The sequence below is a fragment of the Ochotona curzoniae genome, unplaced genomic scaffold, assembly GCF_017591425.1.
Source record: "Ochotona curzoniae isolate NIBS_2020 unplaced genomic scaffold, NIBS_Ocur_1.0 scaffold_3835, whole genome shotgun sequence".
NCBI classification, from domain to species: domain Eukaryota; kingdom Metazoa; phylum Chordata; class Mammalia; order Lagomorpha; family Ochotonidae; genus Ochotona; species Ochotona curzoniae.
The window spans coordinates 9,333,979-9,455,874 of NW_024467114.1; the positions used below are offsets into that span (position 1 = coordinate 9,333,979).

The 121,896-nt window shown below is 43.7% G+C and overlaps 3 protein-coding genes and 1 long non-coding RNA gene across 20 annotated transcripts; 1 reads left to right on the forward strand and 3 right to left on the reverse strand.

Annotated features, from left to right (window-relative positions):
• Positions 1 to 35,862: 35,862 nt before the first annotated feature.
• On the reverse strand, positions 35,863 to 48,447 carry SAMD9 (sterile alpha motif domain containing 9). 6 transcript variants are annotated; one of them, XM_040965132.1, is made up of 4 exons: positions 48,167 to 48,345; positions 46,695 to 46,761; positions 43,203 to 43,260; positions 35,863 to 41,429 (listed from the first exon to the last, which is right to left on the reverse strand). In XM_040965132.1, exon 4 carries the CDS (start codon positions 41,426 to 41,428, stop codon positions 36,695 to 36,697), a length of 4,734 nt encoding a protein of 1,577 aa, XP_040821066.1. In that variant the 5' UTR covers position 41,429; positions 43,203 to 43,260; positions 46,695 to 46,761; positions 48,167 to 48,345; the 3' UTR covers positions 35,863 to 36,694. The 6 variants fall into 6 exon arrangements, with proteins under 6 accessions (XP_040821066.1, XP_040821064.1, XP_040821065.1 ...); XM_040965130.1 differs by having other exon boundaries at positions 43,203 to 43,310; positions 48,167 to 48,188; XM_040965131.1 differs by lacking the exon at positions 46,695 to 46,761 and having other exon boundaries at positions 43,203 to 43,310; positions 48,167 to 48,447.
• Positions 48,448 to 54,122: 5,675 nt separating this feature from the next.
• SAMD9L (sterile alpha motif domain containing 9 like) lies at positions 54,123 to 66,514 on the reverse strand. 7 transcript variants are annotated; one of them, XM_040965105.1, is made up of 3 exons: positions 66,057 to 66,514; positions 62,173 to 62,278; positions 54,123 to 59,336 (listed from the first exon to the last, which is right to left on the reverse strand). In XM_040965105.1, exon 3 carries the CDS (start codon positions 59,313 to 59,315, stop codon positions 54,558 to 54,560), a length of 4,758 nt encoding a protein of 1,585 aa, XP_040821039.1. In that variant the 5' UTR covers positions 59,316 to 59,336; positions 62,173 to 62,278; positions 66,057 to 66,514; the 3' UTR covers positions 54,123 to 54,557. The 7 variants fall into 7 exon arrangements, with proteins under 7 accessions (XP_040821039.1, XP_040821037.1, XP_040821036.1 ...); XM_040965103.1 differs by having other exon boundaries at positions 54,123 to 59,332; positions 62,148 to 62,278; XM_040965102.1 differs by having other exon boundaries at positions 62,148 to 62,278.
• LOC121145912 lies at positions 65,097 to 88,006 on the forward strand. Of its 2 annotated transcripts, XR_005882102.1 has the most exons (5): positions 65,097 to 65,270; positions 78,487 to 78,598; positions 85,415 to 85,462; positions 86,346 to 86,405; positions 87,650 to 88,006. It is a non-coding gene; the product is annotated as an uncharacterized LOC121145912 (long non-coding RNA). The 2 variants fall into 2 exon arrangements; XR_005882103.1 differs by lacking the exon at positions 85,415 to 85,462.
• On the reverse strand, positions 80,460 to 121,594 carry HEPACAM2 (HEPACAM family member 2). Of its 5 annotated transcripts, XM_040965108.1 has the most exons (10): positions 121,493 to 121,571; positions 112,236 to 112,589; positions 106,590 to 106,874; positions 99,190 to 99,486; positions 89,891 to 90,016; positions 89,779 to 89,803; positions 89,650 to 89,687; positions 87,840 to 87,913; positions 84,574 to 84,683; positions 80,460 to 81,134 (listed from the first exon to the last, which is right to left on the reverse strand). In XM_040965108.1, the coding sequence occupies exons 1-10, from the start codon at positions 121,569 to 121,571 to the stop codon at positions 81,131 to 81,133; spliced, it is 1,392 nt and encodes a 463-aa protein (XP_040821042.1). In that variant the 3' UTR covers positions 80,460 to 81,130. The 5 variants fall into 5 exon arrangements, with proteins under 5 accessions (XP_040821042.1, XP_040821044.1, XP_040821045.1 ...); XM_040965110.1 differs by lacking the exon at positions 89,779 to 89,803; XM_040965109.1 differs by lacking the exon at positions 80,460 to 81,134 and having other exon boundaries at positions 84,483 to 84,683; positions 112,236 to 112,586; positions 121,493 to 121,594.
• Positions 121,595 to 121,896: the final 302 nt, after the last annotated feature.

Consider the following 121,896-nt stretch of genomic DNA (forward strand, 5'->3'; position numbering starts at 1 on the left):
GAAAGGCTTCCCTTTGCTTCTCATTTTTAGGGTAAAACAAACAAAAATAGCTAAAATTTTAAAAGAACTAACTAAAAAACTAGCTACAATGGAGCACTGAGCCAGAGTGAGAGACCACTATCCCTACAGATGAGCCCAGAGAGAATTGCCCCAATCCCTAAAAACGAGTGTGGCGAGAAGTCCTTCGGCTCTGCTCCTGGCATCAGATGACATTGCTGAGAGGTCGGATTTTGGAAGAAGATTCCTGTGAACTAAAAGTTGGACTTGCCCCTGTTGAGTGAGCTTGAGCTATCTACTCCATCCTGTTGAACCTAGTTTTCTCATCTGTAAAATTAAAATATCCATGGGACAAAGGGTGGGCAGGTGGGCATTGCATCTTGCAGTCAAGGTGTGGGCAAAGAGGTTTGTGTCCCACATTGGATTTGAGCTCAGCAGAGGCTTCTGGCTCCAGCTTTCGGCCAGTGCTGATCCTGGAAGGGATAGCTCAGGAATCATGTTCCTGCTGGCAAACCTAGATTTTGTTCCTGGCTCCTGGCTTTAACTTGACCCAGCCTGGCTGTTGCAGGCCAGGCATTGGAGGAATGAAGCAGTGGATGGAAACACACACACACACACACACACACACACACACACACAGAGTCCATATATATCCTTCTCCTTCTCTCCTTATTTCTAATAAATAAAAAAAGAAAGAACACCAGACAGAATAACCTCTGATGTCTCTCCAGTTTCAAATATATAAAAAGATGTGAAGACAGGAAGAAAATTTAGTAAACATAGAGTGTCCAGGATTGCGGAAAGTACTTTAATATGTTTTCTTATTTAATTCCCAAAACAATTGAGAGAAGCAAGCTGCATTGTGTATGTAATCTGCACTTGCCTTGTTCTTAGTGTTAGCCTGAATTTCCTCCATGTTCCCAGCCCGCAGGAAGCCTGCTGAGGTGTGCTGCACACACCCCGATGAGAAATGCTGGCTGGCTGAGGACGGTGGGAAAAGCACCGATCCCTTCCAGGGCTTTTGTTCTTCATAAAGCTCCAGTTGGCACCTCTCATTCCTGCTCTGGATTCTCACGTTCCATACCTTCCAACTGTCCTTCCCCCATGCCGAAGTCAGGCTGGAATTCAGAGCATTTCCAGAGCATGGAGAGGCTGTTTGAACTGGCCCAGCGTCCCCGGGAACTATCTTGTAAGCACTGGACATCAGCTATTCGAAAGTAAAAACTCCTGACAGACTGTCAAGAGAAACTCTTTAACCTCCACTGATAAGTAATTCAGTTAAGAAGCAAAAGTAAAGCAGAACTGTGAGCTCACCCCAAGAGGCGACACAGAGACTGACTCGGCACTGTGTCTCTCTGTGATGCGGCAGTACTCGGGTACCAAGGTGGCCAAGATGTGGGATAGGAATTCCCGGTGGGAAGCGTGGAGCTAGGCTCCTTCTAGCAGGAAGCTCTGGGGATGCACCCACACTGGGGTGTGCGGTTCATGAGTCTGTCGCATGTTATTACTGGGTAGTGCTATGTAGATGGAGCTGTTGTGGTTTTTGTGTGAACCTATGTTTTTATTTTTGTTTGGGCAGATAGCTAGAAATGGAATTGCTACATTGTAGGGTAGGTTTACGTTTAGCCTTAAGGTCTGACGGCTGCCCTCTTCTTGAATGTGTTTGTACCACTTCCCATTCTCACAAGCCATGGATAAAAACTTCAAGTACTCTACATCTTTATCAGCACTTGTTATTGTCATTATTTTAAATTTCAACCACTCGGATGAGTGTGTAGTAGCATCACATAACTATTTCAATTTGTCTCTCCAAATTTTATTAGACTAGTAAAATTGTGTATCTTTTTAAGTGCTTATTTATAATCTGAATTTTTTGATGAATTATATATTCAAACATTTTCCCTAATTTTTAAAAAATGTTCAGCTGGTTTGTTCTGTTATGTGCTTTTAGGGTTCTTTTTTAAAAATATATTTATTGGGCCCAGCGCGGTGGCGCAGTGGTTAAAGGTCCTCGCCTTGCACGCCCGGGATCCCATATGGGCGCCAGTTCTAATCCCGGCAGCCCCGCTTCCCTTCCAGCTCCCTGCCTGTGGCCCGGGAAAGCAGTCGAGGACGGCCCAAAGCTTTGGGACCCTGCACCCGCGTGGGAGACCTGAAAGAGGCTCCTGGCTTCGGATCAGCATAGTATTGGCCCGTTGCGCTCACTTGGGGAGTGAATCATCGGACGGAAGATCTTCCTCTCTGTCTCTCCTCTCTGTATATCTGCCTTTCCAATGAAAAAATAATAAAAATAAATCTTTAAAAATATATATATTTATTTATTTTTATTTGAAAGGCAGATTTACAGAGAGATGAGGACAGTCAGACAGTAGATCTGCCATCGGCTGGTTCATTCCTCAGTTGGCTGCATTGGCTGTAGATGGGGTGGTCCAAAACCAGGAGCCAGGAACTTGAAGCTTTTTCCAAGTTTCCCATGCAGGTACAGGGGTCCAAGGACTTGGGGCATCCTCTGCTGCTTTCCCATGCACGTTAGCAGGGAGCTGGATCAGAAGTGGAACAGCAAGGGCTTTCAACCAGATGGGATGCCAGTGCTGCAGGTGGAGGCTTAGCCTGCACACCATGCCTCTGGCCCCTAGCGTTCTTTTCTGTAGCCTGGATGTAAGTCCTACTCATCAGGTCTGCAGCCTCTAAATACCTTTTCCTGCTTTTTGTCTTGGTTTTTAATTTCTTAACATTGTTCTTTAAAGAGCAATGAATTTTAATATAATAAAGTCCAATGTATTTTTTTTTGCTTTTGCTTCAAGATGTCTATGTTCTGAAAAATCATTGTCTAAGCCAAAGTAACTGAATCTTCTTATATTTCCTAGAAATTTTATCCTTTTAGTGCTTACACTTAATTGTGAGCCATTATAAATAGCAGCAAACATTTATAATTTTTGTGTAGGAATACCCACTTTCCAAGGCCGTTTTCTGCAGTGACGGCTTCTCCCATTGAATAACTGCAGCATCTTTGTTGAAAATCATTCAACTCTGTGTGTGTGTGTGTGTGTCTAGTACTGATTCTCTTCTGTGTCTGTCCTTATGCAAATAACACACTGACTTAATTACTGTAACTCTGTACTAAATCTTGCAGTCACACAGCGGAAGACCTCCAGCTGTCACTCTGCTTTGTATGAAGTGTTCAAATCTGGAAATGCTGCCTGGGATGGGGGGCCGCTATTTATTTTTCTTAGAGAAGCGCTCTCAACATTTGTACATATTCTGAAAGCATCGTTTCGTTCTTGCAGTAATTTATATTGGTTGCTACTAAGCCTTAAGTATTCCACAGGTTCATTGTAAGTTCTGGCTTTCAGGTTCTTAGAGAATTGGTTCGGGTCTGTGCTGTGTGTGCTTTGTGGTGAAGGTTACTAAGCCCAGGTTCGCAGCGCCAAGGGAAGCGAGTGGAGTACCTTCAGTCAAATTTGCCTTAAAACATGACCTATTTGCCACTTTTCTAATTAATAATATACAAATGAGATCATTGTTATCAAAAAAGGCAGTGGTAGTGTCAAGATTTTTCATACTTCTGATAGATGGAAGAGAAAAGCTAATGTTGAGAATCATAGTAGAGCGTAAAATGTGGGTTTACAAGCAAGCAATGACGTCTCCTGGAGAAAGGAATATTGCATCCGATATCCCATAGAGCTCATCCGAATCGGGACTAACACATCTGGCCTGTGTCAGCCATGAAGGAACATATCCAGTTTGACAGACGCTCCCCTCGAAAAACCGCCTTCATTTGTCGCTCTTGTCCCTTCTGATGGGCGTGAAGGGCGGGTTGCTTCCAGGGTGATCTACAGCCCTTCTCTTCCTGATCACTATTAGGCTGGTTCTTGCTCTTCCATTCTTTTCTAAATGACACTAATTTTAACCTTGATAGTTAAAATGACCGGTTTATGTCTCTAAATTGCAGTTGAGTATAAACTGTTTTCCTTTACCAGTTGACAGTAAGCTGTAGCGAGAGCCAGTGAGTGCTTCGCTTGTGTTCTGATTGCTGATGGGAAGGTTAGAGGCAGAAGGGGCACACAGAACGCAGGCTTGTGTGAGAGTGTGGTGTGCTCAAGGGAGCTGGCCCAGCACACAGCAGCCCACCTGTCCCTGTCCTTCCACGGGAGGACTCAAACCCAAGGCTAACTGTCTACGTATCCGCTGGAGAGATGTGCTGATGTGCTAACCACAGGCTTGGTTAGACCTGCTCAGGGTCTCCCACTGCAGAGCTATGGCCCTTGCTTTGGGCTGAGTTTTGCGTTCACTTTGGCAGAAGATGTGTACTGTTACCCCTAGAACCCTTTATATACTTAGGTTGTTTCTAAATAAGGCTTCACACTCATGCACGATTTTGTGTTTGTTTTATTTGTCCTAAAGTGGGTCCCCATATTCCGTTAGCATCCAACCCCCAAGGTCTGGCCCTGCCCAGCTGTGTCTATTGGGTTTCTACCCTCGGTGGTGTGACTGGAACAGCTGCTTCCTAAGCAGCAGTCTTATCCACAGCCGCACATCTAAACACTGTCCTTTTGCTCCTGCTAATGACCCAGTGTGGTTTTGTTTCCGACTTTACCATGTTGCTTTACAGTTTGCAAGATGTATTCATTCAAATAGTATTTCCCTAAGTCTAACTTTCCCTATGCTGGCTGTGTTGCCCTGCCTTCCTGAATTTCAGTTGAAGCACTGACTCCCAACTCAATCACACAGTAGCTGGCGGTAGCTCAGGTGTTCTGCGCATGTCTGTCTGAGCTGGAGCAGGAAGAGCAGTCAGCTTTGCATGGGTTTTGGTGAATGGGCTGTGAAAGATGACAGGCTGTGTGTATCTGCTCCCTGTTGCAAACATTTACAAATATTTTTCTCTCTAGTTAACTGTCCCTCCAAATAGTATCAACAGATATATTGTTGGGTGTATGCTGTATTTTTAAGTGTTATAAAATTTCTCATGCTGGAGGATTCCTGGGGTTAGGATAGGAAGAGGCAAAAGTTTGAAAGATAATGGCAAATTGTATTTTACCACAGGAATGGAAAATCTTGTTTTTAATTTTTTATTTATTTGCAAGAGAGAAGGAGAAGAAGAGAGTTCCCATTCACTGGCTTACTCCTCAAATGTCCACAACAGCTGGGCCTGGGTCAGGTGGTAGTCAGAATCCTGGAACTCAATCCAGTCGTCCAGCTGGGCAGCAATCCAGGGACTGGAGCCATCACCTGCTACCTCCCAGGGTGTGGATCAACAGGAAGCCAGACTTGCGGGTAGAGCTGGGACTTCAGCTCAGACCCTGGGATCTGGGATGCAGGTGCTCTAAACGATGTTTTAATCACTGTACCAAATGTGTGCATCTTGTGGCTGGCTTTTTAATTACTGGAATGGAACAGGTCATGGGAGAATCCGTGTCCCATGCTGCTTTTCAGAGCCAGCAGAAATGAACAACAGCCAGTTTCACCTTCCCACATTACCGATGGGGAATGCAGAGGGTCGAGCTCAGACATGCTGGACCATTCCAAACCTGTGCTGCAGCAACGATGTGTTGGAAGGAACTCCAAAGATGCTGTTTCTTCCCTGTACATGCTTATGTATTTGATGTTTGTTTCCTACGTCTACATCAGATTTAACTCAGAATTAGGCACAGAAAGAGATGAACAACAATAGCTAATAACAACAAAAAAATTTGCACCACACTGCAATAAAAGTAATTTAAAATTAAGGAATCATCTAGTTCTAGGATATTCTTTTGATATCTTCAGACCGTTGAGTTGACCTTGGGTAACTGAATTGAGGGCAAAGGGGATGCCTGAGTCTTGCTCTCTGCCCTGTGGGCTGGACAGTTGTTTTGTCCTCAACAAGGCCGTTAGTTAAGACCACCAGCTTGGGGGTTGGGGAGGCAGCATTGTGATGTAATATACAGTGCCTATAACGCAGGCATCTCATATGAGCACCAGTTAGAGTTCTGGCTGCATTATTTCAGATCCTGCCCCTGCTGATGCACCTGGAAAACCAGTACAAGATGACCCAAGTGCTTGGGCCTCTGTACTCAGGCTCATGGCTTTGGCCTGGCCTGGTTCTGGCCATGGTGACCATTCGGGGTGAGAAAATGCAAATGGAAGACATATCTTTCTCTCTCTCTCTCTCTCTCTCTCTCTCTGATCTGCCTTCGGAATAAATAAATAAATCTTGGGGAAACCGAGCCAATCTGAAGCCAGGAGCTAGTAACTTCTTCCGGATCTTTCATGGGGGGTACAAGGTCCCAATATTTGGCGCCATCTTGTGCTGCTTTCCCAGGCCACAAGCAGGGAACTGGATAGGAAGTGGAGCAGGCAGGACACAAACCAGCACCCATATGGGATGCCAGTGCTTGCAAGGTGAGGATTAGCCAATTGCGCCATTATGTGGCTCCCTCAGGAAGTTTCTCTAAAGTTTCTCTAAAGTTTCTCTAAATAGGCTCTTCGGTTAACGGTTCTGACTCTTCTCAGACACACTGCCCTGACTCCATCGACTCACCAGAAAGAAGGTTTTCGAATCTGTTAAACAAATTTAATGTTGCAAAGGGGTCAGGCTGAAAACTATCCACACCCTATTGGATGACTCCCTTTCTTTGGAGGTTCCTTTGAAAACGAGAGGTCTTCTATGCCCCAAGGATGATTCAGTTGGCGATTATTAAAATCAACAATTCCGACTCTGGTTTCACCATCATCTCTTTCTGCCCCAGCATGTGGCTCAGTGAGCTCCTCTAAGATTCAGAATGAAGCTTGCTATCCTTCTCGCTGGTCTCTTCTCGCACCTTTCCCAGCCGGCCTTCTTGCTTCTTTCTCTGGGCCATGACAGAGGTACTCAGAGGAAGACTGATCCCCAAACAAGCATGTCAGGGCAAGAAGGGACTGGAGCGAAGAATGGTGGAGCTTTCCAGAAATGATGTGCCTTCTGTGAAAACCCTACTGCTCCGTCTCGGTTTCATGGAATGCCTCTTTGGAATGTTTCTTTTTTCCCCCCCAGTGGCTGCACTACATAAAGACCACTGTGACTTGCTGCAAGCCTCCCCCCCACTTTTTATAACTTCAAGTGTGGGTCAGTTTTCACCCAGCTAAGCCAGGGTGCCAACTCTAGTTTAAATGTCATTTCATGCCTGATAAAATTTCATTAAGCATTTTAACTTTTAATTTCTTTTATTGACTTATCGTGCAGATGGAGAGAAATGTTTAGAAAGGAGGAAAAATTGAAGCGGGGGTTTACTGAAGTCATGTTTCAGTAAGGAAGGAAATACCATTGACTTTATTACAGCTGCCTAATGTTTTCCACAAACTGTAGCAATAATGCCTTGTATCTCAGTGACCTACAATAGCAGCTGACGGCTTGCACATGATGGAAATGCAATTTGGGCTTGCTGAAAATTAACTATTTCATGGCCCAGTGTCTGGGTCTCACTGTATCCTCTGATTCCCTCTCTAGTCTTTGTTCAAGCTGCTGGCAGGCACCTGCCCCAGGGTTAGACACAGCACAGTTTCTTGCGAGGGAGGACCGGGCAGGGATGCAGAGAGGCCACCCTAGACACTCGTGGATGCTCAGTGTTGTCGGGAACATTTCCTATGCCTCCTTCCTGGGCCCCCTTCATACAGCCCAGCCCAGGGGGCCCCTTCTTTCCCTCCTTCCCTCCCTTCCTACATTTGCTGGGCCTTTCCTAATATGTTCAGGGGTGCTTGATAAAATGCAAACAGCCTTCTTGATCACAGGACACACCCTTTGGAGGACTTCCAGTTTCAGGGTCCGTTATGGAAAGCCAGAGCAGTGTGGGGAGCCCTGGGTGCCTGCCGGCTGCAGGAAAATGCAGGCACTGCAGCCAGGCACCGCTCTTGGAGCTCACAGAGCGAGGCCTGTTCTGAAGACTGCCTGCCTGCTGCTGCTGCTGCTGCTGCTGCTGCTGCTGCTACAAAAGGTTGAGGAGCAGAGATGGCCAACCCGGCCTGCCTTCCCGGGAAGTGGGATGGAGTGAGCAGACTGTGTCAAGTGGAGCAGGCAGGCTGCTTGGCCAGGGAGCAGCCAGGGACTTTCAGTATCTCTGTTTGAAAGACACAGAGCCGGTGTGCTCAAGGCAGTGGACCATGTGGGTGGAAGCTGCACAGGATCTGTTCTGAGGATGTGCTCCAGTGCTCCCCAGAGAGCTCATCTTGCAGCTCGGACACGCTCGACCTCTTATTTCTTGGCTTAAAAGCCCACGTGTGCAGGTCGGGACTAGCCTGGCCTTGGCCCAGGGACTGGGGACTTGCCCCCTTCTCAGTCCCTCTTGTAGGACACACAACCTTGCTCTGCCAGGGCCTGGAAACTAAACTCCCACAGTGCATCCACCACAGGGCAGCTGCCTGCTGTCGCCAGGGCTTCTCTGCCTTCACCCAGGACCATGCGCAGCTTCTAGAAGGACATCCCGGTCCACTGGCTCTAGCACTCTGCACGCGAGGAGGGGTATGGTCACGGCAATTGACTTAGGGGAGCATCCAGGTGGAGTGGATGCAGGCGCCTCTGGCTCCTGCTCTCTCCTGCCCTCATCGGATTGCTCCCCCACCATGCACCTGCTCCTGCCGGCCGGCGACTGACATCTTGAGAACCGATTCTGAGCAATAAATCAGAGGCTTTCAAAGGCCAGAAAGACAAATGGGGTTCTGGGTGTTTTCCTATTCAAAGACAGGAAAGCAGCTCATCTGGTCCTCCCTGTAAATCATAGCAAGTGAAGCAGAATAGAACCCCAACATCCTCCCCCCACCCCCCGGCAAGAGTGCACCCAGGGGGCCCTCAGCTCAATACCAAGGCACCCCAGGGACCATGGGGGTGTGGTGTGAGAAGAACGGCAAAGTTTTTGCTGAGAGAGACTAGGCCTTTGCTCAGAGCAGCCACCTAGGGAAGCTCTCCCCGGGTGGGGCCCAGGTAGACAGGCCCAGGGACCCTAAGCAGAGTACAGCTTTTTAAGCATCTGCTTTCTTAAGACACAGCCGACTCCTAGTCTCCTTTGTCCTTTAGTAACAAAAAACGTGATGTTTTTGGATAAGGGAGAGGGAAGGTAACTTGCCAATCTAAAGCTTTTTTTTTTTTCTCTTTTAAACTAGAAGAATAAATCACAAGTTTGTTTAAGTCACTGATACATGCGCATGTTACTGACAGACAAAGGCAGTTCCTGCCGGAAACGCAGGACAAGCTGCATACTTCTTTTCTCACAATGAAGTGCATGCTCCAAGAATCTGTGGAGAAGGCCAGTGGATGCAAGTGCTGGGCGTTCCCCCTGGATGAGGGTGGCCTCGGCTTTGACATCACGCATCATTTTTTTTGAGAAGCAACGCGAAGTTATCAGCAGTCTCCTTAGGGACAGGCATCTGGGGGCTGACGCTGTCAGCTTTGTGGGGGGAAATGGGTCAAAGAAAGCATGTGCTTCGTTGCAAAATCTTGTTGAATTTTTTCATGGTGTGTCTTTCCTGTGAACTCTTTGAAGGCCCCTTCTCTGAGTGGATATCAATGGATTCTGTTCTGTTTCAGTTTTTGCATCAAAATGTGCTTCCCTCTGAATTCCATTGTCCTGGGCCTCTTGGCAGGCCCCTCCCGCTGTCTTCACACCCAGTTCCTGACACTTTCTAGAACCAAGAAAGCCTGTGTGCCAAATGCTTGTTAGGAGTGTCTACATTTGGTTCCAGCTACTTCAAAACACAGAAACGAGATGAGATATGGCTTGGCTGATTGTGGGGGCAGGCATGCAGAATCTTCTCCCTGGGAAAGCCAGGCTCTGCTAGGATTATAGGGGTAGTCATGGGTCTTTCTAGAAATGCTCTAGTAGAGCCAGCCTAGGTCTTCTGGATTTGAACGTGGCCAATGAGACCATTTGGCACAGGAGGGATCAGATGCTGGCAGTCTGGCCAGCCCCAGGGTCTTGGGGGGCAGGCTAGGCCATCACAGGAAGCCACGAGAGAGATTGCTGAGCTGAGCTTTGCCACTGCTGGGGAAATCAGAGCTGATCTAGTCTACAAAGCATGTTGGGAAATGTTTTATGACTCAAGAGGGAACCATCTTTGAAGAAGTACCTGGTGCTGTCGCAGTCAGACAACTTTTTGCTGACAAACTAGTTGGAATAGTTGGTGGGTGAACAAATATGTAACAAGATAGGTTTCTTATAATGCAGCTGTTGCAGTATTTGAGCATTCCATTTCAAGCTGCTATGAGCTGATCTGGCCCCAAAGAGGCTTTACTGAGAATATGTTGTCATCCATGGTGTCCCTTGGGTAAACTTGCCTAAAGAGCTCTTTGTGCATTATGTCTGTGGGAAAGGATCCTGGGATATTTTGGAAGCTGTTTAGTTTTGATTTCCTCTCAAAGAAATTCTTCCTTCACATATTCTGATTGGATGATGCCATCCAACAGATTTAATCCAGGGTGTCAAAATGCGTAAATCTTACCAAGGTAAATCCACCACAGGAGGAACTGCGCGACTTGTTTCCTTAGATCTCTACCATGCATGACTTCCTCTTGAGCCATTTGCTTATCTTCCACTCCTTTTCACAAAACAAGACCAAAAAATAAAAAAAAAAAAGCACACACACATTCCTATTTTTTTTTTCATTGTGCCTGTCATAACTCCCTGGGGAGCAGAATATCAGTGTGTCTGGAACTCTGTCTCAGCTTCTGCGGGAAAGCAGACTACTCGGGGCAGCCTCCACGTGCAGGAGGATCACCTCGGCCATGTTAGAGTGTGGACACCCAGGCCCGCCGGCAAGCTCCTGCGGGGTTCAAACTACAGGTGGAAGCCTTGGCACTCTGTGTTGGAGCTGCACTGCATGTTTCTGGTGCTGAAGCCTCTTCTGATAAATGGGTCGTATGTTTTTCTCACTTTATATGGCTCTTTCCATTGAAGACCACATTGAAACTGTGAAGCAGCCTTGTATTAGGCTCTAGTGGGATACTGACATCAGGGGGCTAGAGGGAGGAAAAAGGTTCCGGCAGCTACTGTGAGATGATGTGTGTGCCAGGCATATAACAGATGCTTGGTGATGGCAGTGAGTTCTAATGAGCCCATTGGCTCTCAGGTACCCTCTAAGTGAAATATCACTGAGGATATTTGAAAATATCCTTGTGTTGTTTGACTACCAAGGGATGGTTGAGCCAATGACAGTATCAGGGAAACAAATCATTGTTACGTGAGAGACAGAGTCAGAGCAATCCTGTTGGTTGTCTCACTCCCTCAAATGCCTGCTGTGGTCGGGACTGGACAAGATAGAGGCTGGGAGAGCAAAACTCAATCCAGGTCCCGCATGTGGGTAGCAGACCCCACCTTGTTGAGCCATCCCCCACTGCCTCCAAGTTCCACACCACCAGGGAGCTGGAACAGAGAACGGAGCTGGGACTTGAACCCAAGCACAGCTGCTATAGTACACGGATGTCCTAACCACTGACCCGCTCTGCCCAATGCCTGCCCCGAGAAAAGACAATGTTAAGTTGTTCCTTAGATGCTGTTCCATCTGCTTCATGTCATCGAGCCACAGATGGTCTCCTCCCTCTTCAGGGGACTTCTAACATTGTTTCACAATGTGAGGAATTATAATACATACAATATGCTGTGCTTAGAGTGTCATTTATGTTTGTAATATACTGTCCTGTAACCTGGAAGCATGCATCATGTAAGCTGCACATGTCCAGTTTTTGCATTTATGTGGAGGGTCTCAATTAGTCACTGTCGGCCTTTATGAAACGTCAGTGTGCGAAGAGCTCTCCTCTGTGTATTTGACTCTGCGTGCAAGAGGCAGGGCCAAGCCAGGGGAAGGAATGCTGCTCCTCACAAGAGGGGCCCACGCTGGGGTTGGGGGGGCTCTCTCTGTCAGCCCCAGCCAGCAATGTTCTAGGAAGAAAAAGTCCAACCAGGACAAGTGCAGTGCATCCATCATGAAGGAAAAGCAGGGTGTGGACAACCAGGCATACCTAACATACCACTAACATAGCTCCCAGCTCCCACCCTCAACTCGCCCCGGCCAGGAGCTGCAGGCCAGAACACTGTGACCCAAGGTCGATGCGAGGGTCAGAAAGCTCATTCAAAATTCAGCCTTGCCATGTATTTGCTGCATGGCCTTGGAGCAGTTGTTTAATATCTATAAGCCTTGATTTCATTGTCTGTGAAATGGGAATGACCTCACAATGCTCAAGTAAAAGCTGGAGGAGATGTGTCTGCCACAAAACTAGGACTCAGCGAAGGAAGACTGTTCAGTTAGGATTCTCTCAGTTCTCCATCTGTCCCCACTCATCTTCCCTTGGGTGAAAACTCCCACTAGGGAAGCAGCAGTAGTGGCCACCTGACTGTGTGGGGAGGCAGGGCTAGCACACTGCAGTACACAGTGACGTGGAACTACTTTGCCCGAGTTGGTTCAAGAACTAATGGTGCTTTGCATTCTGAAGGTATTTGTATTATTGAAGTAAGAGAAGAAATGGAAAGCCTTTCACTCATTCAACAAAGATGAGTTTTTTAAAGATCTATTTGTCTGAAACAGAGAGAGAGAGGAGAGAGAGAGAGATTGAGAGAGAGAGCAAGCATTTCCATCTGCTGGTTCACTCCCTAGATGGCTGCAATGGCCAGGGTTGAGTCAAGCTGACACCAGGAGTCAGAGCTTCATCCAGGTTCCCTATGTAGGCCATAGGGGCATCACGCACTGTTTTTCTCAGGTCATTAGAAGGGAGTTGGATGAGAAGTGGAATAGCTGGGACTTGAACTGAAGCCCGTATGGGATGCCAGCATCGTAGCAGCTTCACCCACTAGGTCACAACGCCAGCTCCACAATCAACAAACTATTCTCCCGTATGTATTGGGTGCTGTGCTAAGTATTCCTTAGATATGCAGTGGCATCAGACACAGAATTTGTGCAGTCTGGTATCTGAGTTTCAAGCACTAGGGACCTTGCAGGATAGAAAGCAAGCACCAAGCTTGCTAGAGCCCGTGCCCATTGATCGAATCTCACAGTTTGATGGACATGGTAGATGACAGAGTTTTAGGGGAATTCAGAGTTTGGGAAAAATGATCGTGAATAATAGATTTTCTAAGTTAAAGTCAGTCTACCGGGTTGAAGATAATCGCATCCAAGCCTCTACACTTGCAAGTGTCTCTGGGATCAGGATGACAGATGAGCCCGGGGGGTTGGGCCTCAGATTGAGAAAAGCACTGCTGGGAGTCCTGCCTCAGTCACAGTCTGCCTTCTCAGTGGACTTCCCGGGAAAGTGGACATTGATACGCTTGCTGAAGAATTTTATTTCCAAACATGAGCTCCTTCAGTAGCCCAAAGTATGCATTTCATTTGCCCTCTATTAATACACGAGGATGTACCCAGACCCTAAAATAATTGTGAAAAGCCAAAATCATTTGAATTCACCAGTTGCCTGTAACACCATCACATGTCACCTAAAGTGGGATTACATAAAAACAGAGCAATCATTTTTCTCATCTTTTCTTACGGTAGCATCTTCAAAACTTCAGAAGGACTACTGAATCTTGTACAATACAGAGTTAATTGTTCTATAAATCTGATTACTTTTTAAAAAGATTTATTCATTTTTATTGAAAGGCATTTACAGAGAGAAGGAGAGACAGACAGATCTTCCATCTGCTGGTTCACTCCCCAAGTGGCTACAAGTGGCTGGAGCTGAGACCATCTGAGGGGAGGAGCCAGAAGCTTCTTTTGGATCTCCCACATGGGTTCGGGGTCTCAAGGCTTTTGGCCATCCTTGACTGCTTTCCCAGGCCACAAGCAGGGAGCTGGATGGGAAGTGGAGCAGCCGGAACACGAACCAGCACCCAAATGGGATGCCGGCTCATGCAAGGATTTAGCCACTAGGCCATTGCACTGGGCCCCAAATCTGATTACTTTTTAAAAGGATTTAGAACTCATCAAAACCAACAGACCCTAACACCATGGTGTCTAGGTTGTAGGCGTATTTATAGATTGCTCTTTTAATCCCATCGGCCCCCAGATCCCCTCTATGAGATGGGCTTTCGGCTCATTTTACTGGTAGGACTAATGAGGCTTGGAGAGGCGAGAGACGTATTGTCCTGGGTGGCAGAGAACCTGGGGATGCACCTTCAGCTCAGAGGTTTCCCTGCCAGGCAAGGAGTCCCTATAGAGCTGGGATTTCGCCTTTTATCTGAAAATGGTTTCCAGTTTATTCCTTGACCCTCTAAGAAGGATAAGGATTAAGTTTTCCTTGGAAGTGATTAACCCAGTCTTGAAGAGACTTGGAATGACCTTTGTGTAAAAACTATAATGCCTTTATCTGACTCCTGGGAGAAGGGTGAAGGGCAGCAGGAGAGGAAAGAGCCAGCGCCGGTGTGGCAGACGGAAGCCGAGGTGCTGGGCCCTTTGAGGAATCCCCAGCCGGAGGGGTGAGCCCCCATTCAGGCTGTCAGGATCAGGCTCTGGGCACTCGGGCCGGGCCTTGCCGGGGGTGGCAGCAGGGCTGTTCACGGGCAGTGGGGGGAGAGGGGGCCAGACACCTGCCACCCGACTGCTCCCTGAAATGTAACCCACCGCCTTCGGGTGTCCATTCAAACTGAAACCACCACAGGCTCTAAGGTTTGGGGTGGTTCCTGGGAACTCACAGCATTTGCTTCCACGTGTACACGGACAAGAATCTGTGAGCTTGCATTGCTGTCTGCTAGAAGCTGGTGTGACAGTCTGTGGTGTAGGTCCCAGACCCAGGGGTCCAGTGTAGGTGTGCAAACTGTTGCAGGGCTCAGCTAGCTGAGTTGAAGTCCAAGACCAGGAGTGTTACTGACGTCTTCGTGTGATCAGGAATGGTCCAGCCTCAGCCAGGGTGGCATTCTGTGGAGAATGGAAGAATACCCACTGTCTCACTTTGCTGAAGAGGTATGCTCTAAATAGGAACAGCATTAAAGTAGCAATGTAGTGAGGGTTAAATGTGATCATTCGGGGCTGCCGCTGTGGTGCTGCACGTCAAGCCGCCGTTTGCCATGCTGGCCCCCAGATGAGAGCACCAACTCAAGTCTTGGTTACTCTGCTTCTAACTCAGCTTCCTCCTAATACGCCTGGAAAAGCAGCTGGTGGGGCCCCTGCCAGTCATGTGGGAGACTCAAATAGAATTCTCCACTCTTGGCTTCAACCTGGTCCAGCCCCACCTAGGGGGCTCTTTGGGGTGTGAACCAGCAATTGTTGAACATCTTCTGTGTTCCATGACTATGTTAAGAGTTCACCCCAGAGTAGTAAATAAGTTTCTTTTTTATATTACAGAGCTGTTTAAACGAATGTATGTATTGGCATGACAGTCTCTCCCTGGCATACTTGTACTCTCCATAGCATACTAATAGATTTTGGGATAAAAGAAAAGAAAGTTACAGAGCAATATGTTAACAAAATTGCATTAAAGAGAATAAATCCTCTTTAAAGACATATTAAATATGCATTGCATATGTACTTAGGTACATCGTACGCACGTATGAATTATATAGATTCTCTTTGACCTAAGACAGATTATGTTGCAATAAAAACCGTTATGCAACTGAAAACATCATAAGCTGGAAATTCATCTCTTCGCCCAACCCGCTGGACATCCTTGGCTAGCAGCACGGTGCATCATGGAGTGCTGATGTTTTGCTTGGTCACGTGGCTGGACGTGGGAGCAGAGCAGGCAGCCCAGGCCCACAAAAGAGCATCACTCCATGGTCGTCAGTCATGGGACCAGATCCCAACTTGCAATGTGATTTCTACTGGCTGTGAGTCACATTGTAAAGCTGAAAAATCCTAGTTTTTATTGCACATATGTGTGTATGATTTCATTTTTAGTGGGAAGATACTGTGGTCCTCATTGAAAACACTTGCAGAAAGCATGCCTGCGGTTGAGACTCAATGTGCCTTTTACGTGGATGTCCACTCCCCGGAACCCTCTCAGCCCCATCCCCTCTCCTGCGGTCTGCCAGCGTCGCTTTCCACCTGAATCCCAGCAGGGGCACAGAGGAGTACAAGGGTGCTCGGCCATCATCCAAGCCCTTGGCAGCTGTGTGCCTCCTCACAAAGGCTACGCCAGAGGGCAGGGGGACTTTTGCAAACCAATGAGAAAGAGTAACTTTCCCAGAAAGCAAGTGCATTCCAGTGGGCATGTGGATCAGCTATCAGCAAAGCAGCAAAACACTGTATCACATACAAAGAATGAAAGCTTCAAGTCAGTGACAAAGGCAACGCAGCCCCTCCCCCCCCAGCCTCCCCAGTCCCTTCAGGAAGCACAGCCCTGGGGCTGACCTGGGCTTTCCCTAGGAAACAGAAGTTAATGCAAGTTACTGTTGGGCGGCATTGTTTTTTCTTTTTGTCCTTGTCCACACCCACTAAGGAGTGTGTTCTTGCTTGTCGCCTACCTGGCTGCAGGTCTTTAGGTAAATTCCCGAGCAAGAGACGCATCCAAAACAGAGCTGTGTCCAAAAGCTCAGGACAAAATGGAACTCAGACACGTTTCGGCTCATGGAAGGATCCAAGCCTAGAGCACTCAGAAGACGCCCCTTCTGTGCGTTATAACAACACTGCTCATTCCGAGAGCGGCCGCCCTCTCTTTTTCCCCCCCTTTTCCAGAAGGCATCTGTTTTTATATTCTCTGTTTTAAAGAACTCATTCATTCATTCACGGCCTACTGCGAGGAATGAGCCCTTTATTGTAAGCAGTCAAGGCACACCTTTAAGCCTGGAGCCCGGTGCTCCTGGAAGGGTGAAAGGCGCCCTGTGTAAGGTGATCCCATATGGGCCCCCAGCAGCCGCCCCCCGCGTGCCCCAGGCCGCCCAGGCCCAGGCGCGGGAACATGAAACGCATTCCAGCGGTTGGCATCTGGGCGCGCAGCTGCTGAGCACTGCCAGTGTGTGGCTGCAGGGGCGCCCGGGTCCACGGGTCGGTTGGGCTCCGCTGGCTCCGGCCTCATTACTGACAGCAACAGTTTTATTTGAAAAATATGCTGGGGGAAGGGGGCTTGGAGTCCCGTCGGGAGGCATGGGCACTGCCAAGGCGCTGGGGGCAGAGGCGGGGGAGGTGAGGTGGAGTGGGGCGTGGTGTGGTGAGGGAGGCAACCGCCAAGACCTTGGCGTTGGTAACTCGGGCAGAAGGGAAACCCCAAGATTCCCCCAGAGCCACCCCCTCCTGTCTTGGCCTCTGCCTTGGACTGGCTAACAGGATCCCATCCAACATCTGCGAGCCCGTGTTTGCATCCGTGCATGCGTGGGCACATATTTCTAGGGACCAATTCTTCTCGGGATTTTCATCCTTGCAAATAGATGGGGGAGGGCGAGGGCAAAGACTGTTAAAACTGCCAAGGTTGGGTTTTCACAGGAGACAGAGAGTAAGTCCCAGGGACCTTCCCCTGCAGGAAAGGCTGGAGTTACCCGGTGGAAGCCTCTCCAGGAACTTGGGCCCTGAGTTTCCTTTTGCATTTCAGTTCATCTGAAAGCCAGTGTGGTTAAATTAACCAAAATCTAAACTAAAAAAAAAAATTCTGCGAATCTTCCAGGCCTACTTCACATCTTCAAACCAGGCCCCGCTGGAGGCCCCATTAAAATGGCAGCTCCCACTGAGAGAGACAAAAGCCCCAGCTCTGAATGGGCAGGCAGGAACACTGACGGACTCTCAGAACGCTGCTTTTTTTTTTTTTTAATCCATTAAAAAAAAAGTTACCTCTACGTTGACTGTGAGAGGGTATTTATGTAGCTGTGCACACTGTGGGAAACAGAGGCTGGCTCCCTTACCCGGACGCCCCCACCTTCTTGGGAGAACAGAGAAATATGAATCCATAGCATGGCTGAACAGATTCCTCCTCGCAACTGCACTCGTGGAATGTTGGCTATGGGAACAGCTTGATGCTGGTGTGGTCTGGGACAGAGGGATAGAACTGCAGTCCCACCTCGCGCAGGAAGCACCTCCTGAGGGGGCCACTGGAGTGACCCTTTCCCTTCCCTCTGAATCCTGTCCCCCAGTCAACTCCATCAACGCAAAGTGCGGTTCCCTCTTCTTCAGAGAGAAGAGGCTTGACAACAGCGCAGGGAGATCTAACATGCACCGAAAAGAGAAAGAGCCAGGTGTTCTGCGGAGGGTGATGGGATGGGCCAGGCTCAGTGCGGTTTCTTAAACGTAATCATTGCTCCTCCAGGTTCTCCAGCAGTCCCAGCGTTGCTGTTCCAACTTTGAAGGCTTAGGGACGCTGTGGAAGGGCCACCCTCTCCTGGAAGATGCCTGCACTGTCGCCTCAACGCCTGCCCGGGTGCTGCTCTTCCCTCATGGAGGCGCTCGGTCATCTGAGCAGGTAAGGACAGCTGATCCTCAATGTCATGCAGTGAACTTCAAGGTTACCCTCTTCAGGACTTTATTCCTTTGCTGAGAAAGTAAGTGTGCATAGCTTCTTCACTGTTGCCAAGTGGGGAAGCCAGAACCACATACAGAGGAGGTAGGAGGAAGTGTGGGAAGCGTTCCTTCTCAAGGATCCAGAATAGAAGCCGCTTTTATTTGCTTTTGAAATGCATCATATGGCTATCCTTACTTTGCATCTACACAAGGAATAATGTTTGGGTTTGATGAATGTTAAAATTAGGATATCTTTCTTGAATTACTGATAAGCAGAAGTAAGAGGAACTGACAGGCACGTTGTGGTGGAATGCCAGGTGAAATGCCATTTTAACATGTCCTTGTGGTTGAGTGAGCAGACGAGGGTGGGGCCATGAAATGCGGACAAATCCAATGGGACCATACCGCTCGGTGCCAATGCTGGCACACGTGCCATCCCAGACAGTGTTCTCATTTCAGCTGGGGACTCTCAGGATGTGAGGGGCTTGCTAGTTATATCAGTAAGATATTAGTTTTCTATGAATACTGTGTTTGGGCCAGCTATGTCAGAGTGCCAACCATAGTCCTGGCTGCTCCACTTTAGATCCAGCTTCCTGCTGGTGTGCCTGGGAGAGCAGCAGGGGATGGTTAAACTTCTTGGCTTCCTGTCATCCACTTGGAGGACATGGATGGAGTTCCTGACTCCTCGTGTCAGCCCGGCTCAGCCCCAGCTATTAAAATCACTCGAAGAGTAAATTGTTAGGTAGTTCATTCTCTCTCTCTTTCTCTCTATGTTGCTCTGCCTTTTGAATAAATAATATATCCTTTTTTTTTCATGCACACATAAAGTTCGTACGTGCAGCTAACTCCTGCAGCAAAGTCCCCCTTTCACTCTAAGTTTACTGCAAAGCAAAATGATGCCAGATGCAGTGAAGTGCGTGGGGGATCCTTTGTTCCAACAGGGTAGGAATGGGAGTCGGGGGGGAAGGGGAGAACAAGAAGGGAAATGTCTCCTGTCATGGTGGCAGGATGGGGACTGCCAGGGCAGGGGAAGGGGGCAAGATGGAGGAGGGCAGGGGAGAGCAAAGAAAAGGAAAGGACACACGTGGCGACTCATTGTATACAACCCAGGTGAGCTGGAAGGTGTGGGGAGCGGAGGGAATTGGTTGAGAGGGGCCGTGGGCTGACCCCCAAGGGATTGACGGCTGAGATTACCGCAGGTGATTGTCACAGGTGATTGGTAACTCGGTGGGGATTATGGGTAAGGGCCGTAAGAGAACGGCAGAAATTCTCAGGTAAGGTGCCATGAGGTTATATCTCATCAGTGGAGAACCAGAATGGCGCAGAAGTAATAGCACAGAGTCCAAAATGGCTGAGCCACTTTTAGTCGCTGCTCAAAATATCTCTTTTTCAAAAGAAGCTCCATAAATCCTCTGAGGATACAAATAGTAATGAAAACAGAAATCTTAACCCTCAGGGAAACGGGCCGCTGTGCTAACAGTGCCTGCTGGGTACACCGTTGGAGAAGTGAGAGCCTGATGGTTTGGAGCAAAAGGCGAAATGTTACTTGGTTACTTTGGGACAAACTCAACCCAAATTCCAATTCGCTAATTGAAAAGCAACTATATAACTGTCTGCAGAGTCTGAAATCAAGCTATATGACATTCCAAACAACTTTAATGATCTAAAGGTTTTAAGAGTCAGTGCCAAATTTTATTACAAAGAAGCTTCCATGATTGTTCCATGCTACCACTAAGCTGATCACAGTTCTCAGGGCTGCGTTTCGGTTTGCATGTTGGGAATCGTTCCGTGTGCTTATTCAGCCCATGCATGATTTCAGCACTGCCACATGCATTCTGCGCTTGGACGTGGGACATGACATCTCTGAGCAGCAAATCCCCTCAATGAGTGCATTCTCCCCCTCTGTGCGTGTCTCCTTCTCGCCCATTGTCCGTCTTCTTTTCATGCCTGTCAGGCGGTGGCCATGACTGTGCACTTATAAAGGTCAGTGACCCAGCAGAGAGGGCAGGCCCTGCAGAAGCCGTGTTGGTGAAGCAGTACAATACACACTGAATTTGTCAGCTCTCTGCCTCACTCCCGGGGCAGGCGACCATTGTTCCCTGTGTGGCATGGCACCCACCCGGAACCCCTGTGGTATGGCCCGTTCCAACTAGGAATGACTAAACCACATCCTACAAAATAGACACCCCCACGTTTCCCAGCTCACCAGATTCTTCTGGCCGTCTCTCCCTCCCTTAACCTGTCCAGTGTAAACATCAAAGTGGGTTAAAACAGAGTCTTCTCACATTTACATATAAATAGCACGACACAGGGTAATTGTCAAGGAATTATTTGGAAGATTTGGGGGTGGGGGACAAGGCACATGTTTTGTACACTCACATTTTGATAGCTGAAGAGTTTAGCAGGCTGAAGTTGCAAGCCTCTCCACATTATAAACACAAAGTGAAACAGAAGTGGACATGGCGTTGAGTTTGGGATCGTCTCAGAGATGGCAAGGCTTGTTCCTCTCCCTTTGGAACATTGACCTTTCAGTAAAGCAGTGGAATTCTGGAAGTAGCAGCCTGGGATGCAGGCATGAAGGCTCCTCTCCGAATCCCAACCGTGGTCCTCTCTGCTGCAGGCAGAGATTTCCTGTTTAGGGGATATTGATCGGAAATGTTGTTGCATATGTTCTGGTTCTGATCATGCTAAAGTAACTGGTACCAGACTGATGACAATCAGAGAATCCAGCCAAATGTTAAAAGATAGAAACTTAAACAGTGGAGAGACACCACAGCAGGTAGGAATTGACTGAATGGGATCCTCTTAGTAAGAAACTGCGCTTGATAAAATTGAGGTGCTTATGGATTTGTCCGGAAGGTAATACATGGTTCACTTGGTACAGGACAGCCGCTCAAGGAGGAATTCACAAAGCTCTTGGACTAAGGGATCAGAGAAAGGGATTTGGGCCAATCACAGTGGCTACAAATTGAAAACTGAAAAATAAAAAATCCTGCAGAGGTGTGTGTGAGATCCCGGCACGCGGAAGGCGAAGATTTAGCTGTTAACCTTTGCACCTGGTTCCCCTCTCGTATTCTTAATGGTGTCAGAACTGCATGTGTTCAAGGGAGGTTCCAAACAGACCAGTAGCAAAGCTGGGAGACTCAAAGAACAAACCAGAGAATCAAGCTCGTGTCCTCTGTACATTGCGGTTTAATTCCTGACAAATTGGAGGGGCTTGATGATGACTTTTCAAGTTTTTCACACAAACTCTAGAAAGGTCATGACTTGTGTACAAAGGCTAGTCATTAGATGTAGGGGATTTGTATCAAGACCAACAACAAAGCTCAAATAGATTCCATCAAGGAATAGAACTAAGTTTATGGAAGTATAAGGTAAGAAGTCAATAATTTACAACTGCTGGAAGAAACAGAAACTAGAATGTAGGATGTGTTCTCTACAGTGTCCGCGTAAAATAAAAATGACCACATGTGTAAAAAGAGAGCAACAGGTGACCAGTTAATAACCCAAGCTGACCTACCATATGTTACAAAAACTGTTTGTTTTTAAGATTTGTTTGTTTGAAAGTCAGAGTAGGAGAGAGAGAAAGAGAGGGAGAGAGAGGGAGAAAGAAATACAGAAAGAAAAAGAAAGAGAACGAAGGAAAGAAAAGGAAAGAAGGGAGGGAGAAGGGTGTGTGTGAGAGAGAGAGAAAGACATACAGAAAGAAAGCAAGGGAGGGAGGACAGGAAAGGAGAAAGGAAGAAAAAAGAAAGAAAAGGGGGGAAGGGAGGGAGGGGTGAGAAAGAGAGAGAGAGAGAAACAAAGTCCAGATTTTGCGATGTTGGTTCATTTCCCAGACAGCCACAGGACCAAAGTGGATTAGGCTGAAGCCTAGGAGCCAGAGGCCTCATCCAGGTCTTTCTCGTGGGTGCAGGAGCCTGAGGCTTGGGCCATCCTCTGCGGCTTTCCCAGGCACATTAGCAGGGAGCTGGATCAGAAGTAGAACTACTGGGACTAGAACCAGTGCCCATATGGCATGCCAGCATTGCAGGCAGCAAATTTATTTGCTGTGCCACAATGCTGGTCCCATTACAAATAATTTTAAAACAATGATTATAGATTTAAGTGGTTACAGGATAAAATACAATGAATGGCCAGAAGGAGAATTTCAACAAAGAAACAGAAACTATAAAAAGGAACCACACACAAATTCTTGAACTGGAAAGTGTAATATTTGAAATAGAAATTTCTGGATGAGGGCCAGCATTGTGACATTGAGGGTAAGATTGCCTTCTGTGGCCCTGGCATCCCGTATAGGCACCAGTTCAAGTCCCAGCTGCTCCACTTCCTATCTAGCTCCCTGCTAATGGCCAAGGGAAAGTGGCAGAGAATGGTCCAAGTGTTGGAGCACCTGCTACTTGAATGAAGTTCCCAGCTCCTGGCTCCACCCTACAGTGCTGACTGTAGTAACCATCTGGGGAGCAAATTAAATGAAAGAACACCCCCGTCCCCCGTAACTTTGACTTTCTAAACAAACAAACAAACAAACTGGATGAGTCCAAGAGCTGTATACAAGCTAGGGAATGGGCCCAGTGTGGTAGCCTTGTGCCTAAAGTCTTCCCCTTGCATGCATCAGGATTCCATTTTGGTAGTGGGTCATATCCCAGCTGCTTTCTTCCTATCCAGCTCCCTGCTTGTGGTCGGGGAAAGCAGTACAGGACTGCCCAAAGCCTTGGGACCCTGCACCTATGTAGAGGACTTGGAAGCAGCTCCTGGCTCCTGGCTTTGGATCAGCTCAGCTCCAGCCTTTGCGGCTGCTCAGGGAGTGAACCAGCAGATAGAAGATCTTTCTCTCTGCCTCTTCTTCTCTCTGTAAATCTGCCTTGTCAATAAAAATAAATAAATCTTAAAAGAAAAAAGACTAGGAAATTTGAAAACATGAATAGAAGCCATTTAATCTAAATCTAAAGATAGAAAAGCTATATAAAGATAGAAAAGGTGTATTTGTGGGAAAATTAAACAATCTAATATGTAATTTAATTCCCAGAAGGACAAAAGATAAATTGAAATAGAAAAAATGTGGAAGCAATAATAATATATTTGCCAAGGGTAATGGAAAACATGAAGATATAAATCCAATCAACAAACTAGAAGCATGACAAGTTCAAAACTGTCAGCTCTGACCCGAGGCCCTCTGAGGGCGTCATCCAGCACTCGGAGGACCAAAGATGAAGGGAAATACCGGGATGGCTAAGAGGGCAAGGTGTACAACTAATCATGGACTTAAGACAGTGGTGATGGAAAGAATAGAACAACATTTTTGAGAAATACCGAATAATGACGTCTTTCCACCCAGAATCCTACCTGCAGGCAAGATGGACTTGCAGGTAAAGGTGGCCTGCTGAAGGTCATGTTCAAGGGAAAAAATTCAGGTCGAAGGCTCAAGTCAGCAAAAGAAAGACCACCAGAAATGAACTGCTCTAAAAAGGTTAGAAAACGCAAAATATGTTTTCATCCTACTTGTTTTACTTTACTTATTATTTACTTATTAATCATTTACTTATTAAAACAAAGATTTATGTATCTGAAACATAAAACAACAAATAACACAAATGGATAAAATAACAATTGCCTTAAAAAATCAAATGTGTATGTGTAAGCACATGTACCTGTGGACCTCAAACAAAGGATTATTAGTAGACTTTAAAGGCAATTCATAATGGCAAAAAAAAAAAGATCAGGAAGTTATACTAAACACAAATGTGTGCTGTTATCAGAGTCTCCAAGTAGAAAAATGAAAAGTGACAGAATGAAAGTGGGAGATAATGCCAGTGATAACTCCGGGCCTTCCGAGGACTCCCCAGTCACGAAAGAGCTGGGCGAGAACGGGGGAGCTGTTCACCCAGGAACGGCTCCGGCCTGACACCTGCGGCGGGCTGCAGCCAATGATGTCAAAATATTTTCGAGTGCATGTAGAATGTCCATGAAGACAGACTCTATTTTGGGTCATTAAGTAAGTCTCACATTTTCAGAGTGGTACATTTTAACAGGAGAGTTAGGTTAGAAATAAATGACAATAAGGCACTTTAAAAGTCACTAAAACTGTAGATCAAAAAGAAGAAAAGAAGAAAAATTAGAAACGATTTCAAAACGAATAATAATACGTACAGAACCTGTCACGAGTTGTAGGTGGCAGTCCTAGCAGTTCTTAGAGGAGGCGCAGCTTGAAATCCTTCCATGTGTCGAAGAAAGTTGCAAAATTGGTGATGTAAAATTTCACTTCAGACTACTGAAGGAACTTAAATAAGTTAACCGTTATGTATGGGAATAATAAAAATAAGAGTAGAAATCAATACAATAGGAAAAATAGAGAAAATTATCAGAAGTCAAGAGTCATTTCTTTGAAAAGATAGACCAAATTTTATGAAGCCCTGGCACCATTCATGAAGACAAAAACGTAAGCACAAATGGACGGCATGAGCAATGAAATAGATCCTCAAGCCATGAAGATAACAACAGAAGACAGGGCCACATTGAGCTTCATGCCCACAGACAGCCTGGAGCACTGGGACAAACGGGAAAACATGATCTTTAGCTCAAAACACGCTCGGCAGAAATTAATCAGATGGATTTTGGTAAATCCATCCCTAAAGGCCCGAACTAGAAGTAAAGCATGGAAGTAGATCCACTAATAAAATAAAACAATAAGCTGCAGACTGTGAAGGAAATCTGTACATGTAAGTCACCTGAAAATGACATATAAAAAGTACACAGATCCCACAAGTCAGAAACAAGCCTTTGATGTCACAGTTAACAGGCCAGTAAGACGCCACATCCTCTCCTGGAATGCCGAGTTTTCATCCCAGCTCTGGCTCTTCATCCCAGCTCCCTGCTAACATGCATCCTAGCTGGTCGTTAAGTGACTGCCACCCGGACGGGAGATGTGGACCACCTCCCTGGCTCCTGGTGCTGACCTGCCTCAGCCATAGTTATTCTGGGCATTTGGGCCCAGAATAGGTTTGATAGCACATTTTACAAAATAAAAAAAATATATAAGAATAAATGCTCAAACATCATGGATCATCAGTGAAATGCAAACCACAATATTAAATCATTTCATATCAAACGCTGTTGGGAACGGGGAACCCCTTGCAACCTTGCAGGTGCCAGTGGGAATGCAACACGGCCCTGTCTGTGGTCGTTCCTTATACAACTAAACGCAGGACAACCTTCCGGCACTCAGAGGTCTGACTCCTGGACCAAAGAAACCGGTAATCATCGGAAGACGACACAACGGCACCTGCTGGAGTGACAGAGATGTGATCTGTTTCATTTGCTAAACTGCACTGAATTTTCCTGAAGACTTGTTGCCCTTCACTGTATCAAGTTTACCTCTGTCATCAAAGCTAAGAAACAAACTTCTTGAACTTTACATCCCCTGTAGACTAAAACTTTCGCAAAGTGCTGAGAGAAGGAGGCAACTTTGATGCAGACCCGAAGCCTTCGTGGCTCTGTCCGCCACTTCTGTTTGTTGTATGCAAACAATAGGCTTCTAATGCTTGCAACGACAAAAAACATCACAGCAGCCAAACTGGTGACTGGTAGAAATGGAAGTTACTGGAGGCGTTTAGAGGTGAGGACTGGACTGCCCACCACAGCTCTGTCTTTGGTCCTGTCTTGTAGCAGTGTCCTCACTCAGTGCCTGCGGACGCGTGGCACGGGTTGCCTTTGGCCTGGCAGCTAAGGCAGCAGTTGGGAGGCCTGGGTCCCTCTTGGGACTGTCTGCGTTATCTCTTGCTGCAGCTCCTGTCTCCGGCCTGCTGCTGGCACAGACCCGGGAGGCCACGGTGTGGCTCACGTAACAGGGGCCCTGCCTGCCACTCAGAACAGTGATGGATGCCGGCCACCTGGAGAGGCTCTGGCCACACCGGAAGACCCTTCAGCTTTCCCACTTTCTAGGTGCCTTCATTGTTGGATTTTTGTTTTTCTTCTTGAAGAATATGTGATTGTTTTGCAATTAAAAAAAAAAAAGACAAAAAGTAAGGACAGAGAAGGAAGAAATACAAGAAAGAAAGAGGAGAAGGGGTGGGGGAGCAGGAGGAACTAGGGCCGCAGTGCCAAGCAAGGCTGCTCCAGTCACCAGGAGCTGGGACTGGACAGCACTTGGTGGACAATCCCTTCTCGCCCACACGCTGGCCCCGGCTAGGCCCGGGGTCCACTGCTCTGCCCCCGTGGTGGGGGCTACTTCTTAGCTTTAAACGCAGAGCAGTAAATGTTGCGGCTTTGGTTGGTACCACGTACACTGATCTAAGTAAGCACTGAGTCGGATCTGCCGTATCTTCTGTCCGTCTGTCCCAGTGAATCCTACACTTGGAAGCTGACCTGAGCCCAGGATGCACACTCCGGTGCGGGGGAGGGTACCATTCTCCAACAGAGGGCTTCTCTCACCCTCACAGGGAGGAAATGGGACTGCATTTCAGCAGCAGGGGTTGAGATTAGACGGAAAGAAGAACTTCCTGGCCGCTGATTTCCTTCCCTAGAGTCTTTAAAAATAGGAGAGCTTGCCATTTGTCTGCTTTTAAGATGGAGGGGGGTGGGGAAGGGTGGTTCTTCCAGATCGCTTTTGACTCTGCCTGCTGCTTACGCCACGGAGCTGTGCTCCTAACAGACACACACTTTGTTGGGCATACAGTTTAGAGATCTTTTGTTTTGCACCCCGCACCCAGCCACCAACGCTTTCTGTCCTGCCTCCTGCCTCTATCCCCTTAAAAGAGTTTATAGAATCGTACAGAAGTGCTTCAGCCAGGCTAAAAATGGATCCGTGGCAAATACACAGAAGGAGTATTGACACAGCCTTACATCTGTATCGTACCTTAGATCATTAACTCCTCGTTATTTGATATTCGAATCAAACAAACGGTAAAGAGCTTGGGGTTGGGTCTGATACCCAGTTCCGGACCTGGAGCGCGACTGCACCACGTTGCCTAATGAGATTTAGAGTAAAGTCACACTGCCACCTAGTGCTCCCTATGTGTTACTGCCGCAGCTTGGGCTGGAGCTAAAGTTCGCATCTCTCAGTATTGCATAAATTGTAGTTGGATTGCACAGGGCTGTTTTTATCTAGTTATTTATTAGAGAGGCAGAGAGGAGAGAAGGAAAGTGGAAGAGGGATGGGGAGAAGGAGGGAAGAGAGAGGGATGAGAGATAGAGGTAGGAGGGAGGTGGGAGGGAGGGAGGGAGAGAGGAAGGGAGGAAGGGAGGGAGGGAGAACAGAGTTTGCAGGTTCACTGTTCTCAAACGCCCAGGAAGGGACTCTGTGGGCACTCAGCTTGGTGAGCCATTCCTGCTGGCTCTGAGGGTGTGCATTCGCAGGAAGGTGGAACCCCTTTAACCTTTGGATATATGGGGGCAACCCATTCTTACTATTTTAAGAACAAGTCTCCCCATGCGGTTTAGAACTTTATTCTTTTCTTGGTTTCTATTTTAGCTTTGTTACGATAATAGAATGTGAAATGTGAAGTAACTGATGCCTTGAAATTTGCTGAGGCTTTTAACAATTAACCTTTGCTGGATTTTTGTCGTTGTCCTGTGTGTACTTGAGAGAACATATATGTATGTATTTCTACATATATCTATGAAATCTAGCTATTAACTTGATTTGGTTATTGGTTATTGAAATGTTTGCATATTAAGCACCAGGGGGCGAAGAAGTTACTCTGACACAGATGACATGATATTTTGTCAACATTTTGTTGTACATTTATCAGTTCCTTTTCTTTCTTTTCCCTTCCTTTCAGATTTATTTATTAATTTGAAAGGCAAGAGTTATAGAGAATAAGAGAGAGAGGAGAGAGAGGGAGAGAGGGAGACACACATACACACGGAAGGAGGGAGGGAAGGAGGGAAGGAGGAAAAGAGAGAGAGAGAGAGAGAAATCCTCCACTCTTTGGTTCCCAAATGGTTGGAGTGGCTGGGATGTGCAAGCCAAAGCCAGCAGCCAGGAACTGCACTGACTCGCCCACCTGAGCGAGGGGCCCAAGTACTTGGTCCATCTTGGCACTGCTTTCCAGGTGCCTTGGCAGGGAGCTGGGAGGGCAGTGGAGCTGCTGGGACTAGAGTCGGTGCCCACGGGGAATGCTGGCAGTCTCTTGTTTTTTGCTCTTCTATGGCCATTGCCAAATGTACAAACATTTATAGTTGTGACATATCCTAACTTCTAATGGTGAAATATTAAGAAATACTAGAAAACTTCTGTGCTGAAATGTCCTCACCTCTAGCACGGTGGCTTCTCTCTTGAACCCTGTTACTGCTTTTTCACCTTGAATTCGGTTTGATCTGGTATTAATCACGCCCCCTTAGGAATGGACTTCCCTGGTGTCCGGTGATCCTCCCACCTGGAGCATTGCTGCATCATTCCCCTGGAGCTGTGTCTCCTGGAAGCTGTCTGTGGCTCGTGTTTAGGGAAAACTCTGTACTCTCTCTCTTTTGACAGATAACTTTAATTTCTTATGATTATCAATATATTTAATCAATCACCTTATTTTATGAATTTAATTCATTTTTTTCCTTTGTTTTCTACTTTTTCCCATAAATTCCTCCCGCTGCCAGGTTAGGAGAAATGCTCATACTGTTTTGCCTTTTTTAGTGTTTGTTTTATTGGTTGTCCACCTGTCCGCCTCTGGGCCCCACCTCGCAGCTTTTGGAAGTTTTCATAACCCCGACATTCTGCTGTGACTGCTGCCGATCAGTAACCAAAAAACCGGAGCTCAGCGGCCGGTGTCTCCCCCAGCCTCCCGCCCCTCCGCAGCCCGTCTCTGGCGGGAATGTGGTGTCTGTTAGCTCCACGCATGTTCTAACATTCGATTCCGCGCTTCCTAGTTAGGTAACGCGGTCCTGGAGGTTGACTAAAAGATGGACGAACTGTCCCTTGTGTGAAGTGCGTTTTGGACCTTTGATTTTCTGACGTGGTTATCTTGATGTGTATCGCAGTAGTCCTTTTCTGTCCACGTGGATATGCACAGGCAGGTGTCATTCCCCTCCTCTCCCTCCTAGTAGCGGGTATTGCGTCTTCACACTAAGTTACCTTTTGTTCATGAAGAACTAGAATGAGGTTCTGTTTGCACTTCTCCATGTGCGCATGTGTGAGAAGTTCACCAGGGCAACTCTTCAGTTGGTTACTCCCTAAAGTAATCTTGAAAAGCTGTATGATTTTTTTTTGCAGGTTTTTAAGAGATGAACCTTTGTTTTCTTGCAAATATTCATGATCTGAGACACAGCTGTTACAAAGTTGAAGGAGGTGCTAGGTTTACCCCTCTGCCATAATAACCCAGGACAGCACATCTTTCTGTTTATGTTGTTTTATACCAGTGCATTTTCGTAAGGTTTGAAAATAGCTCCTCGATCCCCAGTCACTTTCCCAGCCATAAGTTATAAGTCAAAAACTAAACAAAAATTCTTTCTTTGTGCCCAAAGAACTCTGTGTCTTAAAACGTTTTATTCTGGATCGAATTAGTAGTGTTACTACTCAGGGTGAAAAAACAATGACACCACAATGATTTGGGGGCAGCTTGCCATAATTCTCTATCAGTTAGAGGCTTTTACTTTTAGTTTTGTATATTCCCTGATGTTTTCTAACTAATATTCAAAGAATGTCACTTTTGTTTCTTCCTTTCTGGTCCACACGCTTCTGGGTCCTTTTCTTGCCCCAGTGCACAAGCAGAATGACCAATACAAACAGAATTGTTAAAGTGCTAAGAACAGACATCCTCGTTTTTAATACTAAGGGGAAAGCGATCAATATTTTGCTATGATGAATGATGCTGGGCTTGGCACCATGGCTCAATTGGCTAATCCTCCACCTCCAATGCTGACATCCCATATGGATACTGGTTCATGTTGGGCTGTTCCATTTCCCATCCAGTTCCCTGCTTATGCCCTGGTAGGCAGTGGAGGATGGCCCAAAGCCTTGGGACCCTCCACCTGGAAGAGGCTCCTGGCTTCGATCGGCTTGGCTCTGGCCGTTGCGGGTGTTTGGGGTGTGAACCAGCAAATGCGTGCTCTTTCTCTCTCTGTTCTGCTTCCCTCTGTAAATCTGTCTTTCTGATAAAAATAAACCTTAAAAAAACAGTGCTGTTAACTACAGTATTTTTGGTTCATGTTTTTAAGACATTTATTCACAAAAGGGGTTGAATATTGTCACTCTCCTGTTCCTGTTACATGGTAGGTAGGTCTGTGCTATTTTTCGACCTTGGCTTGTTGAGGCACTGGTTGCCTGTTTCTATGGAGTACTTCCTGGCACAAGCCCCGGCGGGCGGGTACACTCTTCTTTGATGGATTCCTACGTTCTGTTTGGTCCCATTTTCTTGAGGATCTTTGTGTCTATGTGGGGAATAGAACTATTTTCACATATTTTGGGAATCAAAATAGTTAAGGGTTCATAAAATTAGTTGCGAGTAGTTTTTTTTCTCTTACATTTTATGGTAGAAATTGTCGAGAATTGATGTTAATTCTTCTTTAATTGTTTGATGTAATAGAATTCTCCAGTGAAATCCCTTGCACCTAGAAACTTCATTTTTAGGAGTTTTATAAAGTAATTTACTTAGAAATTATAAACCTATTTAAATTATCTACTTCCCGTTGGGTGGAGCACAATAGTTTTTTTCCCAATAATTAATCATTGATTAATTTCATTTGAAACTATCAAATTCATTCACATAGAATTGTTTAAAATTTGTTGGTATCCTCGAAGTCTGCGATGATATCCCATTTTGTTTCTAATACTGATAATTTAAACACTCTTCTTTATTAGTCTTGATTGAGGTTTCTCAATATTATTATTAACTAGCCAGCTTTTCTAAAAATATTGATTTTCTCTGTTTAAAATGTATGAATAACATTTTTTATTTCACGGTCCATCAGTTTTTGAAGCTTCTAGTATGTTTTGATGTGGCTTTTGGATCTAGTTTGTGGAGTTATGCTTAGCTTTCTGAATCTGTAGATTTAGATCTTTTGCCAAATGTGGAATGTTTGCAGCCATTATTGCTTTCAGAACTTTTTCATATCCACACTCTTTTTTTGTTCCTTCAGAGATTCCCACTACATGAACACTGGACTTTTGTCATTGTCCCGAAGGTTCCAGAGTCTGCATTTTTTCCAGTCTGGTTTTATTTTGTTGTGTAGAATGGATGGTTTCTGTTACTCTATCTTTTGTTTCATTGAGTTTTTAAAAAGATGTATTTATTTATTTGGAAGACAGAGTTACAGAAAGAGAAGGGGGGGAAAGGGGAGAGAGAGAGAGAGTGAGAAAAAGAGAGAGAGAGAGAAAGAGAGAGAGAGAGAGAGAGAGAGAGAGAGCGAGCTTACGCACTTTCCCCTGTTGGTTCACTCCCCAATCAGCCACAATGACTGGGTTGGGCCACTAAAGCCCGGAGCTGGGACTTCACCCTGCTCTGCTTTCCCAGGAGGGAGAGGAGAGCCAGGACAGTGACCAGTGGCTGTCTAGAATGCTGACTTTGCAAGTGGTGGCTAAACTTGCTGTGCCATAGCTCCAGCTGTGATAAAATTTCTATATTATTCTTCTATTTCTTTACTAAATCTTTTCCCTTTGTATGCTAAGACTTTTTTTTTCACTTGTCTTAAACATTTCAGTTTCTCGTGAAACATTTTTATATTTATGAAGCATTTCATATTTAAAATCTTTTAAAAGATACTTCCAGAATTTCTGCTGCAAACCTCATGTTTTGAAATGTAATGTTTTAATTCTAAAAAAGTTATTCATTTGAAAGGCAGGGAAGCACACACACACGGATTTGGAGGGAAGAAATGTTTAGTTTGCTGGTTCCCTCTCCAGATGTCTACAACCACTGGAGCAGAGCTAGACCCAAGCCAGGAGCCAGGAGCTCCATCCACCTCAGTCTCTGAAGGACCAGACAAGCCACTTCTGACTCACCTGATTCAACTGGGATGACATGGTCGTGTAGGGAATCGCAGTGACACTCTAAGGATGTCCGGAGATGTTCAGGAGATGTTGTGACAGGAGAACCAAGAGTCCTGGAGGAAACTATGGAAGCCAACAGCTGTCCGTTAGAATCCTTCATTTCCCAGAGCGCTGGCATATAAGGCAGTCCTGGGCACCATAAACTGGAACTTGGGTCTGAATAGTAAGTGCTGCAGGAGGAGACTGGACATTCTAAGACAGGACTGTGTCTAACCACAGAGTTTATGGTTTTCCTTAGGTCAATACTGAGAGAAATGAGGCAAAGGCAAATACTGAGTGACCTCTCATATACACATATAAAAAGGATGCAGAGGGCCCGGTGTCACAGCCTGATGGCTAAAGTCCTTGCCTTGCATGTGTTGGGATCCCATATGGATGCAGGACCATATCTTGGCTGATCCACTTCCCATCCAGCTCCCAACTTGTGGCCTAGGAAAGCAGTTGAGGATGGCTCAAAGCCTTGGGACCCTGCACCTGCGTGAGAGACTTGGAAAAAGTTTCTGACTCCTGGCTTTGGATTGGTGTAACTATGGCCATTGAGGCCACTTGGGGAGTGAACCAGTGGATGGAATATCTTTCCCTCTCTCCTGTTCTCTGTATGTCTGCCTTTCCAATAAAAAGCAATAAATCTTTTAAAAAGGATACAGAATCCAAAAATGGGAAATTCATGGAACAGGGAGTGAGTACAATGGTGGTTACCACGGGTGCAGGTGTGGGGGTGTTGGAAATCAGGAACTGTTTGTCAAACTATAGAAAGTTTCAGTTAAGATGAAAAAGTTTTGGAGAGCTGTTCACTGCTGTGGGGACTGTAGTTAAAAATGCAATACTGCATTGTTGAAAAAGACCACATGCACATACAAACAAGTTCTGTGAAGTAATGGGCATATTAGCTTGATTGCATCACTTCACAATAGGTAGCATATCAAAACATCATCTTCTATGCCATCAATACATGCAACTACTGTCACCCAAAGAACAATCCCCACAGAGTGAGCAGAAAAATAATGGTGCTGAAATTTCACACGGCAGCAAGAGAAAAAAAGTCTCCCAGTGGGGAAAAAAAAATCCTAATGTGATTTGGATGACAAAGTATGCATTTTGGTTTGTTTTACAAACATAAGAGAAAATTAGGAAAGCACAATCAAAAAGGAAAAGAGTAGAATGGCCTCCATCTACCTACCCACTGTACAGCTTTCTTTAATCCAGGTCTGCCTGCCTGCTTCCCGTTCTTCACGCCATACCCTCCCACAGAATTACTTCAAAAACAAATCCAGCTCGGCAGCGGGTGGGTCCCAGGACAGAGTGTCTCATGCCCGGATCCCATACGCCCGCCATCATGGGCACATGGTGAAATGGGCTTGGGTGGCCAGGGCACCATTTGGTGCCAGGGTTTGCTTGCTGGCCGCCCGGCAGGGGATCTTTGGGATTTTGGTGTTTTGAATTGCTGCTTATGTGGCTCCACATTGAACCCGATGTGTTTCTGCGAGGTGAATACATCCTAAAGTTTCCCAATGACAGTTACTCTTCCTTTAAAGAATGTGTTACCACTTAGCAATGCTGACCACCAAATACCAGTTCATGCTAAAGCTTTGGCACGGGTCTTGTCCAGTAGACACACTAACTGGATTAAGGCTACCACCAAGGAGCACGTGGGCTGGAATGGGGGCTGCGTTCTGATCAGGTAACAGTGAAATCCCCCTTGGCAAAAGTGTGGACTGGGACTGGACGCACCAGGCGGGACCAGACCCCAGCACTGTCTGGTGCTCCTGGAGGACCAGGATAGACGTGGGACGGACTAGGCTAGGTCGCAACCCCTACTGAACCATGTGTGAGCTGTATGTGGGAATGGACTGGACGAGCCATGGCTGGGCTGAAATATCCAACAACAAGAACCAGCTTGGGTCGAAAGCTAGTCAGAAACTGAGTAGGGCTGGCTCATGCGCAAAATCCGGCACTGGGAGAGGTTCTGATGGAGGAGCCTGGGCAACTCCTCTGGCAGGACACAGACCCCACGGGTAAGCGCAAGAGGTATGAATGGAAACAGCCCAGGGCAGGCCACAAGAAGTTTCCCACTGGCATACATTAGGCATGGATTGGGGGCAGACCAGGCTAATCAGTTAACGTCATCACTGGCAAATCCGAGCACCAGAACAGAGTAAGGGTCGAGCCAGGTTTGGTTGCAATAAAAACCAGTCCACACTACAGAATGCCAGGATGAGGTTGACTGTACCGGATGTGACTACAGTGCCCATCCAGCACACGTGAGAAACAGGAAGGGAGGGGACTGAGCCAGTGGGGGAATAAGGGGTGGTTCCCCTGCTGGACAGCTACTCCCACTGGAGAGCATGAACTGGGATGGGGGCAGACCAGACTAAGCAGGGCTACAACACCTGTGCACCTCATGTGGACTAGATCAGGGAAAAGCCAGGATGGGTGGATTGTTCGTATGGGTGCAACCTACAATTAGAATGGGAGAGGGCTGTTTGGGCATAGCTGTAGTATCAGCTGACAGAAACTGGTGCTGGGGACTAATCCTGTCAAGTTAAACTGCAGAACCACCTGGAAAGTGCACAATCTGGGAGTGAGAGACCTGGGAGGGAAATAGTGGGTTCCCCTCTCTTGGGTCACCACTCCCACGGGAGGGCACGAGAACTAGGATGGGGGCTAGGGTAGCTAGACAGAGAGGCACTCAACCACACCCGTGAAGGCTTGACTGTTGAGCTGGTTAGATGGATCCAAGCTTCAATGCAATTTGCCATGTACGAGAGCCAGGGGGGATGTGGGAGATTAGACTGGTCTGCCACACATATTGGCAAACCAGGGTAGGGGCTGGGCCTGGTGCGGGTTATTGTGGGCCGCTCTCATCAGGATGCAGCTCCCACTGGTTTCGGTGAAGACCGAGTATGTGCTGTGCAGAACCAGGCTGGACTGCAACACCCATTGGTTCCAGTAGAAGGCAGGGCTGAAAACAGAACCAACCCAGCAACTGCAACTACCAGCTGACCGGGTGATGGACTGTGCAGGGTCCTGTGCTTGCTGGTGCATACGAGTATCTGGCCTGGGAACACCTCAGACGAAGTTTCTTTGGTGATCTCCCCAATGCCAGACTCAGAACCCAAACCATGAAGGGACAGAAGATGGAACAAGTTAATTAACCACCTCAGCTATAGGTTGGCAACAAAATACCGGGCAAATAGAGATGCTATGATGGACAATGTCAATTAATGGATTTTTCAACAACCTCATCGTGTTTGGAAAGGCAAGATTGGCAGCAATTTCAAAACTGGTGACCTATTGAAACCACTTCAATGAGTATCTCGGAGCATGCCCCACATGCGGGACTTGGGGTGGGTGGGAAACCGGGTGGGGCTTCTCCCTCAATATCCCCCTCTACCTCAGATATATGAAGGAAACAATACGGAAATAATAGTCTTACCCACTTTCCTGTAGCCCTTGACCCTTTTTGCCCAAATTAACTATGTAAAGATTGACAAAATAAAAACAATTATTATTAAAAACAAACAAACAAAAAAACCAAATCCAACATCACAACTTTATTCATAAAAACTTGCATATATATATATATATATATATATAAAACTGAAATTAAAACATCCTCTTGAAAACCTAACCAAAGAGGCAGTAGTCTTGTCTCATGGAACAAATCAACTTTAAGAGTTTGAACTATCCATTCAAGATCTTGCATAGTTCTGATTGTCTAATCATGTCTTCTTGAAGAACTGTTTTGTGGAAGTCACGCTCCAAAGCCAACGTGCTGCAATTGGTTGGTGAGTCTCCCAGGCCTCCTTGCAGGTGCGGGTTCCCTTTCCCTTTGGGGTCCCCTGCGACCTCCTTTTTGGTTGTATTGATTGTCTTTTGAGTTCTTTGTTTCTGAATATTGTTGATTGCATTCTCGTGCTGGTGTTAACATGATTGCTGTGCCTTTCTTTTCAAATGGGGAGTAAAATCTAGAGGCTAATTATTTCCTGTTCTGAAAAAAATGTCCCTTCCAATACGAAAGTAGCCTCAGCCTTCTTGAGCCCAAGTGCAGCTGGAGTGATGAGGGGAAAGCAGCAGGCTCTGTGATGGCTAACTTACTGCATTCACTTTTAATTCCATCCCTGGTTTTCACTGTTTTGTCCTTGGTGGTATACACACCTAGGAAGAAGATTGCTACATTCCTTCCTAGATACATTTAGGGAGCTAAAACATGCACAGGAGAGCTTAAATATTTATAGACAGGCCTGAAAAGCTGCAGGGCCTTTCATCTAGAAATTTGCTAGTTTAAAACATAGGTCTTGGATCTTGAAAAAAAACAAAACTGTCAGTACTGAGACCAGACATCATTCCTGGGGCGAGAAGATAAGGCTCTTAAATAATTTCAATATCATAAGCAAGTGGGCCTCCAATGGAAAACCCCAGATAAAAAGACACCTTTTCTATGCTTCTACCACTCCGGAGTTGACCCCAGAAAGCGGGTGTAATGGATATTGTGATTTTTTCACTGACTCCATATTCTATATATAAGCAGTTATTTTCAGCTCGACCTTGTAAACGAAGTAGAAGTTCCTGGACATGTTTGTTTTTCCATACATCTCCACTTTGCCACCAGGAATTGATGTCAGGTGTCTTTTCACAGCATTGATCAATTTTTCCTTTGTGGACAAGTCTGTTCGTATTGTTACCTTTTCCAAGGAAGAAATATGCAATGGGTTGCTTGGTACGAAACATATGTTTGTACTGCCCCCTGAAGGAGTTCTCCAACGACTGAGCGTACTTTTCCATTTGTTTAGAATCTTGATCTAGTTGTTGGTTTTCTGGCCAGAATAAAAGAAAGGCCAGGAAATAGGGTTCTGAAAACCTGCAAGTCAGTCCTACTTGTTGCAAAATTTCTCGAAGCTGTTCTTTCAGTTTTTTAATTGACTTCACAAACCTGGAGTTAGGTTTAATGCATGAGAGAATGATGTTGGCCAAGATGAAATTCTGCTTTTCCTTTGGTTGGATTTTCTCATTACTTTTATCAAAGAAAAAAGTATATTGAGTCACTATATGTTCCATGGTGCTTACTGCATCTTCTTGACTTTTGACAAGATATTCCAGGAGCCCAGAGAATTTGTCTGCTTTTAAAGCTGCCAGGCCTCTTCTGCACTCCTCTACTTGAAGTGATAAACTAAGCTTTGATCCGAGAACTTTGTTTGATTTCTCCATTGAGGGACCAAATATATCTATATACTTTTTAAAATACATAGCCACTTTTCTCCGAGCTCTAGCCTCTTCATTTTGCTTAAAGTTGTTCCTCGGTTTTAGAAGGACAAAGTAATCGTCAAAAAAATCAAAGGACTTTTTCAAAGAAAATTGCAAATTGGTCAGATAAGGAATGAAGTTCTTGAGAGTGGCTTTGAATTCATTGTCTGAGTCTCCCGGAATATCAGCATTTCCTGAGACAAAATTGATCATATCTTTTTTAGATAGTTCATTTGTTTTGTCAAAAAAAGGAATGAGCTGGAGAATCTGGATTGTGTAGAATCCAACTTCTATCTCTCCCTGGTAACCGGCTATGTTGTAAGTGTCATACCTCCTCTTGGACCTCTGGCACCACCGTTCTTTCTCCTCGGTCTGTTTGTCTTCACTTTGCCGTTGGGATTCCTTGAATGCGTCCGAGGCATGTACTGCCAAACGCAAGAGTTCCATTAGATCCTCAGGGGATATGTGCTTGCCTTTTGCCTTATCCTCTATACACCATCTTAATTTGCTTTTGTAAACCTGACCCACTGTGTCTGAGATGTAAGAATTGAAGGGTTCGATAGTTTTTGCTTCCTGTGCCCAATGCAGAGCGTTGCCGAAGTCCTTCTCTTTAATGTAGAAATGTCTAGCTAAGGCCTGGCAAATGAACGCATTCTTGTTGAACCGCTGGATACTTCTTTCTAATACCTTTTGAACTGCCTGATTGCCTTCTTCTTTATGTAAGGCTTCAATGAACGGAGAGAACCAATTTCCTATGTCATCTTCATGTTCATTCCGATGTCTTATAAGCAACAATGTCTGCACATCTTGCAAAAATTTATTTTTCCCAATCCCAGTTTCATAAAACAAATTTTCTGTTAGCATATCCAGCATCATCTGACTCTTCCCCAAGCCGTAGCTGTTCTTCAGTTCTTCCAGGGAGAGGCTGGCAATCAAAGGGTGAATGATACGCACCCCACAGTAGACCCCACATTCGATCACCTCGGTTCTTATGAGAATTGTTGAATACGTGCCCATCTTTTCTTCAAGTTTCTCTGTTCCCCAGAAAGCTTTCTTATTTGCTATTCCCAAGAAGTTTTCACACTGTGACAGTGAAATGGTGGTATCAGGCACGTAGGAATTCAGAAGAGCCAGAAAAGAGAACAGCTTGGCTTCCTTGGTGGAGGGGTCCTGCCCTTTCAAGATATTCCGGACCACATTTTCAATGTATTCTTTCTTAAAATTTTCTTTCAGGATCATGAAAGAGTAAAAATCTTCAAAGTTCTCGTATTCGGTTTTTATGTTTTCCAATTTAAACTCAAAAGCTCTCTGTTCTTTGGGGGACAGTTGGTGGATTAGGGCAATGCTGTCTGGGAACTTGGCACTTTTTTCAGGGTTTTGTGACCTCATGCAGTTTAGGATGATCACAAGTGGTTTTTCATATCGAATGTGCTTCTCGGCCACAGCTGTCTGAATGGAGGACTGCAGCAGGAAGACGTTGTCCTGTTCCTCAAAATCGTCAACAAGCAGTAGGACAGGTAAGTACTCCTGATTATTAGTTTTGCCATATGTTATTAAGTTGGTCACCTGTTTTCCAATTTCAGAAAAATCCAATGTCTTATTTTTCAGTACAGCACATCTGAATTTCTCCCTTAGTTCCCAGAGAACATGCATGGCCAAGGTGGTGCCCCCACAGCCAGGATGGTGATACAGGTGGATGATTTTGACACATATCGGCCTGGAAGAATCTGCCCAGTCTTGAATCATTCTTTCAAGTTTTTCATATTTATCCCTTTTGACAAAAGCTGAAGAATAGTTTTTGGAAGAAAAATAGAAATTCCACCATGACACTTTGCCGCCTCGATAGAAAGCTTTCTCTTTGGATGCCCTAAATTCCTGGAACTTCTTTCTGTCCTTGTCCTGCTCTAAAAGGGTGCCTTCACATTCGTTTACACAAAGAATATCCAGGGCAGTCATGGTGTCTTCTTCCTTCTTCAGAAGCACAGTGGAAGAGCCACTAGAGGGCAGAAGTCTATTCGAAGACTGAGTCACAGATTTCAGCTTAAGAATCGTGCCATTTATTTCTTGAAGACTTAAAGTAGAGATACACTGGTTTGAAAGTTCATCTTGCTGCTCTGTTAATCTTACTGCAAGTAGATCTTTCCATCCTTGACATATTTTTGGATGCACACACATACATAGTATATTTTCCATCCCTTTGAGATCTTGGTAGAATGCACAGAAAGTTTCAATGAGGGGATCCCTTGGGTCATCCACAGGGGAAAGTAGTAAAAATACCACCAACACTTTCCCTCTTGGCATAATCTCTTCATGTGTAAGAAAGGAGATCAGTTTCCTGACTTCGGAAGCTCTTTCTCTCTGCCAGGAAGTTGGGTCCAAGGGTTTATATTTTTCACTGTTGAGGTCTGACCGGCCGTTACAGAAAATCCAGCTGGGTTGCTGGTAGAGATTCAGATTGGCAACCATGTCTTCTCGTGTGGTTTTCCCATCTACGTATTGACTTGGAAAGTGAAGGTTCGCTAGTCTGTTTTCTTTGAAAGCTTTGACTGCTCCATTGCTTTCAGATTCAGGATCAAACTCCAAAACAGCAAACCATTTAAGTTCCCTTAGGAAATCCAAATACTGTATTTGACTCGGATGACACTTGTTTGTTACAAGAATGTACCAATCATAATAGGAATTATCTAACAAATCCCGGTTTCCTGTTAGCAGTTCAACCAACTTCAATCCTTCGCTGTTATTATTATTATTTGTTTTAGTCATGGAATTGTCTTCTGCCTCTTTCCTAGACTCTGCTAGCGTTTTTAAATCTAATTTAAACATTTTGAAGTCTGTTTTATTTTTCATCATGTTTTTATTGCTGGCCCCATCTCGCACAAAGACTGAGAATTTTGAACTCTGCTCCCACGTTTTGTTGTTGCAAATTTGCTTTTTAATCTGGAAATAGTCCTGTCCACAAACAGAGTAATGCGGAATGACATCTACCTCGATAACAAATCTGTCAGACACAGTATCATCCGGCAGTAAAACTTCCACAAATCTTGGTCCTCGTATGCAAGTCTTTGCTTGTTGAACTTGATGCTCTTCAAAATATTTATCTATCATCTTATCAAAGTGGTCAATGAGAGCATTTTTGGTAATATTGGCGAGTTTCACACCAACAATTTGCCCATGGGGTTTGTCTTTAACTCCGAAGTGAATGGTGCCATTGGTACGTGAATTCATACAGGCTGAAGCAAATTCAAACACTTCGTTGCTGAATTTCATCTTCACATCCTCTTCTGTGGCCTTTTCTGTATTTGTAAGCGCTTTGAATTCATGTATTGGATCAATGAGGTTCTGTGGTCCTGTTTCAGGTTGGAGAATAAAATTGGATTTATATCTCCATAATTCATCAAATCTATTAAAAGGATGTGCTCTGCAAGATGGTTCTATGGGTGGTGGTGTTTCTTTTGTGTCTCCTCTTTGCTCTTCCATGAGCTCATTTTGTAGTGACTTGGAATCCTTCTCATCTGGGCTCATGGCAGAGGCCTTAGCCCCATCTGTGCTCTCGTTTTTCTTTTGGTTTTGCTTTGAAGTATCTCTGTTTTCCTTTTGCACCAATTCTTGTTTCTTATGAGCATGTTTATTGCCTTTTTTCTGCAATTCTTTGAATAGTTCTTCTATTTGGATAGCTGGTCCATGTGTTATGCCCATGTCAACAAGATGTGTTTTCTTTAAAAACCTCAAGACTGCTCCATTCACATCTTGTGCCATCAAGGTATCCCTGTGTTTTTTGTCAATCTTATGGCTTTCTAACCACTTGTTTACATCTTGTTTTGTCCAATCTTCTGTATTTTCTGGAAGCTTCAGATCTGCCATGCTGAGATGTACAAAAGGAAAAAGTGAAAAGAATTTAGTATTTTTGTAAGTGAAATGTTCAAGCAATCTATTTTAAAAGCACTTCACGAGTACATGTCCTTCAGAAAGGAAGCCTACTATCTCCCAAGCACCTGCAGACATTTAAATACAAAGTCATAAGTTGATGGTACTGAGAGTGGACGCTTAATCCAATGATGTTGTCAGGGGGTGTTCGTCTTTACATGACTGAGTCTGGCCTAGCGATTGCCTCATCTGTCTGACTTGACGTACAATCCTGCCTCTGCTTGTGTCCCACCGTGCTTTTTTTTCATTTCTAAGATTTATTTTATTTATTTTTAGGACAGAGTGAGAGGGAGAGACTCCAGAGCAGAGATTATTATTAGACAGAGGACCATTTAATTATGGAAGAATAAATTGACAAGATGGCATACCAATGCTAGAAGTAGTTATTAAACAAAAAAGTTGCAAAAGTATAAAGTAATATTGATAAAACTTTATACTGATTCCATAACTGTTGTTGGAGACGTTAATACATTTGTCTCAATAATTGATATGACAACTAGGCACCATAACAGTGAAGATATAGAGAAATTCAACATTACTAACAAACCAGCAGGTTCAAAATTATAATTATAGAGCACTTCATCCAACAACAGTAGAGTACCATTCTTTTCAAGTGTTCAGATAAATCATATCCAAAGCGATCAAACTTCCACACATTTGAAAGAACTTAAATCTTACAGGCTATGTTTGCCAACTATAATGGAATTTAATAGAAAAAAATAAAGTTAAGATAAAAAAATCATTAGACACAAAATTATACACTTCTAAATAATTCATGTAGCCAAAATAAAGTCTCCAGTGAAATAAAAAAGAGCGCATTGCCATGAAAAAAAAAATGAAAACACAACATATCCAAATTTATGGGACATTGGGGAAGCAGTGTGGAAAAGTACAACTTAAGGCAAAACCCAACCATGTTAGAGAAGAGGAGGATTGCAATAGTAATGTAAGGTTTTATCCCAAAAATCTAGAAAAAATGAGCCCAAAGCAAGCAGAAAGAAGGAAAGAAGAAAAATAAGAACAGAGCTGATTGAACTGGAAATAGAGAAACACTGGAGAAGATAAGTGAAGATTTGCTTCTTTGGCTTCAGCGATAAAACTGACAAACCTCTACAGAACTGACAATAAAAATGAAAAAGACAAATTACTAATAAGAGAAATGAAACCATGACTGCGATTTCAATCCCTACAACACTCAAAAGGACAACAAGGGAGTACAAGAAAAACTTTACACACAAATCACAAAGGAAATGGACCCATTTCTCAAAAAACATGAACTACCACAACTCGTAAATAACTTGCATAGTCTCATGAATTCTCAAAAAACCCCATAACTTTAGAAATCTCCCTTGGTGCCAGTTTTGCAGAATTCTTCCAACCATTTAAAGAGCTAATGATGATTCTACACAACCTTTTCCAGCAAATAGAAAGAGAAGAATACTTCCAAATTAATTTCTAAAATACAGAAAATAAAACCATAGTCTCATATCCCTCATGCAGAAAAAAACTCTTATCCTATGGAAAGTCAGTAAATGAAGTCTGTCATTTGCAGACCTCAGAGGAAAACAAACCACAGGCCTATCCACAAATGCAGAAAATCTGACAAAACCCAACAGACATCAATAATACAAATTCTCAGAAAAAGAGGGCTAACATTGAGCTTGGTAAAGTATCTACATCAACATGATTGGCGAAAGATTGAAACTCTTACCTTATGTTAGGAATCAAGACAAGGATGTCCAGTCGCAGCACTTTCGTTCAATGTTGTGCTGAAAATTCAAGCCAGTGCAATGAAGCAAGAAGACAAAAAGAACACAGCCTATGAAAGGAGGAGATAACGTTGTCTCTATTTTCAGACGACACGATTATCCGAATAATGCAAAGAATGCATAAAAATTATCATAGGACCAACAAACTTCAGAACACAAGATAATTCTACCAAATTTTTCCCCCTAAATATCAACAAGGACACAAAAACACCCAAATTGAAATCAATTGTATTTAGAATCTTAAAAAAAAAAAAAAAAACAACTCCTGAATTACTTTGGTTGTATAAGCCAGGATAAAGTTAAATAAGGCAGTTATAAAAGTCTAGCAAACATGTAGACCTCAATGCTGAAAACCACAAAGCACTGAGCAACAAAATCAGAGATAAACAAAATAGACATAACATGTTCACAGACTGGAAAGTTTATTTAGTAAGGATGTCAATTGCTTCCAAATTCTTACATTGATTTCATATCACTATACCAAGATTCATCATGGTTCTTGCTGATAGAGATATTACTAGAAAATTCATTTGGAATAGCAAAGGAAGCACAATAATTCAGATAATTTTTAAAAAATAAAGAATAAAGTGCAATTAGTTTTTCTGAGTTCACTGTATAACTACAGTAAAAGTAAGGCCTAAGAGGCAGACCCACACAAAAGTCCAGTAAATTTCTGATAAAGATGCATGGAAATAGAATAATTGTTTCAACAAATGATACCTGAGTGAATGAACATCCCTGTGAAAACAAACAAGCAAACAAACAAAAAACCTCATCCTGACCACCTCACACCTTATTCAAAAATTAACTTAGAATGAGTTAAATAGAAGAATTAAATAGAAGAATGAGAAAAACACGAAATATGTATCAATTTAGTAAGCTCAAGACCACATAAGAAATTATAAGTCAGTTGTTGAAGGATTATACTGTTGTTAAAATATAGGGGAACACAGCGGGTGAGGGGAGGAATGGCAAGGGTGGAAAACGAAGTTCCTGAGACTAAGAAACTGTAACAGGAGAATAAAAATTAAAAAAAAAAAAAAGCAGTTTTAAGTCGGAAGATGAAAGGAGGGATGGACGTTTGGCCTGATGTTACAATGCTGGTTAAACGCCAGCGTTCCCCTCTGGAGTGCTGGGTTCAGTACCCGTCTCTGGTGCTTGACTCCAGCACCCTGCTAAGGCAGATGCTGGAGGTATGGGGGTGGCTCAGGTAACTGCCGAGGGATCCTGCCACCTCCAGGCAGGACCTGCACGGAGCCCGTGGTACCCGGCTCTTGGCTGCAGCCCCGGCCCAGCCCTGGATGTGGTGGGCGTTTGGGATTGAAGAAGTGGTGGAAGCTTTCTTGTTCTCTGTGTCTCTGCTTCTCAAACAGAGAGAAAAAAGAGAGAGAGAGAAAGCAAGCAAGCTAAGAGTCATGGAGTTACAATAGAGATAGTTAACAAAGCCCAAAAACATTCTCAAAGAGTGGGAAGATGGACTCATCCATGGAAAGATTTTCGAAAAAATCCAAGGATTCTTGAAATAGCTTGTGGAAAATTGAATTGAAGCTTGTTTATTTTGGTGCAAAACAAATAAAATGCATGCATAAATTTAAAATAATCCATATTCTTCAGTAAGCTTTTTGAAGTAGCCTTGCAAAAGAGCCATGACACAATAAGCAATATCAAATGCTGTAAGAAGGAAGGGATTAGTGGTCATTGCCACCATTTTTAGGGTAATGAATCTCAAAGCTGAAAATAACAGGAAAAATTCCTTGAAAAAGAGACCTGACTGATCTGACAAGTGAAAAGACCTCGCTTGCCACCCTGAGGTGGGAGATTGCAGAAGGGCACTGACGCTCCCGTTACAGCAGTGAGGGAGAAGGCAGGGAAATCGTTCCACTCAACACACAGGTGCAGGGAGACTAGATTACACTTCCCAGGTAAGCTGGAATTCCAAATGGGAAGATTCCTGCCCAGGTCAGCTTTTGGATGACTCTGGGTTTGGGTTGAACTATTCCCCTAAAGGAAGGGAGGCCTTTGACGGGACCATGGTTGGTTAGGACTCAAGTGGTCTCTACCTTGAGAGAAATGCAAAATCAAGCTATAATAGTACAACACATCCACCAGAATGGCTGGAATTAACGACCAAAATAATGAATGGGTTTGATGTCAAGGGACTTCTCATACATTGTGGTGGGAATGTAAATGATTTCAGGCATTCTGAAACACTACCTGGAAATTATCCCTGGGACTCAGCAATTCTAAGAAGAAAGACTGAAGTACTGGTGCCAGAAGTCACACAGATAAGCCTTACAACGTCATGTTGAGTGAAGGACACCACTAGAACAGAAAACATATTGTAGGATGCCATTTACGTGAGAGTCAAGAACAGGGAAAATTAGCCTAGTGTAGCAGTTGGATGGTTACCCCTTGGTGGGGAGATGTTTTCTGGGAAAGAACAGAAGGAAAATTTTAGTGGGATGAAAATATTTTCTTTGATCTGGTTTGATGAACACATGTAAATATTTTATAACATTACACTATTGAGACTTACTTCTTTGCCTGAAATGTACTTTATGTAGTTTTATTTTATATTTGTTCATTTGAAAGGGAGAGAAAGAGAGAGAGAGAGAGAGAAAGACTCCACCCACTGGTTGACTCCTCAAGTGCCTGCAATAGTCAATAGTCGGGGCTGAGTCAGATCAGAATCATCAACCAGGAACTGATCTGCGGCTGCCACATGGTGGGGCGGGCCGGGGTGGGGCGGGGAGTACCCCACCTCTCAGGGGGCTCAACAGCAGCGGGCAGGAGCTGCGTCCTGGCTCTGGCTCTGTGATTGGGGTGCACGAGGCTCAAGTGTTCCTTCAATTAACTAGTGAATGGTGCCGCCCAAAATCCAGGATAAATTAAACAGGTGAATGAAAGAGAAACTTGCCTAGAAAGAGATGAGGATGTGCTGTGAGTCAAGACTAATGACCTATTCAGCGCTGGCTGGCTGTGGTCCTGAAGTGCTACTAGGCATTTGCTACGGCAGCCTAAGACGATGGGATTAAGCCTCTGTTGATGGATACTGATTTTTGTAGTTGTTTAATATCTGATTCCACCTGTTCTAGTAACCCTCCCATTTGAGTCACTTTCTTTCTCTCCCTTGACTAGAACCCTTGCTCTTCCAGCCCACAGAGCTCACTGTGGTGGCACCAGCCACATCGCAACACATGAAGTGGGGGCTCTCTCCTGCTGCTGCCGGGGAGGCTCGGGCCCCTGGGGTTTGTAGCCACAGTTCTCAGCTGCCATTTCTTGCCTGGATTTCCCCATTTCCTGGGGTTCCTTTCTGGGGACCACACCCAACCCTTATCTTTTAGAACCAGGCATGACAGAGTTTTATTTTGCCAGAGGCTATTTGGATATTTAGAAGATCATTTCAGGTCATCTTGAATTTTGAGTAGTCTTACCTTGGCAGGACTAGACCAAGTGGTTTTGCAGGCCTTATGCAGCCCAAGGGCCAGACAGTCCCCGCACCTGTGAAATGACGCGTCACAAAGCAGATTAGGACGGATCACGTCATTCACACGTGAGCTGCACACCACAAACGTACAGAAGCATGAAGTCAGGCCTCCTAGCAGGCTCGACACGGTGCGGAGCTGGGTCTGAATTGTTGGCTGGGAACATAAGGGACAAAGAACCATTGAACTTTGCCTCTTTTCTTCTACATCCTGTGGATGTTTTGGCCATGACCAACCAGTTTCCCCTCAAGCTTTTGTCTGACTGTCTACCTAATTTTATTTGAGAGGCAGATTGGGGTGAAGGGAAGAGGAGGAGGGAAAGAAAGCACAATGGAGAGAGAGTTTCCATCGGCTGGTTCACTCCTCAGATGCCTGCAGCCAGCAGGGTTGAACAAGTTCAAAGCCAGGAACCTGGTGCTCCATCCACGGCTCCCACACAGGGAGCAGGCAGGGTCCCCTACTGCCTCTCTCAGCTGGAGTCGTGATTCCTGTGCCTTTCAAGAGATGATGTTTGAACCCTTGTTGAAAGGCCACACTTGGAGGATGCATGCAAGAGGAACTATTTCCGCCAGCCCTTCCAGCATTCCTAGGTATTTTGCACAGAAGGATTCTGTATCATGTCTCCTGTTCCAAAAAGGGTTTTGAAGTAGTTTTGGAAGTGATCCTAAATCATGCATCTATCAGAATGTTTAGGTAAAGAAATCAGGGAAGAGAAATCAGAGAGGCAGGTTAGTGGCTAAAATATCTCTTTTCCTTTCTGTAAACCTGAAAAGTGGTATGAAAATTTGATTTACAGGTTCCTAGGCAGCAGTATTAGAAAAGAAAGCACAGCTCATTACACAATGCCACCCACACACACTTATGACCTGCGCCGCTGTTGGCTTTTCTAAAGGGAGAGTTGAAGGTCGGACCTCATTCAGGTCTGCCATCCCTCGGTCCTCTGCACTTCCCTGGCTTGGCCAGAGCTCAGCGCCCAGCCCAGCATCTTCCTCAGGCACGCCAAGCTGCCATGACTACAGGGACTTGTTAGCAGTTCAGCTGCCTCTCTTTCATTTTCTTTCTGCCTCTGGCACTGACATCTGAGAAGCTACCGGAAAGTTATGCTTTACAAACTGCCTATTCCTAGAGCAGGTGCTGAGCCATCTCGCTGAGCCATGTAAACTCCCCTGTTTCCACCGGCTGCTTTCTGAGGATGCTGGCATGGCTCCGGAGAAGCTTCGCTAGGGAGCAGTCACGATTCATTTCCTAACCAACACGCAGCAGGAAATAGCCAACAATGTCTTGGTTTCGCAGATTTTTTTCCGGTTGGGTGTCTATTTCAATTTTCTAACCCCAAACGAAATTTGTTCCCATCAATAATACGCAGATAGATAACAGTAGCAATAGCAACAAAAATAATTAATAGTAGATGTTGACCTTACCTGGACTATGTCTCAGATTTCTTCTACCCAAGTGAGTAGGAAACCTCCTTTTTGATGCAGAAACCATCCGATGTCTGCGTTGTCTTTCTCCTACCGTGTGAGATTCACACTGGCCGTCTCAGCCCGGTTCCAGGAAAGTTCATTTGCTTGATACTTTGGCCGGACCAGCCCAGTTCTAAATCAGCTGGGTGTGTCACCCCGGGAGGCAGAGACGGGAAGCCTGAGCTTTAGTTTCACTTTCCTGATTGTGTGTTTAGAAGAACCTGTGTCTGTGTGCCACAGCTATGCCCCCTTGTGGTCTGCTTTGTTAATATCCAGAGTGTTAAAATCAGTTCTCTGCTTGCTACTTTCCCAGGTTGCAGAAAGCCCTGTTGCCTTGGTTACAGACCAACTGTGGTACCCTCCACCCTGATTCTTTGTCCTGAATACCAGTTTTCTTCTTTTCTTTTTCATACGTGTAGAAAGAGCAAACTTCCTGCATTTCACATATATAATTTAAGGCACATAATGACTTACTAACCTCTCTCCCTGCAGCCTTCTTCCTCCTCTCGCCCTCTTTTAATTACCACAATAACATACTTTCAATTTCAATTTACGTTAAATTTCAATTTACTTTCTAATCACTGACTTAATTTCCCACTCAAAAAAAAAAAACCAACAAGCAATCTTTCTCCTTTTTAAAATATTTATATATTGTCTTATTCCATTTTCTGTTGCAGAAGCTGATTATCTCAGACTAGGTGATTCATAAAGAAGTTTATTTCCTAGCGTTCTGGAAACTGAGAAGGCCATTGTCTGGGTCTTTCTTGCCTCTGGGGACCCTGTGATTCCCAGGGTGACACAAGCCACTGCATGGTAAAACATGCAAGCTCCCTGCTTCAGCTCCCACGCCCCTTCTACAGCCACTACTCAGTCAGAGGGACTCCACCCTTGGGACAGCACCTCTCAGGGCCTCCACCTCCAACCCTGGCAATGCTTCACCTTAGGGAGTGAGTTCCAACCTGGACTCGGGCAGAGCAAACACCCAGACTATATTGCATGCATAAAATTTATTGTATATAAGTTAAGCTCACATTTTCATAGTGTATAGGCATTTCATTAGTAAAATTTTGCATATATATATATATATATATATATATATATTTAAAATCTTGACATTATTTAAAGCATCCAAAGAACATTGCTACAAGAATTTGTGGAGTGCAGGCATCATTCGAAGATGTTAAATGATCCTTTTGATAACATCTGTAATTGCCTATGCGTATCCCTCAGAGGACTCACAAAGCTTCTCAAGGAAGCAGTTTTTATTTGTTTTTTTGAGAAAGAGAAAGACAGGTCCTTGTAGAAAGTATCTGACCCAGCCTTCGGGGCTGGGCTATGGTGTTTCTCGTTTGACACTATTCCCTGATGAGTGGAGACCAACACAGGGTCACTGTAGGAACACAAAAACAGGAATGTTGTCCGGCTAGACCAAAGAGCTCCCTGCGCCGATGAACCATTGTCAACCTCTGCTTCTTCAGTGATCAAAGTGTAAACCTCGCTCTAGTCTTCTCACCTTTTGGGAACACCCACGCCCTGCTTGTTTCCTGAAAGCGTGCATTCTAGAAGAAAGCAGCCAAGAGCTAGGCTAGCCTGTAGCATGGCTTTTCAAATACCCTCCTGAGGACTACTGCACAGCCCCACGCGGTGCTTCATGCCACCTTGTCCTCAGTCCATACACATGAATTTGATCAATCCTAGCCGTGTTTTTCATGGCCTTGGGTGACATTCTCGAGGTGATGGATACCCTGGCTAACTTGATATCACTATCTCGCCTGGACTCATGCAGCTGCAACCCTCCTTAGACTAGGTTTGCACTGTAGGCTCAGGCCTTATACAGGTCTCTGTTGGAAAATGTCTGCACTGGCGCTTCACTGGCCTTCAATGGCAGACTAACTATCCATCTCTCTTTTCCTAAAGGATAAAGGAATGGCTTTCAGGAACTTTATTATTATTGTTACTTGAAAGGTATTATTACCCAGAGAGAGGGAAAGACAGATATCTTCCATCTACAACAGCTGGTGCTGCCAGGAGCCTGCGACTCCCTCCAGGTCACCCTCTGTTGCTCTCCCAGGTGCGTACGCAGGGAGCTGGATTGGAAGTGGAGCAGCTGGGGCTAGAACAGTGCCCATTGGGAATTTTGGCCTAATCTGTTCATCTGGACACAGCACCACTCCAGGCCACACTCTGATTTAAGTCATTAGACACCCACCTTCCATTCCTAATTTAGCTTCTTCAGAGCATTGTTTCCTGTCTGAAAAGGTTGTTTTCTTCAGGCAATATTGTGGAAAAGTCTACATAACCTGGTAAAATCCCCAGGACCTCGGTTCTTTACGGATGGACCCAGTGGCTAATATCGTTGTCCACAAAGTGCTGAACTTGAGCTGGTGTATGTTGAGAAATAAGGTTTACAGTTTCATCCTTTAATTCAGTTTTCCTCAAATATTCTGAAGTTCCTTCGTATGTATGGGTATGTATATACCCAGCCCCACCCCACCCAACAGGCAGATCTGTTTGTTCTGTTTCCCAGGAGACCTCTGACTAATACAACCAGGTCATAAAAATAGCTTCTCTGCCCTCAAGATGGCTTCTGTATTCCCGTGCTTACCGGAGTGCCGATTCCCCAGGAGGCTGTGTCTCACGCCTTTGGGCTGGCCAGTCGCTCTCTTCTCTCCTGTGCTTCTCCCGCTGCCCACCTAACCAGCAGTTCTCATTTTCCAAATCACATGTTGTCCTCCCCTGAGGGAGGGTTTTGTAGCCAGCTGACCTCTCGTGTTTAAGTACTCTGGACACGCTGACCGCCTGTTACATACTTGCATGTCTGTGCTCTGTAGGCAAAAAGGGACGCCACATGCACATCAGGGAAGAGCAAACTGAAGCAGCAGCTTGATGCGCTGAAGCCTGGCAGAATGATCAGCATCCCGAGTCCTGGTGGGATGCGGGCTTTCTCTTGGCTCTGGAGCCGTCATTTTACATCTCATCTTTGATGAAGAAAGTAAGGATGTGTAACCATGCAGTCTTTACCTGTGAGGCAGGACATACTGTTCTGTGACTGACTTGTATAATGTCATGATTTGCTCTATTGTTGCAAGTATCAACAGTTTCTTCCTTTTATTGCTGAGCAATATTCCATGATGTCAATACACCCTAACCTGTTGTGCCATTTGCCTTTCCATGCACACCTGAGGCATTTCACTTCTTGGCACCCATGCCAAGCCTTTGCGTGGACATTTGTCTTCACTCCCTTGAGACAAATATCCTGACATGGACTTGCTGGAGCACATGGGTTTATCTTCAGCTTTAGAAGAAATTGTCACATGCCCCCCTTCACATCTATACCAGGAGCAGAGGGAATCTGTGTGTGAGCCTGCTGTATGGACTGAAAGACAGTACAGAGCTGTGTCAATTCACTTGGCAAGTTTTAATTAAAAAAAAAATAATGATACTTATGGGCCCAGCATGGTAGCCTAGCATCTAAGGTCCTCGCCATGTATGTGCCAGGATCCCATATGGGTACTGGTTCTAAGCCCAGTGGACTCACTTCCATCCAGCTCCTTGCTTCTGGCCTGGGAAAACAGTTGAGGATGGCTCAAAAACTTGGGATCCTGCACCCATGTGGGAGACCCAGGAGAAGCGCTACTGGTGCCTGGCTTTGGATTGGGTCTGTTCCTGCTGTTGCAGTTGCTTGGGGAGTGAATCAATGGATGGAAGATCTTCCTCTCTGGCTCTTCTCCTCTCTCAATATCTGACTTTCCAATAAAAAAAATCTTTAAAAAATGATACTTATAACATATCAAGAATCTGGCACTGTGGTGCAGTGGGTTGAGTGACTGCCAGTTGTGATGCCAGTTTTCCGTATCCTGTGCAGCTTCCTGCTAATGTGCTGAGAGGAAGCAGAGGATGGCTCAAGTATTTGAGTCCCTGCCACCCACAGGGGAAGTTCAGATGGGTTTCTTAGCTCTTGGCTTCAGCCTGGCCCAGCCTAGGTTGTTGCAGGAATTTGGGGAGTCATCCAACAGATAACTCATGAAAGATCTCTCTCTACCTTTCAAATAAGTAACAGTGATTAAACAAACCAACCACTCTGAGGCTGCCAAACACGCACAGAACCGATGGTAACTTGCACAACAGGTACCTCTAATTGATGACCTGAGGTTAGAAGTGAGGGCACTGGGAGCTGAGGAAACACACTAGAATTAACTTGTAGTATCACAGATAACTACTCAATCCAGGTACTTTTTCCACACTCAAGTTTCTCTGATGGCAACTCTGGAAAAGAAAATACTAAAGTCATTTTGAGAAAAGATCGGTGAAAAGTTAATGGACTTCCCCAAGCAGGAAATAGCTCTTAGTGATGTTATAAAATGTGATAAACTGGAGCTTGAGGTTATTATGTGGGGCTTTCAAAGTACTCTTGCGTAAGTTTTCTGTTTTTCCGTAGGTAGGAAGTTAGCTTATTTTGAAGGAAAACTGCAGTTTTTAGGATAGGGCGTTTTAATGAACTCTTTGATCATGCAAGGACCAAGCAAGTTTACGTGAAATGGGGAGTTGAACTTCCCTTCTGATCATGGGAGCCTGGTTCCTCCTTGTGGGTAGGGTGGTTATCCCCAACTTCTGTCTGCTTTTTTAGGAACTGTGGACTTCTTTCTGGGGCCTCAGTGAGTTGGCAGCCCAACCTCAGTCAACATGGTCAGTGTCGGCTCATCAGGGAGGATTGAGTGAGAGCTGCTCTACCACATGGCTGTTGAAAAGGGAATGCAGGAGAAAGCGATCCCGGGGGACCCTGCTGAAGGGACCAGGCACAGAAAATCTGAGGAGAGCCCCACCTGCTTAGGAACATTGAATCCCTTTACTCCCTCTGTTTGGTCTCTGTGTTGCACCTGTCGTTGGCATGACTAAGTGGTGTAGCCCTGTCTCAGCTGAGTTACAAAGAGCTAAGGAATCAGTGCATGTCTATTGGCCTAGTAACAACTAACTAACTACTTAACTAACACCTTACTAGTACTATAGGCCTACTAACACTTTTCAGTATGCAGCCCCTTGGGAGAGCCTGTTACCAGATATACTGATAGACTGAGGGAGAGGGCAAAGCAGTTTGGAGCTTGGAGAACAGTACATGTGTCTCCGCAAAATGGGGATGTGTTTGGGAATCCTGTGAGCGTTCTCCAGATTTATAGAAATATTCGTGGGAATAACCCAGATAGGGTAGAGAGCTCTTGATCACAGGAAACTAGGTTTGTAGGCTGGCGTATCCAAATAACCTTACAAGGGGATGTAAAGAGGTGGATAAGGAAACATCCGTTGTTTACGTATTCCATTTAATCTGTATTCTCCTGTGTTTTGCTTTGTAGGCAATGGGTAGCTCCAGAAAATTTGTCTGAGACAATGGTGGGAGTCTGGGAATGAGCTTCCAGGTATCACCCCTGGCACTGGGAAGTAGGAACAGGTATTACCAGAAGGGAAGTTGAATTGTGATGTCAGGGCAGACTTCCTGGCGGAGGAGACTTGGTGTGGGTCACAAAGAATAGCTGTTTTGAGAATGTTGGATGAAAAGAAGAGATCCTCCTCCACAGGGAGCAAAGCAAGTGTCCAGAGCACAGGTGGAAATAAGCCTGTGGTCACAGGGACAAGAATGGCCAAGGAAGCATTCGGCCTGGAAAGAGAGCAAGAGGATAGAGGGGCTTCATGCCTGGGGTGCCTTTTCTTCTTGTTTTCTTGCTCTCCTGAAGCAAGGAGTTGAGAGAGGGCCAAGGACATAAGGAATTACCTGTGTGTGTGTGTGTGTGTGTGTGTGTGTGTGTGTGTGTGTGTGTGTGTTGGGGGATGTCGGAGGGGGAATAAGTGGAGGATGGGGAACAAAATTTATGCCTTCCACATAAATGAGTTAAGAAAGACTCTGATACACATCAAGGAGGTGCTTTCTCCTTCACATTTATTTTATTTTAATGTGTACTGTCTCAATGAAGAAACAAAACATAAAACCCACAGAAGCCAAATAAATTTAGAACAGATTTTTATTGACCTATGACCAATAAGGAGCTTACCAGCAGATAATAATTGATACTTCTTATAGATATGCTTATAGACTTCCTATAGTAAAAGAGCCTGAAAAATGCATATTTAAAATGTAAAATGATTGACTTTACCAAGTGCCAAGCCCTGTGTGTAGATACATTCCCTTCTCTTAAAAAAACAAAACAAAGCAAAACAAAAACCATGTGTAAATTGTTTTGGGAGGCTAAAGCAAAAGACAGAGATAAGCCAAACTTACAGAGATAACATAACATGGAAATGGAGATAGGGAATGCAAGCAGAGAGCTATGTGAATAAACCTGTGAACCACTGGTTCCCCTTAAATTACCTCTGTATCGTAGGCCAGGGGGCCTTCAATGGAAAAGCCCAGATAGAAGGACACTCTTTCAATGTTCCTGCCGCTTCGGAGTGGCCCTGAATACACAGATGTCACCGGAATCTTGATTTTGTCCTCTGTTCCGAACTCAATGGAGATGAGCTTGCCCTCGGCCTGCCCGGTGAGACGATGCAAGAGATCCTTGACCTCTCTTTTCTTCCACACGTCCCCACTCTGCCAGAGGGAGTTGGTGTCTTTCTCCTTACTGAAGTGCTTCTCTATCTCGGCTTTGTGAACCAGGCAGTCGAGCCCCTTATTCTTGCCCAGGAAGAAGAGGGTGCTGGGTTGCTTGGATCTGCACATGCGCTTGTACTGCCCCCGGAAGGACCTGTTTAAGAAGGAAACGTACTTTTCCATTTGTTTGGAGTCTTCATCCAACTCTTGATTTTCTGGCCAAAACAGGAGGCAAGCCAAGAAGTAAGGATCTGGGTATTGGTAACTGGGACCTACGAGCTGCAACACCTCTCGGAGCTGTTTTTTAAGTGTGTTCAGAGGTAGAGTGAGCTTGGAGTTGGGTTTCACACAGTTGAGAATAATGTTGGCCAGAATGAAATTGAGTTTCTCCTTTATTAGTCGTTTTTTGGGGTTTTGCTTCAACAGGATGGTATATGTATTCACTATATCTTCCATGGTGGTTGAGGCCTCTTTGTGGTTGGGGCTGAGATATTCCAGGAGTCCAGAAAACCTATCAGCTCTCCAAGCTTCTAGTTTTTTCCTGCATCTCTCCTCCAGAAGCAACAAACTGTCTCTGCTTTGTGATGGGTTTGAATCCAGATGGCAGAAAAGTTCTGTATATTTCTTGTAACAATGGCTAACTTTCTTGCTTACCAATATTTCTGCCATTTCTTTCTGGGCATTCCTCGTTTTCAGAAGAACCATGTAATCAACAAAAAAGTCAAAGCATTCTTTCAAATTTGGCTGTAGGCATTGTAGGTAAGATGTGAAATTTCCAAGGGCCAAGGAGTATTCATTTTTTGGATCAGAAGAAATGCCCTCCTTCCCCGATAAAAACTTCACCATACGTGTGAGAGACAGTTCATCATCCTTGTGGAAGAGAGGAGTGAGCTGAAGAACCTGGATGGAATAGAGCCCGACTTCTATCTCCCCGAGAAATCCAGCGGTGTTATACATGTCATATTTCCGCTGAGACCTTTGTGCGGACCAGGCCTCGGTTTCACAGGTTTTACTGTCTGTTTGCTTTTGGGATTCTTTGAAAGCCGCCGAGGCTTTTTCGGCAGTGCTTAGTAAATGTGTTAAGTCTTGCACGGTGATGTGCTTACAGCGTTTGTTTCCATCCACCCACCACTTAATTTTGCTTTTGTAGACCTGACCAAGGGTGTCTGAGATGTAGGAATTGTTAGGTGCTCTTCTTTTGGCCAAATTTGCCCATTTCAGTGCAGCATCAAAGTTCTTCTCTTTAATGTAGAAATATCTTGCTAAAGCCTGACAGATGAACGCATTCTGTGGGAATCGGCGACTTCCTGCAATCAAGACCTCTTCAATTTCTTTATTCTGTAATTGTTCAATTAATGGGGAAAACAAAGTGTCAGTTACATCTCCATACTCCTTGCGCTGTCTGGTCAGCAGCAGAGTCTGCACATCATGTTGAAATTTGTCTCTTCCTATACCAGACTCATAGAACAAGTCTACATCTAACAGCTTCAATGTAATGTGATGTTTATTCCACTGGTGTTTTTCCTCCAGTTCTTCAAGGCAGCAAATAGCAATGAGTGGGTGGATGATACGCACACCAGTGTACCTCCCATATTCTGAGACTTCTGTGGTTATTAGAAGGGTAGAGTATGTGCCCATCGCATCCTCCAGGCTTTCTTCTTTCCAGGGCGTGCTTGTGTAACTGATCCCTAGATACAGTTCACACTGTGACACTGAAATTGTGGAATCAGTTACGTACGTGTTGAGGAGAGCCAGGAAGGAAATGAGCCGGGCTTCCTTGCTGTCGAGGTTCTGTCCCTTTAGGATGTTTCTGACTACATTTTTAATGTACGTTTCATCAAAATTTTCTTTCATGATCATAAAGGAATAAAAGTTTTTACAGTCTTTGTACTTTTTTTCAATTTCCTCCAGTTTGGCCTCAAAGGCTTTTTTTTCCTTGGGAGACAGTTGGTAATTCAGTGCGACGCTGCCTGTTAATTTGGCACTTTTGTCTGGGTCCTGGGATCTCATACAGTTTAAGATGATAACCAATGTCTTCTCATACCGCAAGTCCTTCTCTGTTAAAATGCAATTGATGGCGTTCTGCAGAACGTAGACATTTTCCTGCTCCTCAAAGTCATCCACCAGGAGGAGCACGGGTATGTACTCCTGATGGCTGCTTGCTTTGTAGGTGATCAGATTGGCCACTTGTTCCCCAATTTCTCCAAAATCAGTCGCTTTGTTTTTGAGCACAGCACATCTGAAGTTTTTCTTTAGGTCCCAGAGAACATTCATAGCCAAAGTGGTACCTCCACAGCCTGGGTGGTGATAAAGATTGATGATTTTTGCAAATGCTGGCTTTGGAGACTCTGCCCAGTTCTGTATTAAATTCTTAAGGTCTTCATATCTGTCTCTTTTCACAAAAGCAGAAGAATAACTTTCAGAAGAAAAATAAAAGTTCCACCAGGACACTTTGCCGCCTCGATAGAAGTGTTCTTCTTTGGATTGCTTAAATTCTAAGAATTTGGACTCATTCTTCTCTATGTCTGTGTCGCTGCATTCATTTTCGCAGAGGATTTCCAAAGCAGTCAACATGTCTTCATTTTTTTTCTCTAGGATGACTGAGGTAGACCCGTAAGAAGGCAAAAACCTTCTTGACGACCGGGTCACCGATTTCAGTTTAAGGATTGTATTGCTCACCAGCTCTAGGTTTAAAGTGGAAATGCTGTGGTTGGATAATTCATCTGCAATGGTCAGTCTGGCCTGTAGAAGAGTTTCCCACTGTTGATAAATCTTGGAGTTCACACAGATGCACAGCATGTTTTCCACTCCTTTGAGAGCTTGGTAGAAAGCGCAGAAAGTTTCGATTAGGGGATCTAGTGGACTTTCTACTGAAGAAAGTAGCAGAAACACCACCAGAAATCTTCCTCTTTCCATGACATTTTCATCTGTGAGGAATAAAACCAGCTTCCTGACTTCAGAAGCTCTTTCTCTCTGCCACAAATGTGGCTCGAGAGGCTTGCAAGCCTCACTGTTCAGGCCTGACCTGCCATTACAGAAGATCCAGCTGGGCTGCTGAAAAAGATTCAAGGTGGAGATCTTCTCTGCCAAGCTGCTTGTCTTATCTTCATACTGGGCTGGAAAGTGAAGGTTGGCTACCCGGCTTTCGTTGTACGCTTTGGCCACTCCGTTGATCCGGGATTCAGGATCAAACTCCAACACAGAAAACAGCTTGATTTCCTTTAGAAAATCTAAGTGCTTTATTTGGTGCGGGTGGCATTTGTTTGTTACAAGAATGTACCATTTGTAGTATGAGTTATCCAGCGAGTCTCTGCTGCCCACGAGAAGTTTCACCAGCTTTAGTCCTTCCTTCTCTTTCTTCGTTGATTCTGCAGTGTATTTTTCTTCGGCCTCTTTTCTAGATGCTACTAGTGCCTCTAAGTTTTGTGTAAAGGCTTTGAAGTCAACATCTCGCTGCCTGCCATTGGCGAGAATATCCCTGGAGCTAGCCCCTTCTCTGATGAACAGTGAACATTCTTGGTTCTGCTTCCACACTTTGTTTTTACAACTCTGCATTTTAACGTAGAAATACCTCTTTTTGCATACAGAGTGTTTTGGAATAATGTCAACTTCAATGACAACCCTGTCGGATGGCATGTTGTTCTGCAACAAGACTTCCACGAACCTTGGCTCCCGAATACACTTCTTGGCTATTGTGACCTCATTTTCTTCAAAATACTTTTTGATCATGAGATTGAAGTGATCAATGAGGGCATCCTTACTGCTGATGTTCACACCAACAATTTCTCCGTGGGGATTGTCCTTGACCCCAAAATGAATAGTTCCGTTGGTGCGTGAATTCATACAAGCTGATGCAAAACGGAAAACCTCATTGCTAAATTTCATTTTAACGTCTTCTTCTGTGGCTGTTTCTGTGTTTGTGAGAGCCTTGAACTCGTGTATTGGGTCGATGAGATTGAGTGGTCCCGTTTCAGGCTGTAGGCAGTGACGTTCTATGTAACGATGGCTGGCGTGGAACTGATCGAAGGGATAGGGCATACAAGTCAACTGTTCTGCTTGCTGTGTGTTCTTTTTCTTGTCCTTAGCGCTGGCTACTTCATTCGGTGTTTTTTCTTTTGTAAGAACTGATTCTTGCTCTTCGGGCCCTCTGTTCTCCCGGAGGACATGATCACTACTGGAAGGTGTGAGTGCTTCCTCTTCCTCATGTTTCTGTCTTGGGTTTTTTTGCTGTTCTTTCTTGGAGGATCTGGTGTGATCTGAGTTTTCAGAGCCCTGTGTGTCTCCTTCAGGGGTGCTGTTGTGCAGTTTGTTATACATACGCCTTATGAGAAGTGCTGGGCCCCGTGGTAACCCCATCTCCCTCAGATCTTTCTCAGTTAATTGCTCTAGCACCATACCTGTCACTTCTTCCTTGACCAAAATTTCTCCATACTTCTCATCAATCTTAAGGTCTTCAATTACCCATTTTTTCACATGCTCTGTTGTCCACTCTTGGAGCATTTCCGGTAAGGTTGTTTGTTTATTCATATTGAAGCTCCACCTTTCTTGCTTGGAAAAAGTAAGAAATATTTCAGTTTCATAGTTTATCATTGGAATTATAAACTCAGTTACATATATAATTTCATGTAAACATTATAAAAGACAACTTTAAAAAGCTTTGGATAAAGTGGGATTAAAGATATGTTTGGGGGCCTGGCATGATAGCCTAGTGGCTAAATCCTTGCTTTGCATCCTCCAGGATCCCATACAGGCACTAATTCATATCCTGGCTGCTCTACTTCCCTTCCAGCTCCCTGCTTGTGACCTGGGAATGCAGTAGAAGATGACAAAAAGCCTTGGGACCCTGTACCCACATGGGAAACCCAGAAAAAGCTTCTGGCTTCAGACCAGTTCTGGCCATTACAGCCACTTGGGGAGTGAACCGGTGGATGGGAGACTTTTATCTCTGTGTCTCCTTCTCTCTGAATTTCTGCCTTGTCAATAAAAATATATATATATATATAAATATAAATATATAAATAGAAAGATAAGTCTGGGTAGTAGTTAAACTACCAGTTAGGGCAGCGACTGAGTCACTGGATTCTAGTCTTGGCTCTGCATTTGATATCACTGTTCTGCCAGTGCACACCTGGAAGACAGCCAGTGATGACTCAGGCACTTCAGTCCTTATCATCCACAGGGGAGACCCAGGTGGTGTTCCAGGCTTCTGGTTTAAGCCTGACTCAACCCCAGCTATTGTAGGCATAGGGGGAACAAACCAGCAGAAGAAAGCTCTGTGTCTCTCCATCTCAGTCTGCCTCTCATTGTCCCTTTGCCTTTCAAGTAAAAATGAAAACAAGCAAATAAAAGGTAAAGTATGTGTGCTTTAAAAAATAAAGATGTTTAGGGCCTGGCATGGTAGCCTAGTGGCTTAAGTCCTCGCCTTGCACATCCCGGGATCCCATATGGTCGCTGGTTCTAATTCTGGCAGCCCTGCTTCCCATCCATCTCCCTGTTGTGGCCTAGGAAAGCAGTCAAGGATAGCCTAAAGCCTTGAGACTCTGCACCACTTGGGAGACCTGGGAGAGGCTCCTGGCTCCTGGCTTTGGATCAGCTCAGCTTCAGCTGTTGCGCTCACTTGGGGAGTGAATCATCAGATGGAAGATCTTCCTCTCTGTCTCTCCTCCTCTTGGAATATCTGACGTTCCAATAAAAATAAATAAACATCTTTAAAATAAAAAAGATGTTTATTTTGATAGAAAAAATTAAATCTAGCTCATAGTTTTTTTTTTCACAGTACCTATTTTTCTATGAACTTCTTGAAGACCCCCTACCTATGTATGAATTTCAAGGTTTTTTTTTTAAAGACATTTATTTACTTTGAAATGCAGACAGAGAGAAAGAAAGCTATCTTCCATCTCTTCACTCACTCCCATGTGCTGGTCAGGGTTGATCCAGAGCTGAGTCAGGAACCCAGAATTGCATCTGGACCCCCCTTGGCCCGTCTTGTGCTGCCTGCCTGGGTACATTAGCAGGAGCTGGGTTGGATGCAGAGCAACTGGGACTGGAACTGGCTGGCATGGGGTACCGACATCACAGACAGCATCACAACCCAGCTCCCTGCACCACAGCACTGGCTCTTCAAGCTTTATTATTTGTAATAAAGTTAGTTTATCTTTCAGTCCTACTCTATGAGCCTTTGGGGTACTCTCATACATAAACTACTTCTCAGGATTGGCGCTACAAAGTTGCTTGATCCACCCCAGGTCCTCCTTGGGCTGGGACCCCATGCTTCAGCACTGGCCTCTGCTGTCTTCTGTCTCCAGCCCTGCCTGAAGCCTCGGTCCCCTCCCCTGATGATGCTCCTCCCTTGCTCTGCACAGGAGTGAGGCGATCCCCCAGCCACAGCCTTCTCTTCGGAAGCACACTAGAGGTTTTACTGGAAGGCTGTAGATATTTCTCTGCTGCTTTGGTGATGACAGGAGTTCTAATACATCCCAAACTCTACTAGTAGCAATGTATTAGAGGATTGTCCATTTACGGGCCGCTAGGTGCCCAGACACACGTGCATATGTGCTTAGTGGGAGATGGTGGCGGGCTTGATTTTGTGTCAGCTCACAAGGGGACAACTTCTTCCCTTTCCCCTTCACTGTTGGCGTTTTGTCAAGAGTGAACCCAGAGAACTACCCTTGGCAGACAGGAAGACTTTGCCAAGTCTTTGTTGAAATCTGCAGGCACCTGTACATCATGGAAATGTCTTCCCAGTTGCCTCCGCCTGATGCTGGCTGAATAGAGACCTATGGACTGGAAGCCACTCCCCTGTTGCTGATACTTGCACATGACTTCCGCATTCTCCCTACTCTAAGAGGATCGTGTCTGATCCATATAATCTGCATTTGGCTGGAGCTGTGGATTTCACTCAAAATGAAAACAATTTAGATTTTGATACAATGTCTCAGCCTTGTCCATGTCTTGAATCACGCACTGGGCTAGAGGCATATTTTCTTGAGCAAGAAACTACCTCAGGCCTACAAAGAGGGAGAAGTTGTATGGGGAAAATAGGGTCATGATTAAATTCCATCTCCTCTCAGTTACTCTTCATTCAGAGCTGGGGAAATTTGGGCCTGGACCAGTGTGGTCTTGATGGCTGTTGTGTGTTTATGTTTGTTTGCATCTATGTTTATGTTTAAGTGAGCTAGGAGCCTCTGTGCACTCAGCATGGGGAAAGGTGCCACTTCTGTGGTTGTAGTGGGGGACCTCTCGATCGAATCCCGTCTTCTGCTCCAGGAGCAGTCTGTACCCAGAGTGCATTTCATGATTCCCCCAAAAGGCTTCCCATTTCTCCCTGTGGAGGAGAAGCAGGAAGGGTGGAAGTGGCACCTGCAAAGCGCGCCCTGCTGCTCACCGCCAAGGCTGGGGGTCTGGGCGTCAGTTACAGTGCAGGTCTCCCTGTCTCCAGGGGAGGACGCCTGGTCCCACGCTGGAGCCTGGCAGGGCCCCACCCCGAGGCTCTGTGAAACAGAAACCACAAAGCAAATTAGTTTTTTTTTTCCTGAAACACACACTACAACAATGTATTTCCTCATAGCTCCTCTGTGCCAGGAAGAATGTTCCCTCTTTAACAAGCCATAAACTTGGCCAGTCGTACTCAAGTCTGTACCGGAGTTTGGCAGAGCTATTGCTAGCTGTGATTTCCCACTTGTGCCAGCTGCTTGGATTCCTGACCCTCTAGTCTCTATTTACCTTCGCCATCTAAGCTCACCTGCCAAGATACCTCCCTAAAAGGCGCTCTGCACTCTCCCTATGCCGGCTGCAAAGCTGCTCCTCCAGCTCTCAGCAGTCAGCCGATGATAGTGACATGCCAGCCACGTAGATGAAAACAGTGCTTCTCTTGTTCCTGTAAGAATCATATCCAGACTGCTGCTTACACATGCGTGAAAGCATTTTCATTTTCATTTTTATACTCACTTTCGGAATTCATTTTGAAAGATAGATTTTTAAGAAAGACAAGGTTTCAATGGTTATAAATTTACCAGGGCCTTTCTGATCACTTCTTGTGTGTGTGTGTGTGTGTGTGTGTGTGTGTGTGTGTGTGTATTAGGAACTTGAAATATGTCTTCACAAGGCTCTTTGATGTGGACACAGTTGCATTTTCTTGAGATATTGCAATAATCCTATCCTGTCAGTAACCTAAGAGGAAGTAAAGGTGTGGGCAGAACAGATTGGCTTTGAGTTCCATTGGCTTCAGTGTTTATTACTGAGAATCTACTACATCAAAGAAACGAAAATGCAGCTGATTCGAACCATTGCTTTAAAACTGTAGAATTGATTTTCCTCACTTTCTGCTAAGAAAACTTCCAAACCTTTAGAAAACTTACAAAAGTCACAAAAGGAACGCCTCTCCCCTGGAGGCCGGCTTTTCCTATACTTAAACCCCCTCAGGGAAACGTCACATTCTCTTTCTCCCTTCCGATGCTCTGCAATCCACGGGCCGTCTGCCGAGACTCCCCAAGTACCCATTGTCTTTCTCCCAGTGACGTGAGGGGCAGACAGAAATAGCTCCCTCCCAACTTTCCCTCTCGCTGCTCTTCATCTCGTTAGGGACACTGCACAGCTGCAGATAAAGTCACCCAGCCGATTACATCACCTCGTGATGCTGTTCGGGGCTCCCAGCGGCTCTCCACCTGAGTTTGTGTGAATGCTGAACTACTCATTGCGAACCACAAGGTTCCACATGACCTGACAGGCTGTTACCCGTCTAGCGTTACACTTCACTTTCAGGTGCACCTCCCGACCCCCCTGGCTGTGCCTTGAGGCAGGTGGCACTTGCTGGGGACTGGCCACCTCTCCAACTTCCTCTTCCTGGATCCCTGCAGGGCTCACTCCTTGACCTCCACGAGGCTTTTATCAAGTGTCACCTCCCTCCTAGGCACCACCCAAACAGCCTGCAGAAAATATCGCTCCACCCCACATGCTTACCCCAGGCTGGGCTTTGTATTCTCCAAGAAAAAAAAAATTATTGATTTGAAAGGGGGTGGGTGGCTCACTCCTCAGATGCTGCAGCACACTGGGGTGTACCAGGACAAAGCTAGGAGCCCTCTTCTGGGTCTCCCACATGGGTGCAGATGCCCAAGTACCAAGGCCGTCTTTGATTTCTTTCCGAGGCTCATTAACAGGGACCTAGGTTAGAGAAGTGAAATAGCCAGAACTGGATACCTGTACTCATGTGGCATGCTGGCACTGGAGGTGGCAGCCGAACTTGTTATGCCACAACTCCAGCTTCTTTCCCACTTTTTGATCTGCTGCAGACTCGGTCTCTATAGCTGCGTGTTTATCTTGTTCCTTCTTCCCACCCACTGTTACGCGCACTTCATGAGGACAAGGATTCTATACAGTTTTGTTTAAAACCTTATAGTATGTAGTACATAATGGCATCTCAGCAAAAGTTTTCCAAATGATTGACATGTAAGTATAAACATGTATATACATATATATTCTTATAGATGAACTGTGTCATGGAAACTCCCCAGAGCATACCCAGGGAGTGAAGATACAGTGCAGTATCACATCTACTCCAGAGTAAAAGGAGGACTCCAATGAAACTGTTAAATATACCTTGATAATAGGATACTAGATCTACCATTGCCTATACCTGCAAAGCCATGACACACTTAAACAGCTGAGTGATGGGCTGTGACTACTGCTAAAGGACTATACTGTTGTAAAAATTATACCCTGGGGAGCAGTGTGGGAGAGTGGGAGGGGGGAATCCCTATACCCATAAAACTGGATCACGGAAAAGAATACAAACAAATAAATAAATAAATCTATAATATAGAAATATAAAATATATGAACGTATAAATAATATAGAAAATATAAATAATAAATAAATGTGCATTATGAAGACTCCATATGTGGGATTTCAATTCTTTCTGCACTAAAATAAATGTACATTCTTTTAGTTTCCATGGCTTTCTGAAGGACCATAATATTGCTGGAAGTTAAAATCAAAATGGCTGTGACTGGCGTGGAGCAGTTCTGAGGTCTCGGCATGACTCCTGGCTCCAAGAACTCTTGCCTTCCTGTTTTTGAAATGAAATAATCTTTTAATGAGTTAGCTGTTGGCAATGGAGCTGCAAGGTGACTTTCTCAAGGGGACTTTCTGCTTTTTTTCTCAGTATTGAACAGGAAAGACCCAATCAGAGGAACTTTTATGGGCAAGAACGGGTATCCACCCCATCCCGGGGAGCCCTCAGCAGTACCCAAGGTACTGATGCCCTGTGGGGTTGTTCTGCTCTCAGGGATCCTGCGGCCACTTGGCAGTCCTGGCTTCAGCCTAGCGCCGCTGTATACACCCTCTGCTGCTCTGATGAATGGAAACCAGACACAAGCAAGTTAGTTTCGTTTTCCCTAGGCACAGCTCCTCGGTGTTTGGCGAGATGACTGTATGAGATGGGTGTGAACAGGAGACCCCAGCGGGAGAACTGACAGCTTTTGCAAGGTACTGTCTTTGAAGTGAAAACTTTTTTTTAGTAATATTTAAATTGTGAAAGATAGAATTCTGCATAATTACATTAATTACATGTAGTTTCAGGTTCCTTTCTAATCTTTTTTATTTTCTGAAATTCCTGACCCTCTTTGTATTGTTTCTTTTTTTGTTTGTTTGTTTTTATTAATTACATTGCACTATGTGACACAGTTCCAAAGGTACTGGGATTCCCCCAACCCCTCCCTAAGCCCTCCCCCCATGGTGGATTCCTCCACCTTGCTGCATTGCCACCATTCAAGTTCAGTTGAGATTCTTTCATTGCAAGCATATACCAAGCTTATTGTCCAGATAAGTTCAATGTCTTCTTGGGGAGACCATCTCTGGTCTGAAGGTAGAGTATCATCCTGATCAATCAAAAGCCCCAACATAACATCAGCAACAAATTATAACATTATGGAATTAGTGGACATAGTATTGAGTAACCAATATGTTAAAAAAAAATTCAAGTTCTTAATCACATTCTGTGACTTTCGATTTCTTGATCCTCTTTCCCATCAACTCACCAGGGAAAGCCACGCACCGCCTTGCTATGCTAATTAGTTCTCTTTGTGCATGGTCAACTGATATATATTTAATACACTCAAGTTTAGAGTTACTTTAATATTTTCATAAGTTATATTTATGTATAAACACCTATTTATATAAAAAAAGTACATCTGGAGTTTTAAAAGTAGATGTGCCCTCCCAGGCACACAGGTAAATAAACAAACAAAAAAGATTTAATGATTCAGAACTTACCAGAATTTTCCTGAAACCTTCTTCTTTTTATATCGGAAACTTGAGGCAAATCCTTTGGAACTTTGCTTTCTTATTTGTCTTCTAATTGCTGAGAGACGAGTGACTGTGAGGAGCCTTATTAAAAACTAAGCCACGAAGGGGCAAAGTTTTCTGGTGTCTCCAAGTTTTGTCTCCTGGGGAGGGCGTGTGAGGGCTGCAGAATGAGGAAGTGGCGGTGCTGAAGTTTCACTTTTCCTTCGGACTAAATGTCTGTAGAAAGAATGTAGAAGTCTTCCAAAACAAAATTCTGCCTCGTGATTTCAGAAATCATGAAGAAATGATTTGACTGGGTAGATTTTAAGTCAAAAGAAGTGATTGACTAAATAAATTTTAAGTCAAAAGAGTTTAGAGATTGCAAGAACAAAGCCAGCTATGGTAGAAAGTGAGTAGAAATACCAGGGACAGCACTGTGGGATCATGGTGGGTGGAACTGTCTTCGTTTCTCCTTCTCATTCCTAGGGTAGAGCTGCAAGCCTCCAGACTGTAGAATGGGGCTGTATTTGGAGGTAGCATCTTTAGGGAGGTAATTAAGTTGCGATGTGCTCCCTAGGGTGGGAACTAACTCCGCTGGACTAGTAGCTTTGTAAGGAGAGGTGATTGGGTCACAGGTGTGGAGACAGCTGAGTCACTGAAGCCAAGGATGTATGTTTCAGAAGAAACATGTCTTGGTCAGATCTTGCCCTTGGACCTCCTGCCTCCAGAATTTCCAGAAACCAAGTTACTATTTTTTTAAATTGTTATTTAAGAAGAACAGAGTTCACGTATTTCCTAGGTACAGTTCTAATGTGATAGCCATATTTCTTTTCCTCCCCTTTCCATCCGTCTGCCCTGCGACAGCTATGCACTGCACCCCCAGTTCTCCTGCTTGAAGAATCAGCACGCCTTCCAGTTTCTTTAGAAAGTTACAATTCATTTTTTTTTCTTTGAAAGTAAAAGATATTGTTGGTAGCTTGGTTTTGCTGAGGATGCATTGGGTATTTGCATGGATTCAGATTCATCCAGATATATTTACACATTGTGTATAATTTTAAATATAAATTCTACTTCAATAAATCTAAATATAATTTTTCATCATGAATACATCAAATGTTCATTTTCAAGCTTACTATGTAATAGCAATCTATATCTTATATTTTCATCACTCTGGCAAAGACCCCCCAGGAGAACTACTCCGGAAGGGAGAAGGGTCGGGTCCCTGTAGTCTGCTGCCTCCCGGGGGGTGAAGGTGAGCACTGGCTCAGTGTGTGGAGGAGCAGTTACACAGTGCATCCTTACCCCGTCCTGATTCAACCCCAGGGACTCTATCAGCATCATTCAGTCCAACCCGGCTCCAAGGCCATGCCTTCACCGATTCCAGGTCTACGCAGATCACTGTGAAATAGCTTGAGTGATACAACTCTTCACTTAGTGAAGAGAGAAGCTTTTTCCCCTTCACTCAAAAAGCCTAAGTGGGTGAACCAAGGCTGGTATGGGAACTCCACGACCAGGAATTCCTCACTTGTTTCATCTTGGTTCTCTGTCCCGCCCGCCCGAGACATGGCTTTCATCATGTGGTCCAAGATGGATGCTTGCTGCTGCTGCTGTATGTCGGCAATATAGCCGTGGTAGATGGGAAAGCGAAACAGAGAAATACTAGGCACTGTTTTGTTTTGAGAGCATGATAATAATAATATAGAAGTTTTCTTTTTAAGTGTGTATTACACTTCTCCAAAGAACCAAAATTCACAGGATGTGTATTTTGTAATGAGTGTAATGAGTGTGTATATATAGACATGTATTATGAGAAATTGGTTCATGAAGTTATGGAAGCCAAAAAGTCCCATGATTTTCTGTCTGTGAACCAGGCGCCCAGGAAATCTGTTGGTGTGATTCTGAAAGTCAGGAGTCTGAAAGTCCAAGACTTAGGGAACCTAACGATGTGGGTGTCATCGGTGTGAGGACAGGCAAAGGGTGGGCTGAGAAGCCCAGCTCAGACAGGAAGGTTGGGAAAGATACAACTTCCTTCTTCCTCCACTACATCCAACTAGATAAAGCCCAACCAGCTTGGGGAGGGCAGTGCTCTATATTGGCTCCACCAACTGAAATGTTCAGCTCACCCAGAAACATCCCAGTAAACACATTCAGAAACACAGTGTTGAGTCTGGTCAGGCTACGGATCATTCAGTTTGACACATAAACTTAAGCATTACAATTCCCTCTTGTCAGTTTGGGACTCATTCACAAACAACCTTGTATGCCATACATAATTAGTAAAATAAATAAAGACAATGGCAAGGTCATCATCCCACTTACTGTGATACAACTATCTGATGTACACCAAAAATGCACTCACATTTCCACGAAAAGGGACAAAGTCCTTAAGTGAAGTTTACTCTTCTCCCTGAAATCCTCATAACTTAAATACTGTATTGTGAAAAAAAAAATAATGTCCAAAATTTTTACTAGGGGTGATAGTGAGTAATGCCACTCCAGTTTCTACCCTTTTATTTGGGGGCCCATGAATACAGGTTATTGTTGCGAGGGGACATGCCATATATTGGAGACTGATTTGGAGCCCATTAGCCTTCTAGATAACTTCTCTCCAACCTTTTAAGATCCCTTCACTCAGTCATTGTGGTCACTGGGTTTTCAGCAGGCCACTCTCTTGCTCTGTCAAAGCAGTTGCTTTTTTTTTTTTTTTTTTTCAGGGAAGGGGATTTTATTTGTATTTATCAAAGAAAAAGGAAATTAGACATGAAACAGGATGAAGTGGATCCAGTTGCATTTGAGCTGCAGGTGGCCTGAGCCTTGGGAGGAAGGGCGTGTTCATCCTTGGGAATTCCTGCTGTGCTTCTGCAGCAGGGTCAACAGGCAGTTGTTTGGTGTCGTCAGTTTCATGAGCTACTATACCCTTGATCAGAAGCAATTCCATGTAGAGGACTGTGATACTAAACCAAGAATTCGAAGATGGAAATTTGGCCAGTTACATTGTATATCGGGAAGGCAAATCCATATTTAAAGTAACTACTTATTTCAATAGGGACAAAATTCTGTGTCTTCCTTGGCTGGAATGGTTTAGTATAATCAGCCTGCCTAAGAGGTAGCTGGTCAGTCACACTGGGAAATGGTATGTCTCTGCTGATGGCAGCTTGGGGACTTAGCAGCGGCCATGGCTGGGGCTGTTTTGGTGAGTGGATGTGTGTGTTGCTGAATTCACACCTAAGCTTTGCCCTGTCACCAGGACACTTTATCCGTGGACCCTTTGGGCAGTGGCAGGAGTGGCTGAGGCAAAAGGAGACTTGCTCTCCATGGAACAGGTCAGACAATTCTTTCATTCATACCAACTTCTTTGCTGAGGTGACCCTTTGGTGAACATTCATATGGAACACAAATCTCTTCAAGTTTTGCCCATTCAGAGAGGTTTATCTAGTGCCTGAAAACTCGCTTGTCATCAATTTTTCAGCTATGTTCCTTCCAAGTATCTGACCCTCCAGTCAAACCATTGGCTGAGGCCCATGGGGCATAATTGCATATCTCTGGACATGTTTGCTTCTAAGTCCACTGAATATCCCAGTGTACTACTCAAAGTTCTGCCCCCTGGGAACATTTTCCTTCATCATGCCCCTTCATGATTGTTCAAAAGAGGGGATGTGGTATTTCAGTCACCTGCTTTTGGGTGATGCTTATGTGTTATGCAAGACCACTTGTAAATCATGCCCAAGTCTTTTCTTGCTCGGCCAATTGAGGGACATCCCTCTGCCTAAACCCCACCGTGTGAAGTTGAAGGTGAAATCTGTTAGAGAGAAAGCAGGAAGTGAAGCAGAACCATTGGATCACTTGTGCAGGTAACTTACCTGTGCCTTTATGGCCTTTGGGGCTGATTATTTGAAAACTACTTCTATTTGATGGTGGAATGTTGCTGTGCACATCGACTTTGGTGGCTTGTAAAGCCAGACAATACCCAGTTCATCATGGCTAACTTAGTGGCATATGGCTTGGTGCCTGGGCTTAGGCCCAGTAGCTAGTAAGAACAGTTTCTCAAAGGGAGAGCAGCTGTCTTTGGGGGTTGGCAAAGCCTTGCTCCAGCACCCAGAGGCCTGCACTGTGTTCCGCCCCCATGGCGGGGCTGCCGAGGACTTGGAACCACATCTCTGTTGATTGCTGACACTTCTAGTCTCATTGGATCTGCTGGATGCTATGGCACAAGCAGCACAGCACTCTGCACAGTGTTCGGGACCTGTTGCAGAGCCTTTGCGTGCTCTGGTGCCCTCCTCAAAACTGGCTGATACTTAGGCCACTTGGTAAATGAATCTGAGTAACCCACCCAATTGAGGAATGTGTTGCCTCTAAAAGTTAAAGAGGCTCACTAGGCATCGTGTGTGTTTTTATTCTTGGAGGAGGGTCCAGATGTAATAACTTACCCTGTACATTGGAAGGGACATGCCTGCTCTACCCTCCTAGACCCCTTGAAAATTCACTGAGGCAGAAAGCCTCTGGATTGTTGTTGGATTTATTTCCCACCCTCTAACATGCAAACATCCTGCGTTAAGTACAGTGTAGTTGTTACTTTTGCTCACAGAATGTTATCAAGTTAATGGATCAGAGGAATGTTTGATGACAGGGAAAGGCCATCAAGGTTCGTGGGAACTAAATTGTGACATGGGGCTGCAAGGTTGACAAATGCTTATGGAAGGCAGGGGGAAATCCTGACCCTTGCACCCTTGAAATCCTGAAAGACCCCAATCCGAAATTCCTTCAGCATGGAGTTACCTTCAATTTTTCTGTTTTCCTGTGTAGAGAAAGTTCTAATGGCCCCGCACGAGGCCTTTCCATGAAGACAGCCCTCATTCCTCATTCCACAGGTCTGGGAGCAAGTGTGTAATTCTGCCAGCCTCTAATGATCTATTCCAATTGTGCGTTTCAGCTGACAAAATAACCCCATGTTGAGTTGAGGGACCCACTGAGCTTCCTGTGGGATTGGGCCAAAGCTAGAACTCTGTTGCTGTTCTTATCTCCAAAGCTCTGACCGATGTAAAGTGGTGAGGTTTTGGGTTTCCTAGAGTTAAAATCAGTTCGGAGTCAGTGTCTAGTAGTCCACCAACAGTCTGATTAGTTCTTTTTCCCTAGTGCAGTTGTCCTGGTCAAAGACAGTAGATTCCTTTGGAGTAGGCTCGCAGAAAGACTCATATTATATTGCTTGGTAGTGTATTAAGACATTTCCTTAAGGGGACTCAACCTCCCCTTTGTTTGGACAGGGAGTAGGGGAGGTTCTAAGTCTAGAACCTGGATCATGTCTAGAAATTGATTGAAGTGCCATGATTCTTAGTCTCTTAGACTCTTAGGCCATAGTTCACATTAGGTTGTTGTTCATATGACCTAGAGCTTTTCTGTTTGTATAGGTCAGTAAAAAAATTGATCTTCCTGCTGCAATTCTGGGGAGTTTGTAATCAATTGAGATCAACATGCGTCAGTCTGTGCTGGTTATTGCTTTGAGAGTCACCACACCCACCTTGCCTAGGTTAGCTGAGTGCCATGGCTTGGCCTGAGTCACCTTGGGGTCCAATCACTCCTAATGTACTTGACATTCTCAGTTCAGTGGCTTTGTACTGTGAGGACTTTGATGACAACTCTGAGGATATCAAGGCTTCCCTCACCATTTAAATTCTCACAGTATTGATGAGAAGAACTTGAACCCAGGCCCACTGCTAGGGGACTCAGGTGTCCCAGTGATGCCCTGTTATCCCACATAGCTGCTGTGGGGACCTCTTATTGCATTTCAGCCAACCAAAGAGACTGTCCAAGCCTTATCTAACTCCTGTAGAGTTCTCTAAAGACAGCATCCCGGGAAATACTTGTGCTTAGGGAGCCCATGTCAATAACTTTGTTATCCTAAACCCTTGCTATATACTCTCCCTCGTGCTCCCTGGATTTATGTCTGTAGAAGTTGGATTTTAAGCACATCCGAGAGTGATGTGAAGGTGGATAGAATATACGCCTGAATGGGAGAAAAGCATTGTCTACTGGAGACTCTCTCATGACCCTCTGTGTGATGTCACGGCCCCGATACAAAACATCACACAGTAAAACAGTAAAAATGCTAGAACTGCCTTGGAAAAATGCTGAAAAAGAAATGAAGAGATCCAGAGAGAATTTTTAAAAATATTTATCTATTTATTTATTTGAAAATCAGATTTACAGAGAAAAAGGTTTTTTGTCTGCTGGTTCACTCCCCAACTGGCCACAACCACCACAGCTGAGCTAACCCAAAACCAGAAGGTTCCTTTGGGTCTCCCATTGGGTGCAGGGTCTCAAGGCTTTGGGCCATCTTTGACTGCTTCCCGGGCCACAAGTAGAGAGCTGGATGGGAAGTGGAGCAGCCAGGATATGAATTAGCACCCATATGGGATCCTGGCACATGCAAGGCAAGAACTTTAGCCACTAGGCTACCATGCCAGGTCCAGAGAGGAATTTAGAATACATTTATTTAAAAATTTTATTTATTTAACACCCACCAGTAAAAGCTGGGACTGGGGCAGACCAGGTCAGGCCAGACTACAGCATCCAAAGACAAAGGCCAAGACAGATGAAGGACTATGTCAAGCTGGGTCAGAACAACCACTGGCCCACACAAGATCTGTGGCTGAGAACAGGCCTTACTGAGGTGCAAATGGGACACCCTGGCTGGGTTGTGGGTCCCACTAGTGAGTGCAAAAGACAGAGTGGGGCTGCTATCTTGTCTGGACATGGCTGCAGTGTCCTTCGGCACAAGTGTGGACTGGGTCTGGAGTGGACCAGCTGGGCTAGACTCCAGCACTCATGATGCTCGTGAGAACCAGGGTGGGCGTAGCAAGGGTTAGGCTAGGTCTCTGCTCCTGCTGCACCATGTTTGAGGTGTGTCTGGGTGTGGACCAGGCTTGGTTAGACCGTAACATGCAACAGTAAAAACCAGAATGAGTGAAGGTCAGTCAGTAAAGGCCACTGTTCCTGCTAGGACAGGAGGTAGACTAAGTAGGGCTGGCTCATGGACCCACTGATGGGCACAATTGGGAGAAGTTCTGATGGGGGAGCTTGGAAAACTTCTCTGTCAGGACACAGAACCTGCAGGTGAGCACAAGAACTATGACAGGGAGCAGTCCATACCAGGCCAGGGAATGGTACCCACCAGCATACATTTGGTGTAAGCCAGGGGCGAATCAGTCTGGGCTAGTTCATATACCCACTGGCAAATGCGAGTGCCAGAATGGAGTGTGGGTCAGGCCAGGCTGGGGGGCCAGCTGGGGTAGGCTAGGCAGTAGCCCCAACCAGCATGAGCTGAAATTGGGGGTGGGTTGGGCTTAGCTAGGCTACAATACCCACTGGCAAATGTTGAGGTGAGGTGGGCCATGCCAGACTAGGCCACAGCACCCAACCCAAACACGTGAGACTAAAGGGAAAGGGGGCGAAGCTGGTAGGAGGGTTGTGAGTGGCCCGCCTGATGGACCATCACTCCCACTGGAAAGCATGAATTAGGATGGGGGCAGACTAGCTCGGGCAGAGCTACAACACCTGTTGGATTCATGTGAGCTGGATTAGGGAAATGCCTGGCTGAGCTGACTATTCCTTCGGGTGCATGCGTAAGTCAGAGTGGGTGTGGGTTGTTGGGTTCTGCTGCAGCATCAGCTGGCAGATGCTGGTACTGGGGACAAATTCTGTCAAGGTTAACTGCAGAACCACCAGGAGAGTGCAAGATCCGGGACTGGGAGTGGACACAGTAGGTAAACAGTGGGCACCTCCCTTTTGAGTTGCCATTCTGACTGGTGAGGCTGAGAACCAGGACTGGGCAGGGCTGATTAGACAGAGTGACACCCACCAGCATGTGTGTGGGCTGGATAGTGGTTTCAGTTGGGTTGAACTAGGCTTCAATGCCCATTGACATTTATGAGAGCTGAATGGGATGTGGGACAGACTGGACCAGTCTGCTGTATGAACTGGCTGCTGTACAGGTACCAGGGCAGGGGGCAGGCCCGGTGGGAGTTACTATGGGTTTCTCCAACTAGGTGGCCACTACCACTGGTGTAAATGAAGGCTGAGTGTGCAATGGGCAGGATCAGACTGGGTTGTAACACCCATTGGTTTGTGTAGAAGACAGGTCTGGAGAACTGACCCAGCAATTGTAGCCATCAGCGAATGCATAAGCTGATTGGGACAACGGACTGTGCCAGACATTATATTGGCAGGCACACAAGAATCAGGACTGGGTCAGGTCAGATGAAGTTTCTTTGGGGATACCCCCAGTTGAATCGCTGGACTTAGAACCCCAACCATGGAGAGAATTGTGGGTTCCATGGTCCAACCTTGGAGTGCTTGTGTCAGAGCTGGGCCTCCTTAGTGGCTTAGGTGAAACAGTGGACAGCATAGCCAGGTACACATGGGGAACATGATGGCAGTCATTGGAGTCTGCAGAGAACACCCGGCACCACAACAGAGGAGAGAGGATAGAACAAATTGATCAGTTATTCCCAGCCAAGTGTTAGTGGTGAAAATCTGGGCAAATGGAGACTCTAAGGAGGACTATATGAACCAGTAGATTCTGGAGAGATTTCATTGTTTCTGGAATAGTGAGATCGGCAGTAAGTCAGAACTGTTGAACTATTGAAACCTCTTGAGCTGTGCCCTCAGAGCATGCCCCATATCGGGCACCCTTGGTGGGGTCGAGTGGCTGGACTCAAGGTACAGAGGTGTTTGGGAGGCTGGATGTGGCTTTTCTCCTTATCTCTCCTCTTCCCCCAGATATAGGAAGGAAAAAAAGAGAATGTGGAAATGGTGATCTCACCCACCTCCCTGTAGCCCTTGACCCTTATCACCCTAATCAACTATGTAAAAATCATCACAAAATAAAAATTTAAAAAGTAAAAATAAATAAATAAATTTTATTTATTTAAAAAGCAGAGTTAGAGTGAGAGAGAGAGAAAGGGACACACACACACACACACCTACACCCCTTCTTTCTGTTGAGTCATGCCACAAATGGCAACAATGGGCTGGGCTCTGCCGGGCTGAAGTCAGGAATCAGGAGCTCCCTTGGGTCATTGCTGCTCCCAAACGTATTAACAAGAAGCTGATTAAAAGTGGAACAGCTGAGCCTTAAGCTGGTGCCCAAAAGGGATGCAAGCATGGTAAACAGTAGTTTAACATGCTATGCCACAATTCCAGCCCCTAGGATAAATTTGATATATGATATATTCTATGCTCTCTGAGAGTCCATTATTTGCTGAATTTTCCTGGAAACTCCAGAGAATACTCTCTTTAAGCCAATATGTACCGCACTGGCTCAGGTCATTAACGTCTTTGAGAAGCTCAATCATGGTGTCTGCTGAAGGCCAGGGGTGACAGTAGGAACAGCCACAGAACTAGGATCAGTAAGGATACAGGCATTTTGAGCTGACAGCATCCCCAGGGGCAGTACTTACACAAAGGAGCGCCTTCTGCTCAGAGAACTACTTGGTGTTTGAAAGAGTCCCAGAGGAAGGGAAGCACTTGACCTTAGTTTACCCAGTGATCCTGTGAGTAAAATCTGGGCAGGTCCAGAGGTCACAGGTAATTTCACAGACAGGTGATAAAGAATTCCACACTGTGTGCCTCAGTTGCTTTTCCTTGCATTATCCTTGTGCCTTCATGACTGAGAGAACTGGTAGAAACGAAGGTTTCGTTCACTGGAGAGGGTCAGCTCTTTATGTGGGTGGTAACCACGGACGCTTGCTGTACTGCAGTCGCCCTCAGCAGTAACCTGGATACACCGTGTGGAAGGCGGGCAGGATCACATGCAGTGCAGTTAGGCGTTCATTGGTATGAATGGGAGAAGGAGCTGAAGTGTGCGAACGTGTAAAGCCACAGCTTAGGCTGCTGTTCAGGGTCCAGGGAACAAAATAGAATATTGGAAAGGAGGGAGTCTGGGGAAGAGGCATACAGGTGGATCATTGGCAGTGAGTTTACACTTGGTGATTTTTGCCTTGTGCTGTGTCTCCCGGAAGCATGCACGGAAGACAGGCTTGTGGTGGGTTATGTGCCTGGTGGCTGCACGTAGCTACTGCCACCTGCTGGTTTACCTAAGGTGCTCAGCAAAGACCAGTGCTGAGCCTCAGTGAAGTGCCAACCTTGGGGCGTGAGGGGTGGACTGCTGTCATTAGACCTGCCTGCCCGGACTCCTGTTTGCTTACTGGAAGTGACATGCACTCTGCGTGTATTTGCTTTCCCTGCCTTGGATGTCTCTACAACACATACCACCCTGGTGACTGCTGAATGTGTGACTTACATGACAAAATTGCATCAGACCCATTGGAAAGAAGGGGGGAGGGATGTCATTATTCTACAATATTCTAGCCCTGTGAGCTTGGCCATGTGTCATTTTCTTCCTCTTTCTCAGCTTTGTCTATTCAGATGAGGATGGCAAGTCTCCTGTTAAGGTGATGTAAGATGAGGCAATCGTGTAGGAAAGTCATTCAGCAATCGTCCGATGTGCTGTTAGGAATGAATTCCGGGAACAGAGCTGTGATTTGCAGGTGTAGTTTGTGAAAAAGCAGCTTTTGGATGTTAAAGGATTTCCTGTCTTGTAATGTACAATGATTGATACGATCCTAAGACCTAGGACGTTCTTTGTGTCTGCTCCCAGACTGGAGGGGGCTGTTTCCCCTCACTTCTTTGGTAACTTCTCTGTGTATCATTCACTCCAATATTCCGCTTCCTGTCTTTCCTTGGAGTATCTGGACTCCACCCAGGTTCCTGTGAAAGACACTGTCCGGGAGGCTGTTTCCCTTCCTCTCGCAGTGTGATTGTCCCAGGTCTTGGAGCATCGTGCCTCTCCACACCTCTCTGAGTTCTTCAGGTTTTCTTTCTTTTTCTTTTTTTTTTTTTTTCATTTTTGATGATCTTTACATAGTTGATTAGGGCACAAAGAGTAGGGCTAGAGGAAAGTGGGTAAGACTATTGTTTCCACGTTCTCTTTTTTCCTTCCTGTGTTTGGGGAAGGGAGAGAGATAAAGGGAGAAGCCACACCCAGCCTCCCAACCATTATAGGGTCCCCATTGTGGGGCATGCTCCAAGGGTCTTGCTCAAGTAGTTTCAATAGTTCAACAGTTCTGAATTGCTGCCAGTCTCACCACTCCAGGTATAATGAAATCTCTCCAGAATCCATTGGCTGACATAGTCCACCTTAGAGTCTCCATTTGCCCAGATTTTCACTGTTACCACTTGGCTGGGGTAGTTGATCAATTTGTTCTGTCCTCCGTCCTCTGTTATGGTACCAGGTATTCTTTGCAGGCTCTAACGTACTGCCATGTCCTCCGTGTGCGCCTGGCTATGCTGTCCACTGTTTCACCTAAGCCACCGAAGAGGCGCAGCTCTGACATAAGCACTCAACCGTTGGACCATAGAACCTGTAGTTTTCTCCATGGTTTCTAAGTGTTCACATCTAGTCTTGGTCTTTCTGAATTTTCCTTGAGTCCATCGAACAGAAAAGTGCTTGGTTGTACGGGTGTTGGGCTTGCTTTTCTACCTGGGCTTCCCTGTGTGTTTTGTGTACACAGTGCTCACTCAGAAGAATCAGCAAGTTCCATCTTGTCTCCTCCTATCCACCTGCACCCTGTCCTTATTAGCCACTGTCTCTGTGTCCCTTCCTTGTCCACATGTTCCAGGTTCCAATAACCACAACTCTATCCTCCACTTCTTTGGGATCAAACTTGAGACCATGTCACGTTTGTCTTTCTGCACCATACCTGGCATAATGAGTGTTTCGTTTAGCACAGTTCCCATCACTCCCTCCAGATTGCTTCAGGCAACAGAACTCCTCGGTATCTTTATCGTTTGTGTTATTTCCTGGATATAGGATTAGTGAGTTAAAGAGTCTAGACATTTTAAATATGATCATGCAGATTGCCAAGGTCCCAGTCTATGATTTAATCAAGTTCATAAGGTGCAATATAATTGAATGATGAAAATGGTAATTTAACCTAGGAGGCTTCATAAAATCTGGAGTTTATGTTTTCCAGGAACACTTCCTGACTTGGGCCCCAGGGGGCAGCAGAGAATTAAGGAAGTGTACTCACTAGCCGTTCAAGGTTGGAAGATTTGATTGTGCTGTTCACCTACACTGCTTCCTAGCAGATGAACTGCAGCCAATTCTGAAAAGTAACCCTTTCTGTTTTTCACCTGCTCCATACACCCCTTTGGCTACGCTCTCTGACCTTGTATTTTCAGACTTTCTGGTCTGTCATACTTGAGCTTCTGTAACAGTGCACGCCTATTTCAACCCAGACTGAGGAATTCAGTACACCCCACCACATTTTGGCAGATTGTTTCTTAAAATACCTACTATCTTGTACAAAAAAACCATCGCCATTTCTTTTTCTGCATCTATGCCTTTTTTTTTTCTTTCAAGAAAGGAGCATGCAGCAGAGCTATTTCAGAATCACAGCCCTCCTCCACCCAGGCACCCTGGCATCAACTGGAGCTGTGCTTGTTAAAAGGCAGGATCTGGATCTCCTGAGTGGGTAAGTGGCCCAAATGCCCAGGCTGACTTCTGCTGCTCTGCCAGGCACAGTAGCAGGGAGCTGGATCAGAAACGGAGCAGCCGGTTATCCTTTGAGACGCTAATGCCAGCAGGCAGAGGCTTTACTGGAATGCCACAACATATACAATGGATGTACAGCCTCAATTTAGACAATTTTGTATGTCAGTTTAAAATGTTTTTAAAAAAGTAAAAGTAAATTAAAAACTAATGAAACGAGAAGTAGCTATATGTTAAGTCCTGTGATGTGACATTATTGTAACTAAACTGTATAAGCTCTATAATGTAATAGAATTGTGCTTTGTGTTATGAGCACATGTGTACAATTTAGTCAAAATCGTTTTGTGAATACTGAGTACAAATATCAAAACTATTTTAGTCTTATGCATTTTGGTGCTGAAAAGTCTATATGTATAACATATTCCTTATAAATACTAAGCACTAAGAATATTCCAAGTTACAAGTGGTAACGTAGGTTAAGAACTGGCAATAGCTAAGATTGCATTTAGTAATAAGGAAAAAGCTTTAAGCTGCTTTTTAAATATTAATTTGTGGATTAGGTGAACATCTGGGTTTTGGTTCACCAATTCTCTTAGAAACCCTGATTAATTTATGAGATCTTCATCCCCATTTACTGAAAAACAGTGAGTCACCCAGTGTCACACATGTTTGACGACCAAAGTTAGTGGATTCTGGATCTTGTCACCCTTCCCTCTTCAGCAACTGCTTGCTGTTTTGAGTGGAGCCACACGCTAAGGGACTCAGCGTTTTTGTGTGAGAGATACAGAAATAAGAGGAATTAGAAATAAATGAAAAGTGAATTCGAGAAAAGAAAAAATAGATATGTATGTTTCTCGTGGTTTGTAGGGAGAAGCCCTAAAGGAATCACAATTACAGCCAACCCCCAAATTAAAACCTACACTTCCCAAATCCTACTTTTTCCAGGGTTTTGGTTTTTGAATCCTATAACTGTAACCATTTCAAGAAAGGGCTGCTGACATGGTAGATTAAAGATTATTACGGTTGGGTTCAGGAAAGGGCAGACCATGAAACAACTCTGGTGTACTACAGGTGGGTGTGTCCACTGAGAAGAGAGAACAGCTCAGGAGGCACAAGGGATTGAGAAAGGAGAGAAAGGAGGTGGAGCCTGGGTGGATGCTTAATGGCAAGGATGCACCTGCTCTCTCTTGGTCTGTGATGGGGCTGCAGCCTTTGTCCAACTTCGTCACGTACAAATGACGTTCAGCTCAGAAGTTCATGTTTGGATGCAAGGTGAATTTGCCACGTGATCTTGGGCGTGGAAAACAATGCCCTCAGATGAAGGGGAACACAGCTCACAGGCCATTTCTGCTCTTACATTGCCTCTCGTTGGTCCCTCGCTCTGTTTACCTTACCAAGCCCATTTTTTGGGTATACTCTATCTTGTTATACTGCACATCTATGTGAATGACCTTAAATCCTCTAACACCCTGGGGAGCTGTTAGCAGGGGATTTCTGAGAGGTAGGATTACAAAAGATTTTAATGACCTTGCAAGAAGCAGTCTGGGTTTCCAGATATATATTCATTTTTAAAGCAAACATGAATTCCTTTCCTAATCAGAAAAAGTGTTTTTTTTCTTCATGAAATGTAAAGAAAATCTCTATGCTTACTAATGATAGACTTTTCCAGAAGAAAAAAATTATAAAGATGGTAGCTAGAAAAGATCAAAAAGGAGTCATCTGACTTTTTTTTTCCACCTTGTGCTTTCTACAAAAACATGGGCAAGGCAGTGTTAGTGGTTTGTTTGGAACATTTAAAACACAAAAATTTATTTTAATTTTTTGTTATAAAACAATAAGCCACAAGAGAGCAAAATTTTTATTTTAATAGTTTTATCTCTCCTTTATTAAACAATAGCAAACAAGAATAAAAAATTCAGTTCTATGATCTGACATATATGTAATACATTTAGTCTATAAAATGAAGAAACAAGACAAAAAAAAAAAGCAAAAGCAGAATTTATTTGTATCTTTTTCTGAAACTAAAAATAAAAACAATGGCTTAAGTTGTTCCCTTAAGCATTAACTAGGCCTTTCACAACTACTCTTTGTGATGAACCATCAAGGAAAAGACACAATCTTGCTTTTGTAACAACCATCATTACTTTGTAGTACATAGAACAAAAAAAAGAAATTTGTAAATAAGAGAAATCATATACAGACATCTTAACAGTCAGGAGAGTGTAGTAAAGCAGTCTGCTGAAAGGCTTTCAGATGACACAGGAGCGTATCAGTGTTTCTGAGAGTCTAGCCTGGAGCTCATTTCCTCCTCCCAACTAGCAGGACCCATTGCCCTCTGTTGCACAAGACAGTACGTTGTCTAGGAATCCCACTTGTCTAACATCTCTACTCCACACATAAAGCAAGCAGTGTAAGGAGTACTGGCTTGACTTCTTCACTGATTCCAGAGGGAGATACATCTCCATTGGTTTTGCTTCATTATTTCATTCCAATATCCTGCTTTGCTCTTGAAGGTTCATCTGGCAAGGAGACCTATAGGACAGGTAAACTGTTTTACAGATCCCAGGTCTGTAGGTGAAAGAAACTTCAACATAGCTCTGCAAAGTATGAGATTTTGAGGAACTTAGAGAGAATTACATTTATCAGTTGAAAAAATTTGAGAAGTAAGTAATCATTACACCCTGTAGGTAATTCCCCTTGAAATTCAAGGCTTACTTTTTTGAATTTGGTTTTTAAGACGCCTACAGTTAGCCTTGAGTTCAAATCAAGTACCCCAAGACCATTTAATGAGGTCAACAGGTGTTTGGTAAACAGTGGGGCTGAGTGCTAGAATAGGAACACAGACCAATTTATGAATTTGTTTAACAGCAGTCCTCTTGGGTCACAGACACATGCCTTCGAGAAAATTGTCTAAGAGCCAAAGAAGGTTGTTTGATTCTATTTCCTATATCACAAGTTATTTTCAAAGGTAAGAAAAAGAATGAAGTTGAGATCCTTTCTGTTGAAGTGGTGCATTCATTTTGGAGTTGGGAGCCAGGAGAATATAGTGTTTCACTACTCATGGAATTCATCTTTGAATTTATTTGTGAATAAAACCCTAGACAATTGGGAGGGAAAACAAACCCCTCTACATCCACAGCCAGCACTTCTATTGAGGAATATTTATTTTATGAAGGATCTTTTTAGGAGAAATAAGCAAATGAGGGCCCACTAACTTTATTTCATTTCGCTCCCTAGCACATAGTAAATATTCAAGAAATGTAGATTGCTTGTTAATAAAATCAGTGCAGGGATAGTCCCTTTGGTTCAGCAGTTAAGAGAATCATATCTCATAGCAAAGGGACTTGGGTTCAAATCCAAGCTTTGCTTCTGATTCCGGCTTTCTGCTCAGTGTGCATCCTGGCAGGCAGCCGCTGACCACTCAAGGACCCGGGTCCCTCCCACCATGGAGAGACTTGCACTGGGCCCTGGCTTTGGCCTGGCTCAGCCCTGGCTACCGGGGCTGTGGTGAGTACGCTGGTGGAATGGAGCTCTCTCTATTTGTTTACTTATCCCTTTTGTCACTTTTGCCTCTCAGATAATAAGAACGTACAGGATGTTTCCTGATTCAAAAAGAAACATTCTATTTATTTATTTTTAATAGGATAAATAAAGTAGATCTGTAAAAGAATGTAACAGTTTTAACATGTTGGCTCCCCATTTGAGTGAGTTTGGGGACAAATGGGAGAAACAGTTTTAAAAGGGAATTAGAGAGAAGGGAGAAGGGAAGGGCATCCCCAGGAAAGGAAGGCATGAAAGGAAGGGGACGGACAACATGACAGACACTGGCAGTCACAGACTTGGAAGACAGGCTCAGAGCGGTGGGCAGAGAGCCCTGGCTGGCAAGGGTGCCATGCCAGCAGGCTGGGAAGGAGTGTTGGGGCGGCTGCCTTCCCAAGATGCTCTGCTCCAGAGCAGTTTTGAATAGTCTTGTACGGGCTCAGAAAAGGGCATGTCTGCTTCATTGTTAACTAAAGATTGTGTTTGTGTTTGCAAAGTGTGCAGCTTTAGAAAGTGATTTTTTTTTAAACAAAACCTCAATTATTTGACATACATTTAAAAATCCAATGACTTTGTGTCCCCAAATTGTAGCTGCTACACGTAACAATTTAAATACAGCGTTTACTTCATTCTTAGGTAATTACCTTTAATTTTTCATCTGTGGTTTTTTTTTCATCCTAGTGGAGAATATGGGCGTTTAGAACAAATGACAAAATTAACTGGATTTAAATAGGGTAAAAATTTTAGTTGGATTGATTTTTAGGAAAACAAACATACCCTCAAATTCTGGGAGTAAATATGCTAATTAATCTAATTTTCTCATTACACAATTATTCATTAGTCAATTATTGGCATTGTAACTGATAAATGTGAACAATTATTATGTGTCAACCAGAGAGATAGAAAGACAGAGAATAAAAAAGAGAGACAAAGAAGCATTCCTCTAATTTTCTATTCCAGAAAGTAGAGAGAGTTAGGGATTATTTTAATGAGTTTTATTTTTATACTGTCTTGGAATTTCATCCCACCCTTGAGCAATTCTGTTAGGTTAATAACCACATGCTTTAGCCAAATGTCTTTTTATTTTGAAAACAGAAATTTCTAGCTCCTTCAGGATCTTTCCTGTTTACATGACTCCAGGCAAATTTTCTTTGTTGCGGTCCTCTCATGGGTCTTCCCCTTTAAATGACTGACTACTTAATTTCCATCCCCCACCCCAGACCCAAGATGGGTGGGTTCTGGCCCAGGTAGAGGCCATGTTCCCATGCACTCAATCATTCCTGGCTTTTATTTTTGTGCTCGCAAAGAGGTGTGTATAGATTATTTTGTTGGAACTGTCTTTCTCTGGGTACTGATGTTCTTTTCAAAGTCAGTAAATGACAAATAAAGAAATGGAAGACAGTTTGTGGCAGTCATGCCCATAGGCAGCTACAAACTGCAGGTGCTCATTTCATGACTGCAAAAGACTGGGCACACTTGTTCCAGCTAGGGAGCAGGGAAAGTTCCTTAGTGGCGGCCCTGAACTCAGTAGTTTCCTGACTTCCACAAGGTGGAATTTACTCTCTCTGGGTGAGAGATCAGGCCTCACTTCTATTCACCTGGGTGTAGACTACTTGATTAAAATACTTATTTGAGAGTGAAGGTGAACAGGAGGGAAGGAGGGAGAGAAAGAATGAGAGAGAAAGAGAAAAAGAGAGATAGAGATACCTCCTATTTGTTGATTTCATTTCCCTAGTGTCCTCTGTAGCCTAGCCCAGGCTGGGGCTGCAAGTCAGGAACTCTGGTTTTCTCTTGTGAGTGGCAGAGATCCACTCGTGCTGCCTTGGGTCGTCATGCTGCATCCCAAGGTCTGAATTGGTGGTGAAGCTGGAGATGGAGCGTAGACATTCCAATATGGGACACAGCCCACTTAAGCTCAATGTTCAGTGTCTGCCGTGGGAGTAGACTGCTGTGGATCCTAAGGGTGTCTGATGCTTACTGTGCCAGGAAGCTCCTTTGTGATTCTTTGCTTCCTGGTCCTGCTTTGAGTGACAAGTCACCACGGCTTTCAAAACTAACACAGCTACTGGCAAATCGCCAAGATAACCAGGCAGCTTGAGAATTGCCCTGGCTGCTCCTTTCACACCCAGGTTTCAATTCCCTGGGGGAATACCACGGGGGAGAAATGTACACAGCAGACAGTTAATTCCGGAGGCTGGCATCAAGGCCACAGTCCCGAGGGCATAGCCCCAGAAACCATTTTGGGTGTTTGCTCATTTTGTGATCCATTATTACATGGGTACGTATGCTACACATTTTCTGATGTGTAGAAATCATCATTTTCAATTCAAGATTTTTCTCCTAAGTCTTCAAATGTAATCAGAGACTGAATGCTGAGCGGTTCCATAGCACACCCAATGGAGAGAGGTTTATACTTACTCTAGGTGATCTTGCTGTTGGGCAGGGATGTGCTGAATAACTTCATAAATTGTGTTGTGCACGTCTTGCCCTGATACACCCTCAGACACTCGGACAGACCTGCTTGGCATCTAAAAAATGTGACACAGGAAAAATTAATGAAACACTAGCAGATGGTATTGCCACTATGCATCGAACACCGTGGACAGTTGTGACGATTAGAGAAGTGCTTATCACTCTAGAATGTTCGTTTCATCCTTGCTACAGTTTCCATGCGTTTACTCTGGCTGTTTATACAGTAGCATAACTCTAAGGTCAACATAACTCTAAGTAAGATCGGGCCATCAGTTCTTTCCTTTATCTAAGAAGAACGAAGCCAGGACTAAGTAAAAAGACAAAATAACAAAAGAGGAACTATCAAGAGAGTGTGGAATCAGAAAGCATAGATGATCAACTTTTCTGCTATATCTCAATGGCCTCTTGACATTACTTGCCAATAACATGTACGGGGCGGTGGGAGTGGGGGCAGGCGGTGTAAAGGATAATACACAGCCCAGAGCCCTCCACCCATCACGAGTGATGGCAGTAAGAAGAACTAGATGACACACACAGGAAGATGTTTCAGCTTGAATGTAGTAATGGGTTCTGAAAACTGAAGCACTGGATGAGAATGGAAATAATACTTCATTTGGTTAAAACTTCTTTCATTGAAACTTGGCATTTGTATTTTATTTACTCCTATTTCTTCTGCTTATTTTCCTCATTCCTGGGAGCATTGTCATCAATTATTTAGATCAAATCTGATTTTTTTCCAAATATCAACTTAAAACAATTTTTCCAAATCACATGCCTGCCACTTCAGTCCTTCCTGTTTCTGCAACTCAGGACCAATGGGAGACTCAATGCCTTGGTATGTCTGGGCAGTTCTCTGATCTCACCCCAGCCTGATAGGACCTAATAAGGTGTTTTATGATTCCTAGAAACCACCTTCTCCCATTCTGCTTGCTAAAGCTCTCATGGGTAACCCTCCAAAATATAATTTTTCCTGCCATAGTTCTAAAAAAGAAGATTAATCTATTTATTTGATAATAAGAGCTACAGAAGCTTCATCTGGGTCTCCCATGTGGACAGTTGGGGCCCACACTTGGGTCATCCCTCACTGATTCTGCTAGGGCCATTAGCAGGCGGTTGGGTTGGAAGTGGAGAAGTTGGGACATGAATTGGTTCCCATATAGGCAGCAACTTTATATCTGTTATATACAATACTGGCCCCATCCTACCATTAGGGTTTACAAGTTTGTGTTTGAGATCAGCTCTTAATTTTTTTTTTGGTAAAGAAGTGATCAGGGGGTATGGTGAAAGCAATCTACAAATCATCCCTAACTTGCTCCACTAACATAATATTGGAACTGTTAAATAGCAAAGTTGTCCGTCTCATGCAATTCCATCCTGTCCAGTTCCTGAAAGAGGTGCGAAATAGACAGTAAGGTGTACAACAGATAGAGATACGCCCCATTTGTACCCATGTCACAGTAAGGCAAGAGATTCGTTTTAAAAGCATAATATGATTAGTAGTTCAGTGCATCTCCCATCCAAGTTTCAACTGTGTGGTTTTAGTTTTATTATTACTTTTGCTTTCTGCACAGGGTTCTTGTAGGTAGCTGCTGATTTTCTCATCTAACTGCCATTCTGTGACTGTCCCCCGTGGGTCCTCTTCCCTCCTCCTCCCCTGCCTGCCTCCTCCCCTCCTCTTCCTTGAGTTACTGGTTTGGTTTTGCGTTTCTTTCCCAAAGCACCTGGCAAGAACAGCAGATTCCTCAGGAGTGTTTGCTTTGAAGATGACCCTGGCGCAGGTCAGTGTATTCTGTTTATGACAGAAATAAGCAGGGCTGCTGGCAAGCTCTCAAATAACCTATTTCTCTGCTTCAAGTCGCTGAGTACTGGAGCCTTCCGAGCCCACATATATCCTTCCAGCCAATACCCCAGACTGAGTACTGAGTGATCCCCAGGCTAAATTGGAAGATTCTTACACAGCCCTCACTGTTTTTACAATGAATAAAAAGCATGCATTATTTTAAATAAAGAAACTCATGACTTCAAAAATTTCATTATACATTTGAACGCATGGGGTTGTGGCTTGCCCATTTGAAGCTATGTATTAGAGGGGAGCTTCCTGCCAGTATGAGAAGCTGTTTGACATAATTGATTCTCCAAGGATTTACCTTCACCTTTGTTGGCTGCGGGACTGAAGAGTGAGTCAAACCAGCCTGGGATTGGAAAGAGCTCTTTGCAGGGCAGCTCTTCCATGCATCTGAGATGGTTCAGGTGCTGGTGCCAGAGACACACCCTTCACCAGAATAAACTCCAATCAGGTCCTCTCCTTCACTCATATGGCATTTCTGAAACTAGACCTGTGCCCAGGGACCTCACTGCAAGATCCTTACACATTGATGGAATGCTCTGAATAAACAAAGCAACCATTTCCCAAGGTAAATGGTTCTTTCCAAAACGAGACATGAGAAGGCTCCAAGCAAGCAATTGGTTTATGTCTCCTTCTTTAATGCAGTTTTTGATTTATAGCCCGTTTCATAAGTGAACTCTTTTTTGGGAAAAGGAAGCAGAAGAAAAGTTGTCCTGTGGGAATTTATAAAAGTGCAGAAACACTCTACATGTCTGAACAAAACTGATGGTTTGGAAGATTTTTTTTCTTTGGACTGAAAACTTGACTTCCACCGTATACAGTGGAATCTCCTAATCTCACATCATGTAGCTCTCAGATACTGATAACAATGTATAATCTGCAGACTGTGGGTCTGGGCAACGTGCTCCTTCTCATGAGCCTACGGGCATTTTCAAGGGCATCAGCAGCTAGCTCTGCAGTGCCCCCAAGAGGTGCTCCCAAGGAAACAGAGAGCCACGTAAGGATCCTCAGGCGTCAATCTACAGAAAGATTCAAGCAGACTCTCTTGGTCCTGTCATTATCCAGTTTCCCTGACTTTCAGCCTGCTTAGTGTCCTCAACCTCCCTGAGCTCAGGTGGTACCAAGTGCTCATGAGCTGGCACAGCTCTCATTTTCACTTTTTCTATACTGATGCAGGCTGAGACACATGTCCTGGCTCCCCAGATGCAGCAGCACCATGCGTCACCGAGCAAGATGTCCCTGCTGGATGCCACCTTGGCTAACTCAGCCATTTGACCACAAAGCCCAAGGGCTCGGATAAACATCACTAACATCTGTGGAGAAACATAAGCCACAGTATGGTTAATCTGTTACCAGGAAAACCAACCCTGGGCACACCAGCGGCATCTGGGAAGGCAACGAATTCGTATATCCCAAAGTCATCCAGTGCATCCTCGTGGCCTGGAAACGAAGCAAATGACACTTACAAACCAAGTGCCTTTTGATTTGCTGTTGCTAGTTCTAGAAACCTGTGGAAAGCTTTACTGTTTTAAATGGTGTGTGTGTGTAAAGCCAGGCTATCATTTCCTAATCCCCGCCCCCTAGTCATGAAGCTAGGAAAGCATTCCCTGCAGAGCTGAGATGTGCAGCCAAGTGCTTCCTTCCTTCCTTCCTTCCTTCCTTCCTTCCTTCCTTCCTTCCTTTCTTTCTTTCTTTCTTTCTTTCTTTCTTTCTTTCTTTCTTTCTTTCTTTCTTTCTTTCTTTCTTTCTTTCTTTCTTTCTCTTTCCTTCCTTCCTTCCTTTTCTTCTTCTTCTTCTTCCTCTTCCTCCTCCTTCTTTTTCTTCTTCATTTTTATTGGAAAGTCAGATATACAGAGAGGAGGAGAGACAGAAAGGAAGATCTTCCATGATTCACTCCCAAAGTGGCTGCAACAGCCAGAGCTGAGCTGATCCAAACCTAGGAGCTTGGAGCCTCTCCCAGGTCTCCCACGTGGGGGCAGGGTCCCAAGTCTTTGGGCCATCCTCAACTGCTTTCCCAGGCCACAAGCAGGGAGCTGGATGGGAAATTGGGGCCACCGGGACATGAATTGGTGCTCATATGGGATCCCAGGGCGTTCAAGGTGAAGACTTTAACCACTAGGTTACCATGCCAGGCCCTGCACTGACCCTTCTTAAAGGCTGCAGGAAGAAATGTGGATGTTGTGTCCAGAGACACCTGTGGGGCTTCCTAACCCTCAGTGCCCAAGGCCCCAGTGCCTGCAGCAGCCCTGGATCACACATACCATTGACTGCACCTGCCAGAGTTAACAGGGCCATCAGAAGTACAAAGAGGAAACACCTACAGCTGCCTAGGCTGATGCAACCCAGTACAGTACAAAACATGGTCCTCCAAGCCCATGACTATAGAATGATGGGGATGGATGGCAGTGATGGGAGGAATCCCATGGTGTCTGGAAACCTTCCCAGCTTGGATACTGAGTTATTGGTGAGAGAGGCACGCCCAGGGAAGAGGCAGAAGACCCACATATTAAGCATCCAGGTATCCATGAGGCACTATCTATACTCATTTGTTTAAATCTCCTAGCAGCACTAACAGAAAGTTTCTCTCTCATTATGGAGAAGAGGAAATAGAGACCAGGAAAAAGGACTTTCCCAAGTTGACTTAAGGAGAAAGTGGCTTATACGGGACTGAAAGCCTGCTCGGATGATGTTGAGGTCTAAGCAAAACCTGCAGTGTAACAACAGAATGAGCACGTGATGATAATGAGGCCACACTGGGACACAGAGTGATGCTGGCTTCTGCCAACCCTCCCTGGCTCTCCTCCTGGCAGTGAGATGGCATCTTAAACTCTGCCTTTAGAATAAACAATGTAGGATAATACTTTGGCATTTTCAAAGTAATAATGGGATCAATGGACTAAGCTTCAACCAAACTCTGTAGCTGTAAGCATATGACATTCTCTGACCCTCAGCTATCTTGTCTAAAATGAAGTTGGAGTGGCTGAAGGCTTGTGACTTTCATAATATCAGTGCAAAAGACTACGCTTTACAACACGAAGGCAGTATTTCAAAGTAAGGGATTGTTGATGTTATATGAATGTGGGTGTCTGTTGATTACACTACAGTAATATTACATTATATGGCTATGTAATAGCTAACATTAAGATTGACATATCCCGTTCCAGGTTGGCAGTTACCTGAAAATGTCTGAGCTTTCCGATAATCTGTTTCTGGCCTGAAAAGACAAACAAATGATTCTGTCATGGATCATAATTGAGGAATAAATATTTAAGAAAAAATTATTTCTGTAGAAGTATATGCATTACCTGCCTTCCAGCTTCTGTTTTATAACTAAAGCCAAGACAGTAGAAAACACAGTCAGACACTTTTTAGCATTTATATGAAACATTCAAAGAAATTCAAAAATTTTTAACCTACCTTTGTAAGGCTGAAATTTTTTCCATAGAAAAAGCAGACACATGGATATAATCAGAAATAGTGATATTCCAGTTAGACTTGCCAGTGGGGACAGTGACTTCTCTTTTTGCGCAGAGCTCTCCAGGCCTAAACAAAAACGACAAATGGAGTTTTAGGAAGAAGTCACTGTTTAAGTTGGCATGTTTATGTTTTAACTTAATTCTTACAATGTTTGAGAGATGGAAGACAGAAACCAGTAGAGAACTCTCTTTCCCAAGTTCCTCCTTCAGATCCCTGTAATGACAGAACTGGACTTGGCAAAGTCAAGAGCCGGGAACTCAGTCCAGATCTTCCGGGGGAGGTGAGGGGCAGTGGCCTAGCCTCTTAGCCATCACTGGAGCCACAGCTGGAGGCTGAACCCTGGGTACTGCCGTCTGGGAGGAAGGGTCTCAACTGGTGCCTCCCACCATACTTTGTGCTTACTTTGAGACATGGCTGCAAACATGTGTGTATGTGTGTACTTCAACATATGAATACATAATATGTAATGTGTGTGTGTATATGCAAAGAGAGAGAGGGAGGTAGAGAGACAGAGAGAGGATGAGCAGGTATGCTGCTGATACACTGTGCTAGATGCAGCAAATACTCATGTCACACTTTCTGGTTGTTTGCCCCAACTTTAGATGTGTTTCAGCTCATTGTTGCCTCACCCCCAGATGCCAAATTGGTGCCTCTCTCCTCCTATCTCTTTTAGCATAATTCAAGTATATGTACCATTTTATAGGGAAGTAGCACATGATTAGAGGTACAAAAAAGAGTTTATTTCAAATGTTCCTAAACTCTAAAAAGAGTAAAAATGTACATTTACTTATAAATTTGTTGGTATCTAGAAACTTTAACTACTTAGATAAGCATTTTTTTCCTATTTTGACAAAGATGTATCTTATTGTTTTAAAAAGAATAACTTACTGCTTTTTAAATACTCTGTAATTTAATTGCCACAAATGAGAGACAATTTGATACTTGTCTTTATGGATCAGGCTTATTACAGAGATTTCCACATCCATTCATTTTGTGTCCAATGGCAGGATTTTCCTTGTGTTTTTGGACCAATCATCAGTTAATGGACATTTAGGCTGGTTCCATGTCTTTGTTATTGTGAGTTGAGATGCTATAAACATAACACTGTGGATCTCTCTTTCAAATGCTGATTTAATTTCATTTCTTTTGAATATTCCTAAGAGTGGAATAGCTGGATTGGATGGTAGATGTGTTTTTAGATTTTTAAGGAATCTCTCTATACTCTTTTACGTCATAGTTGGTTTTGTTAATTGAAGCAATGATAATCCCTAAGATAGGATGAGTGTAAGGCTTTCCAATATGTATTTACAGTTATGCTTTTTGGCTAAAATTCACTTTGTTTTGAAAGCCATTCCCTTAGTTAATATCATTATCCACAATACAGAGCTTTGAGCTGGTATCTGCTGAGTGCTTACGACGTGTTGGGTTTTGGTGTAGGCTGCTGGATGCATGCTGCCCACTGAGTCCTCACAGCACTTGAATTAGGAACATCTTTGTCATCTCATCCTCCAGATGAGGAGGCCCTGGCTCCATCCAGGTTACTCAATGACGAGCGGTAGAGTCTGCTGCTGACCCCAGGCTCTCTGAAGATTTTAGTGCTATTTTAACAACACTTGCTAAATACAAGTATGTTACGACCTGCTCCAGACTACAGGATGTTCAGTCATGGACTTAATCTACACTCCAGGGTCTCCCATGAGTACAATATTGGCGTGGGAGTGAAAGTCACGTGATGTCATCTCTGTTCAACAGTGCTGGCAAATGGCCTGGAGACTCCAGGTGAGCTGGCAGTGTACTGGCCACTTGACTATGCAGGACACGTCCAGCCTGCATGCTGTCTTCATTTGCCATCGTGACTGTGTTGAGACATTCAGCAGCTTAGGAAAGCAGGAGGCCCTTAGTCTCTTGCTTCTCTCAGGATATACCTAGATGCACTCCAGAGGCGTTTCCAGCTAGAACACGTCCACTGCTGAATCTTACAGAAGCTCTACAGAATATTGTATTGATCGCATATGCCAAATTCTAGGAAATAATTCTAGGAAACAAGTCTGGAAAGCATACTGTCTCTTTTGTTTCCCCACGTATCCCCCTGAGTCCTCCAGAGTAAACAGTTGTGTAGTAATCGCTATGTTAGTCATTAGTTTAGATCTAGACTAGAACATTGTAAAACTTGCTGGAAAGGTCATTTTCCCTTCTTTTCCCTTTGTTATTTAATTGTAGAATAACTCATATTTTCCCACAGTTAGAGAGTGATTGGTTTTAGTTTGCAACCACTTTGGCATGTGTGTAATCTGCATTATCATTTCTTGTTAATATTCTTTCCACATCACATTCATACGCATGGACCACCAACAATTTCCCTATCACTTTCTGACATGTAGATACTGTAATTATAGAATGCAGCATTCTCAGAGTTTGGTAGAGACATACTTTCGTTATTATTAATTTCAAAACATTTTCTTAGTTGTCATTGAGATTTCTTATTTGATGGATGGGTTTATTTAGAAGTATGTTGATTTCCTTATGTTTGGGAACTTTCTAGATTTCTTTCTATTACTGTCTTGTCATTGCTATTTAATCTTACTCTGGCTGGAGTAATCCTTTGAAATTGTTGATTTTTTTTTTAAATGACCATATACGGGAAGAGAAAGTGGATTCTGTAGCTGTGTGTAAGTATTTTAAATGCCATCCATTTGATCGTGTTATTTTTCTTTATTGCCACTAAGCTCTGTGTGATTGATCTATCAGCAACAGAGTAAGTTAGAATTCCCACTTTGTGAAAGTTTTTTTCCTATAATTTCTCACATGTTCTGATCAGTTATTAGGTTGTCTGAGGCTATATTATTAGATGCAGGCATATTTAACATTTTTACATATTGTGACTAGACAGACAACTAATGGCTTATCTACTTTTATCTGAAGTGATGCTTCTTGTCTTAAAAATACTCGATTCTTTAATAACTTATCTGATCTTAGTATAGCTGTACTAGCTTCCTTTTGACTATCTGTAAAGCTTATTTGTTACTTTCTTTCAACCCTTTAGTGTATTTACATAAAGGGTGTGTATCTTAAAAGTAGCAGATAGTATTTTTCAGTGCAGTGTAACAGTGTTGCTTTAAAGCTGGAATATTTAGTCCTCTAATACTCAGCATAATTACTAGAATTTTTGGGGTTTTTTTCTTGCACTGCTACTTTCTTTTATTTGTTATTACTATTATTACTATTATTAGTTTAATTATATGTATTTACTGGGCCCAGTGACACTTTGATACATGAATCCAATTGTAATGATCAAATGAAGGGGGTAACAGCTTCATCTCAAGGATGAACAGTTTTTGGATTAACACGTAATCCTTGTACATGTTTATGGGATACGGTGCAGTAGTTCAACGATGTGTGAAAGCATACTGATATCAGTGGGCAATTGGCCTTTTCCTGGCTTGTCATGGCTGTATTAGGAGGCCCGAGCTTCCCTCTGCTTGTTGCTGAGACTCGCAATGAGAATGAACAGCTACCCCGTGCTGTGGCTCAGGGGCTCCATCCCCTGATGGTGCTGAGGCAGCGATGCTCCAAGCACCTTCTAAGCTCTGGAAGTCACTATCCTATCTTCAGACTGACTTTCCTTCTGCTAACATATTTTTAAATTTAATTTATAATCTTTTTTTTTAATTTCTTACATCTTGATTCATTTTCCTCTCTTATTTTGGACTAGTCGGGTTTTCATTTGGTTCCAGATTCCTCTTTATTTGCTTGTTAGTTTTACCTTCTTATTTGTCTCCGAGGTTTCAGAGATTTAAAAAATCTAATCAGAATTAGCACTTTCACCAATTGTTACTTCCACTTGCTTCTAAAATGCGAGAATAAGCTTCTTTTCACAGACGGGAAGGTGAAGGTTCCAGGACTCATTGATGTCTGGCTACAATCCTGTGCTCTTTCCACTTGTCCTATAGCCATTGAAACAAAAACAGAAAATCTCCCCAAATGTTGAGTCTACCAATTTCTAACAATTGAGCTTAAATGAATAAATCTGTTCTCTTTATGATGCCATCTCAGTTATTTGCTGAAACTGTCATATTCTCTCAGATTCAACAGCCCTGAATCACTTTGTGTTTTCAACCTGTTCTTTCCATGGTCGCTCATCCTAGATAAGTGATTTTGGGAGAATATCAAACTTACGTAATTTAACTCCTAAAGCATAAATTCATGCTGTGCTGTGGTTGTCAATTAAGGTAAAGACAACTAGGACTCTCCTTGAGGCAGCAAAATGATTTTGAAAAGCAACCAAAGAAGAAAAGTAGATAAGCATTAAATAGTAACAAACTGGTCAGGAATAAATAGTGGAAAAAATGTGAAGAAAATAGTGAATATCAGGATGATGAGAGTTACAATTCAGGAACAACTTAGTGAATTATTTCTTCATTTTAATCTGAAGTTAAAATTAAAATGCACTAAGAATTTTCACATAATGTGCAATAAAATATTTGAGCATTATATATGTATATAATGAAATGCACATTGTTTCCTGTTTACTTGGCATGCCTAATTCTAATAACACAGCAGCATCTGAAAATACAAAAAGCAAGTTCAAGAGCCTAAAATATTTGTCCCAGCTCCAGATGGGAGACTGGAATAGAGCCTTTATCTGATGTGGCTCAGGCGCTTTTCCTTTTAATCGATCGGCAGAAAGGCACCTCTAAGCTTCTCCAACAGCAAACACCATGTGCTCCAATGCTTCTTTCATCTCTGATAGCCAGACAGCCTCACCAAAACTCAGTAATTCTTGGCCCTTCAGAAAAAAAATGGGAAGGAGGAGAAGTGAGTGCTAATTTATTGCATTCAGTTTCCTGCAGTGTTTTGCCCTGGGCAAAGCCACGACCGTAGCCACAGCTGTTCTTCTTTGCTTTTAGCTTGGACGCGTGCCAACAATGATCATCCCAGTATACTTATTTTTCTTTAGAAACTTTAATATAAAGAGAACAGATTTTATGGATTCTAAGGCAATCACACTTTGCTGGCAGCCCTACTTCCTCCCAAATCTCCTCCCTGCCTTCCCTCTCTTCAGTATTCGCAGCCATAATTTAATCCAATCCATATTCAAGGGCTTCATTTGCCCACAATCATAATATTCAACAAGCAGAGAGTCCAAAGACCGCAGGAGCACATTTTTCTGCAGTATAAACAGGAGCTAAACCCAGCAGTCCTAGCCCACGGAGATCACTTCATTCCTGTCCTTTTGTGTGTGCTGTCCACTAGTATTCCTCTTACTCAACGATCACGTTTCCCTCAGACACACGGGTGTGATTCTCAAGTCTGACCAATGCACTGTGATTATCTGTCTCCTATTAAATATGACACATCTCCCTCTCAATGCCTTCGTTTTAGACTGACTGTCCCTTATCACGTGCATTTACTAACAAAACCTAGTGTGCATGTTCTCCCAATAGGGGATTCCTGTTCCTCCCCTCACCATCCTGATTTTCTTATTGCCCTCCTGCTTCCCCTCCTCGGCTCACCTTGCCCTACATCAGAGATCCACCCCTAGGAATCAGAACTTGACAGTCCAAAACCTTGGCCATGGCCAAGGTCAAGCCTCCTCCTCCTGCAGAATGAGGGGTTGTTTTCCCAGAGCAACACTCACTCCTGTCAGGGTCCCTCTTGAAAGTCTCCTGTTCAGCACCCAACAACCTCCACTTCTCTATTTCAGGCTTCGTGACATTTGCCAGCTCCGGCGTCTGAGACTGTCCCCTCACAAAGCAGAGCTCCACGTGGGTCATGTATCAAAACCAAGGGTACAAGTGGCCGTGGGGTCAGCTCCAGCAAAGTGCAGTTTGCACAGATCAGTTTCTAGAGCTCCAACGAGAAGCCTAGATGGCAAGGAAATTATGGCCCACTGTCCACAGAGCATGTGTAAGGTTCTTAGTGCCAGCGTGGACACTCGCCTGGGCTCCCTTCCGTCTCCTTTCTGAGAGGACCCTCCTCTTCAGCAGCACATGGCATGCTATTCTTCTGATTATTTAAACATGATTGACTCATGTACCAAAGCCTGAGTGCAAATGCTATTTACCCCCTCCTTCTGCAAACAAATAAAATGGGATAACATCTTATGTGCAAATATGAGCAAGGGGTGTGGTGTCCATGGCAGTGCAGTCCTGCAGTTGGAGAGTCTGCATCTGAAATGGAAAGCCATATGCCACCAGCCAGTGTGTCTATTTCCACATTAAAATGGAGTCCTGAGTTCATTCTTATCCAGGCTGCCCACTGACGCTAGCAACTGATTCGCATCCCAAGGTGCAATGCTGTGTCGAGGCGTGTGCTGCTCCCTCTCCCCACCGTGGCTCCGTCCACAGCACAGTGACACTGGATGCCCCGTGGGATATCATCTGAGGTCTCGGGGGCTACCCACACAGTGACCAATCAATGTCCATCATCATCTCCAGCAGGCCAAAATGAAATACATCTCCTAGAGATCTTGGCTTGAGAAAGTTCTAGATAAAGAAGCTCCTGAATTTTCCTGCTTTGAGTCTTTGTTCTCGTCTTTATGAAGAGATGTGGTATATAGGTAAATATAAAAATGGAAGACTTCTCAGGATCATCTAAAACACTATTTCTATTATAGTTACATCTCAAACTATGGCCACGTGGTTTAGAGAAACTTAACTATTTATAAGCTTGAATGCTCTCTGTAAATGTGAACACTTGAATTAATTCTGACCAGATAATTATACTTCCATAAACATTTTCTTAGAAAAAGCACTAGATGACACAGTAGTGATTAAGATTCAGTTCATTCAAAGCAGGGACATCTGTATTCAAGGAATTCTTAAACAGAGCAGTTAGGTCCTTGTCTTTAATATACGAATACTAATTTATTTTATTATCATTATCTTGAAACATCCAGACATTTTTCAAGTTAGAAGTATTTCATAATTAAAATAAAATTACACATGGGTCATGGACAAACTAGAGTATCCAGATGTATACAACATTAAACTAGCGAGGGTGGTGAGAAAATACACTGTGTTTGTGTGTGTGTGTGTGTGTGTGTGTGTGTGTGTGTGTGTGTGTGTAGCCCTGCATATTCTATAGAAAGAACATAGTCCAACCTATGGCGGCAGTTACAGCAAGGCAGGCTGGATAGTGGTTAAAAAGAAGGGCTTTGAATTCAGACATTATGTTATCACTGAGTGGTTTTGTTGGTTGTCCCTATTTTCTACAGAACAGCTCCACTGAGATCCAGAAAGGTCAATTAATGCCTCAAATCAGATAGGAACCACAGCTACAGGGGTAGCAGGTGCCTGTTTCAGTCTCACACAAGTAGAAAAACCACAGAGCTGACTCTCACCTTCTCAAGGCTTTTTCTCCAACACCGAAAGTACCCAGCAACCCACTCATTTTCTGTTCTCATTCTCTTTCTGTATTTGTGACCTTGGCGTCATCTTTGGTCCCTTTTCTTTGTCCATCCATATTTTGTTGCTGAGATATTTTGGTAGGCTGCAATTTTTTCCCCTTATTAAAACCAAAGTCCCTCATTATCTGTTTCCTGCCACTGAACTTGATTACCCCAGAATGCGCTCTGGAAACTTGTCTACCTGCTCTTCCTAAGCATTTTCGCTTTCCACATAAATCTGCACCTAGCTTATTCATCAGAGTGGATGTTCAAGAAATTCCCAGTTGGTAACTGCACGTGGTCATTTAGCACTGTAGATGATGTCATTGCTGAGGTCCATTCATTTTGGAAACTGGAAAAAAAAATTAAATATCTAACAAAAGGCATCAGTGCTAGTCATTTTTCTTTGCCAGTTTTTCCACTGTTTAAATGTGTGAGTTCTGTGATTGTTTAGGGTTTGGAGAGTAGCTCTAAAACCACAAAGGGGTCACCAATGTTGGCAACACTGAATCCCTCTGCAAAATGAGCACCTGCTCTTCTTATTTACTGTCATGACAAATGCCTATTCTTTGTACAGGTCAAACAGGTTTTTTAGATTTTGTAAAAGCAAATTATCTGACATTAGGATTGTCAGATAAGACAATGGTTAAGGTAATAAGACCTTAACCAAATATTAGCCACGTCTGATATGGTGGAAGTATCTTGGTTAAACCTTAATGGGGAACGTTGTGCAACTGTGCACTTAACCATGATGCTCTTGCACATATTACAGCTGGGTCGTTGCTTGCAGTAAGCACGATGAAGCTTCGGGTGGCATCCAGATCATCACTGACTGCTTCATCCTGATTATGGCTCGCACTAGCAATGACTCTTGGGTTAGCTATTGGGTAAGAATTCACTGAAGCCTGTCTAGTCAAAAACTAAGCAGATGATGGGCATGTGCTGTTCCACGCTTGCACTCAGGTTAGACAGCGAGTAGAAATTATTGTTAGCAAGAATTATTTTTCCAATTGGCATTCTCAGTGCCATTTTGACCCTTAGTTTTTGTTAAGCATGGACGGAATGTATGCCTGATTTATATAACCCCAAACATACACTTACAATGCACAATGTCTCTAAGGTAAATGTATTATCATCCGTTATCCAAATGAAGTATAAATCAGGTAAAACATCATTTACTTTGTCCAATATGGCAACCACTGGGTCTTGGTGTCATTTACATTTAAATTAAAATTAATGAAGATGAAATAAGATTCAAAGTTCAATTATTCATTTGCATAGCCATATGTATGTACTCAAAAACAAGCGAGGTTACAGATTACTGTGCTAAACAGTGTGGATATGTGGATATTCACATTTTTTTTTGTTTTTCTTGCAGAAAGCCCTGTTGGATAGCATTGTCACAGAGTGTACTATCTTCTTTTAGGAAAAAAAGAAACCCTTCCAATGACACTATATGAATTCTAATACTCATAGGTGATTTTGCAAATGCAAATAGATTTCTCACTCACTGAGATGCATTCCTATGACCGAGGACAACAGCAGATGTAAGCCCTCTAAGGGAACAGCCACTTCTCGCATATTGCCATTTGTAAAATCAGGACAGGAGCACCCACTTACAAGTCATTTGTTTAGTCTCCTTTTCCCTATAACCCCTTACAGCCTGAGAGTGAATGTCTTAGGGAATTCTGTGTTTTGTTTGTTTGAGTCATAGAGACTATGACATTGCTAACTTGGGAAGGAGAAAAATTCCACAGTGACATTCTCTTCCTCCTGGGTGTAAGGTGGGGAAAGCTAAGGCCACAGGCAGCTGCGTCTTCTTTGGGAATATTTCCTTTCCTGTCACACTTACCCATGGAAGTGATGATAACTGTGAAGTGAGTTTCATCTTGCCTTCCAGTTACGTTGTTGTAAGCACAGCAAGCGTAGTCCGCTGTCATCTGGGCTACTTTCTCAGGTGCAACTTCTAGGCGAGGCCCATGCTTAATGAAATAGGTTGTGTTGTCAGTCATCCCGATCCAGGAGTAGGTGTTGGGCGGGTAGGAATCCGCAGAACAGTCAAAGAGGATGGCCTCTCCGAGGTCAACAGTGAACACTTCTCCTACTTTTAGCCCTTTATCAGAATTAACCTGAAGTCCATAGGGTCCATCTGCAGCAATGAAAAGAGTAACGTGATACCTACAGTGCAGTTTTGTTAAAATTTGGGTAAAGCTTAATAGCATCTGAATTTCTGTGAGAGCCTTCATATTAGCCATGGGCCCTCATTTAGACTCCCTCAGAGTGAGGGCGACCTGTAATATGTTTTATTCTGATAACCACAAAAATGTAAACTACTTGACATAGTGACTGAAACTATGAAATAGTGAAAAACACGATATGTGAGTTTACAAAGACTCTTATCATGATTGTAAGGCTAAACTTTTTCGAGTAATGATAACTGCAATATTGCTAGATAAATTCAGTATTTCTAAAACAGCAAATTCATCTGAAAATATTTTTACCACAGATTATGTCTACAATTTTCTCTTTGACAACCATAATTTGAATACTACTCATTTTTCTTTTTAGTGTTAGCATGGATTACGCCTTTTATAAGGCAGTTTATCAAGAACACAGATTTGTACAAGTAGACATAGAGTGTTGCATATTTTAATATGCTATTTAGGTTTTTAATTACATTTTGATTTGTTTAAGAGGGTGATAGGTTAGAAAGGAAGCAAAGAGAAAGGGGTACGGCGGGGGTGTGAGGGGAGGAAGAGAGACAGAAAGAGGGAAAGTTGATAGCTGTTTATTTAAAATCTCCAAATGGTTAGGGCTGCATTGAGCCAGGAATTCAATCCAAGCCTCCCATACGGTGACTGGAACCATCAGCTGCTGTATTCCAGGATCCATGCAGAGGGATGCTGGAGTCCGGAACTGGAGTTGGAACTGGAACCCAGGCATCCTGATGTAGGATAAGGGCATTATAGCCACTAAGCTGAATCCCACTTGGAGAGTTTAGCAATCTTGATTACATCGCTCGGCAGGATGCCTTCATAGCACGTGTTATGACACCTCCAGCTTCATTTTTTTCTCCTTAGAATTGCTTTAGCTACTCGAGGCTCCTGTGATTCCATATGGATTTTTTTTCCAGATCTGAGAAGAATGCCTTTGGTATTTCGATTGGTGTCATATTGAATTCGTAAATTGCTTTGAATAGTACAGCCATTTGACGATATCAAATCTTCAATCCATGACCATAGAAGCATTTTTTCATGTATTGGTGTCTGATTCTGTTTCTTTTATTTTTTTAAAAAAGATTCGTTTATTTTTATTAGATCGGAATTTATGAAGAAAAGGACAGACAGAGCTAAAAGAGCCTCCTTCCACTGGTTCACTCCCCAAATGGCCATAAGTGCTGGAGCCTGTCCTGTCATTTTTATTGTAGTGATCTTTTACAACCTTGATTAAATTGATCCCAAGGCACTTAAAAGCTTTTGGAGCTGTTGTGAGTTAGGTTAATTTTCAGCCATTATTTGTTGTATACAAATTGATTTTTGTGTACTGATTTTATAGTCTGTAACTTGGAGTGTTTTGGTTCTTCAATGTATAGGACCCTATTATCTGCAAAACGGATAATTTGACTTCTTCCTTTCCCATTGGGTCCCTTTGATTTCTTTTTCTTACCTAAGGGCTCTGGCTAAAACTTCCAGAATGACATTGAATAGTAACAGTGAGAGTGGGCTTCCTAGACTGGTTTGGGATCTTAGTAGAAGTGCTTCCAGTTTTTTCCCATTCAATATGATGCTGGCTATGGATTTTTTTAATCTCTTGCCTTGATTATGTTGTGGCATGTTTTCTCTATAATGCACTTTGTTTAAGGTTTTTATTATGTAAGGAAGTTGTATTTTATCATCTGTTTTCTCTGCATTTATTGAGATAATCAATGCGAACCATCCCTGCATAGCAGGGATAAATTCCACATGATCCTGTTGAATGATCTATCTGATGTGTTGTTGGATTTGATTACCTGGTATTTTGTTGAGGATTTTTGCAGCCATATATATCATATTGGCCAATAGTTGCCTTTCTTTGATGTATCTCTTTTTGGTTTTGGATTTAAGGTTATGAAATGCCTCATAGGAGGAGTTTGAGAGGCTTATCTCTTTTTTAATTGCTTTGATTAGTTTGAGAAGAATTTGGATTAATTCTTTAAAAGGTTGGTAGTAGGGGCTGATGTGATAGTTGGCTATTACTCCAACTGCAAACACTGGCATCCCACATGTGCACTAGTTCATGTCCTCCTCACAAGGAGGAGCCCAGTGGGAGGAACTGAGTGGTTTGGAAGAGCTGGAGACCTGAGTCACGTACTGACACTGAACTCTGAGGGCAAAGCCAGGCAGACTTGCCAGAGTCAAGTAAGAGTAATCCAACCAGAGTTGCCTCTGGTACCTAAGATGAAAGCAGAAGGATCATTCAATCCTGAATGTGAGTGAGGGTTTACTTCCTTGCCTTTGGCAGAGACTCCAACGTAAACGAGCCCATTGCCTCAAGAAGGGCTGTTTACTAAGCGACTTGTAAACTCATCTATCATCTGTTCTCTGCAATTTACGGCTGGGTGGGGACAGTACCTTAATTTCCGTTATGAAGCTGCTTGCCATTGCACTTGGGAGCAGATGGTAGGTGTTTACTATAAATGACGCTTTTTTTTCTTTATGTCACTAAGAGAACTTCCCTGCAGCAATGCCATCTGTTGCACACAAAATCTAACTGGGTTATTGTCCATGGCTGGAGGTTAAAAAGTGCCTTGTCTGAATTATTGACTTCGTAACGTCTGCCACCAAACTATGGCGTCATAACCTCCTAAATATAGGACCAATCTTGACAGATTGTGTTATAGTTTTTTACTGCCCTAATAAAAAGTAATTCCTTGGAGCTGGCATTGTGGTGTAGCAAGTGATGTGGGCATCCCGTATGGGTGCCTGTTTGAGTCCTGGCTGCTCCATTTCTAATCCACCTCCCTGCTAATGTGTCTGGGAAAGCAGCAGAGGATGACCCAACTGCTTGGGCTGTTGCACTCATGTGGGAAACCTGGAACAAACTTCTGTCTCCTGGTTTTGGTCTGGCCTAATCCTGGACCTTTGTGTCCACTCCCCTACTCATTTGAGGAGTAAAGCAGTGGGTGGAAGGTCTTTCTTTTTGTCCCTTCCCCCATAAACTGTTTTAGTAGATAAAATAAAATCTTTATAGAAAATTATTTTTGCACTTGTGAAGAAAACATCTTGGAAATAGTACTTTTAGAAATAGAATAGGTGATTCATGGTGAAATTCTAAATTATTATGGATCTCTCTAAGAAATACATATTGTGATCTGACATGTCCTACATTATCAAGAAACTTTGTAGCAGATCAGAAAACAAAGTAAGGGGCTGAAATACTGCCATGAAGAAATTGTCATCTTGTAATGGGAATTTGACTTTTCCATGACATTAAGTAACATTGGAATCTTAAAGAGATATGAAGAAAGAAAATGTGTCCCATTTTAGTCAAGTTCAAGGAACTTTGTTGTGTTCTTAAGCTGTGTTGAATATTGCCCAATGAACATAAGAATTCATAAGTCCTTTAAGTGGAGAAGAATCGAGTAAAAGATAATGCAATAAACACCAGGGAAGAGACATGCATGGGACACTAGAGGAGCACAACTGCACGGAGAGACCAGAATCCAGCAGGTGACGCTTTGGGAGAAGATGACGGTGTGAATGAAGAAGAAAGCAACTGCGAGAACAAAGAGAGGTGGGAGTAAAATTCAGCAAGGCAAGTATTCCCAGTTTTCATAGAATGAAGACAACAAAAATGTATCACATAGATGCAAAGTCAACTGTAGGGTAAATGACAAATCTTCAAAATGTATATTTTATTTAATCCTTACTACTCAAGATCAAAAAAAAAAAAAAAAAAACAAGCCAAAAAAGCCGCCCAAGACATTAAAGCAAGCTGAAATAGTGAGAGCAAACAGCAATAACAAAAAACTATTCATGAGTCTGGGGTGAGCAGGCAGTGCATAGCATGAACAGGACATTGATGGTTGGTGTTTTTAATAAAATTAAACATGAGTGAGTGGATAACTGAATAAGTGAGTGAACAGCCACTAAGATGAGGTTATGGCCAAGTGAAAGTTTCTGCATTAGAATGTAGAAATGATCAAGGAAAAATTAATGACAGTGATAACAATTTTTAGCCAATAAGGGTCAGCAGTGTTTCCTAAATCATGTGCATAATTCATGTTTACAGTGTGTAAACAGGAATCACATTGGTAAATTTTCTTCTTCCTTCTCTCTGTCAGTGTTTACTAGTGAGGGATGCTTGTGTGATTTCAAAGGCTATGTCCAGAAGAACGTAAAGAAGAGTTCAGTCTGCAAGCGGAAGATAAGCTCTGGGAAATGTCAACTTGTTCAACTTGGGTCTTCTAATTCTTTCAAGTAGCACAGGAAAGGATACATGATACAAACAGCATATTCCTTGACATATATAGATGTAATTATGAATCTTTGCTCCCATTTTTATATTTTCTACAATGTTATCTGAATATAACATTATGGAAAGCTATGCCTAAGATTTAACTCATTGTAACAAATCAGACATGAGATGATGTCAGAAAAATTAATGAAAATGGAATTAAAATATGTTTTCTTCAAAAATTATAATCAATATATATTTTTAATAGTATGCATTTTCTGTGAACTTCGTAGAAACTGTTCATACACTCATTTATTTGCTGTATGCTAAGTTTTCAGTGAATGGAGTCCTCTGGTCCAGTTATTGCTGTAAACACTCTACAGATTTAGTCTGTACAATAGGTCCCTGAAGTAGGTTAATGTCACATACGTGTGTTTATGAGACGAGGCAGAGAGAGCCAAGGTAACAGAGCCAGGATATGATCCTAAACCTCCTCACCCCAGACTTTTTGTCCTAACCACCATGCTGCTGTTGTTGTTTTTTGTTGTGGTTGTTTTGTTTTGAATATTTGAAAGGCACAGTTACAGTGAGATGGAGAGAAAGAGAGATCTTCCATCTGCTGGTTCACTCCCCGGATGGCCTCGCAAATGGTTGGACCAGGGCCAGGTCGAAATCAGGGGTCTGAAACTGCATCTGGGTGCAGACCACCAAACACTTTGGTCGTTTTCCTCTGCTTTTCCAGGCAAGATAGCAGGGAACTGGATATGAAACGGAGCAGCCAAGACTTGAACTGAGACTCCTCATTATGCTTCTTTGTATATTCTCTGAGCACAGTTGACACTGTGTGTCATACATTGTATTTTCTGTCTTCTACTAAAATACAACAAAGTAGCCACTCTCAGGATGTAATGGTTGTGCTTTTCTAGGTTAGCCCTGCAGCTGGGAGAAAGCCTCTCTGTCTCCCCCAGCCCTCATCTTCCAAATATTCCTTTTCTTGCTCCGTTGCGGATGCTCGGTTTCTTCTGGAAAGTTTATGCTCTCAGAAAAGACTTGTATAGTATTTGTATAGTTCCTGGTACTTATTTGCTCCAAAGGCTTGCTATCGCCTTTCCTGGAGAGCATTCCATCAGTTTTCTATTGAAGGAAGTATAACACAGCTCTTATGGGGGTTCTCATGAGGGGACAGGGCCCCAAGGCTTTGGACCATCCCCTGTTTCTTTTCTAGGCCATAAGCAGGGAGCTGAGTGGAAAAGTAGAGCAACCAGGACAAAAACCAGCACCCATATGGGATCCCAATGCATGTAGGTGGAGGATTAGCCAATTGAGCCATGGCACTGGCCCCGAGATTAAGGGATTTGACTGAAGTTACAGGGGAAATGACCAAACATTTTGATCTCTAGCTTCTAAACAGCTGAAATGCTATGGCTTTGTGCCTCTATTAGCGTTATGAAGATTCACTTGATGAGTGAGTGATTACATGGACCAGATTTCATTCTCTCTTCATGATTCAATCAGTTGAATCCTCCATCCTCACATCACAGGGATGAGAAGACTTACTTTTTCACACTTTTTTTTTTTTCAAAACTGCTAGAGTAGCTGTGCTGTAAGCAGTATAGTAACAGGTAGACCTTTCCAGTATGCTAACCTTTGGTTCTCCCAACTGATAGATTTCAGAGGGAATACATGACAATGTCCACGGTTGCTTCTAATTGTTCAAGGAAGGTTATGCTGCTGGCAGATAACGGGGAGAGGCCAAGGATCTTGTTAAATATGTTATGCTGAACAAACAAGGCCCCAGCAAAGAATTATTCAACACTGAATGTCACCAGTATAGCAGAGACTTGCTAAGCTGAACTTAGAATGTGATGTTAAACAGAGGTGATTCTGTGGAATACAGAGGGTTGGGAACAAGAATGCAATGAAGACAGCGGGCCCTTTACTGGGTGGGTGATGATGATTATAGAACATGAACTGAAGGGTTTATTCACCATAACCATACACAAGGTTCAACAATAGCAGAAAAACATGCCAAAGAAATTCAAACTCCAGAAATCACCCCTGACTCCCTGGGGCCCTGAATGTCTTCCAGGAGAGGAATGAAGTTTCCTCTGACTGTTCCCCCCGCTCCCGACAGCCAAACAGGAAGGGTGAGTTCTGACACACAGTTACACGGAAGGGTGATCATCCACTAATATTATTGTATCATGCAAATCAAAAGTGTTAGAGGAAATGATCAGCATATTAGATGATGGATGATCCCGAGTTGATCATTACAAATATATACACACACTGAACTGTCACTCTATGCCATCAATATGGACAATCCTGTGAATTAACAATATAGAAAACAATTTCTTAAATGGATACTGAGGAAATGCTCAAAGAGAACAACTATATCCCTGACAATACTCCCCATGCCTAATTCAGAAAACGTTGGTTTTCCTTGGTGGGTCAGCCACAGAGCACATTTCGTCCCTGGTTTACTATCATCGGATCTGGCTCCTTGGGCATAAGTAAGTCACTACTTCTGCATGGTTCTCAGTTTGAGAAATTGAGATTTCCTACTTGAGGTAGGAAGTGAGGCTACTCAGTGGGCTGAATCACAAGTTGTATCTTCAGTGGCTCTGGGTCATGATCTCAACTTGACCAGCAAGACACAGGGCTTACTGGTAAATGCCTTTTAGCCTTTTATGACAAGACAGTGCCTGAGAGGTGTGATGACAACTAGCCTTGAGCTGCAGTACCCGAGCGATGTCCCATGCCTGTGTCCTCTGTGGCTGCCCTTGGGAGGAGAACTCATCAGAAAAAAGAACTTACAGTATATGGTGGGTGCAATGATGTCACTTTCCATTTCACTGACGGGATTCTTCACCAGGCAGGTGTAATTCCCCGCATCTTCCTTGGTCACTGGAGCAATTTGAAAGGTGTTGTTTTGGGGAGAGAAGGAGTAGGCGGGGCTGCGGCGCAAAGGCTTCCCATTTTTTAGCCAATGGTAAAGCAGGCGGGTGCCTGCTTTCACCTGGCATGTCATGGTCATATTGTCCACATATTCCACAGCCCCAGAGGAAGGACGAATCTGCACCACTGGCTTGGTGATGGGCTCTGCAACATCAAGAGGGGGACAGATGATGTTTTTCTCCATCCTCAGGAGGATAATAAAATTCTATGAGGTTTTCTCAAAGGTTAAAATGGCAGGCATTTTACATATTGCAAATGTAGATAGCCAAGGCAATAATTAGAAGAGAGAGTAAACGCCAGGGAAATGCTAAATGACAAAACATAAAATATCATTAGTAGTTAGAGAAAATAAAATTCTAGAAGCTGCTCTACCAAGGTTGTCCCGTGCAGCCCTGTCCCTGGTAGCTAACGTAACGAGCAGTAGAGGACAGCAGCTTCCATGTTCCTTGTTCACTGTGTGTTTTGCAACACTGTGAGGGTACATGATAACCCTCAAAGACAAGACTTATCTTCTTTCTCTTGATTTACTCTAATGTCCTGAGAGTACCAGCTTGGGTGAATGAATGGGGAACCCCCAATTCTCACTTGCTATCTGTGAAAAATTGAAAACATTTACGGAGTACTTGTAGAGTACTTAGAGAAACTTGTAAACTACTTCCTTGTCATTTTTTTGTGTGAGCCAACTGTTTTTTTCCCTTCCTTAAAACTATTATTATCATTTTATGATATAGTTCCATAGATCGTGGGATTTCCCTTACTTTCTCCCCCATTTCCTTTCCTCCCCACTGAGTTCCCTTGTGTTATTACTATAGTATAGTTCTTCATAAACAGTCACATGTCCATCATTGCAGGTCTGGACAATGGCAGAGAGTCCAGAATCCTATTGTCAGGATATAGTAAACAGTTTCATTGGGAGTCCATTTTTTACTTGGAAGTAGAGATGCATACTGTATTGTATCCTCACATCTGGATATGATAGTCTCCATCACACAATTACTATACATCCCCTTAAATGAAAAGCCACAAAAATCCAGCTCTGCTTCCTGCTGACAAGAAATATCTTCCAATTCTAAGATTCTTTCTTCTGCTTCATTCATTCTATTTTGGAGATTCTCCACTGTACTTTTAGTTTGCTCCACTGTATTCCTAATTTCTGATATATCAGCTTTCATTTGATTCACTTGCTGTGTGAGATATTCCTTAAGTTCCTTGAACTTCTGTACTGCGTGCTTCTTCTTGTTCATAAGAAGCTTTATAACAAGTGTTTTGAATTCTGTATCCCCCATTTTCTCGATGTCTTCCTCATTTAACTCTGAGATTGACAAAGGCTTTTGCTTCTTTGCAGGGGAGTCTTCAGAAATATTCATTGTGCCTTTGTCTCTTCTATTGCTCTTGGTCATTATACTTCTAGCTATCAGAATCTTCTCCTTGGGGCAGGTTTCTAAGCTCTGTCACCCACAGGTCTACAATTCCATTTTACTTATTGTGGCTGGTACATGGTTCTTTGTTTGTAGTCATTTGTGCCACTCCCTCCAGCGAGTTCCAGGTCTAGGTTCTTATGTTAGACTTTCACCATCGTCTCTGTAGCTCCAGTTCCTTGCTCAGCACTCTCCACCTCCTGTGATACAGTGTTGAGCTGCACTGTTGTCCATACAACCTTTCTCCTACTTCCAGTTTGAGCAGTTTCCAGGATTAGGGAGTCACCAGAAGTTGTATATAGCTAGGTTATTGTTGGTGCTGATTTTGCCAGAACCTGTTTACTGTTTACCAGAACCAAGAACTATCTTGGGTAGAACCTGTAAGATAACACATTGTTTCAGTTCACTGAGCCAGAAATGAGTTCACTCCCAGCTCAGTGCATGCCCAGTCCTGTCCCTTAGTCTTTGTCTCCCTACACAAAATGGCACCTGAGTCAGCTCTAGGGGGCAGACTGGGCTGTGAAATCCACCCTGTTCCTACACCACCAGACTGGGACCTGCTGCTCTGTTTCTGCTCTTGGTCAAATCAAACAGACCAGCATGATGGACAGTTCTTTGTCTGGGTTCTGCTCCGGAATTCCTGGTGGGTGCCCCTTCCCACCTTGTTGCTGGTGGAGTTCTGGCTGCCAGTGCAATTCAAATTGCTATTCGCTGAATGCCTCTGGGGTATCGGTCACTGCAATAACTTGCTGTTTTCGCTGCTTTCCCGTGTCTGTCAGTCTCCAGGTGTCTCTTTGATGTCATTCTAACCTCTCTTATTTCCTGGAATGTGCCCTCTCTGCTTCGCACTGGCTAATGTTTCTCCATCTGTTTAAACATGTCCTTATACTCTTCCGCCATTTTGATTCTCAAAACATCTATGTAATGTTCGAATGTGTAACTAAAACTTTTAGCAGTGAAAATAAAAGAAACTTTTTGTGACGTAAAGTTAAATGAAAATTTCTTAGATACAAAACTGAAACTATGAGGCCCAGCACCATAGCCTAGTCTAAAAAATCAACTGTTTACATGTTTTCTTTTCTTTGCTTTTGTGTTATGACATTATGTTAGTCCTTTTAACAAATCAAAGCTTGCATTTCAACACTGGCTTCTCGAGAGATGTCATAAAATGCATTCTGGAGATTGGGTCATCTGAATTAGAGATATAAAAGAAATCCAATGGATATTCATGTTAGAATGCTAAGTCATGGAAAAAAAATTTATGTTTACAAATTTATGGGGTTTTTTTTGGTTTATTTTTACTTTAGGAGGTTCTTTATTCCACAAGGGTAGAACTGGAAGGGGGTGGTAGGGAGTGAAGAGGAAAAAAGGAGACTATATCGTTTTTTTATTTTTACATTTTATTAATTTTATGTCTCATGAGTATTGCATATACTAGGCACTTAATATTTGTCAAATTGATCAATTTCCAAGAATATGGAGCCCGAATTGTGGTGTAGTGGGTAAAGGCACTGCTTCTGACACCTGCATCCCATTTGGGCACCAGTTTTACACCTGGCAGCACCTCTTCAGATCCAGCTCCCTACTAATGCATTTGAGAAAGCAGCAGAGGATGGCCCAAGTGCTTGAACTGCTGCACCCTTGGGTAAAACCCAAGAGAACCTTCTGCTCCTGACTTTGGACCGGTCTAGCTTTGGCCATTGTGGCCATTTAGAATGAAACAGGAGGTCCTGACACAGTAACCTAGTGGCTAAAGTCCTCGCCTTGCATGTGCTGGAATTCCATATGCATGCCAGTTCATGTCCCAGCTGCTCCACTTCCCTTCTAGATCCCTGTTGCCTGGGAAATCAATGGAGGATGGCCCAGGGCCTTGAGATCCTGTACCCATATGGGAGACCCAGAGGAGGCTCCTGGCTCCTGGCTTCAGATTGGATCAGCTCTGGTCATTTGCTGGTAAATGTGTTTTAGGACATAAACAGAACTCATTCTCCAGCCTAGGCAAGTTGGAGGGAACCGAAAGGGTGGAAGGAGATTCAAAGGCAACTCTCAGGGGAACTGAGCCATCCCGAAACCTTCCAGCATTGCTCCTAGACAGCTGGCTGGCCCACTTGTGCATTTTATTAAATTCCCTCCCTCCCTAGGTGCAAAAGATTGGTAATAACATTTGGCTTATAACCTTACATTTAAAAAAAAAAAAGCAAGTCATGTACACTCACTACACAGAAACTGCTTATATTTTCAACCTGTGAGTACAAATAAATGTGGAATAGAATGAATAAGTGACGTGTCACTTGTGAGAAGACTCTGGATCAGGAATAGTCATTGCTCTTGTGGTTATGCCTGTTCCCACAGTGATGGGACTCAGATGGGTAGATTTCCCTTCTGAGAAACATCTTTGCTCAGGCCCTAAAAGCATGTGAATGGCTTTATTAAATCATGATCTTCCTACGTTTTAAGAAGCAAGGGATGTTCTATCCTTATGCCAGAAAAATTTCAAGTGAAGTCCTTTAGGCAGCTCTCTCCCTTCTTGTGCTCTCCAGGCCTCGGCTTCCACCTACATTTGTTTCCTGCAATTGACCATTTCTTCTTCTGTCACTCACTGAGTCCCCGGAGGAAGACCAGGTCTACTTGTGTTTGCCAAGGTTTAGGCCCTGCGGACAAGGCAGCATAGCATTTCTAGTGCCTGCTCCCTTAGATCATGTATTCTAGTTGGAAAAGAGAATTAATAAACAAAACACCTGCCTGCACTATGAAAAATAGTTGGAGAAATAGCATTAAAAGAAAGGTTTATTTCAGTACACAAATGTCCCAAGATCCATGCCTAGTGTTTCTGTAATTGGTATTTCCATAAGGTTTTTGAAGACCCTTCTTATAATAGGCCCAGGTATTAACAACAGCACTGAAATTAATGAAATAGAAATGGAAACAGATAGTGATGCTTCGTGTGTGTGTGTGTGTGTGTGTGTGCTGGGTGTGGGGAGTGAGATCATATTTTCTATGGGGTGGTCAGGAAAGACTTCACAGAAAAATTCACCTCTGGACTGAGGCATAAATAAAGCACAGGGCATCACGTTAGCATCTGGGAAGAAAGACATGTAGAATGAATGCATCAAACACAGAAGTCCTGAGGCGTGAGTGTGGTTTTCCTCTGCTAAGAACGAGCAGGAGACCAGCCTGGCCATGACAGAGTGAGTGAAGAGTATACAAATAGGATACAGGGTGAGAGAGTTCCGAGTGTGCTGGGTCTTGCAGGCCAGTGTTAGAGCTTTGACTTATTCTGGGTGAAAAAGAAGCAATGGATTTGAAGCTTCATGATGCAGCAATAGAAGCAACAACATAGGAAGGCAGCCAGCCAAATGTTGCCTAGTGGTGGCAATGGGTTGGTGAGACATAGCTGGACTAGATATCTTGCAGGAAAAGCTGACAGAATTTTCTTGTAAACTAGATGTGGATGGAGAAAAAAAGTCAATGAAGATGGCAAAGTTTTGGCAAAGCAATTGATAGGATGGAACTGGTATTGGCTAAACTGGAGAACATTGCCACTTACATACACCACTTATACACCTCAATAAAAAACATAGGTTTCTGAAAATCAGTTGGGCCTATTTTCCCTTAGAGGACATTTCCAGAAACTTCTGTTATCCTACATTACAGTCCTGGAGTCTCAACCTACCCAACCGCCCCTCCCCCACACAGTGTATCAAGATTAGCATTGTCATGTAGCAAAAGTAGAGAAAATCTACCCAGAGCAGATTTGACTATTGAGAAAAATAAGACTTTCTCCACCTCGTTAAGTCAGCTGCCTAAACTTGTGAATTCCCAAATGATTAGTTCTACTTTATTGCTTGATTCCCTTCCTCTTAGCTCCATGCATGCAGCTTACATGAATATAACTCATCCTTGGAAAGCCCCTTGCAGTAGGTATTGCCACTAAGTGCTATGAATGTTGAAGCCACGAGGGTGAATTAATTAGCCCAAGAGTGCAGCGCTGGGCCCTACAGCCCAGATAGCTCGGCTCACCCACACCGCGGAGCCCTTGCTGATTGCCCTGCCAGCCTACTGCCCATGTACAGTTGGGTGGACTCACCATCAACGGTGACTTGTATCTTCTGGCTGGCAGAAAGAGTTCCATTTCCCTGGATGTTGACCTTCACGATGTAATTGCCTTCATCAGTGAACTCCAGTGGGTTGATGAGTAGAGATGCGTTGGGTGGCATCATGGTGAACTTTTGCCGGTACTCCAGATCAGGAACCACGGATTGATTCACTGAGCCCAGTAAGTATTTGGGCATTGTGGAGGGTCTCTCAAAGAGCCATATGATCTGGATGTCAGATGCTGGCATGTGGAAACCATAGTGCACAGGAAGGTAGAGGGGCTGGTCCTTGATGCCGTGCACAATGTGAGATGGAACCGTCACCTTCAGTCCCAGGCAAGTACCTGCTAGGAAGGAGAGGAGAGCTGCCAAGATCCTCGGCCACATGGCATAATCGAAAGGCGCAGCTTCTGGGAGAAGCCGATGGGTTGAGGATCCTGTGCAGGGAAGAGAGGTTTCCAGGGCCTGACCTCTCTAGTACCGGTTACATGGAGGAGTCAATATTTATCTTTGAAACCTTCTGCATATTAAAACTCCACCCTGAGACTATGCAAATTGTATGACTTCTCTAAAGGCAAGATGAAAGGGAAAAGCAGAAGTTATTATCTCCAACAGTTAAAGAATAATGTGAAAAGGAGAACTGGGAAAGGCGAATAGTTCTAAAGTCCAGGGAAATCAGGGAAAATTTTGACATTATGACTACATTAATACCATCTCATATTTCATTCTAATACAACAGTGTGCCATCAGAAGCACTGTGATGACTTCCTCAAAGGATTCCCCTAAGCCTTCTAGAATGGCTGGATATTTCACTTTGGGAAGTTTCAGCTTTTGCCGAAATCTTTCCAAGTGCAAATATTCAGGGGAGAGTGTCAGTAAGCCAATATTAGTCCAAAATCCTGCCCAGAACAGGAATCTATTTGCTATGTATAAGAAAGAGCAGGGAACCGGTACAGATGGAATGAAGTGGGACAGGAGGATTCTGGAGAGACAGGTCAGTGAGGTGGCTGGGAGTGACGAGGTAGGACCTCAGGATCACAGAAAAGATTATGACAATTTTGCTGTGTATCAAATATGATGTAGGTGGAGTATCAAGAGCAGAGGAGGTATAAATCGTATTTCTTGTGTCTTATTAGACTCCTTCCTACTGATGTGAGAATAGTTTGAACCAGGAGCAAGAAATGGAAACCACTTGTATGATGACTGTGCTAGCATAGGCCAGGTTGGTGATGCTCAAACATCTTGCCATGGGTCAAGTGGAAGAATGGCATTAACTCACATCTTACTGGTGGAAAAAACTGGCATGAACAGGTTGTTTTAGTGGAAGGTCTGAACTCAGTTTGAGGAATTCCTACTTTGAGATGCCCATTAGACTTCCAAAAGGCAATGCTGAAGGAGTATACTGGATGTAAAGGCTTGCCTAAAGTCAATGGGAGATAATGGGTATTCGGAGGGCATTGTGGTCTGGAGTGCCTGCACTGCTCACTCACACACTCGTTGCTATCTTTGCAGCATTCTCTCTTATTATGGGCACATGGGGAAGCTCCTTTTTTTACCTTGAATCATGTTTTTATTGCTTCACTTTACTTAGTGATTGTGTTTTTGCAGTGAGTAGAGTCCTCCTCAGCTTAGGGTACCCTATTGCTTGAATGCCTGCTTAGAAGCCCTCTGATGTAAAATCTTTAGTCTGAAAATGAATGCAGCATGGTTCCCATGTCACTGGAACATTTGAAATAGTAGCAGGGAGAATGGAATTGTAGTGTTGTGTAGTGAGAAGAAAAGGAGAAACAGTAAGGAAGTGGGAGACTGTGAGAGTAAATACAGTGAGTTCCTGTGAAGGAAGAGTAGGAGACGGGAGCTGAAGAGGGGTGTGGAATGGGAAGTGAAATGGTTAACTGGAGAGGGAATGTTGATGAAGCACGATAGAGATGAGTGCAGTTGGAATAGATTCCTTGAAAAGGAGAGATGAAAACAAGACTCAGCAAGAATTTGCAACTCTAATTTCTCATATAGAAAAATGTTCATCATCTTTGCTTCTCCTTTTCATGACTGCTAGGAGGTGATCTTTCAGCTTTGCCCAACTCATGTCATGAAAGGCCATCAATATTAGGAAGGGAAAGGAAAAATAAGAGAAAAAGAAACAAAAAATAGCAGGAAGGGAAAGGTATAAAGTCTGTACTTGGAGAAACTCAGGCAAGTTAGCCTTCTCCTATGGGGTATCAAGAACTACCAATAGTGGTTTTCTTTCCCTTCTTTTCAGGGTGGAAATGGGGCCAAGAATTTTCATGGATTTGGTCTCTGTGTAGCTATTAGTAGGGGAGAGACTTTGAAACTGCCAGGCAAGTAGGAACAGCAAATTTAGGAGGGAAAAATACAAAGGGGAAGATGAGATGAAGTTAGAGGGGGAGAAGCAAACCTAAATCCAGTGGTCAAAGACTAGACTGTATGGGAAGCAAAGCCTTGTCTTGCAGCCTCCTCGGCCACCGTGTGAACCTGTGCTTCGCTTCCCCTTGTTCTGCTGGTGGACTGTGTTTGCACATCACTGTAGTGATTTGGTCCATAACAAAGGAGTGATAGCTATAGGATTTGTGTTTGTGGGTTTTTTTTCTGGCAAGTTAATTTTTCTCCCTTAATTTGAGTGAATAGAGAAAGAGAGAACTGGATAGCAGGAATATTGAGGAAGAAAGCAAGTGAACTGAAGAAAGGGAATATAGATTGTTGCAAGGAAATAGCGGGAGAGAAGACAGAGGGTGGGAAAGTAAATCTGTGTTGACACTAGTGTTGTGTCTAAGATGTGTGCAGCAAAAGCTACCGTATTTATAAAGACATTGAGTATTGGGAGAGGCACCAGTCTAGGGAATATTCCTTTCAGAACCAAATAAACAAACAAATAAATAAATAAAAGCAAAAACACAAAACCACCGTGCTTTTCACTGAAGCTGTAGATAGTAAGCTTCTGACAAGATCTTGGTTATCAATAACCGAACATTGTCTTCCCTCTCTGAAGATCTGCCTTGCAAATAAAAAAAACAACAATAAGCAGATAAATCTAAAAAAAAATAATTGCTTTTTACCTAAAAACTGCCCATTCACTCCTTAAATGGCCACAAGAGCCAGGGCTGGGCCAGGCTGAAGCCAGTAGCTGCTTGCAGGTCTCCCATGTGGGTGCTAGAGCCCAAGGAGTTGGGCTGCTTTTCCCGTTCTTCCCAAGGCATCTGTAGGGAGCTGGATTGGAAGTGGAGCAGCCAGGTTGTGAACAGCCTGCCTCGCAGGCGGTGACTGAACTGGTTACTTCACATTGCCTGCCCTGCCTATCCCCTTTTTCAGAGAGAAATCACACAGACTGGCATGCTGGCTGGCATGCTGGGAAGTGTCCAGCTGATGAAAGAGTACCCTCTCTGTGATTATTTTAAGTTTTTATTTTTAAAATTAAAAAAAAATTATTTTCATTGCAAAGTCAGATATACCGAGAGGAGGAGAAGCAGAGAGGAAGATCTCCCAGCTATTAATTCACTCCCCAAGTGACCGCAATGGCCAGAACTGAGTAAATCCAAAGCCAGGAGCCAGAGCCTCTTCCGGGTCTCCCATATGGGTGCAGGGTCCCAAGGCTTTGGGCTGTCCTTGACTGCTTTCCCAGGCTGCAAGCAGGGAACTGGAAGGGAAGTGGGGGACAACTGGTGCTCAAATGAGATCCCAGTGCATTCAGGGTGAAGACTTTAGCCACTAGGCCACTATGCCGGGCCCATGACTTTCAAGTAAAATAAATACCTCTACTTAAAAAAAAAAAAAGAGGTAAATTATAGGTCAAAAGTTATAAGGATGTCATCGGGGAATAAATCTTTCTTCATACACTGTCAGCTCAGCTGCTAAAATATTTTCATTCTTCATGTAAGACATGAACTTACTGATATGACTCAATCCATGCTTATAAAATAATTTGTGAATAGATGGATGCTTATGTTTTGGGAACACATATTTTCTTGTCATTGGTGTCTTTCCCACTAGGGACATTATAAATTCATGTTATCAAACATGGAAGCTTACTGATTTTAGAAAGATTAGCTTCATTCTGAAAAATTTTCACTTTTTCAAAAACTTATTTGTAAGAAAGTCAGACTTGCAGATTGAGAGAGCAGGGGACATATTTTCCATCCAGTGATTCACTCCCCACATGGCTACAACAGCCAGGATAAGGCTAGGTCAAAGCCAAGAGCCAAAAACCAAAAACTTCATCTGAGTCTCCCACATGGGAGCACGGGTCCAAGGACTTGGTTCATCTTCCTCTGCTTTCCCAGGTGCATTGGCGGGGACCTGGATGGGAAGATGAGGAGCCGGGACTTGAACTGGCATTCTTGAGAGAGGCTTGCATCAGAGCCAGTGGATTAACACATCGTGCTACAATGCTGGCCCCATTCCAAGACATTTTCCTAAATTACTAGGATAATTGGCTTTAAAAAGTAATCTCCTATATGAACAAATAAATTTTCAGAAATATTTTATATGAAAATTTATAGAATTCTACTTTTCCTTTGATATTCCAAACATTTGGACTCAAACAGAAATTCAGGGGATCACTAATGCTGAGTACAAAAAGACAAACCTTCCATCAAAAAAGTTTGATACCTTAGAGATAATATTACTGAATTCTAAACAATACTAAAAAGAGGAAATACCACCAACACTCTTAAAGCTGTGCCGAGAGAACAGGAGGGAATTCTGTTGGATTCTTTTTATGAGACCAACCTTACTTTGATACCAAAGACAAAGACATACACAAAAAGGATTACAGACCTATATCCCTAATGGACATAGATGCAAAGATTAACAGGATGCTAGCGAGTCAATTTCAAAACCACGTAAAAATGAATATAAATCATGACCAAGTGGGATTTTTCCCAGAAATGGAAGGAATGATTTAATATCTGTGAATCAGTAGACATCATAAATCAAATCAATAGAATTAAGAATAAAAATCATATGGTCATCTCAAATAGAGAAATTATTTGATAGAATTCAAACATCTCATGCTAAAAAAATCTTCCACTAAATATGGAGGGAATGTTCCTTTAAGTCATAAGGCTATATATTAGAAAGCAACAGTCAATATCATACTGAATAGGAAAAAAACCAGAAACCATGGCCCCACAGATCTGGAATAAGACAAGGATGTTAACTTTAGCCACTCTTTTTCAATATAGTATTGAAGGTTTGAGCAAGAGCAATTAAGGAAGGGAAAGAAATAAATGGAATCAAATTTGGAAAAGAGGAAGTCAAATGATCCATATTTATGTGATATGACCTTGTGCATGCTAAAACCTAAACGCTCCACCAGAGAGCTGATAGACCAAGTCAGTGAAGTTACAGGTTACAACACACACACACACACACACACACACACACACACACACACACCCACCCACCCTAGTAGCTTCTTTATGCTAATAAGGGGCTCTCAGAAACAGAAACGAAGAAAGGAATTCATTCACAGTAGTCACAAAAACAAAAAGAAATTAAATATTTAGGAATAAATTTAACCAAAGAAGTGAAAGATCTCTATAGTAAAAATTATTAAACATTGATGAGAGAAATAATTGTGGGTACAAAGAAAGTGGGAAGATATTCTTTGCTCATGAATCAGAAGAATCAATATCATTAAGACATCAGAGCCATCTAAAGCAATCTACAAACTCAGTGCAATCCCTGCTAAAACACCAGTGGCTTTCTTTACAGAATTGGAATAAGCAATCCTCAAACTCATATGAAATCACAAAAGACCCAGAATAGCCAGTGATCCTGAATGAGATAAATCAAACTGGAGGCCTCACAACACTTAACCTCGGAGCAGATGGCAGTTACAGTCATCGAACAGCACAAAAACAGACATAGATCAACCCAACAGGACACGGAGCGCGGAGATTCATCCACATATCTACAACTGACTGACAGAAGTTCTTAGACTATACAGGAGTAAGTATAATCTCTTCGACAAATAGTAATGGAAAATTTGGATGTATGTGTGTGTAAGAATAAAATTAGAAACATATCTCTTACAATACACAGAAATCCACTCATGATGGACCAAAGTTCTAAACTTACAACCTAAATCTATGAAACTGCTGGACAAAATGCAGGGAAAACACTGCTAGACGTTGGCGTAGGGGATGGCTTCTTAGACAAGACTCCCCCAAAGCAAGGCAACGATAGCAAAGCTAAACAAATGTGCCTCTGTGAAACTCAGAAGCTTTTGTACAGCAAAAGAAACGATCAATAGAGTCAAGAACTATCCAAAGTAGCGGGTGGAAAAACTGCAAACCACTTTCTGGTAAAGGATTAATATCCTGAATATATCAGCCACTTGAAAAACTCAGCCACAAAAATCCAACTGAGCCAGTCGAGAGATGCATGAAGGACTTCAACAGACAATTCTCCAAAGAAGAAACCCAAGTGACCAACCAGTATGTGAGAAACGCTCAGGGTGCCCTAAGGGGCAAGCAAACCACAGCAGCTGTCACCTCGCCTGTGTCAGAGCGACTCAAACCCAAATCAGTCACAACTGCAGGTGAGCTTGCGAAAGGGGAACGCTTACACACTGCAAGTGGCAATGGGAACTGGAGCAGCCACCAGCGAACACAGTGTGGAGGTTTCTTAAAAGGGGAAATAGACGTGCCTGAGGATCCACAACCCCAGTGCTGGGGATTTACCCACACTGAATCAATGAGCTATCTAACCCACCATGTTTCTAGCAGCAGTGTTCACAGGACCAAAATCTCCCATCACCCAAGACATCCTTCCTTAGATGGTTAGAGACATCGTGGTGTATACACACACTATGGGACACTCCTCAGCGATTAGAAGAATGAAATTCTGCCATTTGCAACAAGATGCACTTCGTTGGAGGACATGGTGTTGAGTGAAAAAAGACACACCCAGAAATACTTTCTATTCTCCCTTATATGTGAGAACTAAACTAAAAACAAACAAACAAACAAAAAAAACAAAGAAAAAGTGAAAAGAATTGTGTATATCAATATTGCTACAAATCTAGCTGTATTAAACAGTTCTACCTTCATCAAACCAGTGGTTAAGAATGTTATGATACCATAGCTTTAATAATCTGTGGTTACATTAAAATTTACTCTCTGTAGGTGAAATGGACATTTTCCCATTCAACTGTTGTTTAGCCATTGTCTGTATCCCCACTAGAAAGGCCTTCCTGCTTGAGACTCTTCTTCAGTGAAGTCTTAAGCCTTTTTACTGTAGTGTACATTTAAAATCTGTTATTAAAAAGAAGAGAAAAAGAAGGAGCAGGGAGGTGAGAAGGAGGAAGAGGATATCATTGGGTTCTTAGAATTTGAGCCACAAAGCACACTGAATCTGCTAAAAACGAATTAAAATTAAAATACAAGAAAAAAATGATCCTCTTAGAACGCGTACTTTGTTAAGGAGCCCCGAGGTCTTTCTCCCGCCCGGGTTCACTGTTGTGAGTGTAAACATCAGACCTCGCAAAGTGACCTCTGCTGGGCTGCAGGTGACTTTGACTTTCCCGGTGTTGGGAAGCACAGTGCAACTACTGTTGACTGAAAACAAACTCTTGCTTCTTTAGAGAAACAGACAGCAGGAACATGCATTTTTGGATACGTAGTACAAAGCCTATATTTTGGGCTTCCATTTTTAAAGTTTTTTTTTTTAAAGAAAAAATACACAAAAAAAATCAATATGCCTAAAAATTCAAAAGATTTCCAACATATTCCCTATGGAAGAAAAAGTAAATTTGCAAAAGAAGCTTTGTGAGCTCTAGGGAGTGGGTCTGACACGCGGATAGCTGCTGGGATGTAAGCGGGGCCCTGGTAGCCAGCCCACTGAGCTCGCACCTGCAGGCTTTCCAGACATAATTCGTACTCCGGCAGGATGCAGGGAAGGGGTGAGCTGCCCCCCAGTACTCCCAGCGGTGGTGCAGCACTCAGGAGCAAGTGTCAAGATGTAGCAACTATTCCAATGACCTATGAACATGCTGTTTCTCTAAGGTACATTTTATTTTCATCAAGTTCCTAAACTGAATTGTTGAGGCCAATGACAAAGCCATCACCTGTGAAATGATGACACTCTGACTGCTTTAAAATGAAAAATAATCAGGGGCCAGACAGTGGATACATTCCAAAGTTCTGGTAATAGTTTAATATTTCAAATATTTAAAAAAAAATTTGTTACAAGCTTTGATCACATGAACACTGGCTGTAGTAATGTTAGCAATCGCAATGATAGGTAAGTCAACTTTTAAAAATTTATCAACTGTATATTCAAATCTGAATCACGCTCATACTGACAAAGAAAATTAACAAAACATGCCAATGAAAGTAAGAATGCAAGTGACAGCAACCGCAAATATGTTTAGAACTTAAACTGCTGTGCTGCTAAGTTGTTTTTCAAGTCGAAAGAGTAAAGCTTTTCTTTGAATTCCTTGTGGTGAACTATAAGCAAGGTAAGAAATCAACTTGTCTTTTGAAGCTAACGAGTAAGGACAATGGAAAACAGGACAGCTGGTGAACAGATAAAACAATGAGAAAATTGAAGATACTCCCATCAGTTCTAAGGATAAAGAATGAAACAGAAATAGTAAGGGGGAAAAGCCCAATAAGGTTAGCCATTGGGAAAAAAGAAAAATGAAAGGGATTTTAGAGGCACAATGATATAATCTTTTTTTTTTATAACACATTCTTCTCTTTGCATATAATTTTTTTTTCTCAGTTTGGAGCCTCACTTTTTTCCTTATTTCTTAGGATGAGAAACTTCAGAGAAAGCCAAATCAACAGTTGGCCACAATATCTTTAATTAAAATCGCTTACTAAGAAGAAAGTTAGTTGTATGAATAGTCTTGAATTTCACTTTAAGCAATCAGAATTTCGTGGCCTATTAAAATATTTGTCCAAATAAATACATTAAGGCCCATTCAGCCTCTTTGTTAGCTCCCTAAAGAAAAGAGTGATTATTCAGGTAGACTGTCTCAGCTCTCCTCAGGAGGGAGACTGGCACTGACAGCTATTCCCAGAAAACAAAAAATGGCCTGTCCATTGAGTTTCCTTTCTCTTAAATATCCCTGCTGCTTTGCTCGAACAATGTATTATTGTAAAAAGATTTTGCCCTCTCTTAGTTATCTGAGCCAGTCTATATCTTGTAGCAAATATTTACCATTTACCCGCAATAACTATAACGAAAAGCAGACAGGCAACAACACAGTTCCTGGGGGCCTTACCTAAGAGGAGGAGGAGTATTTTGCACTGAAAGGTGCCACCCTTGCCGCCGAAAGACTCCATGCAAGCATCCTGTCCCATACATGCAGTGCCTCGTGCTCCGTGAGAACTGGCCTCACGGACCAGCAGCTGCTGCCTTATTTGCTAGGGAAATTAGCAGTGAGGCAACAGACCCTACCCTGCCTCTTGCTTCTATGATTTGAATACACAGTGGATGTGTATACAAAGGACACAGAGGGGAACACCTGTTATGTGCCGAGCAAGAAAACAGGCTTAGGACTTTGAGAACACTTTCTTGGCATTAGTCATCAACTGCTGTTTGTAGTTGCTGACATTCTCATGAAGGAGAACACACATCGAGGTGACCTTATTGGAGGGAAGTGCAGTTTTAGAATGAGAGAATATT

Coding starts and splice junctions, on each gene's coding strand:
- SAMD9 (XM_040965129.1), bottom strand. CDS start 48,233: ATGGTTTCTGCATCAAAAAGGAGGTTTCCTACTCACTTGGGTAGAAGA. Junction 46,762..48,166: donor AAATCTGAGACATAGTCCAG/GTAAGGTCAACA, acceptor GTCATTTCACAG/GTGCGGGGACTGTCTGGCCC. Junction 41,430..46,694: donor CTTGGTCTAGTCCTGCCAAG/GTAAGACTACTC, acceptor TGTACATCTCAG/CATGGCAGATCTGAAGCTTC.
- SAMD9L (XM_040965100.1), bottom strand. CDS start 59,315: ATGAATAAACAAACAACCTTACCGGAAATGCTCCAAGAGTGGACAACA.
- HEPACAM2 (XM_040965108.1), bottom strand. CDS start 121,571: ATGGGACAGGATGCTTGCATGGAGTCTTTCGGCGGCAAGGGTGGCACC. Junction 106,875..112,235: donor GATACAAGTCACCGTTGATG/GTGAGTCCACCC, acceptor TTGATGTTGCAG/AGCCCATCACCAAGCCAGTG. Junction 99,487..106,589: donor CATTGCACCCACCATATACT/GTAAGTTCTTTT, acceptor TCATTGCTGCAG/ATGGACCCTATGGACTTCAG.